Below are 120,349 nucleotides of genomic sequence, written 5' to 3' on the forward strand. Positions count from 1 at the left end.
AATATTTTAGGCTGTGCTTACAACTCTACCACTTGTTCAACATATGGCCTTGGCAGTATAGAAAAAGTGGAGATTTGGTGCTAGTCTCTAAGTCAAAATGTGGCTCTGTCATGGACTTGCTATATGAAATAATAAATAATATGCTTCTTCACCTTCATGAGCCTATTTGTCATCAGTAAAATGGAGCTTGTGCCTACTTAATATGCTTTAAGCTTTACTGAAATTATTAAAACCTGTGGCAAATGCTTTGGCATTTCTCAATATGGTAAGTATTGAGGGTGTCTCTTTTTTTTTTTTTAATTTCTTTTTAGTTGTTGATGGACCTTTATTTTATTCACTTATTTATATACGTTGCTGAGATTCAAACCTACTGCCTCACACATGCAAGGCAAGTGCTCTACCACTGAGCCCCAGCCCCAGCCCTGAAGGTGTCTCTTACACAGCCTAGTTTGCTTATAGGTGAAATTAGAACAAGAGCCTAAAGTGTTTTGGGCCCAATAATGCACAACACTGATCAGGAAGGCGTCATAACTAAAATAAATACAGTTTGTGAGAGAATGCACTGGACCTGGCATTCTATAGAAGACTGGGCGCTAGGCTTGGCTCTTCTTAGGATTTGGTTAAAAGCATAGTCTTTGCTTTTCTGAGCCTGCCCAGCAGAGGGAAAAAACACCCACAGATCTGGGTACTGTATCCACCTCCCTTGGTTGTGATCTCCAACAAGCCTCTTCAACTTTCTCAGGGAATTATTATGGTTCTTTCCCGTTGGAAAGTTCTATGGTTCTAGAACTACATTAGAGGATGAGGAGGAAAATAAAAGGTATATGAAGTGACCCTTTGGGTGGATATGGAGCAGGAGGACGCAGTAGGCATAAAGGGAGCAGAAGAGACCATGGAGCTCTGAAAACCAGAGTTTTTTATTTTTTATTTTTTAATCTGTCCTAATTAGTTATACATGACAGCAGAATGCATTTCGATTCATTGTACACACATGGAGCCCAATTTTTAATTTCTCTGGTTGTACACGATGTAGCGTTGCATCATATGTGCAGTCATACATGTACCTAGGGTAATGATATTTATCTCATTCCACCATCTTTCCTGCCCCCCTCCCCCCACCCCCTCCCTAGCTCCCCTTTGCCCAATCAAATTTCCTCCATTCTCCCCATGCTCCCACCCCCCATTATGGGTCAGCATCCACTTATCTGAGAGAACATTTGGCTTTTGTTTTTTGGGGGGATTTTCTTACTTCACTTAGCATGATATTCTCCAACTCCATCCATTTACCTGCAAATGCCATAAATTTATTATATTTTAATGCTGAGTAATAAATAGTCCCTTGTGTACATGTACCACAGTTTCTTTATTCATTCATCTGTTGAAGGGCATCTAGGTTGAAAACCAGAGTTTTTAAAACACCAAGGTGGGTATGAAAGGAGAAAATTCTGATGCTAATAATCAGCTAAATCTATGTAGAAAAAGTCATGCAGATGTGTAGGTTGAATATGACTCCTGCCTCTAATGAACAGTTTTGAGACCTTGGGAAGGTTATAATTTGACTGTTGGATGAATTGAGATTACATACATGGAAAACCCTAGTGTATCTGGCATATAGTAGGTGCTAAGTGAAGTTTCTTTTATCCTCCATTATATTACTTCCTTCTACAGTGATGGTCTCTAAGCTTGAAGAATATGAGTTAAATGGTCAGATTTTAAAAAAATCCTTTCTTTCTCAATTTGGAACCATGAATGAGGTCCATAATGTGCTTTGTTCTGCCTTGCTATCACAAGCAAATTTTCCTTAGGCCTCTTAATGTGAACTGAATCAAGTTTTCTTCACTTGGCTACTTTTTTAGGTTCTCCCTTTTTTGCAGAGCAACTGCCTGAGCAAGGGTCAATTTAATATGAAAAGATTAGCTTGATTGACTTGTAAAAGTGACTGGTTACTGCTCTTTTCCCCCCTTCAAGGGATATGAGCACTTTATGCATTATAATAGGCCTAACAAGGCAAGGATGGAAGACACCCCTTTTTTCCCTTTGGGGAAAAGCAACCAGGAGATGCCCTTCACTCAGGTGGCACTTGGTCCCCCCTAGTGGTGCAATTCAGAAACTCCAGGAGAGAAACCTTTCTACCTCCTTTTCTCTCCCCACTCCTCTCTCTCTTGAACTTGTTCCTGCTCTATCTCTTTTAATTAGAGCTTAATAGTTAAACATTGTAGTTGGGTTCATCGGAGCAAACTCATTACATGCATGGAAATTGATTTCAGTTCATGATCCCCCGTTTTCCCTCTGCTTTTTCTTTCCCTCTTTTCCTTCCAATCTTCCATTCCCTCTCCCATTCTCCTTCCTTTACAACTGATAGAAGAAAATTAGGCTCAACACTCCATCATGCAGGTGGTGCCTCCAACTTCCTTAAAAAGACCCCCAAAGCACAAGAAATAAAACCAAGAATCAATTAATGGGATGTCATCAAACTACAAAGCTTCTGCACAGCAAAGGAACCTGAAGAGAGAGCCTACAGAATGGGAGAACACCTTGGCCAGCTATTCGTCCAAGGAGGGATTAATATCCAAAATAAACAAAGAACCCCCAAACCTTAACATCAAACAATCCCCCCAAAACAAATAACAATCCAAAAGTGGGCAAAAGAACTAAGCGGAAACTTCTCAAAAGAAGAAACACAATGGCCAACAAATATGTGAAAAATATTCAGCAATTCTAGCAAATCAAAACCACATTAAGGTTTTGTCTCACTTCAGTCAGAATAGCAATGATCAAGAATGTGAACAATAATGCATGCTGGTAAGGTTGTGGAGAAAAAGGTACACTCTTACATTGTTGGTGGAACTGCAGACTAGTACAATCAAGAGTGGAAATTCATTAAAAACAACCAACCACCACCACCAACAATCTAGGAATGGAACCATTGTATGACCCACTATCCTACTCCTTGGCCTTTCCCCAAAGATCTAAAATCAGCATACTACAGTGACACAGCCACATCAATGTTTATAGCAGCACAATTCACAATAGCTAAACCATGGAGTCAACACAGATGCCCATCAATAGATGAATGGATTAAGAAATACACACACACACACACACACACACACACACACACACTCACACTGGGATGGGGATTGGAGGGAGTGAATCTGGAAAGGGAGAGCATAGGGCCAGGAAAGAAAGGTGCTGGGAGGGAAGAGGGGAGCCCAACAGTTGTCAGACCTGCTCATGAGGACTGGGAGAAGAGATTGTCAGTTGAGGATATTTGACAGAAATGCTGTGAGATGTGAGAACCCCCCCATACCCTGATCCCACCTGTCCTTCTGATGAATCACATTTAAACTCTACTATTGCTAGAATTTTGTTTCTGAAGAAGGGAATAAGAAAATAGTTCATATAAAGGTCCATGATTTTTACTAATAGAAGTCCTGTTTTCTCTTTACCAAATATTGAATATTCATGTTTTTAAATGCAGTGTCATATTCTTAACCACTCAGGGAACTCACACCTGGGCTGACCCTACTGCTTGGGGCTTTGTGTTTCCAACACTTAATTTTAAGTGCTGGGAATTGAATCCAGGACCCCATGTGTGCCAGGCAAACGCTCTATCACTGAACCACATCCCCAGCCCTATATGCATCTGAGATGTCCTCCCTGAGATTGAGAGATAACAAATTCTCAAAATCTTATAGGGTAAAGGGGTTGTATTATTTTGTATGACAAAACTAAATGTAAGAGCAAGAGATTGGGATATTGTGGTTTAGCACCATATCAGGAAAGCCAGGTAGGGCTTCAAAACAACTATTCTAGAGTCAGATTTGCTTCATAATTCCACAGGTATTTTACCTATAGAGTTGAGGTCCTTATTCCAGAGGTAAGAAGGTTGGCTAAGATAATTGTACACATTGATAAAAAGCCCTTCCCCTCTGCCTGTGAGGGTTGTGGGGAAATGTCACTGTACTTGCCAAATAAGTAATGGGGGATAGTCTGTGTAAGAGAGATTACCAGGAGGAACACAATGTGGGACCTGCAGAGAGCTGGATAGAATGGGTTAAGAAGTGAACAGTGAGGAAATGGGGCTAGGCAGGTCCTTTGGTGTTAAAAAAAAAAAAAAAAAAAAGCAGGAAAGTAGGAAGACTCTGTTGCTCTGTTGGGTAAAGCAAGCATGAATGTTATTTTCCCAAAAGAAGGAACCTGGAGCTGTATTTACTTCCTAGTGGATGCTGCAGGATATGCTTCTGATTGATTTATACTCCTTTCAGCAGCAGAGGGAAGTAGAGAGTAAAAAATGATATGGGCCGAGAACAATAGGCAAGTGTTTAAAAAAAAAAAAAGCATAAAAAATTCAAGGTATTCATGGAAATACTTTGGGAAATCTCTGTAGCAGGCAGGCCACACTATAAAATCATTGGTGATTAAGGGGAAGACAGACTTCAAACTCGAAAGGAGAGAAAGATGAGAAAACATTGGATGAAGAGAGATTTGTATTTTCCATGAAAAAAATGGCTTTTTTTCTGGATCCATCTTTGGCATGTGGCCTCTTACGTAAATGTGAAGCTCAAGTTCAAGGGCTGACTTTGTACCTTTTCAATAAGATGCTTTTCTCTAGCCCTCGGAGATGAGGGGGACTGAGAATACCAGGCTGGAACAGAAGAGAACGGAAGCAGAAATCAGAACAAAATCTGCAGCTCCAGAGGAAACCCTGCCTTCCATGGTGCCCACGCAGCCTCTCTTCCTTAGTCAAGCCCTTTGTCACATTTCTGAGGATCCATTTTGAAAGAAGAACCTGAAGGCTGAGGTGCACAAAGTCACGATGATTGCTGTCTGTGGGGGACATTGTGCATCCTCAGGCTGTTGGTCCAGCTCTCAAAACACCTACTATTCCCAGGAAGCCTGCTGATGCCTTAAGACAGGTATCTGCATTTCCTCCCTGTGCTTCCATTCCCATGGCATTAGAGGTGGGGGAACACCTTGCTTTAACTATTGCACTTTCAGGGAAAAATTAGAGTAAGTTCCCTTATAATCTGGTTTGGTATATATGTTTTTCAGCAGATAAAAATTCTGGGTATCAGCTTCCTAATGTGGACCTGAATCTGTGTGTGCTCAAGTGAGATTGTTTGATCTCAAACATCAAACCATTATGTGCATATTTTATTCAATAATTCCATTGTCTGAGTTTTACTCAATCTTCTCAGAATTGCTTCTCTTGCAGTTATTTTATTTTTTCTTTATCTGGTTCATTATTCAGTGTTGAACTAACACTAATGAAGGAACAAACACCAATAAGGGAGGGAGAGGTAAGTTGACTTCCGAGTATTTGTCCCTGAAAAATTCCACAGAAGAGCACTCGGAAACATGGAACCTGCATGAAGGAGGCAGAGCCCCAATCCTCTCCAGACCCCCAGTGCATCCTCGGGTTAATTCACCCCCTTTTCAGGTGCTTGCTATTTTGTTGAATATTTTGAAAACTCACAAGTAAATCCAAAAATCTATCTTTCTGTAAATAGTAGCAGTACTGTGCAGGGTAGCCTTGGATGAGTTAGGGAATTCCTTTTTGAACCTAGGCACTGACAAGTGAATGCAGGTAAAAATGAGTACAGTCAGCTTCTTCCAGCATTTATTTTTATTTACTATAAAAATTGAATATTTATTACACAAAAAGTACTTTAGAAACAGTAAAATTTACCAAAACCTACTGAATCAAGGGATTCAGTAGGAATTTAAACCTGAGGGCCAAAAAAGTTGAACAGAATCTTATATTTTCTAATAACTCATTACCAGAAGCAAAAACCAATTATATACACATTCAAATATGTGACAAAGATAAAATAACAAATGCTAGATTTTACTGTGAGCTAACAAAAGAAAATGTCTCTACTCAAGGTTGGCCCATTATTTCACTAAGAACAAATCATTTGAGGAATTTAAAAAAACTGTCTTGAACAACGTTAACATTTAGGCTGATACACAACGTATGTGCACAAATACATCCATTCTAATTCTATAACCCTTTGTATTTTTAAAATTGCACCATCTCTTTTAGAGATAATGTATACCATGCAAAAAGCATTCATACTTGTTTTTCTCAGCAATAGAAATAATTGTTAAATGCAAATTTTAAATATGAAGTTTAATTGTAAGCCATCTCAACTCAGAACTTTGGCTTATGTAGTCTGTGTTAATGTCTTAGTGTTGATGAAACTGTTTATGTAAAAAAATGTTAAAGTAACTGTAGTCCATTACCAACGGTACTTAGTAAGATAGCTCCTGCTATTACAGAAGTGATGGACAAGAGACAGGAAGAGACCAATTAAATAGGATTGCAGGGTTTTTTTCATTGCTTCAGCACTTCATATCCAGCTAAAGATAAGAAATAATTACATTGAGGGCATTTTGTAACCATTATTTCATATATATGTCTTCAGAATACAAATCAGGATACAAAACACCTTGTCCTCTCTTTCACTAGTCTTTCTCTTGTTTCCAGAAAGAAATAAACACAGATACTGAAACAATGAACAGTAAATGAAAACAAAGTGGACCTACAGTTTTATTTTCATGCTTTGGCAGGGCTGAAGGATTACGAGATTAGCTCTAAATACTGAAGGGAAGCAAAAAGAACTATCCAGGTATTATTATAGGCATGGGCTTTGCCCCCTTCCAATAAATACATGTTCAGGTGCCACTGAAAATCCTTTAGAACTAATATATTCTGTTACTATACAAGTACTGATCGAATTTAACAAGGTGGGTGAGTGGAGAAGAAAAATAAAATACCTTTTATGAACAGGGTGTTGCTAAGAGAATATAAAGATGAACAGATAATTTTATTGAAATAATGTCAAATCCACAGAATTGTTTGATCATTTTAATGAACCCATCAATATTATGCAGTATTTTAATTAAACGTAGTATTTGAATCATGAAACACTTAAAGAACAGAAACAAAAATTTCTCCATCAAACAACGTTATGCAAATAAACCAATGCAGCACACCTATTGGGACTCTTTCACAGTACTGAGATCCTGAGGATCTCATTTACCCTGTTTTAACATAAATATTAAGTGACAGTAAAATATGATGACACTCAAGGGGAAAATGTTAAGACTGAGAGTAAAAAACGAAAATATAGTACCTATGTGACACACAGATATACCCTGATGTAGGTTAGGGGAAAGAACACTAAATCTTTGCAGGAATGATCAAAAAACACTTAACGATTTTCTTTTAAATGTCATAACTAGTAGAACACTTTAAGTTATGAATTTAAAAAAAATTGCTATCCTTGCATTAACCTACAACCTCTTGCAATTTTGGAAAAAATATTAAATATATCCAAAACCAATAAATTACAATTTGCACTCATGGAATATGTGTGTCTCTGTGTCTGTGTGTGCATGCAAATAAAATGAACCAATGGTATTTTTAGTACAAGTCATAAACGTTTTAAACTTAATTCTCTATACTTAGATTTTGGAAAATACACTCTTGGAAATCAAACGCCAACTAAAGTCTTGTAATTATAATCTAGCAAACTTCATTTAAAAATTCTCTTAAGTGAATATCTACACTTGCTAAATAAAGATCTGCTCCAACAATGTAGTAAAGGTGGTATCAACACCGTATTATTTCATAGGTCAAGCAGTGGTGTCATTGTTTACTGTGTCAGTGCTGTGTTGTTTCAAAAAGCTACTTAAACATTGATGTATAAGATTTAAATAAAAAGACATTTGAAAATTATGGCATCAAGAGCAACAGTTTGCACCAGTAACTATACCCTAGTATGTGGAAAGTAGCTTACATATTCATTATTGGTCGTGGGAGCAATTTGCTTGAATTTATGTAAATGAGGAGGAAGATTTAACCAGTGGCTTTCGCACTTGAACGGAATCAATGACTAACCATGCAGGAGTTCTAGCTTGTCAAGTGAATGGTAGCAAATCTGAATTTTGTTTTGAAAATACTTCTTGTAAAAGAGGATAAGATTTTTTTTAAATACAAATTATGGCTAATTGTGTGGCCCAAATCAGTACATATGACAATTCTACTGGTAAGCACTAAAATAACCATCAACTCACATTTTAAGAAATAAAAATAACAAAACCTTGCATATAGTCAGAATCTGTGAAGTCCTAGAAGAAAGTCTGATCATTATGCCTGGTTCCCTGAGAACTTCAGTGTTCTGGTTAAAGGCAAGTTTTGGTAGGAAGTATATTTTTACACTGTTCCTTCCCATTCAGAATAAGCAATAATGTATGAGGCAGCTTTTGGTGCTCAGTATTTTTTACAGCTAAAATTTCATTTAATGTGAATAATTCTTTTCTCTGAACTTCATTCAGTTCAGGCATGTGCGGCAGATGAGAGAAACTGTATTTACTGTACTTTAATATTTTAAAGACTCACTTTCATCTTTCTGGAACAATGCAAGGAAAACATATACTGCACACAATTTCATGTTTACAGTACCCTTTACCCATCATGTCTTCCAGTTTTTTTTCTAGATGCAGTTAACAGATTACTTCAGAGTTGTATCCAAAATGAGGTGGCATCATAATGCTTAGACCCATTGGAGAAAAACATATTAAAAATGTACATTTCCCAAAAGTGAGTCAGTTGATTTTATTCATTTAACAAGATGCACAATAATAAAAGGCCAAACACAAAGCTCTTTATAAAAAGGAGCAAAATGTATTCCAGAAGAGTTAAAGACATGAGATGAATTTCAGTTAAATGGATCTTTGTGAGCTCGGAGAGCTCATCTTAGACACTGAATTTTTTATAATCATATCTAGAGATCGTGCAGATGGAGGGAAAAAAAACATTTTGCTTTAACATTTACTAAATCCCTAACAAAGTATTTTGAAATCAATTTTAAAATCCAAATCTGTCCCTCTCCCCTCTATCACAGTTTTTGTAAATAACTAAGAATTGTACCCGTACAATTGCACAGAGACTAGGGAAGAGAGAGGTAGTTGATGTGGCCATCCTCTCACAAGGAAACCCCCCAAATATTTTAGGGCACAAAACACAAGGCTTTTGTTATCCAAGAGTAATTAGTTGCAGAGTACAAAAACATTTTGGAGCAGAGTGCACAAAAACTTGAGAATCATAAACAGCCCAAACCAAGTATCATTAGTTCTTAAAGAAATGCTATGTTCTCTGTACCTTACAAAAATTATTCTCACAGATATGGAACCCGAGACCATACAATAGAAAATATTTATATATTTTATATAAAAATTTTTAACAAATAAAAAAAGGCTTTGATGATAAGAAGAAATTTTCAAGAATTCATTAATTTTCAGGATGCCCTGAGGGTAACATGTCCTATGTACCCTGGCTCCTGTTCTAGGCAAAGGCCAAAGGTGGGTATTTTCTCAGGGATCCTCATGGTTGATGAAAGAAACCAGATTAAGGAAGACTTAAGCAAGCTGGGAAAGGAAGTAACAATTAAGCCAAAAAGGAATTCTGCCAAGCATAATATACCCTGCCTAAAAAAAAAAAAAAAAAAAAAAAAAAAAAAAAAAAGTAGGAACACAAATCAAAGACAGTGGTGCCTTTACATCAGGGAAATTTATATTGATGAGTTTTTATAGTTGTGGTGATAAATATCAAAACAGGAAGTCAGTTAAAACAGGTGCACAAATAAAGAAATGGAGATGGGGAGGAGGAGGAGGAAAGAAACCTATACTATCCTAAAGGGAAAAATTGCAAAGTAAAGATTCAGTAATTTCACACTCCTCAACCCATCCTCAATGGGTACTTCTTACATCTTAATAAGTTAAAGATCAATTATTCACAAAGTTCCAGTTCAGTGTTTATACTTTTAACCTGTTTAACTTAGGGCGAGATATTGAGTGGCTTTAATATTTGGTTATGAGGCATCACAATTATCACCCATGTTTCATCTTTATAACTTAGGAAAGTTTATTTCTCTTTTAAAGCCCTGGGGCATACGTTTAAAAATGCCTTTGCAACACAGGTCTCTGATCAACATTTATCTAAGCAAGTCTGCAAACGTTCTGTCACAGGGAGAGGAAGAGTATTGAGCAAACTATCCTCGACAATCAGACAGCTCCGTTTCAGGGACTGACACCCTTCCAGCTCTGGAGGCAGCGTTTCCAGGTAATTACCAATGAGCTCCAGATGAGTGAGGTTCGACAGCTCACCCACATGAGGGGACAAATCCGTCAGGCTATTTCTCCCCAAGAATAAACACTGTAGCTTCTTACACTGAAACAGTCCATCTGGCAGTGTCTCAATCTACAAGGAAACAAAAGCAGCTGGTGAGATTGGGTTGGATGGTGTAGGATAGTACATTCACTTGCTAATGCCCTAGCTACCTTTCCTGGAAACATGTCTGCAGGCTGCTAAGACACACATATTAATGGCAATAAATATGAGGTAGTTGAAGGAGAGAAAGGAAAATTAGGATAGGGGTATCCCATGGAGCCAGGACCCAAATATGTAAGCCCTGCTATGCATGGGTGGGCAACTCATTGGCCTCTGACCCTCCTCAAAGAGTCTTAAAGAAAACATACTTACATCCTCACTGTGCCCAGGATTAAAAAAAAAAAAAGCCGGTAACTCAGGAGAATCATAATTATTCTTGAGTTCCAAATCAGAAATAAATTATTCTCAAGAGTACTTGTAAAGATGAGCAACATCCTTGAAAACATCCTAAGGGCAGACACAAGGCTATTTCTCATACTTTTCTTTTTTCCTATTCACAACCCTTTTTGAGATAGGGTCTTGCTAAATTGCCGAGGCTGGCCTCAAATTTGTGATTCTTCTGCCTCAGCCTCTTGAGTTGCTGGGATTACAAGTGTGTGCCACCACACCCAGTTCTCTTATTCTACTTTTCTCAGTATAGATTGCAACTTGATTCTGTTTTTAAAAGAAGTCTATAGAAGTAGAGACAAAAACATATAAGATAGACATGTACACTTCAGTTCCTTCTACATATATACACCTCTGAATGTTTATCTTTCTTCCTGTTCTCTGGCATGGTTTCAGTTGAATAATTCATGTAACAGACAGGCAATTTTAAATATGAAAAATAACCTGTAAACTAGGTCAACTCCTAGAGCTGCTCCACTTGACTGCTCCCCACTATGGTGCATGGGTTGTGTGTGAGTTTCTAAGGGCACCACAGTGCATATATGAAGTAGGGTTCATTTTGGAGAGACCTCCAAATGAAGTTGAGCTCACACAGTCCTTTCAGCTCATCACTCCATTGAGGGTGGGTTTGGGTCAAACACTACTAGACTATATACGTCCCTATAATACTCCACATATTAGCTGGAGACGAGCGGCATCTACGACACTATAAAACAGGGTAGGTTCCTGGGTACAGGAAGTGACTTTGCTAGATTCAGGGGCTGCCTGCATCCTCTGAAGGGCTAATGCATACTGACTGGGCTAGTTCTGTTGGCAGACAAGCTTTTGGAGCCATCTTCTTTACAGGATAAATACTTTTCAAATGAACTTAAAAATTAGTTACAGCACACTAAAAAAGTGTTCATTATATTATATAATAAGCTCCCTTCTCCTATATCACTAACACATATTCAGTGATGAATATCCTTGAAAGTAAATCACCATGGTAAGACCAACATTCAACACAGATCATCACTATACACACCAAATAGAGGAGAGATATCTATACATTTATTCATTTCTGCTCAAGAGCAGATGCATACACACACACACACACACACACACACACTACACATGGAGAGAGGGGAACAGAAATGACAGAGACAGAAGAAATGCAGTTCTTTTTTAAAGCAACCCCTTCTCTCAGGGACATTTGCAGCTCAGAAGCAGGGTCAGGAATGCACATGTGGAGGAAGATATTCAGGTCTGTGCAGTGTGCTCAGGGGTGAGGGTGCCTATTGGTGCTGAAGTGAAAATAGGGAAGTCTTGGCTCATTTGTATTCAGTAAATATGTGCTGAGTATCTCATATAAGTAAGTGCTAGACTCCTGGCAAGGTGCAGGGGATGAACTGCTGAGCAAGACTGATGGTCTTCCAGAATGTTCATCTAAGGCAGGCTGCCATGAACATCTCAATCTTGGCTCTACTGACATTTTGGGTAGGATGATTCTTGATGTGGGGCTGTCCTGTGCATTGTTAGGTGTTTAGCAGCATTCCTACTCCCTACTCCCCAGTTCCAAGAACCAATAATGTCTCCAGAAAATGTCCCCTGAGGGGGCATGAGTACCCCCCAATTGAGAAGCACTGGTTTAATGGGAAAGAGAAACATTAAATGATTGCACAATTAGTCTGCAATGGGTGGGATAAAAAAAGAGTACCCTGACCTGAGTTGTATCTGGGGAATCCCAGGCCTTCCATTAACTTCAGATTGCCAGCAGTTGCTTAATGGGACTGATTTCCTACTGGGTGATTACCCTGAAGCCATGCCCTCACTCTCCCTGTCTGCCTACCTGCTCTAACACATTCCCACCTAACTTCTTTCAAATCGCCGAATCTGTGATTTTAGTGGTCTTTTCATTGCTCACTAAAGGAGAAGGGCTTCACAAGGCAGGGGAGTGAACCTTTGGGGCTAGAGGCTAGAAGGCCCCTCGACAGTGCTACTGTAAATGAGTTGGGGGCTGTGGCTGGGGCACCCCTCCTCCCTCCATGCCAGTGTCCAACTGAGGAGAAGAGCCTTAACTCACCAACTTGAATTCAACTTTCCTCAAGGAAGCTGGGGAGCTTCTTAAGAAACTCTCCTTCAACTTAGGAATTTTATACTGAAAAAAACCTGCTTACAAATTTTAAAAAAGAGTCTGCCTTGAAGGTTATCTATTTTTGCCTACATCAATAAATTTTATAAATGTTTCATATCATTAATTTATACCTAGGTTCATTTAGTATGTTCCTTTCCTAGACTTTGACACATGAGCCAGAGAGGAGGAAGTAAGTATCCCACTGGTTTCCTCTCCAAAAAATGAGAAAAATTTATAGACCTTTAGGGTGATGATAAACTTTATAAACAAAATGGTGTTTGAAAGTAAACTATAATATATAATATAAACATATATAAAATAAACTAAAAAAAAACTAGAAAAACTAATGGCTACATTAGCACTCAACAGCTCTGGCAACCAAATGTCTTCAGCAAAATGGACTGGGGACTCTAGTACAGATTATTCTCTTTCTCTATCTCCATTTGCCATTGATTATTAAATATTCCACTGTGTCCCAAAGACTGAGTGAGTCTTTCCTTCAGAATCCTTCTCAAGGTCAGATTTTCTTTCTTCCTTTTTTTGGAGGGGAAGGAGGTCAATGCCATATACTACCTCAGGACATGTTCTTGTTTTCTTCTATTCTTCTGTGGTGCTGGGAATTAAACCCAGGGCCTTGCACATGCTAGGCAGGTGCTCTACCACTGAGACTCACCTCCCAGCCCAGCACATAGTAACAAAACCGATAAACTCAATCATTTCAAGAAACAAGGCTCAACATTTCCAGTTTTAAGTAGTGATGTCAAAACAACAAGAAGCACTGTGACACTGTACTATAGAGAATTTCTATGTGATTTGCTTTCTGGTTAGAGTTTTGAGTTCATAAAAGGTGCATAAATGTGGAAGTTGAAAGACCTGGGTGTAAACTGCAGTGGTTTCTAAGATTGAGCACATCTAGTTAAATCCCTCTCCCCATCTTGTGTTTCTCCATCATTATTGATGCCACAATAACCTGGTACCTCTGTCACTGGGAGAGGGATGGCATCCTGCCTCTTCCTCTCTCACCTCACACTACCACACACACACTGCTGTTGCCCATAAGGCATCTTTGAGGTAGATATACTTGAGACATAAGCTCAGGGAAACAAGAACTGGAACACCTGGGCTCAACACCAGCTCCATCCTGGAAGCTTCAGGCCTCATGTCAATCAGTCTGAGCCTGTTTCCGTGTTGGCGAAATAAGGGCAGTGGCCTAGAGTAGGGGTTGGCAAAGGTTTTCTTTAAAGGACCAGAAGAATAAATATCCTAGGCTTTGTGGACCAAGAGGAAAACCTAAAGACATTATGTAGGTACTTATGTAACAAGAGAGAAGAAAAAATTATATGCATTTTTAAGTAATAAAATTCAAAATATAACAATTATGCATATATTTTTTTGTAATATAGGCCCAATAATGAAAAGAACTGGATTTATTTCTGGGCACTAAAATTTGAATTTCACATAATTTTCATGTGTCATGAAACATTATTCTTTTTAGACAATGTAAAAACAGGCTATGTGCAGATTTGACACTCAGGCCATAGGCTGCCAATCTCTAGACTAGATCAACAGTGTTCCTTTTAATATATGAATCTTTGTCTCTTGTTTTAAAATCTACATTCCTACTTCTAAATCATAACTGGTTAAGCCTTTCCATGGGGTTTTGCTTCTTGGTTGCCCTCTCCCAGCCTTTTCAAGTACATAATCAAAGCCTCCTTTGAAGGAACCAGTTCAGACTAACTAGCACTTTCAAGTGTCACCCTAGTGACTGTCAGATGAATCAAACATGAACTAGGCGGGCAGACTCCCAGGTACTCCCCATTCTGACCCACTCCGCTATATGCTCTTATCTCTTATTACGTCTGGGCATCCTATTGCAATCCCCTGTGCATGACCTTTATCTTTGTACATAGCCCCCATCCAGCTTTTCAGGGTGTGTTTCATAGAACACTCCTCCCACAAGTTACTAGGAGAAAGGTGTCTTGCTCAAACACATTTGGCAGATGTTACACACCATCTCTCCCTCTTGGAGAAGCATAATGCATTTCACATGTTAAAGGTACTGAGAAACACTGCAGCAAAAATATGATTAAGGAAGGAAACATTTAATGTTTTTTTGTAATTTTGTTTTGTTGTTGTTTGTGGTAACAACTATTACATCCTGTAACCCTGGCTTGCCCTGTCAATGAATACCTATCACCAGGGCCACCTGGGGGACTGCCCAACACTGTTCTGTGTCTAAAGAACTTCCTGAGACTTGGCAGAAATCAGAGCTTACTTCCCACTGGAGAAACCAACACCACCGGATTCTCGTGTCCCCAGCTCTCTTATAGCTAGTATGGGTGTTCAGAAACTGTGCCAATCAGGTGTTCAGACTTGAATCCTGAATTAGCTTCAAAGCCTTGTAATCTAAAGATCTCTCCTTTATCTTAATGGACTCTCCCCTTTTACTTATAAGTAAAGTCTCTGAGTTCTAAAAAATCAGCATGAATTTTCTTCTCATCTCCCCATTTTGCTAACAACTACAGTTTTCAAAACCAATGTCTGATGATTATGATGTTCACTAGCCAACTCCATGCTCATAGCTATGTTTAGCAAAAAGAAAATGTGAATTACAAAAAGACTAGAAGATAATACATTTTGGGGTGGGTTAGAAGAAAATAGCAGTGCCCATTTTTCAAGCAGAGGAAGATCGGTTTCATCTCTTGGCAGGCCTGATTTATGTTCCCCTTCTCCCCATATGGACATTACCCTCACTCCCTTGCCCTTTAGAGTAGCAGGGATTTTTTCCTTTTTTTTTTTTTTCCTTCCTCCTTCACATTTTAACCTAGGAAACTACTCATTTATTTTGTTTTTTCTTGTTTCAGTGAAGTTACATTTTCCTTAACTTGGCTGTACTCTTGCAAATTATGGTTCATTTTTATACATGGATGCTGGAAAAAGCTTCCAAGAAGCCCCAGTATTGCATTATAGAGCCAGGCCTTTCATTTTGAATTGTCTTTCTAGATATTCATACAGATCTTGAGTCTTTTTTAACTGCCTCTCCAGAAGGATTTATGAATAATTCATAATCTTAGCATTTTTAAACAAAAAGTTACTTGGATGGCAGATTTGGAAGGCTGAAAATTAAACTTTTCTGTGTGCTCAAGACAAAAAGTAAGCTCTACCACAATTAGTAAGTTTAAAACACTGTAACTATGATGTTTCTATAGAAAATGGAGAAAGAGAATAAAGAGAATTAACATTTGTTGAGCAACTATCATGTGCTAGAAACTGGGCCAATGTGTTTATGTTATCATATAATCTGCATGACAAATCAAAACTTAATATAAGAAATTGAAGTTCAGTGTTTTTGTAAATTGTCTAAGATCACATGGGCTGGGGCTCAAGCTCACAGAATGTTTAATATGTCATAAAGTCTACTTTCTTTTTCTATGTTACAAATTGCAAGCACAGCAGAGAGCCTCAAAAGACTGGCTGAATAAAGGATAGATTTACTTACATTGTTGTTGGTCACAGCAAAGTACTGCAAATTACTCAGATACTGGATTTCTTCTGGAATGAAGGTCAGGTGGTTATAGCTTAGATCCAAATAATATAGTTTGGTGCATAGAAAAAGCTGCAAGGGCAGATTCTCAATATTATTATGATCCAAAGAGAGCTGCTCTAGGTTAGATAATGCTCCGATCTGGGCAGGAATATAAGCAATGTTATTGTGCCACAGTTTTAAGCAGGAAAGATTCTGAAGATGCTGAAAGCTAATGATCTCTTCCACAGTTTTAAGGTTATTTTCCTTTAGGTCCAACTCATGCAAATTGTTCAGGCTAAAAATGGAGTGTGGAATGCGTTCCAGGTCACAGCTGATCAGTTCTAGGCTTTTCAAATTGACCATCTTTTTCAAGTTGTTCAGCACAACCAGTTTGCTTCCTTCATTGTCAAGGGACAGCTTCTGCAGCGAAGGCAGGAGGTCTGTGACCACCTGGGGGATCCGAGACAGGCTACTCTTCAAGTAGAGGGTCCTCAGGTTTTTTAGGTCCTGAAAGCCCTCCAGCTGCATGGTACTCAACTGCTCTGGGAGAACACAGCCTGACAGGTAAAGTTCCTTGAGATTCTTCAGGTGAAATACCCAGCGTGGGATTTTTCCCATTTCAGTAAATTTCAGGCGGAGGATTTTTAAATTCTCCTCTAAAAAGGCCAGGGCAGGATGGTCTACCACCAGAGATGAATGGTACACATGAAGCTCCTTGAGGTTGACCAACTGCGAGACTGCAGAGGGCAGTTTGACCTCAGGGATAAGCTCTAGGCTGAGCACTTCCATTTCTGTTAATTCAAACACATTATCAGGAAGACCACTGAGCATGAAGAGATGCAGCTCTATCTTGTCCTGGGAGTTTTTCACAAGTTTACTTTTCAGTTTCTCAACCGTCCATTCGTTGTTAAGGTTGATCTGCTTCAGTTTGTTCTCACTGACCTCTGACAGGAATATGGAGAAGCGTTTGGAATAAAGAGGATCATACTGGTCAGCCAGATGGAGGATGAAGGCAAAGTCATTCTTGACGTCCGGGATATCGCTGTAGTTGCTTTTTTCTCTTAACGCCTCAAAGGAATATTGCTTCAGGGAACTCCTCAGCATCCACCATAAGCTATAGGAGGAGGTGAGACCATATAGTATTACCAAAATAACATAAAATGAAGCCAGGACTTTAAATATTTCTGCCAAGGAGTAGACACACTGGTAGCGCTTATATCCTGTAAAAGCCTGCACGTCGATTGAACAGTCAATTTCAAGAGTAATGTAGGTTAAAAAATATGGAACATAAGTTATGATGAGGACAAACAAAATGACTTTGACTATTATCTGCTTCAGATACACCCGGTAAATGATGTCCTTCTGCTCCACGTGCAGACGGAACCTTTTCACTTTCTCAAAGATGGCTTTTGCCTGTTCCCCTTCCTTCTTGTCCAGGACACTGGAAGTTGGGCTTTCTATGCTGGCTGACTCCAACCCTGACTGTGGGTAAGGCAGGGACTGCTTGCTGGAGTCTACCTCAGCTGAACACCCTGAGGACGAAAGCAAAGTCTTGGACTTGGAGACCTTCAGGGGCCTCACTGACTGTTCAGCCACTGTTTCTGACAGGGCGCGGGTGGTCCATGGAGAATCGAAGCACTTGTGAAGGATGGCCACAAAATGCTCCAGCCTGGAACTGGTGCTGGGGTAGTGAAGCCAAAAGTTGCTGCAGGCTGCAAAGATAAGTGTGTGCAAGAGCACCAGGTAGGGGAAAAACTTCGCAAACCAATGGAGCTGTTTCTCGTAACAGACTGCGTCGATGTAGGAGTACTGCTGTCGATGGAGATCATTCTGGATTCGGAGGGGGAGCGGAAGCGGTGTCCCAGAATTATAGGATGTGTTCACGCTGGCTTTCAGGAGGTCCCAAGGCACAGCGCAGTGATTGTCAAATTCCACTTTGCATGGAAGACAGCACAAGACCCTGCTCTGAGTGAGCTGGAGAGCTCCGGCCAGCACAGCCACCAACAGCATGATAAGGGTGATGTAATACCAGAAGACGTCCCACCATGGCTTTAAGATGTGATAAGATGACTGGGCGTCTGCCAAGCATTTTAGCTCTGTTAGTGTAATCATGACTCTCCTTTGCACGAGTACAGAAACTGGTGAGGAAAAGAAAAGAAACACTACTGAAACAAGTACTCACATGTACATTTCATTCTAATGCCTGTATGTACATTCCTTACCCAAGTAGATTTTTAGCTCAGGGCTAATCATGGGGCACATGAACCTTCTGGTTTCATTTGAAAACACGGCCATACCAACCCTGCACTGTAAAGTCCCTGACATGGGGGCTCATTTGGTGATAGGTAGAGTGGATCTGTAAAGAAATTTGGGGGTAGTTCTTGAGGCAATTATTTAATTACCTCCCTGGTTTAAACTCCAGGTTGGGTTACTAAAAACCAGGAGCCATTTTTTTTCTTGTTTTCTTTTTTTTTAAGTGATATGGAACAAATTTTCTTGTGCTACCACTTTCTAATGGTAACATTCCATGTTCTCTAAAAGGTCTAAGTAAGCTCCTCTCTGCATGGCACCTCATGTCTGGAACATCATTTATAACCTAAGTGTTGTTCGAAACACAAAAAGGAACCTTTTTTTGTGCAAGGTTGGCTTTATAAGGGTTTCCCCCTTTGGCTTACAGGAATCTACCCATTTCTTCCCAAACTGTCACCGAATGTATCATCTCCTTTCCTCGGCTCTTGCTTTACAATTTAAGTATATGAGTATTTAAAAACAGCATATTTGGGCTGGTGATTTGGCTAGTGGTAGTGCACTTGACCAGCATGTGTGAAGCCCTGGGTTTGATACTCAGCACTGCCCCCACCCCACCCCGTCTCCCTAAAAGAAAGAAAGGAAAACTGAGTATTTAAAGTTGGGAAATAAGAATAATGATTGAAAAAGGAACAGGGAAGAAAAACCCTGTTAGAATACTCAATCCTTGGGATTCAATACATTTTCTACTTTATAGTCAGAACAGATTCAACTTCCTCGGCTTGATAATGTGGCATGTTTAATGTCATAATGGCACAGTGCTAACAGATAAGTGATTAAGGCACACTCTATTATTATTTTTGCCTTTAGAAAAACAAGACACATTTTATATCTGTACCTTGGAAAGGATTCAGACAGTTCTCCTGAGAATTTCTGTTTAGCCACATTTGTATAAATTGTTTAAACAATTACTAATTAGTGAAATCCAGACCACCTATAAGTTGGTGCAGAATAAGATAAAAGGAAACATATGGAGCTTACGAAGTGTCTGATAAGAAAAAGAAAAAAAGAGACCATGGTAGCACTGTTGCTGTTTGCTGGAGAGTCCAGCTCTAATTGTGCTCAGGGGCTGCTCTTGGCTTTCTTTTTTTTTTTAATATTTATTTTTCAATTTTTGGTGGACACAACATCTTTATTTATTTTTATGTGGTGCTGAGGATCGAACCCAGCTCCCCGTGCATGCCAGGTGAGCACGCTACCGCTTGAGCCACATCCCCAGCCCTGCTCTTGGCTTTCCTGAGTCTGATGTTTCTTTCCGGGGCCTGAGTTTCTTGTTAGATAACCTTTTACCTGTAGCACCCTCAAAAGAAACCTTTCTTGCTCTCATGGGAGACCAGTTCCTGCCTTGAACCTTAGAATCCCATCACAAAGGCATGCTGTTAATAAGCATCTTCTCTTTTGCAGGTCTGAACATATTCCTGACCATCTGACTCTGAGCCCTATTCCTTCATGCTCTCTACCTTTTGCTAGAAATCCCATGATCCCTGATTTTAATTTCTGAACTGCAGTGTCACTTTCTGCCTATATTCTCTCTGGGCATTGATCGAATATATGTATACCACTTCCTCCTAAGCCCTGTGGCTTGATTATATAACTTCTCCAGAGCTTCCCTCCCTTACTCTAGGTTAGTGGGTCTGACTCTCAATTTCTCCCATTCTGCATTGCCCCCACTGTGGTTAACCATAATTGCATGTCAAGACAAGACAAAAACCAAAAACAAGAGGATTACATGAGATAAATATGTAGTTGTGGACTTAGACCCCAAAATACCATAAGCATGATGGGTGGGTAGAATAGTAGAAATATTGCTGGATGAAAGAACATGTTAAGAGTATCTATGAATTTTAACTGTCTTGTGTGCATAATTTCAGCTAATTGTATAATAGCTATTATGCTAAAACAATGATTTATAGCCTTTGGCCACATTAATTTGTGAACCCAGATAAAAGGGTGACAGGTCTTTTGTGCCTGTCTGGTGAAATCACACCTGGAACTTAATGCTCAGTTACGGGCTGAAGACAGAAAGGGCAACAAAATCATCAGGAGCTGCCATCTAAAACCATTCTCGGCAGAGGGATACAGGGAATCAGTGACATTCAGCAGAGATAAAGGATGACTAGGGAAAGATGAGAACTTATCTTTACATTTTTGTGCAATTACCTCATGAGTAAAAGAATTAATGGATTTGTTTCAGATGCAAACTGGGTGGGTAGAAGATTTAGAGAGTTGTTTCAATTTGTTGGTGGAAACAGTTTAGCTCCCTGTCACTAGCTGGGGCTAGATGAATAAAATGACCATCCCTCAGGGATGTTGTAAAGGAATTTCTTGTAATATATAAAGAGAGCGAACCAGATAATCTCTAAGGGCTTTTCCAGCTCTGAGTTTATGGTGACATATTTGTCCTCCAAGGACCCTGAGAATTAAATTCTTTTATGCAACTGAAACTGTGGAAGAATGAAACAAATAGTTCAAACAATGATAAAGGTATTTGGCAGACAACAGAGATTTACTCAACAAGGAATACTAGCCAACACTGACCAAAATAATTAAGTATTTATACTTACTAAAATGGAAAAAATGAATCAAATAAATCAGCTATGCTTCAATCAGGGGGTCTACACCTTTTGAAGTTTCTTAGACACACCATCTCTGAGTTTGTCTTCATTCTATGAGAAAGCATAAGTATCTTGAAAGACATATATTCATTCAAATGAACAAAAACATTGCAGAAACTGTCTTTCCAGACCCTCTCCATCAGGAGACATGATATGGCCAATAGATTATCATAGGTTAGTTTACTTTCAACTCAGAGGCACAACCTGGCAAAGCTGTATATACCACCAGTCCCCACCCATACCCATCAGACCATGTTCATACCCTGAACTCCCTTTTCAATTACAGAGTAGTTTCTACAGAAATTTAGGTCCAACATGTTTTAAAATTCTGTATCTATAACACTTAGCTATTCCCAAATAGTTTGCGTATGTTAATTTCTCTCACTAAGCCTCATACACAGTTGGTCTTATTTGCATTTCTCAGATGGCTTGTCAAACCATGTTAATTTCTGCACTCTAATTTAAAACCACACTTCTATCCAAATATATATGCTCCAAAAATTTAGTCTACCAGTTTCATTAGAAAAAGTCACAAAGCAAGAAGACTTTCTCATACACAACTCAGAAATATGGCTGAAATTCCCTGAATTTGTCATTACATATATTAGTATGTACATAGTTTTTTTTTTTTAATTTGATAGATTAACAAAAACCATTCTCTGCATATACTACAATCACTTGTGACAGTTGAACTGCAGGAAAACTCTGAAATGCTATATTAAAAAAAATTGAGTCTGAAAAAATATATTTTTAGTGTCCATGGAAACTCAAAAAAGTTGCTGGGAAGGGTTTTATTTTCCCTTAAGATACTATATAGATATTTAAAAATAAAATATTATGTATTTGAATTCTAGCAAAGAGTATTTGCCCCAAATTGTATTGGGTTAGAAAGCTCTATTAGAATATCAGACAACCTATCTGTTCACTAACTCAGCACTACTGGAGAATAAATATACAACATAACAGCATTTAGAAGCAGAGAGCAGGATAAAGACCTATGGAGCTCATGCTCAGTATGCATGAGCTTTAGGGCTCAATAGCCAGCACACACATATGCACACTCTGATTGTGACACACTTTACATTTTCTTCCACAGCACTACATCTATAATTTCCAGAATGCTACTCCCTCATCATGATGCTCCTTACACAAGTTTTCCTTTAATAGTACAAATACATTTCCTACTTTATAGGCAGTATGTTTATGAAAGAGAGAGATCAACCTCCAACTAAGAGTAACAATTTTAAATTATCATAATAAGAAACTACTATCAATCTACCATTGAACCACTCATGAACATGTTTGCTATATTCATTCCATCTGAAAATGATTTGGAAAGGACTTTCCTGTTTGCCTTTTTAAAAATTATGAACTTTTCCTGTAATCACCTAATTCAGATTTCCTTTGATGAGTTCCTTGTCAATAAGAGCAAATAAGAATTTATTGTTAGTGGAAAATACCTTGCTCAAAGCAACAAAACCATCAAGAAACAACTTCAATTGGAACTTAGGAACTCCAACCCTGAGCCTTGTCAATGCCATATCACAAGGTAATATCTCAGTAAATCCAATGAGCTGTGCTGAGGTCTGTTTCTCAAAAGCTGGAGAAAAAGTTATAGAGCTCTTTCCCCCAACATTCACATTGTAACTGAGTTCTATAATAATCTTGAAAAACAAGGATGCAAATGTAGTTTACTGCAAGGTCTCAGTTTTATGGATACATACCATGTAACCTATTCTCTTAGCATAAATATTTTTCTACTAAGTATTTTTACTGAATTATCTAAGACCTAATATTTAAATACATAGCAACTTGATTAAAGGTTACATGAAAACTTTCAAGCATTCTTACCTATCAAATGCTGCTAATTTTTCTAACTGAAGTACTTAATTGGAATTAGAGCCATTATACCTTTTAATACAGTTTGCATGTGCCCTAAACATTTTCCAAACCATATTTTGGCAAAGAATGAGAATTCAATCCAAATGAAATCCCTATATCTAATACACAAATGCACTAAATTAGTTCAAAGAAATTATATTAAGAGTACCAGATTTTATGGTCTTAATCTCATTCCTTTAGCTTTTAAATCTCATTAAAAAATCATAAAAGCTTTTCAAAACACATGAATTCATCTGACAATCTCATCCCAAAGTCTCTAAGACTGGAACAACACCACTCAACTTAGGCATCTTTATTTCCCAGTAGACCTTATTTTACTTTGAAAGCATTTCCAAAATAACCAGTGAAAAAATAAACAAATGAGGATCAGATGGTATTTAGAGTCATTGTATGCTGAGAACGACATGCTTTTTCAAAGATATGTCCTTTGATCCCAGAAAGCCGGGGTTCTCTACACTACTCTCACTGAAACTTGATTTAAAAAATACCTTACATTCTGTCAAAATGTTTTATCAGTACTAACCTATATTTAACTATAATTTAAATTTGCCTCTATTTATTTATCTCCTTAGAAAATAATGTATCTGAACCTCTGAATTATTTGCCCCTCTTTTTTATACTAAAATAACCCATTTAACCACACTTCAGAAATCTGAAGCCCAGCATTTAGCATTTTGCCTGTATTTATGTGATCACTAGTAGCAAGGATACTTGATATATCTGTTCCCTTATGTCCCTTACCAGTTCCTTCAGATCTTGTCAGTACATAGACTTTCAGATAACAAACATTCTTTCCAAACTTGGTCATAGTTTAGAGACCTAGAAAGAAACTAAGAGAGAGATTTATCTGGTAGAATGGTTCTTTAATATTAATGTCCATAAAAATTGCCGAGAGCTTATTAAAACAAAAAGTGAGCTTGCCATGGTGCCAATGATCTCAGCTACTCAGGAGGCTGAGGCAGGAGGATAGCAAGTCCAAGGCCAGCCTTGACAACTTAGCAAGACCCTGTCTGGCAAACAAAACACATAAAGTGATAATAGGATCCTACCTTCAGAGTTTCTGGTTCATAAGGTAGTTCTAACAAATTCTAAATTGGATGCTACTGGTCCAGGGATCACCTTTTGAGAATCACAGTTTTCAGACAGCAGTTTTCAAAACTTTGGCTTCACATTGGAACTGTCTGGGGGCACTTTTAAAAGAAACCTAATCACAAGTCCTATCCCCACAGAACAATCCAAGTGGTCTAGTTGAGGCAAAAATTTTCCTCAGGAGGAGAAAACTTGTAAAATAGATTGGCAATAAATTATCTGGGGAAAAAATTCATATCTTTTAAATCTTCTTGGCAATTACACTAGATGTCTACAATGCTCCATTCTCTCCACGCTATAGTTAGAGCTACACGAGACTCGGGTATGTGAGGAGTAGAACAATGGGTCACTGGCAGGACAGACTGAAGGAGGAGGGACTAAAATGTCTGAAAATCTGTTTCAATATGGGGTAAAGAAATAATATGTGTAAATTTTATAATGTGCTTGAAAAGAAAGCAAAGAATGAAATAGTCACTGCTATATTTTGGATCTTAAAAATCTTCCAAAGGCCCTGTGTCAGAAGTTAGATCCCCCACCTTGGGAGGTGGTAGAACCTTTAAAAAGTGGCTCCTAGGGCTCAATGGTAGAGTGATTGCTGAGCATGTGTGAGGTACTGGGTTTGATCCTCAGCACCATATTAAAAAAATAAACAAGTCTCCATCTATAACTATGGGAAAAAAAAAGCACACCTAGAGAAAGTCAGTCAGGTGAGTGGGTGGGGGGAATGAGCTTCAAGGGATAATGGGATCCTGGACCCTTTGCTCTTTCTTGTGGAGAGCCATCCATGGGCTGTGCATGAACTACATCAGTATCATAGCCTAGTGAATAGGAGAATCTGGTGTCTGGGAACTTCCAGTGGAAATTTCCTTTGGCCAGGACCACCCAAACACATGTGACCCTATTCAAGCTCTGCCCCAGGTCCCACACAGCACAGAACATGGGGTGTCCTGCTGCAGCCACACAGCCTCTCAGAGATGGGTGTAACCTGCCAAGATGCCAATCAACCTGTTGCTGGAAGACATCAAGAAGCAAGACTCCACCCATGAAGCCTTATCCCTGCCTTTGTTGTACCCTCTTTAAATAAATGAAGGGGCCATTTTCTAATTGTCCAGCTTCAGCTCCTGTGTGGGCTGGGCCTATCAGATGCTCTCCTTTAAAACTATTTTTCTGACTCTGTCTTTTGTTCTCCACTAATTATTTGTGACTTATTTTCTCCCATGGTCCTTTTTCCCTCCTACACAGGAAAAAAGACACCCTGGTGAGGCGCTGGCAGCTTCCCCATAGTTTCTCTCTTTCACTTCCTGGCCATGATACCATGAGCAGTTTCCTCCGCCACATGCTCTAGCCATGATGTACTTCCTTGCAATAAGGCCAACTGATCAAGGACTGAAACCTCCAAAACTGCAAACCAAAATACTCTTTTCTTCTTTTTTAATTGATTATCTCAGATGCTCTGTCACAGTAACAGGAAGCTCACTAAAATACTTACTATAAATTAAAATTCAACACCATGTAACAACACTGGACATCTGATGGAGGTCCAGAGTGGGAGTCAAATGAATTCCAATTTTGTTCCTCTGCTAATATAATACCTTACAGTTTGTAGCATGTGGTGCATAGTAAATACTTATACAATAAATATAATGTACAAAAATGCAAATTATGTGAAAAATTTCAGATATTTATACATAATGTATTCTAAGATGATAAAAACTTTGAGCTGGCCCAAGTGGAGAAGGAGTGGCTAGAACTCAGTAGTATATAGATGGAAGGACTTTTGATGAACTGTTCAGCATATTCTGCAATTTAATGATTTTAAAAAACATTAAGGTTTTATTTCTTGAGATTTTGTTGGGGATTCTTGTATTTCATGGTGTTGGCCAGCACAAAGATGGCTGGAAGGTCCAAAATGACCTCATTTGTTCATTATACTGCTGGCTCATAACTTCTTCATATGAGAGTCAGTGTGGTGCTTTGAGTGTCCTCAATGAACATGGTGGCTGGGTTCTAAGACAGAGTGTTATAAGCACAAAAATTAAAGCTGTGGACCTTTTAGGGCATAGCATTTGAAGTTACACAGTGCTGTGTCCATGAAAATCTATTAGTCAAGGGAGATACAAGGCCAGCTCAGATTCAAGGGGATGGGATGCAGAGAACACCTCTCAGTAGTGAGATGACGAAGAATTTGCAGCTATGTTTAATATACTACTGTCCGTAAATAATTCCATAAATCTTCCATAAATAACTTACATCTCTTCTCCACAGAAAGCACAGTAGCTCTCTCCCCAAACATTCACACACCATCGCATCAAATTCAGGCTTAAAGGCAGGCTTGTGTCTTATAAATCAGGGCAGCATCCTTAAGATTTTCAGAAGCTACTCCATGCAGCAGAGATATCTAGGAGGTTATCATATAGGGTTTTATAGCTGTGTCCTTGCTTTTATTTTCACCTTGAGACCAAGTTTTGCTGGTAATAGTGCTCTGGATCTGATCTTTGGACCTGAGACCATTTTCCTTCTTTGAGTATCTTTTGTTGAGTAGAGAAGGTTGCTAGGAATAAGAAACAGTTTTATTTCCATACCTAGACAATTCTGGATTGGAAATATTTCCTCTAAAGTCTGCTTACAATCTGGACAGTTTGTTCTTTAATGCATCTCTTTCTTGCAAAACTTTGATCATAGGTGGTTAAAAAATGAAGTTATTAGTTGGTGCTTTCAATATTCTGCTGAAAAATCTCCTACCCTAGATCCACAAGGTTGTTAGGTTCATTTTCTGTATTCTGTGTGATTTGTAGGTGATGGTTTAGCCTATTTTTCTGCCAATAAAACATAAGAGTGCTATTTTATATCCTCCAATAGCAATTTCCTCACTGACCTTTATACACCATTAATACTAGTTTTACTACCCTTCAGACCTTCACCGCTTCCTTTTCCCAAAACCAATGGCCAGATGTTTTGTTATGGTAGTACCTCACACTTCTAGGTACCAATTTTTGGTTTTGCTTATTTATTTTGTGTAACAAGCCATACCAAAACTTAGTGATTAAAATAATGATTCGCTGTATCTGATAATTCTGTAGGATGATGAGGCAGTCTCATTTCGCTTGGTATTCATTGGGATGCTGGGGTGCCTAGAAGGTCCAATATGCCTCTATGCTACACTGGTACCTGGGCTGCCTGCTTGTTGCGGGGCTCAACTTGTGCTATTGACTGGGCCCTTGGCAGTCTCCACATTGATTCTTTAGGCTTCCTCACAGCAAAGGGGATGTTTTGAGAGGGAATGTTCTATGCATACAAATTCAGAATTTGCAAGTCTCTTAAGGCCCAGTCTTAGAAATTACTACACCCCCACTTCTGCCACATCCTGTTGATCCAAAAATATAACAGAGACAGTAGAGAGTCAAAGGCAGGGAAACAGATGGGAGGAGTTGCAAGTATTTGCTGTCACTTTTAATTCATCATAGGATGCCATAAACATTTAAGTAGCCAATGGTTCCTCAGTAAAGGAGTCTTTGAGGAAAATAATTTAATGAGTGAAAACCAAATCCCTGTCCATATGAGGAAGGATCATCAGATGAAGAAGAGTAAAAAAGGATAGAGAAGCAGGATTAATGAGGTAAAGGAAAAGCAAATATTTCTGGGGCACATAAATCTGAGTTTCATGGAAAGAAACTGACATTATAGTCAAATTATAGAGGGAAGGCAAAAAATAGAAATGTGTCACTACTATTTAGCAATTTACTACCCAAACTGTAAAGTAGTAATGGGTCTATGAAATAATCATACACGATATTCTAAAGAGTATGAAACTCTCTGAAGCCCCAGGAGAAAGTTATTGAACAAACGATAATAAACTGCAGAAAAAATAAATAAATAAAATAAATAAATAAGTTACAGAATGAATTAAGACCATCGGAACAACTCTAGAAATCCTAGTGGAATCTGAGTTCTTCTGAACTTTAAGGAACGCCATTTCACTTTTCTTGGTTTCTGGTGATAATAGAATACATCATATATCTAATTTAGGTGATAATTTTCTTTTTAGGAAAAGACCTGAATTCTTTGATGCTTTTAGTGGCCTACATTATTATCTAAGTTACATTTAAGATGAAAAAAGTAACAGTTACAAATTGAAATATTTATACCAGAACATAGCTTCCAGTAGCTGGATAATTCTTAGAAGGTATTGAGGCTGGGGTTGTGGCTCAGTGGTAGAGTGCTTGCCTAGCATGTGTGAGGCACAGGGTTAGAGATTCTCAGCACCACACATAAGTAAGTAAAATAAAGGTCCATTGACAACAAAAATAAATAAATAAATATTCTTAGAATGTATAAACAGAAGCCAACATCAAATCCTCCAATTTTCATGGTTTTTAAAAATAGTTTCCGACACCCCACTCAAGTAAGCAGGCCATAAAAAAGTAGGGCCAAACCTAGATACTCTGCAGTCTCTGATAAACCACACCATAGCATTCCATTTCTTCTCTTCAGACTTCCACAGGTGACCTACCCGTCCCAAGAGCAGAATTATATGTCCTATTTAATCCAGGAAGACCCCATTGAAAACAGGGTTCATTTTCTATAAATAAAGAAACAATTTCAGATGCATTTTAGTGGCTTCACTATGATCATGGGCTTAGAACTAAGGGTCCTAATTTTAAAAGATCTGGGAGCTTAGTGGCACACATTCTGGATACCTAGCCTAATTAGTAACAGGTCTTCCCATAAAACAAATGTGAAGTTGTAAATAGTTGGAGAAATTTTCATTAAACTATAAATTTAAATGAAAGACATATTTTAGCTTTTGTCAGATCTAATAATACTTAAAACATAATATTTATTAATTGCAGAGGCTAGATACCACGAAGGCATACGAAAAGAATATTGTCTCGAGTCATCTGTGGGCTGTGTGTGGACTGTGCTGCACATTGTAGCCTATCGGATAGGATAATCTGGTGTCTAGGAACTTCCAGTGGGTATTTCCTCTGGTGGACTGCCCAGAGATATTGTGAATTTCTATTCCATTCTGCCATGTCCCACACAGCCTCTCTGAGATGGGTGTGACATGCCAAGATGTCAACCTGCTGACTGCAAGACATCAGGAAGCAAGACTCCACCCTTGAAACCTTACCCCGTCTTTGATGTACTCCCTTAAATGAACTACAGGAGCCATTTTCTAGTTGTCTAGCTCCTGTTCCTGTGCGGATTGGACCTATCAGGGAAGTCTTTAAAACTATCCTTTCTGACTTTGTCTTTTGTTCTTTACTAATTATTCTAGACTTTAATTTCTTAGGAGGCTTATCCCTCTGAGCAGTCAAGAATTCCCTGGTGAGGTGCTGGACACCCTGCGACAGAATATGAGGGCTTCTCTCTCCTTTCCCAGGATCATGATCCCACTGTAGAGAAGAAATGCAGAGTTGAATGTGGCATACCACCTAATACTGTCATTTCAGTGCCCAAATGAGTGGGATGATGGGGTAAATCTAATATATATTACATTTGGTTCTACTCAAATGCCCAGAGAATAGCTGGAACATCACTGAACGGCATCATCAACCAAAAACAGAGGGAGATTTTAGTCTGTTCATGCAATAAATATTTAGAAAGCCTGTTATGTATCAGGAGTTCTAAGAGTTAGAAAAATAAAGCTGTGCAAGACAGACCAACTCTCTGCTCTTTTGGATTTCACTATTGTGAGGGAAGAGACAATAACTAGTGTACCGCACAATACAGATCAGAAATGCTATAATGACTAGAAAGCTGCTGTAGACAGAGGTCTAGAAAGCCTCTTTAGAGGAATTACTGTAGATGGAGAATGAAACAAAGCCAATCACAGGACAAGTAGAAGAGGCTCATAGATGAGTAAGAATTAGAACTGAAGCTACTCTGGCTGGGATGTCAGGAGCCTGGGGAAAGGAGGAGAGTGATAGGCTTCAGCCTAGGGAAAGAGTCTGTATAACAAATCCAGGAGTGATGGAAGAGCCACAGAGGGTCCGTCAAGTAGAGGGTCAAGTAGAGGGATGGCAAGAGATGTTATCAGCTTTAAAAATTTTACAGTCAATTTGAAGAATCAGCATGGAAATATGGACATACCCCAAAATTCAAAGGATTTTTACCTGCATCTATAAAAAGAAGAGTGTTCAAAATGTAGTAGGTAACAGACCCACTATCCTCACCGCTGTTCACCTGGGCTATATGTCCACAACTGGGGGGTGCTTTAAGACACATGCTGTAATCACAACACTGGGAAGCTGTGCTATTTAACACCATGCACACTCATCATTCATCCTGTCAAGGTCAAGAGCCCTGCCACAGAGCTAACTTAAGGTTAATCTTGCACAATTAGAAGAACAGTGTCTGCAGGAAGCACAGAAGATAGGGCTTGTTTATTTCTGATTTTGCCTACCCAAGGAAAGCACGGCCACTCTTTATTCACAGAAAAATGATGTGTTGATTCTATGCATTAAAAATGCCACCTCAGACAAAACTCAGAAGACAGGGACTTAATTCCTCAGACCTTTAATGTCAAGAGAGTGACAAATACACCCTCCCCCCCCCACACACACACGTATACTTTCCTGCTTGCAAAACCCACAAAAGGACAGGAAAATGACATTTTTATTAAAATACATTCTGATTTCAATTTTAGCTTCACTGGTTTAAAAACACTAAAATGATTTTACTCAAAACATCTGTAAGAATATCAATCTCTTTCTGTACTTACTTGCCCCAAGCTACCAACCTAATTGTAATTATTTTTATCATGTGTTCACAATTCAGGATGTTAATCTTACCCTATGAATGCTGGTCAACCAGAAACTCTGCAATTAGTTTCAATTTGAGGAATTCCTAAAGAGAAATCATAAACATATTGTCATATTTTATGTATCAGAGGACTACAAGATAATTTATCCACTTATATGTTTCTAAATTTTCTAACATGTATTATAATTTTATGAAACAAAGATGAAAAAGACAACTTCTTTAAAAAGTGTGGGGTGTTAAAGACATCACCTTCGGGTCCTCTCACAAAAGTTGTCAACTGATACCCAGGGAGAGAAATCACATCCCAAGTTACACATTTAATCTCAGCACAACAGTAATTCACAAAGCATCCAGTTTTTAGTGGAGAATGAAATGGGTATTATTGCTGAAGCACCAGTCACTTTACTACAGAAAACTTTACTGAAAACATGTGTACTTCTTAGGATACACAGAGGACATGGCAGAAAAAGACTGGGTGTCTAGGACAGTTTTCTCCATCCAGCTTTGACGTTGATTTTGTTGTTTGCTTACCCACTATTTTTTTTGCAGTTACACCATTGTTCAATCCAGTGGCACAACACTTAGGTCTGTGTTTGTCTCCTATTATATATTATGGGCTTTCCTGTTGTTTAAGTTTCTCTTAAACATCATTTTTGATAGAAGCGTGATAGTTTGTACATGGATATGACATAGTTTACAAACTCTCTTCCCTACTGATCATAGATTCTCTTTCTAAAATTACTAACAAAGCTGTCAATATCTCCATACTCTGTTCATGTGATTTCTTTTACACAGAATTCCAAAACAAGAGCACTGAGTCAAAGAACATGAACCTTTTAAGCCTCAAATTACAACAACTTGTTTTCCCAAGTTATACTGATTATCTTTCTTGCAAACAATATATCACAGCATTCTTAATAGATTTGAGTTATCACTTAATACTCCTCACCAAAACACACACACACACACACACACACACACACACACACACACTCAAAAGAAAACAAACAAACAAACAAACAAAAAACCTTTGCCAATTCCACACATGAAAAAAACGACCTTACTGTTGTTTTATTTTGCATTTCTTTGAGTTAGGCTGATCATTTTCCATCATGTTACTAAATGAGTGTCAGTCCTCTTTTCTGTTTAGATTTAAGCCCGAGGAATATTTTGCTGAGAAGATATAAATGTAGAACTTAAAGAAAGTGCTCATAATGACTACTTGTCATCTCAGGGGGAAGCCATGGCTGTCAAGCAAGAGGAACAACACAATGTGGCTCTGTTTCTTTATACAGGCAAAAAATGAAATCATTCAAACTAATTTTAGAAACTGTAGCAAAAGTTATCCTCTTTCTTCCTCCTCAGAAGAACACAAAAGTACCAAGCTGGAAGAATGAAATGTAAAAATACTAAATGGCAAGGCTTCTCAGAATAGAATAAATCACCCATATTAGGCAGGATAAAAGAGGACAAAGACTGTCTCAGCAATTCTGACAGACCCAGCTGCTGAGACAGGCGGCTGCTTCAGTGGCTCTCCAACATGCTATGCTAATGAGTGTTACCAAACTAGCTTCCTCTACCCCCTCACAGAGGCATTTTCTCCCCAGGGGCATGACACATGACATGTGCATTTTAACTTAAAAAGTCAATTCTAAGGTAACCTAAAAATGGGTTCTGGAAGGTTTGCACATAAGAAGCATAACACTGAAAATTTCCTTCTTTTTTTAAAGAGCTCCTTTCCTGAATTCCCAATAAGGACATCTCCTAAGTGACTGAAGATTAAGGATAGCAGGTGACAATCTGCTTTCTGATAGAAAAACAAAAGGACCCAAGGTTTTCACTGTGAAAGCAAATGAGTTTAGATGGTCGTACTTCCTTCTGGTAAATAGAGATAGAGGAGGTGGACCAAACTTAGGCTGAGATAGAGCAAACAACTACTGGAATCTGAGACGGGGTTTCCATTTGTGTGTTTGTCTTACTGTGAGGTTACATAAAATCTTAGGAAAGATTTAGCAAGATGTCAAGAATTTTTTTTGTTGTTGTTGTTCATTTTGAGGTGCTGGGGATGGAAACCCAGGGCCTCCCACATGCTAGATAAGGACTCTACCACTGAGCTACCACCAGGCTGAAGTCAAATGACCAGTAATGAGTAAATGTGAGGTCCTACAATGTCATTTTGCAAGTCTGTTCTGCCAGGAGTCATAGCAATATCACACTCATTCACTCTGCCTTGTGCTATCTATGTTTTTTTAGGCTTTAAGTTACATAAAATTAAAGTCTCCCCTATCATCAATTTGAAAAATTTAAAACCAAGAATTTAAAAGAGGGACTTTCCACTTCATCATCTGTTCTATTATGGAATTGCCTCCACAAGCCACTCTGACCATCACAGACTGAATTCATGGCTCCCCTTTCTCTGTTCCAGGGACACATTTACAAATATTTCTCCCACACTACTTTATGGTGTTTGTTAAGCTATTGCCTCAAATCCTTGAGAGCTGGGGCAGTGTCTTTCTTATCTATATTCCAGGGATCTATCCCAGTGTCTTTCCAGGGCTGGATTAAAGAGAATATTGAAAGTGACTGGTGGGCAAGATAAGGAATCTGACTATTTTCTTAGGGTCAGTTGAGATCCTGGGAACTGGTGAAAGGGGGAACTAGAGGGGCTCTTTTTCTAGCTTCTTTCCATACAATTTGTGTTTTTTTCTCTTTAAAAAAAATATTGTGAATAGCTGGGCGTAGTGGTGCACACCAGTAATCCGAGCGGCTTGGGAAGGTGAGGCAGGAGGACGATACATTCAAGGTCAGTCTCAACAAATTAGTGAAGCCCTATCACAAAATAAAAATTTAAAAAGGGCTGGAGATGTAGCTCAGTGTTTAAGCACCCCTGGTTTTCATCTCTAGTAATAAATAAATAAATAAATGTTGTGAACAAATATTTAAAGTATAATGGTCTAAAGTGACATTGAATCTTTAGCCAGCCCAGAGTAACAAAAGATTAGCTTACCTAGGGAGCTCCCATATCTGATTTTGCTCATGTCAGCACCATGTATATTCAGTAAGTCGTGTTGAGTGAATACATAACCCAGACCAGGTTTCATTACCCAGTTAGAAACCAGGAGTATGGAAGAGGACTAGCTTTCAGATCTGTGAACAGAATTGGTGCCTACAGACTGTGGGACTGGAAGGGTGACAAAAAAAAAGTGGTAGGGACAGAGCCTCAGGTGTTTTCATGACCCATGGCAGGTGCAGAGATCAGCAGCAGAGGTTAAGCCTTCATACTTTAGGAAGAAGAAAAATTCATACTTGCCAATTTATACACCAAACATGACATCTCACATATCTGAATGTAGGACTGCTGTCAAATTCAGCATGACTGGCTGCTTTATAATGACTGCCAGTCATTTTGAATTAGTAATGGACCACTGGATAAATGCCACAGCATTTCTAAGTGACCTTAATATCTTAGTAATTTATGATTTCAAAACTACTTTTTGCAACAGCTAGTCTTATAATGCAACAGTTATAAGGCTAAGATAGAATTAGCAAGTTATCACCCAAATGAGGATGTTATACATTCTACTGTTCTACGCTTGATTTTTGTCCTGTTTGCTCCTCCTGAGATCATAAGTTCTGGGAGGGCAAGGATATTTCTTATCTTCTAAGGCCTGCCACATATTAGATGCCCCATAAATATTATAATTCCACCATGCCATGAGCTATGACCAAGCTGACAATACTGCAACATATTCTCAATAATTACCTGTGCATGACAAGGGGTGGTGGGAAACAGAGAGGGGAAGGCTAATATTTACTGTGTACTAGGTAGGTGAGGTCGGTGTTATGATCCCAGCTATGAAGGAGAGAAAGCTGATGAGGATCAGAGGAACTAAGAAACTTGCTCAAGCTCATAAGCAAACTCAGAATTCACACCAGTTCTGACTAAGAGCCATCTGCTACATGGCCTCTCCAAAAGCTATATAAAACTGAGTTTTTATATAGATTGTGACATCTCTCTTCTTTCAAATCTACAATCCATCTTTTAGAGAAAAACAGGAGACAATTTAAAAATGAGATTTACGCTGTTTTCCTAGTCATTGCTCAGTATAGTGAAACAGAATGAACAAGAGCTTCCTCACCCTGCCTGCCTATTAAATAATTAAGATTGATGTGATATTTAACGGGGGCAAGGATGCATCCTGCTACACAATCTCAGAGAAACATTTACCTACCAATTTAATAACAAGATGAATAACTTGAATTTAATCTGTATTTAAATGATAATGTTTTACATGGCTTTTCTTTCTGGTTTCCACCAGGAAGTTAAAATAAATTAACACAATATCACCAAAACATGACTGTATTTTTGAATAGCTTAATGAAGGAGCATACCTTCAGTATGTTAGTTACTTTGTTAGGATTAGATTTTATTCTGAATAGCATTTGAGAGACCTGGAAGAGAGGTCAGTTGAATCGATAAAGGCAGAATTCTGTTTCTGTCATTTACCACCTGTGTTTGATTCTAGCTATGATAAGTATCAACTTCCTCATCTGTAAAATAGTAATAATGATGGCTTTTACCAAGTGGAACTGCTTTAAGAATAAGGGAATTATAAATCAAATGATTAGCACAGGAGCAGTTTCCAAATAAGCACTTGAAAACAGTAACTTATTAACAGAATTGTGTCATTATCTAAAGTTGTTCCTTTAAAGGTTAGCTTTCAAGTGTTATCATGTGAACAGAAATCAGACTTGATATTAAGGAGTTTGGTTGTCCACGTAACTTAGTGATTTCCAACCTTGGTTTGCAATATATTTGAGTTCAGTTACGAGAAAGTGCTGTGAAATATGTCAGTTTTCTCAATTGTTTACTCTATGGACCATAGGGAAGATAAAGTGTTGTGAAACTAAAACAATACACCAATCCAACATTTAAAGAGAGCTAACCTGTACAACGCATCACTTTTGGATACAATATCTGCCAGCCCAGTCAAGACTTCTATCACAGACAAGTCAGACTTGACTAGTACCAACCCAAAACAGGGCTATTTCAAAAATTTATAATCTCAGTTGCATAACAATATGAATGTGCTTAATGCCACTAAATTGTACACTTACGAATGGTTAAAACAGTAAAACTTGTGTTATATCTATTTTATCACAAAAATCTATAATCACAGAAAATTAGGAAAATTTTATCGCTTTTAAATAAACAAACTGAATTATACAAATCAAATAGTCAGTGGGTCTCAGTGTCCTAGAAGAGAGGCTAACACATTAAAGACTATTTTAGTGTGTCAAACTTGCTGTGTGCATGAATCATAGGTTACTAAATAATAAATATTTAATTATCAATTTTATTTGCAACCTTCATTTAGAAGGATTTGATTAGAAGAGATTAGATGATTCTCCAAATTTGTGCAGAAAAGGTTTAGATCTTATTGGATAAATAGATATATATGAAGCTAAGACATTGAGAAATCTTCTAATGATTATTCAAATCAGCACACATGCAAGGTATTTTTTTCCTTCACCACTGAAGGACCCATGTTTACCAAATTTAATAACTTTAGAGGGATTTGAAAAGTAGATGATGCTCTGGTTTAATCTTTTTCTTCTTAAGAGGTCAATCTTCTGGAAGGCATCATGGACAGTGTGTGAAGGGTAGAGGAGCAGCAGCTGGTGATGATGCAGACTGTGTGTGTGTGTGTGTGTGTGTGTGTGTGTGTGTGTTAGGAAATGGTAAAGAGAGCAACCATACTCCTTGGCTTTGGCCTTAGTCACAGCACTACTTATCGGGTGCTTACATGAAATGAAAAGATCAGGCAGTCATTTCCTGAGACTTTCATAATAGAACACTAATTTTTGTAGGATTGCCTGGTTATTTCCTTGCTCTGGATACGTGGGGTAAAAACACCCACCCAACACAGGAGTAGATAAAGGTAGTGAGAAATATCAGATGAAATGGCTGCTTCACCTCCCTGTAGAACTGTTGGAGAGTTATGGGGATGTAGCAATGTGGTTAGAAGTTCACATGAAGTAACTATTCCTGAGGCACAAGACCATGCCTCTTTAAGACCTCGCCTCCAGATGTGTTGTTAGGAGACACGACAACATCAAGTGATGGGCAAGGTGCTCCTAGCCTCTCCTGCTCTCTGCTTCATTGGGTTTTGGCACCTCTTTCCCAGAAATGCTAGCATCTGACACTGGAAGGCCAGACAGGGTAGTTATGTATTTTGTGACCACAGTGATCACTGAATAGGAAAACAGGATGCTTCACCTGGTGGCCTGCTGTGGGCTCTCACTCAACCTCACAAGTTAGGCTGTGGTCACCTCCCGCCTCATCATGCTACCTGAGCCACAGATTTTGATACAGTTTGAACTACTGCTGCAAGGGGAAGAATCCAGGTGTTTAAAGCTTCTGGTTCTCTTTCCATTTCATGTCACTGGAGTCTGTGCTTGGGGCATCTTTACAGAAGTTTTCTTTACTTCTTGGTCTAAAGCAGTCATTGCTATGACAAGTTATTTCTGGGTATATGTAGAGATTGCTCTACTTACTGATCTGTTGCTCTATAAATGTTTTGGAGCTGTTTTAGGTAAATGCAAACTGCTCAATTTTTATTTACTTATTTTCATATATTTTGTTCCTAAGCCTCAGAGGCAAAGTGCTGACTGGATTCAGTCTTTGCTTCTCCAGGTCTCCCCCACACCCCCCTACTAGTGACTGGCTTTCTATGGTAGCAGTAAAAATGTACACTGGAGTGAATCCCAGGTCTGCCCCCCCCACCATCTGCATGGGCTTAAGTCCAGGATTCTAAATTCTCAGAAGCACAATCATATTGGCCTACCAGTTGATATTAATGGTAGAACAAATATTGTGGAAACACTTTGAAATCATTAGAGTAGCAAAAGTAAAGGGGAGCTTTTGTAAAGAAAGCTAATTCTTTTGCTGGTAAAGTGATTTTATTGGACATTGTTTAGAATGAAGCAAAGTAACCCAGGAAATGAGCTTTATTTATATCACTTTGGTTCCAAGGAAACAAAACAGTGTTACAAGGTCACTGACATTCATAGTATTTAAGACCTCAAAGAAGTCAAAAGGAACTCCACCCCACCCTCCAGGCCTTCCTTATGTTACACGTAGTGCTCTATCACTGAGCTACCCCCCCCCCCAGCCCTTTTTATTATTTTGAGACAGGGTCTCACTGAGCTGCCCAGGCTGGCTTGAACTTGTGGTCACCTTACCTCACCTCCCTCCTTACTGGAATTACAGGTGTGCCCCACCATGCCCTGCCTAAAGGAACTTTTTAAAAAGGCTCAGGGGTCCAGGTAGAAGAAATACATGGCCCCAAACCAGAGAATGAGTCATCTCTTTCACTGTGATAAAACACCATGAGAACATTCTTCTCTGGAACTGTCTACCTTTCAGTAATGGACTACTTACAATCCTACAAATAGGGCCTGAAAAAGAAAAGGTCAACACCCACAATCTCTGGCTCAAAGGGCCAGTGACGTGGCCTTGCCTACCTACCCAACCCAGAGAAGGCCTTTTAAAACATTCCAGTGAGCCAATACTGCTTATCTCTTCCAGCTCCTATTTTCCTTAGAAGCAAGTGTGGGAAGTGAAACATTAGGTAAGAGCATTAAGAGAGAAACAGGTCAGTTTTGAAAGAGTAAGGAATTATGCCACTTGTGTTTCTGGTAAAATGTCCACTTTCATGTTGGTGTTATACCATTGCCTCATATTTTCAACTTGATTAAAAGCTGCAGGTGATCAAAATCTTGGGCTGCCATTTGCTCCTTAGCTGGAATGGAAAAAACGTTGGCTTTTATTTTAGGGTAAACAGCACGCAATCTTTTCTTTCTTTCTTTCTTTCTGATACCATTCTCTTTGATGACGACTAGGTTTCTTACAATTCAATCATATTCTATACTAACTACTCAGAGTAAGCACCAGACTCCACAAGTTTAAGGGCTCAGTTCCACAAGGCTGTTCATGCTTCTGGTGCCAGTCACAAGTCTTGGGTGTCCAAGCTATCTGCAATTCTGTCTGACTGCTCTACAAATATGGAATTGCCATAATCCTCTCTTCAAGTCTGATAATTCACTAGAATAACACAAAATTCAGGAAAACACTTTTGTTACCATCACCAGTTTGTTATAAAGGATGTAACTCAGGAAGAGCCCAATGGAAGAAATGCAAAGGCAAGATGCAGGTGCTGGGAGTAGTAGTTTTTCTACCAGCTCCAAGTGTGCTAACCTCTGGGCACTTTCATGTGGACCCAAACCTGGAAGCTACTTGAATCCTGTTGGTTAGGGATTTTTATGGAGATTCCATTACACACAGGCATCACTAATTAAGTCAGTGGCCACTGGTGATTGGAACTCTCCAGTTCCTCTCTTTTTCCCAGAGATCAGGATGAGACTGAAAAGTTCCAATCTTGGAATCTCATAGTCAACTCTGTCTAGGGGTCCAGCACAAACTCAGGTATGGTTGAAAGGGACTCACTATGAATAAGGAAAAAAGCTCCTACCAGGAAATTCCAAGGATTTTAGGAGCTCTGTGCAATGGAACTGGGAATAAAAACCAGAAGTATATTTCTGGTTTCACTACATCACAGCAGGATCTGCATAAGAAGAGTCCACAGGAGGGCTTACAATTCAAAATGGTGAAAGAGGTTCCAGGAGGTTCACTTTGAAGGTCAAACTCACACTCAAGGTCATTGATGCCGGAGTCAATGACTTACAAAGTACTTCTTATGGGATGCTTCCTTGATCTCTGTCCAAGGCCCTTCACAATATACCTTTGAAGCTTCCTCTCCTTCCTTCTGTGGCACTTATCAACCACATATAAGCAATTGCTCAATTAGAAGTTTCTTTTTCTCCCATTGAGCAATAAACTGTCAAAGGACTGGTTTGTGTGTATTATACTCATCATTGTATCCCAGGGCTTATTATGCAAAAGCTGCTATTGCACAATAAATGAACATACAAGGGTTAAAATTAAATCCCCCTTTCTTGGAGCAAAACACAGTAACTTCTTATGATCTTTACATCATCTTGCAAGGCCCATCTACCAAATAAGGCGACAGGTTGGCTTTCTGTTGCTTCAGAGATCAACAGGACTCTGTAGCTTCACTTGGTGCTAGTGAGAAAAGAACCTATGTCCTCTCTGGGAATTTAAAGAGTTTTGATGGCTTTCCAAAAGGCAGAAGCCACAGTCTCCATCTGATAGTTTTAACACATGACTTCTAAATCAGGGTGGGGCTTTGTCATGGCTCAGTGACAAATTCAGCTACACAACATGCATCGTCTCCTGTGAGTGACCTAAGTTTCTTCTTTGTGTGCAGCAGTTGAATTTAAGACTATCTCTTAGCAACCAAATCCGAAAGGCAGAAAGACTGTGCCAAGAAAACTAATGGTATGTTTTTTCCTGTCTTCCTTTTCCCCACCCCTCACCAACACACAAGAAATATTTTCCTATTTATATTTGACAACACCATTTGTTTTTATTGTGGAGAGTTGTATCCACTCAGGAATGGCAACAACTCAGCCCCCTTTAGTTGAAAGGAGGTAGAAATGAAGAGGGCCCCAGGTATCACCAAGGTGAGGCAGAGATGCTGCATGTTGCATCTGTTGTGACATTGGCTGTACTCAAGAGCCATGGTCAGGATTCTTCTGGGAGCAAGGCAAAATTCCAGGTGATGAAGGGAATGGCAAAATGTTAGAGTGAGCCTGAGCCCCCAAAGTAACCTATCCTTTGGGGAAAACAATTATAGATAATATCATCATATCTTAAGGAAAGGAATGACAATCCCTGTATAGGAGTCATGAATTGAACCAAGAGAGGTATATAGGATTTGTAAAGGTGGTGGTGGTGCTGGTGGTGGTGTGTATGCATGTATAAAGAGATAAAGAATAGATCACTTGGTTAATAACGCAGCATACAATATTTTATGTGAAAGAATGAAACAACTAATACAGTAGGAGAAACCAAGGCAAATTGAAAGGAGTTAATATACATACATATGGGGAAGTAGAATTTTTGAGACAGAAATGACGAAGATAAGAATGTAAAGTAGATTAGGGTAGAATACTAAAGTCTCAAATGTCAATTTAAGAATTTTTCAGGATATAATCCAGGCCTGGAACATAATAGGCACCTGAAAAAATTATTGTGTGGGGGGTAAAAATGTCACTTTTAGTACTAACCAAGTTTTTTATGAGCATAAAAGAATTCAGACTTGATCATATATAAAGTAAAAAATTACTGAAGGTATCTGAACAAGGGAATAATGGAAAAATACATTTAGGGACATATTATTACATCAAGAATAATTTATTGGAAGTAGTTTTAAGATTGAAAGCAGTAAGCCTAGTATATCTGAATATCTTGAGAAATAAAAAATAAAAGAACTTCAAAATAAAAATCTCAAGTAGAAATACAGTCATACTATGACAACAACAAGAACAAAATAAAAATAAAAACTCCAGATTGGTCACTAAAAATGCAACTGGACAAAGCAATTAGATTTTGAGGAAGCAGGCTTTTCCTGAGTCTGAACCAACTTTTTCAAAAGAGAAATGGATTTGATTTGTGCTTTCGAGACTAGAATATAACTGAGCACTTGGGTGGAATTAAATGTTTTTATGGTAAAAATATCCACTTTAGGGTCAATAGCCATATGTTTCGTGCAGTGTTATAACAAACAAGAATAGTCATGAAAAAATATGCACAAAATGGCACCAGAGTTATTACTGACCATGTTAAACACACTGTAACCAAACCATCAACTTAAGAGTACACTGGGCCCTTAATCATTGGAAAAATAATTAGGCATTATGTCACTCACCATGCAATCAAGCCTCTGTTTAAAATCAAATTACAATTCTTCTAATTATGGACCAACATTTCATTTTATTTCACAACTGCTGCCTAATCAAACAGTTCTGTAGAAGAGATGATTGCACCACAAGGTAACTTAATTAATTTCAGTGCCAAAGAAATCTTTATTTTTCTAAGAGTGCAAGCACTAGTTTAGATGTTAGAAGTTTTGTTTCTATAAAAGTTACTACATGAACTAAATCTAAATCAAACCAAAATGCTCTCATCCATTATGAAACAATCTTTTTCTCTCATAAACATGTTATTTAAATATTTCCCAGCAACAGGCTTGTGTGGACAAACCAGGAAGTGAAACCAAATATGATCACATTGTGAAAACCAAGTGAAATGAAAGAATACATTTGGAATTGGCTAGGGCACTATTAAAATTTCATTTAAAAGTCCATTCCCTTGGAAACATCAATTTAATCAAAGCAGTAATAAGAGGAATTTCAAAAGCATAAATCTTCATTTTGTTGCTTGGCAATTTCCCCCATCTTTTATGCAAATATCCTTTCCTGTAGCCTGGCTGGCTCATCTGAAATATGAGCACTCACCCAATGCATCTGGCAACTAGAGAGCAGGGTGAAGCTATCACATGCATGCTAGTAAGTCTGCTTTGATACAAAAACAATCGTAATCTTTAATGGCTTGGTTTGGAGGAAATGAATCTTTTGCTTCTCAGGTAATAGGCCAATACCATTCCTCCTGAATGTTTTGCTGGAGTAAGTGCCATATCCTTTATTTTACTGTAAAGTATAAACTCCTTAAAAACAGCTCCAATATTTTACTGTTGGGTTACTTTTTAAATTAAGACCCTATGAACCAGACACAGTAAGTTAAAATAAATACCTATGATTTTAAGTGTCTAGGAATATGTTAAACAGGAGTTGGGGTTGTGGCTCAGCAGTAGAGCACTCACCTAGCACATGCAAGGCACTGGGATCAATCCTCCGCACCACATAAAAATAAATAAACATAAATAAAGGTATTGTGTCCAACTATAATTTTAAAAATTATATATATATATATATATATATATATATAAAATATATAGTTAAACATAACTGGCTATTGTTTAATTTTCCTTCTAAGATGAATACTAAACAGAATCATCAATTCCTGGGCTCCACTACCATACCACTTGTCCCTAGGAAGTTAGGTGCAATATACTCATGTAAATATAAAATGAATTCTATTACTGTTTAATATTATTCTTAGTTTTAAGATTAAGTGGAATTTGAGAAAATTTAATATTACATACAGTGCAATATCTATATATACATTTCTTAATCTTAAAGACGGTAGTTCCTGAACTATTCGTGACTTCAGCAGGTGATCAGTAGCCCGTATCAGAGACTGCACAAACACCACGCAAATGTGAGCACCACTCTGCAGACTAAGGACACACCCTGTTGCTACATATCAAAATGAAGTTTAGGAGAACAAAATGCTGGATAAATATAAGCAGTGACTTCTACTGGTCTGTGTATGTATGTGTATAGACGTACCCATAAAATATGCAAATCATGTGCCTAGTAAATTCAATAAATATTTAAGAACTTAGTCTCTGCCAAGGACAGTGCCATTGCTAACAAAGTGAGCCAATTCTATTGCTTGTGCTGAGGTAGAATAGCCCATAAAAGGAGTCTGTACTGACACAGGCTAGCACCTTTTCTCTGGGTACCTTCTTTTCTTCCTGTCACTCTCTGGCTTTCTTTATCAAATACTATACAGAGTAAAAAACATGTATTTATTCAATTCTTTTAACGGGGAGAATTTATTGAGCATTTGCTAGGGTATGGGCTAACTATGACAAGAAGTTATATTTCATCTTATATCTACCCTTAAGCTAGGAAGAGGGGGTCTTATGTGCCAAATGAACAGGGAACAGGAGGATAGATACCTGAGGAGTAAATGATACAGTTGAGTAATTCTGAACACTGGTGTGATGTTTGAAGTACATGAGGTATCTTTCCAAAAATAGTTACTTAAATTATGCCATTGACTTTAAGATAAGGATACCAGGTCAGAGAGAAGACATAAAGTTGCCAAAGACACATGGCTAGTGAGCAAGAGCTCCAGCCCAGAACTCTGACACCAGGCAGTTTCCCAACCATTCAAAGCTACTGACCCCAAGGCTAACAGTTACAGGTCAGGAGTGGAAAAGCAGCAGAGATGACGTGCCTCTGAGTCTTTAGGGATATACAGGAGCTGGAGTGCAGAGAGCTCTAGACGAGGAAGGGCAAGAGCAGAGTTTCTGAGACGGGAAGAGCAATCAGGCAGCAGGCCCCACTGAAAATCTTCAGGCTGGCAGATGACTTCAAATAATTGATGTCTTGAGTACATTCAGAGCTTGTGACTCCAGAATGAAGGGTATGCTTGACTTGACTCACAAAAGAGAACATTGTAGGAGGATCAGCCTGGCAGGGCATGGGAGATACACCAGGCAGAGGCAGAGACAATGGAAGCAAGGAAGCCCAGAAGAACCTTGCTGCAGTAATTCAATCATGAAGTCTTGAGGAGTGGAACAGGGGAGTGTCCATGAGAATAACCAGAAATGACAGAATTTAGGAGGAGCTATGGAAAGTCAGTATTGGTTATTGGGAGAGATGAGAAAAGGAAAGAGGACTGAGGTGGGTTGGTGTAAGGCTCCATCTTAAAGTGGTAGTTACTACTCCAATGTTCAGTGGGAGACCCACGAGCAGGTTGGTGAATTTCTTCTTTCACTTTGAATCAAGGCTAATTATTAACATGATTTTATACCTTTATTAGGGGCTTGGCATAGTTAAGTTTTGACTGAGTATTGCTCTAGAGAGTGAACCTAGTAGGAAAACTGAAGAAGATGAAATGAAAAGGTGCAGTGGTGCATGCTTGTAATCAAAGCAGCTCGGGAGGATGAGGCAGTAGGGTAGCAAGTTCGAAGCCAGCCTTAGCAAGTCAGTGAGGCCCTAAGCAATTTAGCAAAACCCTGCCTCAAAAAAATAAAAACAAACAAACAAATAAATAGGGGTGGGATATGGCTTAGTGATTAAGTGCCCCTTTGTTCAATCCCTGGTACAAACAAACAAACAAAAAAAAGACTTGGAGTTGGCAATCTGGAAAAAAAACTATATTATTTAAAATGAAAAATTGCTCAGCTTTAAAGAAGAGTAAAATTAGGGCATTTTTCAGTAAATGGAGTTGGAGAATATCATGCTAAGTGAAATAAGCCAATTTCACAAAACCAAAGGCCGAATGTTTTCTCTAATATGCGGATACTAATTCACAATAAGGTGGGGGGCACTAGGGAAGTGTAGTGTTACCTTAGATTAGGTAGAGAGAAGTGATGGGAGGGAAGGGGAGGGGATGTGGGGATAGGAAAGATAGTAGAATGAAACAGACATTATTACTATAGGTATATATGTGACTGCGTAACCAATATGATTCTACAACATGTACACTCATATCCCATCTATGATTTATCAATATATCAATATATCAATGCTATACATGACAGCATTCTACTGTCATGTATAACTAATTAAAACCAAAAAAATTTAAAAAATGAAATACAGCCTTAGTCCATCTCTTACATAAAGGAATTCATTTAATAATTTCCATTCTAAATATTTCCATTTAAAGATAGATAATTCAACTTTTTTTAACGAAGAAATCTGAGTATACTAAAATATAAAGTCTGTATGTTATAAACCATACATGTATATGTACACATATATGTACACAAGTGTAAACACTTCTTGGAATAGCTTCTGCTTGGCTGCCCAACTGGAAGTGAACATTACTGGAAGTACTGTTTTTTAAATAACTTCCAATTTCCCAATTGCAGGTGCTCATTGCCTTTTTGATCATGAACTGCCCATGTCTTTACAAAACCTATAAGAGCATATTTTTCATTTTACTTCAGTATTAAAAAACTACTCTCTCTACCCAAGCTACTTTGACTTTAATTTGTGCACTAAACTACTGGTTGTAGAAATTGTGAACATATTTACTGTATTGACGGGGTTAATAGAAACATAAAGAAATTTCAGAAGTGGTATGTTTTATATTTTTTTAAAAATACCAATGTCTTTTCTTTGCTAGTTTTAATAGAGTTGGAAAATGTATCTTTGGGGAATGTAATTCTGAAGACTTGTTCCTGTTTTGTTTTTCTCCACAGAATTTATCTGTTTAATGTACTTTAGTTATTTATTCTGTCTATTGTCTGTCTTACCTGCAAGGCTGTAAACTCCAAGAGAACAAATCTCTCTCATCTGCAGGGTTCACTAAGGTCTCCCTACACCAAGGTCAGATAGCAGGGGCCTGGTAAATATTTGAGTCAATTACAATTCTGTGATCATTCTAATTTGAGAGCTTAACATGTGCATTTCCTTAGTAATTATGTTTCAATCTTCATAGTTCAATTTAATTTTGAACCATAATTTCTATTTGTATTACCCAAAAAAACTCTTTTAGGACCCATAATATAGTGCATGCTACAGGGCACTTAAGGTGGTTGGTTAACAAGGAATTAAATGGGGGAGAAACTGCAGCCAGGTGTGATTCAAGAGTTCAGGTTCTCTGGTGATTTCTCTAAGTATCTTAGGAGGAGTTGTAATGGTTCCTCCCACCCTATGCTAATCTCTGGTTTCTCTGATCTCAATTTCTGTTTGCTGCATCTGTTTCAGTCCAGGTTTCCTTTTAATATTTTGATCCCAGGTGGTGACCTGAGTTTGACATCTGTTGTTTTCATTGCTTAAATTTTTGACTTTTTTTTTCAGTGTGGTTAGAGAATGTATTCTAAGCCTGTATTTCTACACAAACCTGAGACTCACATAATTAAATCATAAGGTAGATATTCTAGATTACTTTCCCTTCAAGGTTCTTGATGTCCTTCTCTGTCCCCATTATGACCTAATCATTTCCTTATCGCACAATTCCATGGGATAATCGCAGTGACCACTGTTGCATTCATTACTGAGTACAGTTTTTTTCTTGTCAACTGGGTTTAGTTTGTATGAATTATTATGTAGTCAAATAAGAGATGGTACTACTATCATATTCCAAATGCATATTAAGGATGAAACTAAAATGTCAAATTTAGGAAAAAAGGGATACAGATTAAGTAATTTATGCTGCAACTTTTCCATTTGATGTCTAAATATATGTTAGAAAAAGTTGTGCTTTTGCTGTTTGTGAAATGAACTTGATATATAATGCAGGCTATAATTTTTTAAGTCATTAAATTGTGACTAACTTAATTCACGGGTCAGTAGTTCCAAATATGCCAACTGTAACAGCAAGGTAATATTCAGAAAGGTTCTTGCCATTTGTACAAAAGACAATTCACTTGACAGCACTCGTTTCTTGGGCTATGACTCAAATCAGCTAGACTGGAAATAAATCTAAAGGGTACACAGCTGTCATGTAGCCATGAGTAGCCTACTGAGCAATAACTTGATTCAATTTTCCCTATTTGTATGACTGCCTTTGCAAAGAGGATTGCAATCCAACAAATGCATTTTCTCTCCTCTGTAAAGAGAGAGCTTTTTAATGTCCCAGGGAGGGCTCTATCAGGTACCATTGACCTTATAGGTTTTATAAACTGCACATAGTGATTTATGAATTATACAAAACGAGAAACTGATCTTTAAACTCAATGATCTGTGTGAACCAGTTAAAAAATAAGGGTTTCAAATTTTGAGAATAAGATTTTATCAAAGGAGAACTGGCATCAAAATCTGAGGAACAGACAAACACCAGATGGAAGTCTACCCATGTCTACTAGGTGTAGGCAACTTATTTCTTTTCACTGTAATTTGTCTTAATTACTATTTAAAATTTTTTTTTCTTTAAGAAAACCTCCAACATGCAAGAGTAAGCCAGGAATGGTGACATGGGCCTGTAACAGCAAACTACTTGGGAGGTTGAGGCAGGAACATCCCAAGTTTTGAGGTCAGCCTGGGTAACTCAGTGAAACCTTGTTTCAAAATGAGATAAAAGAAACTCCCTGGCAGAGTGAAGGAGTCAGAGTCTGATATCCACGGGCAATTGCAGCAGTAATCAAGAACCCATTTAAGAAGAAAGGAGCTTGCATCTGCTGCAGCTTCCTTGTTCCTCCAATTTATCCATCCAAGTCACCACCCTATTGGATGGTGCTCAGGGAGAGTCTCCACTCCAGTTTGCTATCCCACATGCCAATCATTCTAGACACACCCTCATTGACACACCCAGAAGCCTCTTAATCTTCCGCTTCTTAATCCAATCAAGTTTTCAATTCAAATTAGCCATTACAAGTTCACCCCTGGTCAAGTTGATATTCAAATATGACTCTTTACATCATACTTAGTATCCAAATAAACACAGTAGCAAAGTCTTAATTCTGCCTAACATATAACAATCCTCTGTAAAACTGAAAATGTACTAGTTCTTTTCACAGAATAGAAGGAAAAACAAAAACATTAAGTACTGCTGTTAAGTCAATCCATATTACAGGATGAACAACAGGACAGTAACAAACATGTCCTCTTAGTGCATGTGTAAATGTGCACAAACATATTCTTAATGGAATCTGGAAGAAATATCAATGGCAATTACATTTCTGTAATTGGTCACTGTGGTCACAGTTGGTATTTATGACTACCTTCTTCTACTATCCATTCTGTATTCCCTCTACTTTCAGCAAGCACCTCAGCAGGTCTTGGCTCTTTACCTAGAGGTGTGACCCACACCTTTATTCCTGGAGGGTCTGAAATGCCTGGATTGGGTTGTTATAGTTTCTCAATGACCTTAATAAAAGGACAGGGTAATATAAGAGAATTTAGGAGGAGCTATGAAAAGTCAGTATTGGTTGTTGGAAGAGATGAGAAAAGGAGTATGCTTCCTTACCTCCATTGTGGAGTAACAGTCCAATGTCCCCTTGGTAATCTGGATCAATCACCCCTACCAGGACCGTAACTCCTTTCTTAGCCTGTTGACTCAGAGCATGAGGAGACCAAAGTGGCCAGAGGGAAGTTTTAACTTCTAGTTTAATGAAATCATTGTTGTATCTCTCAGCAGAAGCATTCCTCCTTCTGGAAGTAAGACTTATAGGCCAGAAGAACATAAGGTTTCAGGGACAAGCAGCAAAAACTTGGCTAGTGAGTTACTCGGAGTAGAAACCGAGGGCATTTGGGCCAGTTCTTCATGCAATCTCCTTGTTCCTTTGGATCCTGCCTGTGCCTGACTAAGTAGGTACCACTTTCACTTGATGATAGAGTGCTGCTATGCACATCCAACTTTATGGCTTGGTGGGTCAGATAACACCCAGTTCATGATAGGCAGTTCAGGTCACATAGTAACCTGGTAGCCAATGGTCAAGTGTTCAGTTTCCACTAAGGCCCAATTGCAGGCCAATAAATGTTTCTCAGAGGGAGAGTAGTTGTTTGAAGCTGATGGCAGGGCCTAGCTCCAAAATTCCAATGGCTTCCTCTGTGATTACCCATGGGGGCCTGCCTAAGGCTCCAGACAGCGTCCCTATCTGCCTCTGACACTTCAAGTACTATTGGGTCTGCCAGGTCATATGGCCCAAGTGGCAGAGCAGCCTGCACAGCAGCCTGGACCTGTTGCAGAGCTTTCTCCTGTTCTGGACCCCACTCAGATCAAGCTTTTCTAGTCACTTGGTAGATGGGCTGAAGTAACACACCCAGGTGAAGAATGTGCTGCTTCCAAAATCCAAATAGGCCCACCAGGTGTTGAGCTTCTCTCTTACTTGAAGGAGGGGCCAGATGCAACAACTTAGCTTTTACTTTGGAAGTGATATCTCAGCAGGCCCCATACCACTGAACTTCTAGAAACTTTACTGAAGTTGAAGTTCCTTGAATTTTAGTGAGATTTATTTCCCATCCTCTGATACACAAATGCTCCACACCCAGCAAGTTGAGAGTGGTAGCTGCCTCTTTCTCAGATGGTCCAATCAACATAATGCCATCAATATAGTGGACCGGTGTAATACCTTGTGGAGGAAGAAAGTGATCAGATCTCTGTGAACTAAGCCATCATGCAGTGCTGGAGAGCTGACATACCCCTGAGGAAGGACAGTGAAGGTATACTGCTGGCCTTGACAGCTGAAAGCAAAGTGCTTATGATGGTCCTTTTGCACAGGGATAAAGGAAAAAAAAAAAAAAAGCATTTGCCAAATCAATAGCTGCATACCAGGCACCAGGAGATGTATTAATCCACCCAAGCAAAGAAACCACATCTGGTACAGCAGCTTCAATTGGAATCACCACCTGATTTAGCTTATGATAATCAACCCTCATTCTCCAAGACTCGCTTCTGCACAGGCCAAATAGGAGAGTTAAATTGGGATGTTGTGGGAATCACCACCCCTGTATCCTTCAAGTCCTTGATGGCACACTAATCTCTAATCCTTTCAGGGATGCGGTATTGCTTTTGATTCACTATTTTCCCAGGTATAGGCAACTCCAGAGGCTTCTATTTAGCCTTTCCTCACTCCACAGGTTAGAAAGCCATTGTGGGAGTTTTGCCAAGTGTTAAATATTTCTATACTGATTATACATTCTAGGACTAGAGAAATAACCACAGGGATGAGTTTGAGGGCCCACTGAACCCACTGTTAGTTGGATCTTGACCAAAACCCCATTGATCGCCTGATCTCCACAAGCCCCTTTTTAAAGAGAGCCACAATGACATTTTAGGTCTCTCAGAATCGATGTGAATTCAGAGCCTATGTCTAGTATTCCCTGAAAGTTCTGATCATTGCCTTTTCCCCAATGCACAGTTACCCTGGTAAGACATTTTAGGTCCCTTTGGGGAAGGATGGGAGAAAGATTAACAGTAAAGATTTTGAATATTGTACCAAGGTCCTTCCTCAAGGGGGCCTGGCCTCCCCTTCATTCAAAGGGTTCCAGATCTGTAAACTGACTCAAATCTGGGACGTAGTTGAGGGCCCATGATTCTCTGCTGTTATGATCTAGCGCAGACTTTTGTACATTTGCCCTGGAATTTTTCTGCTTATATAAATAAGAGTTTGGGGGTTTCCCACCTATGTGGCTTCTGGAAACACTAAGATTAATTAGCCAACACCACAGATCTACATGAGTCGGGACATTTTGTCCATTTCTTTCCGTTTGCTGTCCATTATGATAACTATGACCACCCTGTCTTTGGCAACTGAGGGTTGCCATTTGGCTCCTTCTTTCCCAAGGTCAAATTACTCCCATCATAGTTAAATCTCCCAACTGATTGACCATAGTTCCCACAGTAAGGTCTTGCATATAAAGAAGAGCAATGACAGAGCTCTTCTAAGATGCTGGTGCTCCCCTTGCAAATTTGTTTCTTATAGTTTTGGTGAAGAGCACATCTCTGGACCTTCCCAATATGGAGGAGAAGACTGTACATGACGGATCCACTCTACCATTCCAATCTCTCTGAGCTTCTGAATTCCTTCATCAACAGTAAAACAAGGGATTGTCTGGCATTTCCAGCTTGTCACCGTGGGCCATCCTTGGATTCGTACTTCAGCCAACCATCCAAACTATTAATACCTTTTTTTTTTTTTTTTTTTAATACAGTGAGCTATTACATTAAATCTAGAATCTATGCTTAATAGGGCAACATTAATAAATTCATCCTGATCTAATTTTATGTTTCTTCAACCATTCTCCCACACCCTTTAAATCCATTCTCACACATGTTCCCCAGACCTCTGCGTGCATGAATTAGAAAACTCAAGAAGTTCCTTCAGAGTGTAGCTTAAAACCTCATGCGTCACACTCTGTTCCTCACCTTTAGGGTTCTGCTTAGATGTGGATTCAGTTATAGGCCTGGAGGCAAAAGTGGGTAGTGAGGGTGGGTCCCAAGGACAATCAACATTTTCATCCTGAGCAAATGAATCAGGCACAAAGCAGGATTAGTTCCCTCCAGAGAGGATAGAAAAGCCAATTCCACAGAGGGTGGGGTAGGGATGCCTCAGTCAAGACTAAGGGTGGGGACTCAACAACTTTTGGCAAAATAAACTCATCAGAGAATGGGAGTTCAATGATCCCAGCCCCTTCAGGCTCCTCCCAGACTTCATTATCCCATTTGCAGGATTTCATTCTTTTTTTAATATTATTTTAGTTGTAGATGGATAATCTCTTTATTTATTTAAAATAAAGATATCTATTTATCTTTATTTTAAATAAATAAAGGTAAATAAAGATATTTATTTATTTATTACGTGGTGCAGCAGATCAAACCCAGTGCCTCACACATGAGAGGGAAGTGTTCAACCACTGAGCTACAACCCCAGCCCGGGATCCCATTGTTTTCCAAGTAGCACCTCAGTTTAATGGCAGACACCTTTTGAGGCTGAGAGTTAAACTTGCATCTTAACTCAGGCAATTGCAGGATAAGGGTTTGTGTTTGGTTTTCAACAATCTCAGCCCTATGACTATGAGAGAGAGGTTTCTCCTTCAGAACACACTAAGCAGCTTTCAGATCAGTTATGCGCATCTGCAGCTGAAACTAAATTTCTGAGCTCATCAATCTTCTTTGTTACTTAGTCCAGTGAAGCCAGAATCAATCAACATCCATCATATTTCTTAGTTTTCCAGAAATGTTCAAAGATATCACATATAGTCACTAAACTCCTTGCTTTTTACAAGTGGCAAACTACGAGTATCAAATGCATTTTCTTTACATATTTCTTTAAACAGTTCACACAATGGATTATCATTGCTCTCCATAGTACCAGTAGGAGAGACTCTGGCAACCTGAGGTCTAACCAATTCAGATAGTCAAGTCCAGAAACCACAAAACCAACTAAGGAAACTCATCCTTACAATTCTATTTCTCTACAACCACCCTGGTTATCAATTTCTGTATTAGTCAGGGTTTTCTAGAAGAACAGAATCAACAGGAAGTATGATTATAAAAAGGGGATTTCTTAGATTGGCTTGCATGACCTGAAGTTGGATAGTTCACCTGGATGTTTGCAAGCTAGAGAACTGGAGGAACCTGTAGCTGTGCAGTCCAAGAGGCAAAAGCCTCAGAACAAGAGGGATCAGTGGTACTTACCCCAGTCCAAGACTGAATGCTTCTGGAAACTCCCTGGAGAATCACTGGCAGAGTCCCCTTCGGAAGAGTGAAGGAGGAAGAGTCGGATATCACCAGGCAATCACGGCAGCAACCAAGAACCCATTTGTATTACTTCCTAATTATTTTACTATAATTTTCTTGCATCTATAATTTTGGTGTTAATTGTATCTAATGCATCTGTGGAATGGAGGAGCTTGCATTTGCTGCAGCTTCCTTATTCCTCCAACTTTTATTCCATCCAAACCACCATCCTATTGGATGGTGCTGCCCATGCTTAGGGAGGGTCTCCACTTCAGTTTGCTCTCCCACATGCCAATCATTCTAGACACACCCTCACTGACACACCCAGAAGCCACTTAATCTTTGGCATCTCTTAATCCAATAATTCAAATTGACCATTACCTCTACCAAGGCCAATTTCAAACTACTAAGCTGATATCACTGAACATGGTGTTTAAAAGAGATGCACAACAACCATTATATAATAGTGCTTTCATTCCACAGATGCATTAGACACAATTAACACCAAAAGTTTAGATGCAAGCAAATTATAGTAAAATAATTAGGAAGTAACACATTTGAGTATTTTAATACTGTAATTTTAAGTTTTTATAATGTATTAATGATTGTGTTTAACACCTGGCTTGCAAATTTTCTAAAAATATAGCCGTTTTCATAAGTCTATGTGTATTAGCTTTAGCATATTAATGATTAATTAACAGTTTCTTACTGTCATTAACTATCCAAATTTCTTTGGCATGTCTCTCCCTCTCCTTTTTTTTTTTTTTTTCCTGCTAAGCAGGAGAGAAACATTTAAGCAGTAAGGGAGAGGGAACTTCACGACAGAAAGCTGCACCAAAATGTTAGGATTTCCAAATGGTTCAGTGCTGTTTTCTGTGTATAACTCAGTCTGCCGTGAAGGTCTGTTTCCAGGTTAACTTAGACGCCCTCGTACATATGTACCTTCATGGCATCAGGGAATCATAGTAATGCTTTTATTGCCCATTATGAGGCTCCCAAGAGGAAAAGTTTAGAAAAAATAAAAACCAGGAGAGGGATGTGGAAGAAGGAAAAATCATGCCTGTTCTAGGTGGAAAACCATAAGCTGATGGAGTCTAAGGGAAAGAAGATGGCCAAGATGTAAGATGATCCTCTGTACCTGATATACTGGTGGTACCCACCAATGAAGCACAGTTTGCAAAATGCCCTCTTTAAATGTGCTTCCAGAACTGAACACAGTACACCAGATGTGGGAGGGCCTGAGTAGATAGATGGTACAATGGGTGTGGCCATCTTTGATGAGGCCATGCTGGACTGCAGCTCCACCTTGAGCTCAAGGTCAAGCAAAACTCTCAGGTTGGACCAATACATTTGTGAACTGCCTCCTGTCAAATCTGGTTCTGGACTCTTTACAACATCATTTCCCACCTATGCCTTTGAGCACCATCTACCCACTATCCACAAAATATACAATATGCCGTTTTTATTTTTAAAAATTGTATTGGGAAAAATTCCTAACACATAAATAACAGCATGAGAATCCCCCACTTGCCCTTCATCCAGCTCCAACAATAATCAACTCATGCCACACCTGTACTCCATTTATTTTGAAGTGAATCTTGAATGGATCATTTCATCCACGATTATTTCAGTACTGCATACATCCTTTCCTGCTCTAAATATTTCCTCTGCTCTAAATACTTCCCTTTGACTACTTTCTTTACCTTTCAAATCCTATCTCATCCTGCAAGGGCCAGCTCTTTCATTTTCTACTTCATTGCTATTCTTGTGTTCTTAAGACACTCACAATGTGATTGGCCTGGAAAGCAGGGACCTCTCTGCTCACTCACTGTACATACAGTGCAATAATTCATGCTTAGCAAGAAAGGAAACTAATGGATGACAACTTGATTTTATAAAGTTTGTTAAAATGTGGCACAAAATTTTAAGTATAATGATCAAATTCCTTATGTGGAAATGTTTTAGGAAATGACACAAGACAGGGTATGCAACAGTGTGATGGGGTAGAAAGAACACTGAACAAAGAGCTCAAAGGCCTGGGCTCTTGTCCTGCCCTTCTCTTTACATGCTATTTGGGGTATATCACGTGGCTTCTCTGGGCCTACTTGTAAAATAGTAATGAACTGCAACCATGCTCTCTCAGTAAATTATCAGAATCAAATGTGATTATTTATGTAAAGATGGTGTTGTAATTGATGTACCCCATTACTTGAAGAAATAATTGGCTGTATCACTAGACAACAAGGAATCCCATGGCTCTGGATGCTAAATGTATGAAGAAAATAAATTAAACTTCACAAATGAAAAAAGGGACTGTGACAGATAATACAGAGATCACATGGGATTCATGACAAAGTAAATCCACAGGAGTATATAAAAGCATACCCAGTGTCTTTCTCAGACTCAAAACAACTAAGTTATAATAACAGACAACTGAGGGATCCTTAACAAGAGAATACAAAGGAAGTGATGCATATTTTTCAACTATATAAGACAAAATCTTGTTATGTTAAATTAATAAATTGAAAGGCAAGGCAAAATTCAACTTGTGATTTCTTCCCCAAGTAAAATGGCAGAATCATCCAATAAAATGGTTAGAATTCTGAGTTTATGCTCTCCCAGGACATTCTCAAAGACTTTCATTTCTCAACTTTGCATTCTGCTGTGCTACACACAATCATTAACATTAAACTGCAAATGCCTAGTGCAATACACCAACACCACTTAAATTACAAAGGAATTGAGGTCTCTTCTTCCTCCAGCAGAAAAGAGAATGGATGAATTTACAGAGTGTCTATTTGCAAACAGCACTGCTGGCTTCAGAACCACCCTGTGAGAGATCTGCACAGGCTTAGCCTATCTAAAACACCTTCCTGGGATTTTATCAACATTATTCTAGGTTTTCTTATAAGTAAATTAAAAACTACAAACATTGGAGAAAGGCTTAAATTTTATAAAACTCTGAATAATCTAGGCCAACATAGGAAAAAGGGTTTTTCAATTTTGGACCTTAATACGACTTAGCAATAGTCGATAAAAAAAACAACAACAGCTGCTGAGCCTGGTAAATTCAAATGAGATTATTAGGTCAGAATCAGAAATACACAGAGAACATTTCAAAATTCCCAGCACACTGACAATAAAATACCAAAACAAAATCTCATTAGGGAAGGAAACATTTTGTTTAGAATTTTTTTTTTTTTCTTTTCAAATAAGGCTTCATCGTGGGTAACATTGCTGAGAAGTTTCTGGAAAGGAGAAACACAAAAGAATCAAACACACTATGTAACAGTTTTCTTTCTCTGATCTCCTTCATACAAGGTAACTGTGTATCCTTATAAATTTAGACATTTAAAACACGTGGCTTGTTTTTCAAAAACTAGATCATATTGGCATCATCTGCAGGGATGTGGACGCGTCACTCGCGTCACTCAGGCCCTTTGATCTCAGAGCCTTCATCTGTGAATGGCAGAGAAATGTTCATATTTACTTTCCTCTGCTCAGGACCTAAAAATTACCCTCTGCACACTCATAAAATCATTGACTCTGATAGCTTGCTGACGATCAAACACTCTCAGGGTATTTTAAAATACAAAGGTAACACAAATGACAATGTCACATTATCCTTCTCAGGGGCTACCTAATGCTGCCCTAGAGGTCTGTGATGAGAATTATTAGTGGAAGATTTCTGATTAAAGTGGCACAAGGGGCAGCTGAAATCGGCAACAGTCGACTGGGCTAGTCAGCTTCTCTGGTAGGGATCATAGTATCCTAAAGGTAGAGAAAAGAATGGCTGTACCAGAGGCTGGGAGGGTGGAGGACTTGGGGAGATGCAGGTTTGGGATACAAAGTATAGACAGATAGGAGGAAGTCAAGGGGTCTATTGTTCAGCATGCTGACTCTAGTTAATGTTGATACATTGTATTCTGGGGGAAAAAGAAAGAAAGAAAAGAAAAACCTGACAGAGTGGATGCTAAAAGTTCTCACCACAAAAGTGGCAACTATGTGAGATGCTGCATATTTGAATTAGCTACTTTCTCCCATTCCACAGTCTATATAAGTGGGACAACTCTAATGTAAACTGTGCAGATGCACAGTGACATGTCTGTCATCCAAATGTCCTACAAGAGGAGTTTACTACATGAAAATTCTTGTGCACTCTATCTGTTCTTTCCTTGCTTCGCTCCAGCCCCTGGAGACCTCTGATCTGACTGTCCCTATGCCTTCTTTCTACAGTCATGTGTCAGTGTCATTCATTACGTAGATACTCCAGGATGGGATTCTTTCACTGAGTAAATGTGCAGTTGCAATTCCACCATGTCTTTTTGCAGCTTCATAGCTGATTTCTTTTTGGTGCTATATAATACTCCATGTGTGGATGTACCACAGTTGTTTACCAGTTTTAATGTTTAAAATTCTTTTCCTTCTCTTTCAATGTCAGGTTTTCTCAATATTGCTTTCTTTTTTCTGATAGCAAGAGAATGTCATTCAGATCTCCTGTGACAGAGAGGTTTTAAAAAATATAGTTAAAATGTGCAATTTTACAAAAAAAAAAAAAAAAAAATCTGTATTTTCCTAGTAGCAATGAGTGTTGTATTTTTAATTGGTTTGGTTAAATTATTGGCACTCATAAAGAAATCCAAGAAGAAAAAAATTAGATCATATTATTACAATAAACTTTCTCTTCTATAGATTGCTTTAAGGAAATTGCCAGTGTTTTTGATTTTGTTACCATCATGTATAAGTTTTAAAACCTCTAACAAATAAAAGAGTTGTACCTTCTTTGAGAACTTTGAGTACTATTATCCCATGGGTAATCAATTAGAATAAAAGACTTCCAGGTTATTGTCTACATATCTCAAAGCATGCAGGGAAATTATAAAGGACCGTAAGGGTTTTTCCCCTACTCCTTATCTCATTGCTGAACAAGGTTAAATTTCAGAAACTTTACTGCTCTAGTCTTGGGATAGCTACATTTCTTCCAATTTGCCTGCAGTGTTCCTATTTGATCAACAACTATACAAATCTATTTTTTATATTAAATAATTTCATTCTACTTTAACAAAGAAAAGGTTAATTTAAGCATAGTTAGCTGAACTGGGAAATTATAAAATGTCAAAAGATAAAATAGGTAGAAATTTTCCTACTATTTCCTTTCCCTAATAGTTCTCTAGCTTCCTAGAAGATAATGAGCTGTCCTACTCAGAGGGATTCCCAGGTTTTATCACTTTACCTGTGCAAAACCTAATTTGATTTTTCCATAGAGCAAGCACAATTTCTCCCAAATCTCTTTTTTCATTTTCAGCTAAAAATATTTACAAGTCCAGAGTAAGGATCCAAAAGAAGTTCTCCATTTTACTGATAAAGCAAATGAGACTGAATTATATGACTTACACTTATCAGAGTTTACACAACTAGTAAACTTGAAATAATAAAACCAGCATCAATGTGAATAATCCTCAGATAAAACTGAGGGGGTAAAAAAAAAAGGCAGCCTGGCTGGATGGAATGAACAACAAACTAAACATGCATGCATTTATTCAATGATTCACTCTGTCATTAATTAGTGGCCATTACAGGGTGAATGGCTCTGGAGAATCAACAGTGGCAAACAAAACGAATAACTTCACCACAGAGCTGCTACCCCTTCTCCTCACAGAATTTACAGACTGGTGATAGAAACAAAGATTAATCAAATAGCTAGTCAATCATTTTATTGCAATCATATATGTTACAGATGAAGGAGGGCAGGTAGAGGGACCATCTTGCAACCCTGAAGTTCAGAGAAGCTACAAAAGAAGGCAGAGGCTGGGCCACTGTGAAAGCCACACCAGAGAATTCAAAACCTTAGTCCTAACAGATCAAACTCCTTCACTAGGTCCTCATCTAAAGGTGGGTGAAAGTTCAGCAAATAAAACATAAATAGAAAGTCATGAAAGCAAGATACATTTAGGGCCAGCAGGTCTCTGTCTCAGTCCTTCTTCCTGGTACATGAGAATGGCCTTGGGTTAAGTTCAAGTTCAAATGTAACCAGAATTTTAATCCCTTTAAAAGTAAAATCCAAGGGCTGGGGTTGTGGCTCAGAGGTAGAGCGCTAGTCTAGCACGCACGAGGCATTGGGTTTGATCCTCAGCACCACATAAAATAAAATAAAGATATTGTGTCCACTTATAACTAAAAAATAAATATTAAAAAAAGTAAAATTCATGTATCACATTAAAAAAAAACTAAACCACAAACAAATTATGTGATGGTCAGTATCAAGAGAGCAGCTGTTAAAATGGTCAGTAAAAGCTTATTCTTGGTATTGTCAGTCCTTTCTACTCTCATGAGTGTCCAAAGTTGGCTACTTCAGTCACATGATGTAGTAGATACCTACACAAAGAGACTGAGTCTGCTGAGTCTGCTGGCCATCCTTTGCCTCCACTTCAGTCAAGTTACACAATCTCCCAAAATGCTAACTTCTGAATTGGTAAAAAGCTCAATCTACCTGGCCTATTTTCTACCTTCACATTGATGATAACATCAAAAGCAATGGAAACTACCTCCGCCCAGGAGGTGTTCAGAGAATAGTAGTCCACAGAAGAGGAAACTCCTCACAAACACAACCTCTGTTCTCCCAGCCTGAAACCTATCCAGCACATCCACAGTTTTCTAGCCTCCTGGAAGATAATGAGCTGGTTTCAGTACACCTTGCCTGTGCAAAAGGAGCCTTCACTCTTCTCAAAGATCAACCACTATTTCTCCAAATCCTGTTTCATTTCCTGTCAGAAAACATTCACATTTAGGAGTGATGGTATTTAAGGTTGTGGTTAATGCCATCTATTCTCACTCTGGTAAACTGATACACAAGTGAGGATTTCGTGGAGAACAAAATCCATTCCTTCCCTGAAAAAGGATTTGAAGATCAGAAGTTATAATAAAATTAGTAAAATCTCAGTAAACACAGTTGACTTAATTATCATAGGATAAAAGGAAATATTTAATCCTATGACATTTTCCCCCTCAAATTTCTTTTATATTACTCTCCTCTATTCCATCTCATGGCCCCCAACATGATCTCTCTCACCTCCATCATATCCTTCATACAGCTGCCGTTTTTATTGTCCCTAAACAAATGTGTCACCACCCTCTACTTCAAAAACTTCCTGGACCATTCCCAGTCAAGCCCTATGCTGTTTACTGGTCTAAAACTGCACCTCCAAGTCCACCCCAGGCAGAGGCTGAGCCAAAGTCAATACGTGTATCCCAAATCCCACTCCTGTGCTCTCCTTCATTCATGCCACCAAGAGGAAAAACTGACCTGGGCAGGGAGAAGTACTCCATGTGGGTATTTTTTAAAAAAAATTCTAAGCATGGCATTCATTCCAAGTATAATTCAAATCAGTGATAGAGCCACCACGGCAAATAACAAAGTTGACAAATATGGGTTCATCAGTAAAAAGAAGCCAAATGGGTAAAGACAGAAGAATTTAGACCTGGAAGGAAATTTAGGACCTCATAACATAATACAGTAGGCCAATGAATCAATCAGCCTGTTTAGGTCTAAAAATTTGATTTGTGGACAATGACTTTATATTCTAAAATATACTTGTTATTTTAGATTGTATATTCAATCTACACAGAAAAATATAAGCAATACAAAACTTAAAAATAAAGATAAGTTTCAAAATAATTATACAGAAAGTAGAACTGAGTAACTGAGATGTTTTGGGAAGTTCACTAGGGATATCTAGGAATATGATAAAGAGGTAATATATGAAAGAATAAATATACATGTAGAAGGTTAAACACTAGGCAATTCCTGTATCTTATGGATGTTATTAATTTCACAATATTTAATGTAATTCTAAAGCAAATACAAAATAAGCATGCATTAATTGACTACTTATTTTTTAAAATTAAAAGAAAATCTACCATAAGTTAAATGCCTTGAAAAGGGGGAACTTCTAAAGTGGCAAATCTTCTCTTGTGAAAGATTAAGTTGAATGGTGCAAGCTCAAGCAATAGAATTAATGATTGGTAGCCAGGCAAGATGGCACATGCATGTAATCCCAGTGAATTATGAGGCTGAGGCAGTGGATCATAAGTTCAAAGCTAACCTCAGCACTTAGGTGAGACCAAGTTTCAAAAGAAAAAGAACTGGAGATCAATCCCCAGTACCAAAAATAAATTAGGAGAGGGGAGGGAAGGAGGGAAAGAGGGGGGAAGGGGGAGGGAGGGAGGGGGAGAGAGAGAGAGAGAGAGAGGGGATTGATAAGCTTTAAAAATGTCCAATATACCCTTTTATGTAATATGCTTCAGCAGAAGCATTGGTTCTTTGCAGTGTGTTGACTATTATTATGGTGCTAATTTTTCTACCACATCCTCTTTATATGCTCCTATTGATCTTTCTTCACCTTCATGATTCCTGGGTCTCAGAGAAAGGAGTGGTGAAGTGTAGGAAAATGGGAATAGCAGGATCCAAATCAGCCCATAGTTCCAGTGCCCCTCCCAGTTGGGCTGGTCTGGTTCTGCCACCAATAAAGAATGCCTGAAAGAGCTAGATCCCTTTTCAGCATTATAAACCATGCAGGAGATGCTTACTACATCTGCTTTGTTCTCTATTTCTGTGCTGCCTATTACCATAGTAACGAGGCACACAGATGAAAAAGTAGGCTAGAAATTCCAAAAAAATGGGGGTGGGGAGAGAAATATAGGGGAAAGGGCCTTTCACTGATTAAGAGAAAATGTAAGAATTTCTTCGATTAGAGTCATCAGTGAATTAAGGGGGAAAAAAAAAGAAGAAAAAAAGAAAAAAATATGAGGTTTTCTTTGCATTTATAAGAATAACAACAAAAAAATCAGTCTAAAAGCTCAATAAATATCAATGTTTAGAGGAAGTAGACTTGCTAGAATTCTGAGATTTTAAAATTAGAAGTATTTTACTAGAAAATCTTGAAGATGCAAATTAAAATCTTTGAATAGCAGCTACTTTGGGAAATCATGTTCTAATTCCACAGTGTGGAAGATTACTACTCAACAATTTGAGTTATTTTGTAATAGGAAGAGTTGAGACATCTTTAGGAAGTCTGGTTGGAAAGATAAGTTGCTATGATGAATATTTTCCTGACAGTGACTAAGTTTATCTCCAAGTTGTATCAAATGTCTCCAGAGGAAACTGCTGGGTAGGGAGGATTTTTTGATTCACTCTAATACAATCACTGCCTCTGTTGAAAGAGGGACAACACTTTTCCCATCTCTTGTCATTCTGCTATCTGTACAAAGACCTTGAAAGTCATAGCATTTGTTATCCATTCCTTAAAACCATGGAGTGCCAAGTTTCAGCCATGAGGAAAGAGAAGTATCCCCACTTCCAGTTCTCCATTTCTTGGCATTTCTCTTTCTTGCCATTAGCCTGATATTTTGTTTATATTTTAGTAAATGGGAAAAGAGCCACCCAAACCATCCCCCACTTGGGGGAGTTTTACTCTACATAAAATGATGCACATCCCAGGCCATTCAGGCTGCTACAGCAAAATGTCATAAATGGGGTAGTCTGTAAACAACAAATGTTCATTTCTCACAGTCCTAGGACCTGGGAAGTCCATGTCAAAGCCCTGGCAGATTTGGTGTCTGGTGAGGGCTCACTCCTTACAGTGATTCCTCACTGTTTCTTCACATGGAGGAAGGGGCAAACAAGCTCCTTTGGATCTTGCTATGATTTGGAAATGATCTGGGTGCTCCCCTAAGGCCCCCATGGTAAAGGCTTGGTCCACAGGGTGGCAGTATTGGGAAGTGGTGGAACCTTGAAGAGGTATGGCCTGGTGGAGACCATTAGGTCACTGGGGGTGTGAAGTAGATCTTATGCCACCCTTTGGTAGTTCAGTAGAAAGTCTGGCTCCTTCTGCTCCTTCTGTCTCCAGGCTGGAGTTGTGATCCTTTCTTTGTACATGTTCCACCATCCAAAATGGAGCCAAAGCCTGGGCTATGTTGTGTGAAGAGCCAATCAAGAGCCAATCACTTCCCAAGGCCTCACCTCTCAACATTTTTTTTTTTTTTTTAGGAAAATACCTGCTTCAGGTATTTTGTTGTAGTGATGGAAAACTGGCTAATGCAAGCCTTTGTTTTATATGGCACCAGTATCATTCATGAGGACTCCACCCTCAAGAGCCAGTCACTTCCCAAGGCCTCACCTCTCAACATTATCACTTCAGGGGTTAGGTTCCCACACATAAATCTTGAGAAGGACACAGACATTCAGACTATAACAGAACATAAGAAATAGGAGCTGCTTTAGAGACTATAATTGTTTTAATTTCTGTCAACAAAGGTCAAATTCGCTGACCCCCAATCTTTACAGAATGTAATGCTTTAGCTACTTACACATTTTAATGAACAAAGCAGTGGAAAACTCTCTGGAAATCTTAGGTCCTTGATTTAACCAGTAAATAGTCATGACATTGTAGACAATTTTTACTTTGCCTTTCTCAACCTTAATGTCTTATCAGTAAAAAGAAATGACAGAACTAGAACAGAGGCATGAATGTGGAGAGGGTTTCTAAGGATGATTTCAAGGCATGTTAAAACTGTATGCACGTGATTACATGTACATTCTGGAAAAGATCCTCAAGGATACCTAATAGAAATACTACTTAAAAATCCATCTACTCTGTTGGATCTCTTCCACATAACTCCAGCATACCATGACTTGAATCAACTTACCCGACCCAAAGTCTTAGAGTCAGAATCAGGTGAGCATCACATGAAGGACTTCTCACAAATGTCCCCCAGGAATGCTGTCCCTGGCCACCCAGCTAATTCTTACCACTAACCACTCTCCAGTCCTTCACGCTGCTTTATTTTTCTTCATACCATCTATTATATGACATTATCCCTTGCATTTGCTTATTGTCTAGCTTCCCTCCTCTAGGATGTTCAGTGCATGAACAAAGGATTTTTTCTCTTCTTGATCATTGGATTTAGTCCCAGTACCTGACGATGCCTGGCACATATTAAGTGTTCAAAAACAAAAACTATTGAATAATTTTAAAAAATTATATATATATATATATATATATATAATTTTAAATATATATATATATATATAAACACATCAGAACACAGACTCAAATATGATTATTTTTCTTTTTAAAAAATCTAGGGTCTGCTATGAGCCATGCTTCCTACTAGGCATTTTACAAGTATATCTGTTTCACTTCATTTTCATATTATTTTTCAGTCAAGTTTCCCAATTGTGAGAGCCTTTTATAAAATAATACATCTGTGAAAAGGAGTCAAGCACTGGATTATAGAAAAAGCTGCTTTATCTAGATTTGAATACCAGATCTGCCACTAAGTGTGAGGTTTGCTAAGCAAAGCTACATGTCCCCTACAGAACGTGATTTCCACATTTGTATCATAGGGTATAATATTTGTTCCATGTACTACAAGTTACCATGAGCATAAATGTGAGAAACAAAAAACAAAAAACTTGAGTGTGTTAGAAGTGACACGATGTAATAGAGGATGTCGTGTAGGTTCCTATTAAGTGTTTCAGGAAAGACTTGCTGTAAGCTGTTGAGAGAAAGCAAGAGCAGGGACAGTTGCACCATGTCCTCTCATGGAGGGCCAGAGCCTCCAGAAACCTTTGGAGTAACTGGGAGGTTTCCAAAGAAAGGCTTTCCACTCAACAGGACAACAATCAGGTCAACTGCAAACTATGCTCAACTCCTCTCAGACTGCATTTTTCCACCAAGAAAAAGAAATGTCTCGCCTAACCTGGAGCCAAATATTTTTACATGTTACAATTTATAGACTCCTTTTGGGAAGAAATTAGCTTTCTTAATAAAATCTTAAGCATTTTTTTCCAATAGGATTAATAATTGTTCTTAAAAAAAAAAAAAAAAAACCCCAGTTATCTGTTAACTCAGCTATCAGTTAAGAGTTTGGTGATTTTTTTTTGGGGGGGGGAGGGTACCGGGGATTGAAACTCAGGGTACTCAACCTCTAAGCCATATCCCCATCCCTATTTTATATTTTATTTAGAGACAGAGTCTCACTGAGTTGCTTAGTGCCTCAAAGTTGCTGAGGCTGGCTTTGAACTTGTGACTCTCCTGTCTCAGCCTCCCAAGCCGCTGGGATTACAGGTGTGCACCACCACACCTGGCATGTTTGATGATCTTTAACTGAAGTTCTTTTTCTCTAACAGTAAGTATCAAAAATATGTACAGAATAATTTCTGACTGTTCTAGGAGAGTTTGTACATGTGTTCTTAAAATGGATGATGGTGATAAATCACTTTGTTATCCATTGGGTATATTGAAAAGAGTTACGTAATCTAACCATGCTTTTTCCCTACTGAATGTCCCTGCCTACCAAAAGGAAATACTTAAATTGACATATATTGGGGGGGGGGGGCATTTTACCTTTTAGAGTTGATAGCTAGGTTGAGAAGTGTAATTTTTTTTTTGTTTTAGCATTCAAATGAGCAATCTTTAAATGAGAGTAAGAGATTTGGAGGTATATTGTAGTAGGAAAATGTACTACAATGGAACATGCTTTCAAATCATCAACACTTGTCTAACAGCATCTCCTTCAAAATACCTGATGCATGGTCTTCCTTTTTCCCCTTTCAAATTCATTCTTTTCCCACATTACAAAAGGGCAAACCCTCACTTCTCAGTAGTTGGTTTATAGTGTACTGTCTTGTGGGGATTACAAATTTCAAGCCACCAAGCAAAGGATCATTTTGAAAGACCCATAGGGTTATAGATGTTGAGAAAGTGAAAGACTTCCATGACAGAGAAGCAAATTCTTTCGGGAGTGAGAAGAAAAGTTTCCATTTCTTTCCTTAGAGCAACAATGAAGGAGGACCTAATCAAGTCATCAGTCAGTAGAACACTGAAAACCATTTTTCTGATCAGTTACTAGATTGATTTCATTGTGGTGTAAATGTGAAGTGTCCCCCAAAAGCTCATGTGCTGAAGTCTTAGTTCTCAATGCAGCAATGTTCGGAGGTGGAGATTTGGGGAAGTGATCATGAGAGCTCTCACCTCATGGATGGATTCATCCATTGAGGGATTCATGGCTGAATGGACTATTGGAGGATGGTGGAAGTTGCAGAGGTGGGGTCTAGTTGGAAGGAGTCAGGTTCTTGGGGGTGTGCCGTTAGGAATTATATCTTGTCCCTGGCACCATTCTCTTTGCTTCTCAGCTGCCTTGACGTAAGCAGCTTTCCCCCACCATGCCCTTCTGCAGTGATGTTCTGCCGTACCTCATGCTCAAATCTCCCTTAAGTTGTTTTTCTCAGGTATTTTGAAATAGCAATAAAGCTGACTAATAACATATGATTAGGAGTTGAATTTCACTGTTTTCATTCCCAAAACTTATTGATGAGGCAAGATTTCTTAAGCACTCCAGTTTTTTTTTTCTTACAAAAGCATTTGTTTAGGAAGTCTATCTTATTCTCACAACCAATATTTACTTATGCATAAATAAACTGTTTAACTCCTTAATAACTCATTAAATAATGAGACATTTTTGCAGTAAAATTTCACCTATGAGTAATAAGCATAAACATTTTAAAATACTTGTCATGGTCAGCTGTATACTAGTAAAAATCATAATGTAATCCAAAAGAAATTTTATTTACTATTTAGGGCTTTATTGTCACAAGCACTTAAAAAAATAAACTCTGTGGATATGTGTATGTGTGTGACAAGAGTATAAAAAGATAATCAAGAGAAAACTTTCAAACAAAAGAATCATATATTGGATTAAGTTTTGAAGATGATGAGGAATAAATTAGTTCTATGAACAAAAAGAACTATATAAAGCTGCTGAGTTTTGTAGAAAAGCTTGTTGTTGTTTTTTACATAGATGATGTAAGTAGCAAATCATTTTGACATTTAATTTAGTTTCCACTGGGTTCATTTAAGAGTTTTTTTTTTAAATCAATATTTACATTATCAGAAATGTCACCATTTACAAATATTTAAACTAATGATGAAAAACTTTAGCTATTAACTTAGAAAATTAGTATAGCACACAGCTTTTCACAATTCTCTAAAGGGTTCTCAAAGGAAAATGGAGGTACTGTTGTAAACTCCCTGTAAGCCAAGAAATAACCATCTAAAATTCTGACTTCTAATGGAAAGACAAAGACACAAATTATTTCAGAAAAGTGCAAAAGTTGCCCCAAGCATCCCTTCCAAGTTGCTAAATCTGGAACTCTGAGCCCAGTAAATGTTCAAGAAACACTATCTCACTGATGAAGTATTTTGGCCATTCATCTGATACCTATTAACAGCAGGTATAATATATCTTATTAATTCTAACCTTCCAGGGGATATTCTTTCAAGTCTTGGTCAAATAGGAGTCAAAAGTATGTTATTGAAATAAAGCCCTGGAGTGGGTAATATATATGCTGAATTTCATTCCTAATTCTCTCTAGATATCCACTTATTGCATATGTCCACAGTACATTAGGTCTGAAGCCCAGTCCAGGAAGCCCAGCAGATGAACAAAATATATTCTTTACCTTGAAGGAACACTCAGGAGGAAATGGAGGTGTTCTCTGGCATAGGCTCAAGGATTGGGAAACATGGCTCAAGGCAGCACAGAGGCAAGAGTGAGGGGCTCTCGGGAAGAACAGGCAGAAGGCAGAGTCAGAAATGGACTTTCAGAAGAAGGATGTTTGAACTCAGTCTTGTAAGATGGGCACAGGTTTGTCAAGAGGATCCCTGATAAAGGAAGGAATACAACAACCAGGGAGTGAAGCCATTTGGCTACCTAGCACCTTTTCCCTTGTACTGCAAATAGCTCAGGATGGCTCAGTATGGGGCTATAACTGTATCCATGGTATATGCACTGGGGATGAAGAAATGACAGAGTAGCAAAAGGTGAAAGCGAGGAGTTACTGAAGCCATATGGAGAGACTTCATTAAATGATATACTGCTGCACTTGGGCTTGCTCCTTGTAGCAAAGGGCACCATCCCAAAGCATGATTTTAGGATGAGATTTGCCTTTTAGAGATTACTGCAGTGTGGACAACAATTTTATGGTTGGAGGAAGGAAGATAGGCAAGACTACAAACTACACTATCAGCTAAAAGACAATTATTCATGCTCCTAGAAAAGCCTCAGGCAGCAAAAAAGAGATTGGGTGGTGAAGGGAGGACCTGAGGGATGTGTCTCTAGACTCATTAGTTACCAATAATATAAAGCAGGGGTATAGAAGAGAAGAGGCGAGGAGAAGCCCAGGGTGAGCTAGTTCTGGGTTAGATAATTGAGTAAATAGAATTGCTATTTGCAAAAATACAGCACCTCCAGGAGAACAGCCAATTACCAGCAAAGAATGATACAGCTCTCTTTCTCAGATGTTTCTACTTGGTGTATCAAAAAAGTATCTGTATTTAAAGTTTGCCAGTATAGCACAAATACATTGTAAGAGAATTCAATTATTCCTGAATTATGTAGCTCTTTCCACAGTAGGATACTGCAAAGTTATATATTAGATACACTCATTTTAAAGTGGCTCCAAACATTATGAAATGCTTCCTTTGGAACAGTGGGTCCCCTGCCTGGGGGCAGGCTCATCTCATGTCTTAGTTCATTTTAAACCACATTCCTCATTTATTCGGTGAAGTAGATGGCACAGGTATTAATATCCTCATTTTATGCCCTGTGAGGTAAAATTACTTGCACCCTATTACATGTAGTAGTTTGTAAGCCCCACTGCAGAGCAGGTCAACAAAAGGGACCAAGTCTTTGTTTTCTTGGAACTTATATGCTGATGGAGGTGAGAGGAAATGAACATTGAAAACAAAAAAACCAACCAACCTTACACCCAGGTGTGAGAGATTGATGAAGACAGGGGAAGGTGTGGTTATATTACCTAAGGTAGCCAGGAAAGGGACAGCTGAGATCACATTTGAGTAGGCACTTCATCAAGGAGAAGGAAGTAGTAGGCACATACATAAGAGAAGAGCTTTCCAGGCAAAGGGAACTGCATCTGAGAAGTTCCCAGGTAGGAGCAAGCTTGATGTACCATTGGGGAGGAATTCCAAATGCTGGGACAAATGCAGAACAAGAAGTCCAAGGTACAAGGGCATTCCTGGGAGGGTGAAGGTGAGAGACTTCTGGCATCTTAGAGCTGCACTGGCACAGCCTGAGTTCCCTTGGGGTAACCTGCAAAACCGACCACTGTGCACAACATGGTGCCTTTGAGAAACTGCATGATGACTCACATTTGGAAGACAAGTCACAGCTCAGTTGAGGACTGCCTATTTCGGTATTGAAATGGGGCCAGGAACAAACTCATTTAGTTTTGCCTAGAGAGATAAACTTTAAAAATCTTTAGATGAACAGAATTCATCTTAAATGCATCCACTCTGATCAAGAACTAACCTGCAGTCTGAGGGCTGATGGCTCTGTCCCAAAGGTTCAGTCACACCATACCACCATTGGTGGGAGACATGGAAGAAGAGCTTCCTCCAAGGCTGTTATAGGGATTTAGAGATGCCACATTTCCCCACAGCCCCCCACCCCATTAGCTCAGCTGGACAGGGCAAGGGGAAATGACACCCCCCCCTCCCCGCCAATGGTACTCCCCTGCCAAGCTGAGTTCCTATTTACACAAACCTGAAAATTATAGAGGGATGGGGTGTTAGGGCTCCTCATTGGCTTTGAGAAAGGCCATCCTAGGCATAGTAGTCCAGCTGACCCTCTGAAAACATTGCCCATACCTCCCACCCTGGGGTCATTTTCCATTGCTGCTTTATGGGCTACCTATTCTTCTGCAAACTGTCTCTTAACAGTTTTTCCCCATTTGGCTACATGGCTTCAAAATAAATTTGTGAACGGTGATGCAGATCAACTACTTGATTCTCTCAGTGTGGCACAAACAACACTATAACAGAACTAAATCATTCCTGAGTTACATAGCCCTTTTCACAGTATCACATTGCAAAATTATATATTATATATACTTATTTTAAAGGTGACTCCAAACATTATGATTGCCTCCTTTGGGATAGTGCTATAAACCTGCAGGCCCCTGCCTGGGGGCAGCTCGTCTCATGTCTAAGTTCCTTTTAAACCACAAAACTCTTCATTTAGTCATTGCAGTCACTGGCCAATATTTTGTTCCTTAACTCACCATTTCCATATGCTTTAACAGCACTTGTATGTCTCCTTCCTAACAACTTTCACAGTGGCAACTTTCATGTGTATGCAGTGATAAATTCTCCTGTCTCTCTCAATATCTTGCAGCCTCCATAAGGGTAGTGATCACATATTCTTGCCTACTGTTGCATCTCTAGAATTTAGCATAATGTCTGACACATAGTCAGTGCTTAATAAATAACTGCTAAAAATACTATGAAACATACTCAATAGTGGTAATGGTTAGTGTCTGGATATATTAGCCAAAAATCACTCAAATCAAAGATGAGGAAGGTGAAAGCTTGGCTATTCTTGTTTTTATCAAAGGTATAGAACACTTTTGCTACTATTGGGGTCATAAACTGATTTTGGAGACAATTCTAAAAAGTTTGACTAGAAAGTCAAATACATTCATTTGACTACGCACAAAAATGACCAATTTTAAAATGTAATAAAAAATAGAGTAAGAGTTGATTTTTTAAAAGTTTCACACAGGTTAGGCCAAATTAAAAAGGAAAAGCAACCATTTCTTTTATCAGGCGTGATATTAAGTACTCCATTTCCCCCCCACTTAATCCCATCCCAGTTCACAGATAAGGAGATTGTGAATGCACAATGAGTAAGTGACAGAGCCAGGATTTGCATCTAGGTCTGTTTTATTTCACAAGACATGCTTTTAATCTGAGCCATATTTTACAAGGATTTGAATGTCAATGATGTTTCAGCAGGAAAACAAGATAATTTATGAAAAATCGATGGGAGAAATATGAACTAGTATTTTGTGTTTGTTAGTTTTTTGTTGCTGAGACCAAAATACCTGACATGAACAACTCAAAGAAGGAAACATTTATTTGGGGCTCACAGTTTCAGTGGTTCAGTCAATGGTTAGCAGATTCCTTGCTCTGGGCCTGAGGTGGAGCAGAACATCATGGCAGAAGTGTATGGTGGAGGAAAGCTGCTTACCTCACAGTAGCTAGGAAGCAGATAGAGCAAGAAAGGAGCCAGGGACAAGATATAGTGCAAGGGCATCCACCACCCACATGACCCACTTCCTCCAGCTATGCTCCATCTGCATACAGTTGCCTCCCAGCAGTTCATTCAAACTACTTATCTATCAAATGGAATAATCCAGTGATGAGGCTATAGCTCCCATAACCTAAATCAATCCACTCAGAACATTATTGTATTGTCTAACTCATGAATCTTTTGGGTACCTCAGGTCAAGAAAAGAGAGATTTAGAATAACTGTGGTGTTTGAATACCCCCAAATTCATTTTATCCTAAGCTTGTGACCTCCACACCATGTTTTTAGTTAGGAATAAGACTGTATGAGTAAAGGACAACATTTCCCAGACTCTGATTCAGGAAGTGAGAAGAGGCACTAGGCACTACATAATGAGATATAACAAGAATATGATGGTTTCTAGGAAATTTCCTTAAGAGACCATAGGTTCTTGCCTTTCCCCTCTTCTCCACTTTCTTATTTCCTTCTTCCACTATTGAGAACTTGGATGTGAGGCTGAAACTTCACCTTGGATCATGAGGTGGGGGCTCATCTTATGAATGAAAGATCCAATAAAAGAGAATACAGAACTAGGACCCATCTCTAGATCATCTGTTTATAACTTTTACTTTTAATGTGAAAGAGAAACACACATCACTTGAATTAAACCATTGTTCTTTGAGGTCTTGGTAACTGGTAGTTAAAGCTAACTAATCCAGCAACTAACCCAAAGTGAGGACAGTTCTAGTGCAAACCCATCAGTTTGCAAAGTTCAAGCCCTTAGGTAAAAGCCTGAAGAATTCCTGGTCCTAAATTAGAATAGTTTTATTTATTTATTTTTTAAAGTATTTTGAAATGCTGAAAATAATTTGACAGAAGAAAATAAAGAAAGTTTGAATATGCTCTCAATTTTGCATATGTGAGAAAGAATCCAAAGGAACATGCTACTTGGCCTTAAAGAATTTGGTCTCCATCAGAGATGCTTAGAGGAAACTCTCAGTCCTCTGCATGGAGCTGGAAACAGAAGAAAAAGAGAAGCTGTGCACTGGCAGTTTCCATTAAAGTCCTACTGCAGAAGAGTGGGCATTGCAGAAGGAAGCTGTGCAAACAACACAAGATGAGACAGAGAAGAAGAATTACAAAGGACTCTGAAATTGAAGCAGGAGATGAAGTTCAAATATACACAGCCTGGAAAGGGACAAGCAGAATCATGTGACCCATATCAAAGACAGCATAAAGGCCAAAAAGGCAAAAAGGAAAGGTCAAGGTTGAAGCCCTGACAACTCATTTTTTATTCATTTCCTTTACTCTGTTCACAATAGCATTGAAGGAGTAAATTTAAATTGTGTTGCAATTGAGTAGAATCCTAAATGAAAGGAAGTCATAGAACAGGGAGTTTATTATTACCCTTTCTTTGATTGTTCTCAGTGATCGGCAGTGATAAGAATTTAGGAGAAAGATTCAGTGATTGGAGTTAGGCCTAATTTTATTAAAGCTCAATCTTAATGATCCAAAAAAGAAGAATAGCCTATCATGTCTACCAAAGGCATTATTTTACACCCCAGCTAAAACTAAGTCACAATAAAGCCATGTAGGAAGTTTAGAGAATAGAGATGAGAAATAAAAATGAAAGAAGGCTATAGCAATAAAGGAAGTCAGCAACATGAAAACAGACATGACACAAATTAGAAGGCATTTTATAAGTGGCTAAATTAATTCTCTACTGTGCTTTGGTTTCCAAAAATTCCTTTTGGGTAGGCACAAGTCGAAGTTGTTTGCTGGTACCTACAGTGCTCTGGAAGTGGATACATCAGTGAGGGACGTTATACTGAAGGCAATGCAAACCATTCCACCAACTGGGGAATAACATGATATAATCGGAATGTATTAATTTCTAATAACATCACTGGATACTAGAAAGAAGCTGGGGTGGAGAAATAACAATAAAATTTGAAAATTCAACTTGAAAGAGACTAAATGAAAATCAGGCACTGGATTAAATAGGCTATTTTTTTGGTATGGATTGTAGAGAAAAGAGGAACATACATATTTGAAAATTTTAAAAACTTGCTTATATATAAAACTGGTTAAAGTCAGCATCTTCTAAATTTTAAAATATTTCCCCCTTCAACTTCAGAAAGCAAAACACAAAATGACAAATCTCAGGCTCCTACCAGAAAATACCAAAATAGATCAGTCTAAAAAACTCTGGACAAACTAGTATTCTTTTAAAGTTGTATTCATCAGGGCCTTTTATTTTAATTGATGTTGCTGTTTTCATTCTATAGATTACAGTAAACTTAATTCTAATACACACTTTTTTTTAAAAGTGGATATTAAGAAAAGTGCTACAACTCAACTGTGCACTCAATGACAAATTTATCCACTTCACTCCCTGAACCAAGGGCCCTCTTTTAAGCTTAGAACAGTATCAGACATGTTAGGGCTTATAATCTTAAATCATACAGGCCTAATTACCTGGGGGATTAACTGTCATTTACATTCTCTTCAATAGTGGAGCTGCTGACTAGGAAAGCCAGGGGCCAAGGAAAGTCACCTTGACATCCACAATTCAGACCATTTTGGGTTCTCAGGAGGAGTAACCTGTGCACAGATGGGTACTAGACTTGTTAATTAATTATACTGTTCTTTTCTGTATTTTAGCTGTACACCTAGACTTAGGAGTCAGCAGTCTGGTAAAGGCAGATGCCACTTAATTATTAGTAGTAGAAGCCATAGACAGTTGAAGCACTGGGACTGGACCCAGGGCCTTGCCAACGCTAAGCGTGGTGCTCTACCACTGAGCTACACTCTCAGCTTCTAATTCTTTTCAATACACGCTGAACAAATAACCTATTTTAAATTGATTACATGTTTACAATTTAAAATTTTTTATGCAAATATATTTACAGTAGAGGTTTTATGTGTGTGTGTGTGCACGCACACTGTTTTAGGCAGGGTGGATTATTCAAGAAAAAACAAAAACACAATGGTTTTTGTTTTTAAATTTAGGTTTGTCCTTTTGGGGGTGTGGGGGACAGGCGGTGGAGTATTGAGAGAGAGCCTTTCTGACACAGAGAAAAGTCTTTCACAAATGACATCTGATTAAGGGCAACCTATGGACTTTGGGAAGTCAGTTGAGGACGCAGATTAATGAGCCAACTCTCAGCCTCCTCCCTTCTGCCCTCTCAGCACCTGTTCCAACTACAGCTCAGGAGAAAGAAACTCTGAACCTCTCTCTAAATGGGCATCAGTTGCCCCCTACTCCTTCAAACGGAAGAATCACGAATATCACCAAATTACAGAGGAATACCAAGTATCCAAGAGCATAAAATGTTTGCCAACAAGCAGCGCCAAGACAGGGGCAAGTGAAAACAACCAAATGTAGACCCCTTGAGGGAGTTTCACTCATGTGGGGAGAGACCCCTGCCTAAGAAAGCAGAACCTTTTCCCCGGGCGCCCCGACGACTCACACACAGGTGCAGAGCCCAAGTGCTGGGGCAGAGAGGGGATCGCCTTGGGCGGCTGCCCACTCCTCTTGCCCCAAGAGACCCCAGCATCCAGGAGAGGTCCTTTCAGGGGTAACGCTCCCCTCTCTCTCAAAGGCAAGGGAGCAGTGAAGCCCCCACTCATCTCTCCGGCCGCGCCACCTGCCCATAGCCTCACTTGCAGGTGAGGCTTGGACAGGTAACCGCACCTGCTCAGCCAACCCCACCTGCTGCGTCCCCTTACCCTGTCCTCCTCCGCCTTCACCACCTGGGTCGACTCGGCTCCTCCTTAGCCAGCCCGGGTGTCACGCTCCGACCTACCTGCGCGACTCCAGCCCCGGGCGCCGGCGCTCTCCGCAGCGTGCGCCCCGCGCCTCTCCGGGCGCGCCGGCGGCGGCCCAGCGCCCGCACTTTCCCGGCTGCCCGGGGCTGCGGACTCAGCGGGAAGCCCCGGCGCTGCCCGGCTCGCCGCCTCCGACCGGCTCCATTGTGACGCGTCGCGTTCCGCCGGCCAATAGGCGCGCGGAGGCGCGAACCGCTGACTAAGTTCGCGGGCGGAGGAGGAGGGGACGGGGCGGAGGCTGGGAGGAGGCAGGGTGGAGGCGGCGGCCGCGGTGGTGGCAGTGGCAGCGGCAGCGGAGGAGAAGAAGGAGGAGGAAGAGACTGCGGCCGCTTGGGTAGCCGCTCCTGCTGCAAATTTTTCAGCTGCCTGAACCTGAGTGTTCGCCCGGCTTTGGGACTGCGGGGGCCGGTGACTCACCCTAGCTGCTGGAAACAAAGCGCAGCTGCCATCTCCTCAAGCGCGCCATGTGGCGGCCCCGGCCCCCTCACCCAGCCTCGGGTCCGCAGGCAGCTGGGAACAGCCATACGTTTGGCTGCAGAGCTGGAAAGATCGGGGGTGTAGAGGCTGGAGGGAGAGGGGCTTAGGGCTGTCCCCTAGGCGCGCCTAGCAACTCTGGTAGTACACCTTGTGTCGGGCCCCGCCTTCTCACGTGTACCTCTCGGAGTAACTTGTTATTTACATAACGCTTGTTGGGCCCTGGGGGAAAGGTTGGGTGCAGCTAGTTGCAAGCCTTGGTCTTAACTCACAGAAGTCCCTTGATGGTTCTGGGTTCCCTGCGGGCTTGGAAAGGTTGCAGGGCAGAGCGCTTGGTAGAGAAGGTTTCCACTTGGACCAAACTAAGAGGCTAAATTAAGTTAAATTCTGGGCCTCAGGTATCAGTTACCTCTTTCCAATGTCCTTTTCTCAGGATGAGGAGGGGACAACATGGTAGAGGGACCATCCCTATGCTCATAACCAGTATTTTACTGCTTATCAACTGCAGGTCCACCCTATCTACCGCCCTACCTGCTTCCTTTACAGTTTGATGGCCTTCAATTTGAAGAATAACCATGTACCTTTAAAATTTTGGGTTTAATATTTTTATCTCAACCACTCCTTACTCTATTCTCCTTCTACTCCTTTTAACCCAGACTCTGCCCAGACTGACTTCCAGTATAATGATTCAATAAGACAAGTTTTATATCTGTTAGTTGGTATGGTGATCACATTACTATTTTAAAAAGAAAATGTACAAGGATCTCCCAAAGAAAAAAATTGAAAAAAAAAAAAAATACAGCATTGGGACCATCTGATCAGTTTGTCTAAATGGGGATAAGAAGATACTCTACTGAGTTATCTGAGACTGAATTGCGTCCCATAGAGATGAACTACAATTTGAAAGGTAATAAGAAAGCTGTCTTTGTATTGCTTCTCTGTTCTTTCCTTGTCCACCCTATTCTAGGTTAGCAGCTGTCTTTTTCCTGAATCCTGGAGGAAACCCTGAAAGAACAAGTTTTTATGGAGTTGTGTGTATGAGAGACTGTATACCCAGATTTTTCAGTCTAATTTAGATTTGGGTGTGATCCTCAAACTGTTTGCCACCTGGAAAAAGAAAAAAAAATACGTACTTATAGTTATTAAACCAGGGAAAAATTGCCATAAGAGATGCAGATTGTAAAACCATATCATTAAAACTTGAAAACATCAAATTCTGCATCTGTATCTTTGAATGGAAAGGTACCAAACATAAATGGATAATCCCCTTACAGATCCATAAACAGATAATCCATCCTTCTATCACAGCAATATAATTACTTATGTGAGTTAAATAGTTACTTAGCTTATTTGGAGTCAGTCCCCTCATCTATACAATAAGAGATTATAAACTACATGATCTGTTCTAATGATGATATGAATAAAAAGTGACTACTAAGCTTGCTAATCCAAGTTATTATTAGCTGGAAGTTAAAGTGGCAGAGTTCATTCAAATTGTATTAGCTCTGGGTAAACCTCAGATATGTAGCTTTTTTTTATTTTTTAAAATATTTTTTAGTTGTAGATGAACACAATATCTTTATTTTTATGTGGTGCTGAGGATCAAACCCAGTGTGCTAGGCAAGTGCTCTACCACTGAGCCACAACACCAACCCCAGAAATGTAGCTTTTAAATGTGATTTCTTTATTTTATTCTAGTTTTCATTAAAAAAATTACTTTCCATAATGACACCATTTATTACTGACACTGCAGATAGGATTTATGAATTTGTGATGTTGCATTCAGGCATACTCTTCTGAAATTTGAGCATCAAATTGATGTTTTTCTTTTTTTTTTTTTCATTGTATGATATGTTTATAAGCTTCTGCTTGTAGTACAGTGAAAAGAATAACCTCAAACTTTAAAAAATACAATGCGTATAATATGAGCCCATAAAGAAAGCATATTTGGCAACCCAGGGTAGATTTTGTAATGAGAATGTAATTGTTTGACTGTTTGACTTCTTATGCCTGTGCCCAAGTTTCCCATTACATTGTAATCTCTTTGAAAGCAGAATTTGTGGAACCTTGGAATATGTTCAGTCCTTACAAGAGTATCTGAAATTCTCTGAGGGACTATGATCAATTTATTTTGGTAAACAAAAATCCCCAAAGACTCAGATGCTATTTCCACAGCCAAGTTTGTCCAAGTCTAAAATAGTGATTTAAATTAGTGATTAAAAATTGCACCATGGATAGGAAGCCCTTATTATGTGCCTAGTGGGTGTTAGACAGCATGGGCAGTACCCAGGGAGCTAAAACTTGGTCCCTGACCTTGATATCCTACAACCTAGATGAGCACAGAAAACAAATGCTTCTTGTGGTCAATGAGACAGAGCAGGGAGAAAGGGAGTAGCAAGAGAGAACCTCCTGAAGGAAGGGAAACTAAGTTTTGGAGGAAGAGAAGGTTTGAGAAGTAACTCATCCTGTACTTTTGACTTATCTGCAATGGATCTGGATCTTTAGGGCTTTTTTTTTTTTTTTTTTTTTTTTTTTGGCATGCTGAGAATCTGAAGAAGAAACCTAAATAAAATTACTCTTCTTTCTTCAGTATCTCAAGAATAGTTGGTAGGGTTTTTACTTTCACTTGATAAATGAGAGGAGTAGAAACAACTAATGCCCTCAGTTCTCCTGTACAATGACACCAGCAAAGTCACCAGTGATAGAAATGTAATGATTACTGCATTTGTAATTTTGTAGCTGAATTCTATGACCCACAAGAAGTGATCACATAACTTCTGGGATTGGCAAGTCTCTCCTGGGTGGATTCCCTAGAAAAAAAGAAAAAGTCTTCGAGTGATATCAGTATTAAGCTATGCTGCATGTGGCTGCCCTGATAAGAGTTTAGTTTTCTCTTAATCTTGAGAAATTTTTATAATTAGTAGGAGATAGAATATTAAGAGTTCTTATCCATTTCACTATTCTACAAATTTTTTATAATGAAAACTCCCATTTTTTTTAACATTAAACATTGAATGTCCACAAAGTATATAAAAAATCTGGGGATCTGAGAGATGTGAGGGAGAATACCAAGATAAAGAGAATAATTTATTTAAAAAAAAAAGCTATAATACTCTGGTAGTGAAAGTATATCCAGTGTGCATATAGCATCCTAAAGTGAAGGTGAGGTTGGGTGGGACCCTAGGGTTAAGGAAGGATTGTACTAATAATTGTACATATTACTTTTAAATCTTGTTTCAGCCTCAAGGTTCTTATTTCTACTGTGTCAGGTCAGAAAAAGCAAAATTTAGACTACTTTTGCATTCTCAGCAACTTTCACAGATTCCCCAGGTTCAGTTGTATATGACTGAGCACATTGTCATTGATGAAGCATTATTTATTTATTTATTTTTGATGAAAGAGTTCACCATATTTTTTCTGACTTTTTCCATCTCTTGGTTACAGTGGTTTAAAATGAGTTTTCCTTGGGCCTGAGGTGAATTCTGAGAATAATCCCTGGGAATGAGCTCAATGATGAGAATTTTGCAATAGGCAGGACAAACTGAATATTGCACATATGTTTGGAGTAAGGTAGCTAGACCTAGAAGTCCAGACTGCAATTGTGCAAGGCAGGCTGTACACTTCTGAGCTGGTCCCCTATCATGGTCCTAGCCTGAAACAGTCACAGCTACTCTGTTCTCACTACCCACTGTGATGAGTTACCCCATCTGCCCCTTCCTTATCAGATCAGTGCGTGAAAGTGACCCTCCTTTGAATCCTTTTCCTTAAAAGAAAACATCAGACCAACCTAGATGTCCTTCAGTAGATGAATGGATAGGAAAACTTTGGTATGTACACACACACAGACACACACACACACACACACACACACACAATGGAACATTACTCAGCATTAAAAGAAAAAAATCATGGCATTTGCAGGTAAATGGATGAAGTTGGAGAATATAATGCTAAGGGAAGCAAGCCGAATGTTTTCTTTGATATGAGGAAGCTTACTTATAATGGTGGTGGTGGGGAGCCGAATGGAGGAACTTTAGGTAGGGCAAAGGGGAAGGAGAGGAAAAGAAGGGTCAAGAGAGTAGGAAAGATGGTACAATGAGTTAGACATCATTACTCCTAAGTACATGTATGAAGACACGAATGGTGTGAAAATACTCTGTGTACAATCAATGACTTGAACAATTGTGCTCTATATGTGTAATATGAAATGAATTGCATTTTGCCATCATGTATAACAAATTAGAATAAATAAATTAATTTAAAAAAGAAAACATCAGTTCCTGCAGTATGATGCCTGACATCCTCAGTTGATCTGTCTTCTGGGAATTTGTCCAAATATTTCTTTGAAAGTTTCCCATGCATCCCATTTAAAGAAAACCGACTATCATCTGGGTCACATATTGGAATCCACCACAGAGCAGCCAGGCAGTGGTTGATTCTGTCCTTTTCTAATCCATAAAAAGGAGGTGACTTCTAAGAAAATATGTGCAAATGAAGCCAGGCAGAAAGCCCAGAATTAAAGAAGCACTGGTGGTCCTGTGCTCTGTGGCTGCAAATAGCCCCAAGGAGTCCTGCAAGTGACTGCAACAGGACTTGCTGGCATCCCTGCAAGGCATCACTGTGTTCCCCAGATCTTGAAATCTGTGCAAGAGGTTTCTTGGTGCCATGAAACTGACTGTCCCTTGAAGTTCCTAATAGTGAACCTTTCTGTGTCTCAGATTTTAAGTAGCCCCATTTTTATTTCCCCTTTTTTCTCCTCAGCAGCTGTGCTTTGTTTTTTGTGGCCTAATATAAGAACATCTGTCAACTAGAAACCACATTAAATACCAGGCTTCATGCTCAACTAAGTTGATTCCCAAAGAATAGGAACTGGTACATCTCTGGTAATTTATTAAGGATTTAAAAAATAGCTGGGAAAATAACAAGTTCCAGAATATTTCTAAAGATGGAGAAGAAAAAGATGTGTGCTAGAAAGAAAATTGGACTTGGGGTTTCCTGGTGGCTCTTCTGGTCATGTGATTTAGGGTAGGTCACTAGCAGTCTAAGTAGAACTTTCTGTTTTCCAGAGTGATTTTGTACACCCATACTGGGCTATGTAAGGAGACGCTTGACTGTGGCTTGCTCATGTCCTCTGGAGAATGCTGTGAAACTGTGTTTCAGGAGGGTGAAGCCACATCTATCACAGGGATAAGTGGGTCTTCAGAAACTGGTCTGGTGTTTTATACCTAGTAGATATTTGTTCCATACTGAATGAATGAAATTAAATGAGGTCTGGGACTTCTGGAGCACATCTTTCCCATCATGTGTATTCTGAAGTCATCTCAGGATTTAACTCCCAGCTCTGCCCCCATTAATTATCATGGATGTAGACTTGTTCTTACTAAATTGAAGTAAAAGACCAAGGCTTTGGAGTTGGGAGGGAGGACAGGACACAATGAGAGATGACAAGAGAGTGATATATAAGTACCAAATTTGCAAAAGTAATGTTTAAAATGTACTTGTTAAAAAATTACAATGTTTGTCATGACTTTGGATGTATTCATCTTTTTCTAGTAATATCCATAACCACATTGGCATTGGACTGTCCTTTTCATCTTGGATGTCTTGTGACTTTGAAGCACTGCAATATTTTAATATCTCATTGTATTTTGCTTTCAGGGTATTATTTTCAGGTATTATTGACTAGTGGATTGGGTTTGGAATCCCAATCTGGAAACTAAGATGACTGGTTTAGATAATTTAGATTAGTTTAGCTAATCTAAGATAATAAGCAAGTCTAAGGAAGTGTCTAAAAATCACAACTACCTTTGGCAATAGCGCCTATATTTGGCATGGATTCTAAAGTGAGATTATCTGATTTTAAACCTTGGTATTCCCTTAGTGAGTTGTTTGGTATTTGTCAAATTACTTAATTCCTCTGTGCCTTAGTTTCTTCTTGAAGAATCTAGGTAGGGTGTTCCCAGGCACTCAATAAGTCAGTTATGTGTAATATCAACTGTGAATACCATCTTGGGTAAATCACTCCTCCTGGGTTTACAATTTCCATCTATAAAATGAAAGTCTTTCACTAGATTATCTCTAAGGCCCTTCTGAGCCACAGTTTTCAAACAAGACAGCCATGTATTTTTCTAAATGTATGCCTGTGGTTAGAGATAAAGAAGTGGACAATTAGTTAATAAAATCCTTCTTTGATTGATGGCAGAAGGGGCCAATTGGTAAATTGAGGCAAGCTCCTTCACCAGATTCTAAATTCTTTAAGAAAGTCTTTTCCCTATGTATCCTAAGGTCTGACATGGTGTGTGGGGACTGTGGGTGGTCAATAAATGGTTAGTTAAAGAGGAACAATGTTCCAAGATATGTGGGGACGTGAAGGGTGGTAATTGCTTTCTAGGTCTTTTGTAGCTTCAAAGTAACTAACAAAATATTTAAAAAACATTAGTGCTCCCTGCTGGAGATCTTGATACTGCAGAAATTCTTAATTCCTTCCTTCCTTCCTTCCTTCCTTCCTTCCTTCCTTCCTTCCTTCCTTCCTTCCTTCCTTCCTTCCTTCCTTTCCCTCTTTCTTTTTGGTACTGGGGCTTGAACCCAGAGGAATTTTACTACTGAGCCACATCCCCAGCCTTTTTTTTAAAATTTTGAGACAGGGTCTCATTAAGTGGCTTAGGGCTTTGCTAAGTTGTTGAAGCTGGCTTCACACCTGCAATTCTCCTGCCTCAGCCTAAGTTGCTAGGATTACAGTTGTGCGCCACCATGCCCAGCTAGTTGATTAATTTCTTTATGGAAGATTCTGATTTGTGTTTAGAATTTCTGAATTTTAGAAATAACTTATGGCAGATAGATTTATCATGCTGTGTTGCAGGTACAAAGTTGGTGTTTTATCATTAAGAATAACATGATTTACATGCCCAGTCTCATTTCTTTATCTCATATTTCTGTCCTTCCTTCAGAACTAGTGTTTGTCCGTTTCTGCAAGTGTGGTATTCTTTCTTCTCATGTAAACAAATTGAGAGAGACAATATTATAATAAAACATCAATGTTAAGAAAAGGAAAGGACATGCCTCAGAATGGTAGAAAACATTTTCAGATCATGTATCTGATGATGTAATTGTACCCAGAATGTATAACAACAATAAAAGGATGAATATGGCAATTAAAAATGGGAAAGGGAGAGGATTCTTGGAAGACAGTGAAATGGGAAGCATCAGGTATCCTTTTTCCCTCTGTCTCCAATTGCATGGAATTCTGGAATCGTCTGAAGGTTTTCAGCTGCCTTGAATAAAAATTTGGGGTCATTTCTACTCTTAGTACAGTGTCAGCTACACCATTCCCATTGCCACCCCTCCTCCCTCATGGCAGGCAGCTGTGCCTGTGTTCCTAGAAAGCTTACCCACAGCCTGTGGGTGCACTGTTCTCTAATTACTAGGGATTTGTGCTGTGGTTCCTGATTGATGCTTCTGATGACAGAAGTACAAAGAGTTGGGTGGCCAGTGCCCCTTCATTTTTTTTTTTTTTTTTTTGCTTTGCCTCTTTTGTGAAATAATCACTAAAGGACAGTGCTGCAACCTGCATGGTTGAATCCTAGAAACTAGTGAGGGGCAGTGGGGGATTAAGAAAGACAAACAAAAACGGTTAGAGAAAGCTGGGACCAAGTGGGATACTGATCTCTGATGGAGGAACAGTGACCCAGAGCTAGCTCAGAACATTCATTACATAAGGCCTCACAATCCAAAATTAAAACTATAAGGATATTGTTCTTTGTGTACTAAAAAAGTTACAGAACTACACACATATTTGTACCTAGTCTTCTGTTGCAGTGTTAGGAACATCCTGGTATTATCCTGTTGCACCCAGGAAGCCCATAGTCCAGAGTTTGCAAAGCAGGCAGGCTTGAAGATTTCAGCACTTGCAAGATATTGTAGTTATCTTGTTATGCTCAGAATTATCTATCGCCAATACCTGATGTCTGAACTCAAGGTCAAGATTGTTATTGTTCCATACCTTTGCAAAGAACTTGCTAAGGCAAGGCTTGACCATAGCTCCTGAGCAATCTTGTCCTGCATCTTTGCATACAAAGTTCCCACAGCAAAATGCAGCCACAGCTCTGAGGCAAAGACCATGATTCAAGTTACCACTCTTCACAGAACAGGTCATTCAAAAGCAACTTCATTTATAGAGAAAATTAGAAAGCGATCACATATAATTGGGGGAAGTCACAGGCTCAGAAAAGACCTGAGAAGACATTGAGGGTGATTCTATACAGTCCACAATGACAACAACCAAAAGGTTGAACAAAAACAAAACTAGCGAAGCCTGAGGAAGGGTGAAAATCTGATTTACAGAGTGTTCACATTGTTAGAATCAAATGCCTAGTTTTAATAATAACAAAAAATTCACATGATACAAAGAAATATGGCCCATTCAAGGGAAAAAATACACCAACAAAAATTGTTCCTGAAAAAGTCCTGATGGCAGATCTACTAAACAAATTCTTCAAAAAACTATAGGAAGATGTGGAAGAAGAAAAAAATGTACAAACAAAATGGAAATATTAATAATGAGATAGAAAATCTAAAACAACAACAACAACAAAAAAAAGGGGGGGGGGCTGGGGTTGTGGCCCAAGTGGTAGAGCTCTTGCCTAGCACATGTGAAGCACTGAGTTTGATCCTCAGCACCACATAAAAATAAAATAAAGATATTGTGTCCACCTAAAACTAAAAAATAAAAAATCAAGAAATCTTAGACCTGAAAATATAATAACTGAAATGAAAAATTCACTAGAGGGATTTAAAAACGTATTTGAGCAGGCAAAAGTAATCTTGAAGTCATAACAATGGGAATAACTAAGCCTGTAGAACAGAAAGATTGAAGAAGTGAACAAAGCCTCAGAGATCTGTGAGACAGCATTACATGGAGTGATTTTATGGATGTAACACCAATGACACTGGCAACAAAAGAAAAAATAGACAAGTGGGACTTTATGAAAATTAAATAATTTTGTGCATTAAAAAGATACTATCAATAGAGTAAAAGCATAACTCACAGAAAGGGAGAAAAATGTTTGTAAAGCATGTATCTGATAAGAGATTAACATTCAGAATAGGGAAGATTTCTAAATTTCAAAAATAAAAGTTAACCCAATTCAAAAATTGGCAATGGAATCGAAAGAAGATCTATAAGTAGCCAAAAAGTACCTGAAAAGATGCTCAAAATCACTAATCATTGGGAAAATCAAATCAAAACTACAATGAGATACTACCTCACAAGTCTTGAAATGTCTACTATCAAAAAACAATAATAAATGTTAAAGTAAGAAATTGGAACCCATGTGCACTCTTGGTGGGAATGTAAAATGGTAGGGCCACAGAAGAAAACAGTATGACACTTCCTTAAAATATTAAAAATGGCATTACCTTAAGATCCAGCTCTTCTACATCTGAGGATATAACCGAAAGAATTGAAAGCAGGGTCTCAAAAATGATATTTGCATACCCATGTTTCTAGTAGTATGATTCACAATAACTAAAATGTGGGAGCAACCCAAGTATCCATTGATGGGTGAATGGATAAGCAACAATGTAATACATGCCAAGAGTGGAGTATTATTCAGCCTAAAGAGAAAGGAAATTCTGAGGAATGTTATGACGTGCAGGTATCTTGAGCACATTACACTATGTGGAATAAGCTAGTCACACAAAGACCAACAACGTAGGACTCCTCTTATAGGAGGTACTTAGCACAGTGAAAATGATGGGGACACAAAGCAGCATTCAGGATGCTACTGCAGAGATAGGGGGGTGGGGCATATTGTTCAATGAATACAGCTTTCAGTTTCACTTGATTAGAATCTTAGAATTGTGGAGACGGAAGGTAGTGATGGCTGCAAAACATTGTGAGTATATTTAATACTACTGAAGAACACCACAAAGTGATTAAGATGGTAAATTTTATGTCATATGTAGTTTAGCACAATAAAATATTGGGGAAGGATAGGGAACATATTTGAATATTCCCCTATAAAGATCTGCAAAAGGACAATAAACACATGAAAACCCTAACAAGATACTACTTCAAACTCACGAGGATGGTTAAAATAAAAAGATAATGATAAGTCTCAATGAGGATGTGGAGAAATCAAAACCCTTGTCCATTGTGGGAGGGATTGTAAATGATGCATACACTTTGGAAAACAGGTTAGCAGCTTCACAACATATTGAATATAGAGTTTCCATATGACCCAGAAATTCTAATCCTAAGTATGTTAGCCAGTATGTTACATTGACTACATATGGCCTCACAAAAACCTGCGCATGAATGCTCATAGCAGAGTGGAAAAAGCCCAAATGTCTATTAACTGATGAACAAATGACAAATTTGACTCATTCATATAATGGAGTATTGCTTAGTCCTAAAAAACAACTAAATATTGTTACGTGCCACAATATACACAAACTTTGAAAATATTATGCTAAATGAAATAAATTGGTCACAAAAGGCCACATAATACATAGTTCAGTTTGTAAGAAATGTCCAAAGCTGAGCATGGTTGTGTGTTCCTATAATTCCAGCTATTTGGGAGTTTGAGTGTAGGAATTGGTAGATTAGCTGGGCAACACAGAAGGACTCTATCTTAAAAACAAAAACAGAAAATCAAAAAAATGAAATGTTCAAAATAGGCCAATCCACAAGAGAAATAAAATAGACTTGTGGTTACAAAGGATTGTGGGTAGAGGGATAGAAAGGAACTTCTAGTGGGTAAAAGGTTTCTTTTGGGGGTGTTAAAATGTTCTCATACTGGATAGTGATTGCATAACTCTTGAATATGCTAAAATAAAAACACAAAACACTGAAATGTACTCTTTTTTTAAAAAAGTTGAACTTGAGATAAAACAAGTGCTTAGTATTTTGAGGTCCTGGGGGTCCAATACCTGACACACACACACACACACACACACACACACACAAATAAAAAGCAAGAGCTTAATTTGAGGTATGTGAATTAAATCGCACTATTATCTAAAAAAAATTTCAACAACCCTAAGAATCAGGTTTCAGGCCTTAATGGATATTGTAAACCTGAAATTTCACAAATAAAAAGAGCCCTTAGAGAGTTAAAGATTTTTTTTCCACTTAAGTAACAGTCTGAGCTATATTTGTATAATGCCATAATAACTGACAAAGAAGTAAAATAAAAAAAATCAATCTAACTTTATTTATTTATTTTTTATTTATTTCCATTGTGTGAATTGAACCCAGGGTCACTCTACCACTGGGCTATATCCTCAGCCTTTTTTTGTTGTGTTTTAATTTTTATATTTTGAGGCAGGATCTTGCTAAGTTACTAAGGCAGGTCTAGAACTAGTGATTCTCCTGCCTCAGCCTTTAGGATTAGAGGTGTGCACCATAGAACCTGGCTTATTTGATTTTATTAAATTTTAAAATTTTGCCTTTTACTCAAGGTAAACCATTGGGTATATTAATTTTTTTCAATTAATAGTATAAAAGAATGAATTCTATTTCAAATATCCTCCATTTGTATACTTAAAATAGGCATTGGCCAGAGTTTAATGATGATAAGGAGTAAGGCCTTTAAACCCAGAATTCTGTAGGTACCACCCCTCTGATCGTCATCAGCTCCAGCCCTAAACAACACTAATCTACTTTTTGTGTCTAAAGGTTTGCATTTTCTGTATATTTCACATAAATGGAATTATATAGCTTATTTTGTGTCTGGCTTCTTTTATTTTTAGCCCAATTTTTCTAAGATTCATTCCTATTGTTGCATATATCAGTACTTAATTCCTACTTTAAATTGAATAATATTCCATTATACCAATATACCACCTTTGTTGATCCATTCACCAGCTGATGAACATTGGGTTGTTTCTACCTCTTAGTTATTATAAAAAAAATGCTGCTATAAACATTCATGTATTGGGCTGGGTTTGTGGCTCAGTGGTAGAGCGCTTGCTTAGCATGCATGAGGCACTGGGTTTGATCCTCAGTACCACATAAATATAAAATAAAGGTATTGTGTCCACTTAAAAACTAAAAAATAAATATTAAAAAAATTCATGTATAACTTTTGTGTTGATATCTATTTTCCTTTCTGTGGGGTGTATAACTGTGAGTGAAATTGCTGGTCAAATGGTAATACTCTTTTTAACCATTTGAGAAACTGCCCAAGTATTTTCCAAAACAGTTGCAACATTTTACATTCCTTTATAAGAGTATGAGTATTCCAATTTCTCAACATTTCTGCTAACACTTGTTAATTCTTCCCTCTACTGTACCTGATCTTTTTTTTTTATTTTAGCAGTCCTGGTGGGTGTGAGGTGGTTTCTTGTTGTGGTTTTGATTTGCATTCCCTGAAGACTAATAATGTTGAGCAGCTTTTGATGTGCTTATTGTTAATTTCTGTGTTTTCTTTGGAGAAATATGTGAATCTTCTGTCATAATTATTTGCCTTTTAATAATGGAGTTGTGATCCTTATATATCTAGATACAAGTCCCTTATAGATATTTTCTTCTATTTTGAGGTTGTCTTTTCACAGACTTATAGTATCCTTTGAAATATAGAATTGCTAAATTTTGATGAAGTTGAATTTATCTATTTCTTCCTTTGCTCATGCTTTGGCATCCTCTAAGACTTCATTGCCAAAATATAAAGTCACATACATAAACACTTAAGTTTTTTAAAAAAGATTTTAATAGTTTTAGGCCTCAAAAGTAGGTTGTACATTATGTTTGAGTTAATTTTTGTATATGGTGTGAGATACAGTCCAGCTTCATTTTTTTTTTCTGGCATGTGGCTACCCATTTGTTCCAGCATCATGTATTGAAAACACTGTTTTCCCTCATCAGAAGATTTGACATTCTTTTAGAATATCAGTTGACCAGAGACAATATGGATTTAATTTTTACTCTCAATTCTATTTCGTTGATCCATATGTCTATACATATGCTAGTGACTTCATTACTGTTGCTTTATAGTAAGTCTTGTAATTGGAAAATGTGAGCCTTCCCACTTTGTTCTTTTTCAAGATTCTATTCTGGGTCCCTTAGAATTCCATATAAATGATAGAATTATCTTGCCAATTTCTAAGAAGAAACAAGATGGGATTCTGATAAGGAATGTGTAGAATATGTAGTTCACTTTAGGAAGCATTACCTCCTGAACAGTTTTATGATCTATAAATATACAATGTTTTCATTTTCACTTGATCCTCTTTAATTTCATTAAGTAATTTTATAGTTTTCAGAGAATAACTTTTGAACTTCTCTTGTTAAATGTATTCCTAAATATTATATTCTTTTTGATTAGATTGTGGGATTGCCTTCTTAATTTCCTTTAAGATTGCTCACCACAGTTGGGTGGAAATACATTCACTCTTTCTTGATCTGGTGTAGTGACTGGTCGGATTATTTTTGTGATGTCTATCTACATCCCCTCCCCATTATACACACAGCTCCCTGAACTCTAGGGTACGCTGCGTGGAGCCTCTTAGATTGTTTCTCAGGGTCAAGTTGGGTATGTCTGTAGGCATGCTGGGAGAACATTGGTTTTATCAGGCCTCTTTGTGTCTGGTTACCTAATCGTATCCATTTGTGAAGCTCTACCAATTGCTGACTGGTTGCTTTTAATACTAAGGGGCTTATATTGCTACACAAGAATTCAATTAAATTCAGGATCTTTTGAAGGGATATTTCCTGTGACCAGTGTTTGAGGTGCAATTAGTCTAGAAGGGCTCTTCCAGCTGTTTCTTTCCTCACATTTCTCTAATAATTAGTGGGCTTAGAGTTAAGCGAATACCTTCAACAATTTTCAATAGTCTTTCATCAAAATGTCTACTATTTTTGAGAACACCCTAGTCTGAACTTTATATACACTTGCCAAGCCAATTTTTCTAGGGAGGGATTTTGAGCTCTCTATTTTATGACTGCTTTTCCTCACTGGCCAAATATTGACCCACAACTCTGGCTGTTGGTGAGAAAATCATGGACTTCTCTCTGAAGGAAAATCAGTTTTAGGAACCGAGTACTCTGTGGAGGTGAGTATCCTTGGCTTTTCTCTTCAGAAGAGAACCACTACCTCATTAGTTGGATCAAGGGCAGTTGGGAACCTACTGATTTAAGTAGCACTACCTGGTACTCCAGGTATAGCCTTCATCACATGAGCAGGAGTTGGGGAGGGATGAAGGGGGCAGAACCTTGTGTATTGGCTCTACCTGTTTGAGGTGGGGTTTCCATCATGAGGAGCCAGAGTTTGGAGGGTGGGTTTAAATAACACAGACTCTGATTTATAGAGTTTTAGCAGATATATGGAGTTTAGCAGATATTTCCTTATTTGTTGCATAGAGCTATTTCTAGAGACTTTAAATGGTAGTTTAAAAATTAATTTTCATCTGCTTTCCTGAGGAATAAGTCCAGCATGCCAGAAATGGAAATGGAAGAGGAAGTTTTGACCAGTTGTATATTGGCACTGTCTTCAGCTGAGTGCTTGAAGTATCTTTGGTTGCTAGTGGAAGGCTAAGGTGTATTTGTAATGATAATAATAATAGCATTAGAGGATTGGTGACATTGGGGACATGAGTTGCCAAACATCTCTTGAGGGAGGTAGCACACGTCTATAGGATACAACATCTGTGGCAGTTAACGATGGACACTCTAGCCTGGTAATAGACTCAGAGTGAATTGCAATAGCAGTTGCTATGAAAATCAAAATTTACCTCACAATAAAAATCAAACTAACGATAACCAAAATAATGAGTTACTTTTGTTAGCCAATTTGTAGAAATTGCTTAAGAACTTTTTACACTTATTGTGTCTAATGCTTATGGCCATATTGTATATTATAAGTCAGATATTATCCCTTTGATTGTGTAATGAGATGAAGATGTTACCTTACTTGGTCCAGGTCACCCAGTTTGGTCCTAAAGTTTAGTCTCTGATGCATCCTGTCTGACTCTAAGGCCTTCTCCTACAGAATGTACATCTATGCAAAACATTTCAGGAAAAAGTAAAAGAGAGAAAAATGAAGAGAGAATCAAGGAAAGGAAACAGAAAAGAGAAGTGGTGGGCAACAAGCAGGGGCAGCATGTGAATGCCAGGGCAGAACCAACAACTGTCCTTGGGCCATTAAGTTGCATAAATGCCCTTGGCCTGGACTTTCTGAGGTCAGCCTTGTCCTGACATCTCTTGTGGAACATCATCCAAAGAGTGGGAATTTGGGGAGCAATGTAGATGATTCAATTGCCGACTGTATATGCTTAAATTACTTGATATAGAAAGGAGTAGGGGCTGTTTTCTCAAAGCAGGAACCCTGCCCAATAAATATTCCCTTTCAAGTCAAGTGGCAGTGGAGAGACTTCAAGTGGTGCTCCATACCCTTGGGCCCCACTGTGGTTCAATAGCTAAACATTTAGGTGTTATACAAACATCCATTCAAACTGAAGGCTGCAGTGATTCCTTCAGAAGAAGCTGTATTTTGTGAGTAAAGCATGAAGCTCCTCTCTCTTTAATAAGTGACACTGTGATATAATAATTATCAGGAAGAGAGTGGAGGAGAACTTACAGACCCGGCTAGACTGGTTGTAAAGTGTGATAAGCATTAACTTCTGTCACTGAAAATATTTGGTGAGGTAGATGGAGCCTAAAGACCATTTCAAAATCTTTGCTTGTTTGGATTAGGTTAAAGGGAAATTGCTATCCAGTAAAACACAAGGCTCCACTCAGATGAGAAGTTAGGCGCCAAGCTGAGTTGGTAATTTGTAAGTGAGCATGCAGTTTGAGTTAGAAATCACTTTCTCACTTTATCTTGTGTATTCAAAATACATTACCAAATAAGTAACTCTCAAAATAACCTTCAAGAAAGAGTACTGCAACTCCAAATGGTGTACCATTTGAACATCAGAAACATTTCAAAGTGTTGATTTTCACCGTGAAACAGTAACTCATCTCTTCTAAAGCAGAAGCTATGATATCAGACCCAGAAAAACCACTGCAATCTGTCAAGTTAATAACTCCACCACAAAAATCACAAAGACCCCCTTGGCATATGAATATTGTGGAAGCTACAACAAAGCATTTGGAGAAAATTAAGCTCTATCGTATTCAAAAGGAATGCTTTCTAAACTTTCCTCTAACATCTGCTTTCTCAATGCCAGCCAAAGAGTGTAATAGGATTAAACCACATTTTTAATCTCTTGGGTTTCACATTGTTTAAATATGTTATGCCAGAATATTTTTTTTAGCAGATGGTATTTCGATCTTTGTTTAATATTTCTTAGAACAGTTTCTAGGAGATCTTAGAACTAAATTTTCCCTAGGAAGTAATTCTGTATGTGTATCAGTGGAAAAAGATTCCGAAATGATAGCTGGCTTCACTACACTTGGGAAGCACTGGTGCTAATGATTGCTATGTGCTGCTTGATGATTGCTTATTTCATTTAATTTCTTATGAAACCACATTAGTATGTAGTTTACTGTTATTATTTTGATTTTGTACTATAACTAGAACAATCTAACCTCTACTTTGCATATAATTTTAATATTGAAGTATTAAACATTTAAAGTATTATGATATATTTTTGCAATTTTTCTAATAGTTCTATGTATTTGCTTTCTGGTGTATTATATTTGCAGTGAACTTTCTTGTCAGTGACTCTCCTCCTTCCTCCCTCTCAATCTCCTTCTTCTACTCTACTAGCCTTCCTTTACTGTCCCAACCACTTGACACAAAGTCAACTCTCAGTGAAAGGTATTTGCTCTCTCCATGCTTTCAACCTTATTTTTCCTCTTACTGACACTTAGTTAATTCAAGAAGTGTCAGTGACTGGTGATAGTTTGATATTTTCTACAATCAACAAACAGCCATAAAAAGTCATTAAACAACTACTATGTGCTAGATAGAATATGTGCTTGTATCCTATATTATAGCACATATGTATGCATGTATGCAAACATATACATATGTATACTCTCACACCCCTAAATGCTTAGGCCTGTCCTTGGAAGATTGAAATCTAATAATGGTCTTATAATTCTGAATAAGTCAAGTTGTATTTTCTTCCTGACAGTAGTTTGTTTTTTGATATTAAATATAATAAACATTAAAGAATACTTCCTTCTAAAGTCTACTGGCATGAATAGATAAATATATAATTATTAACTTGCAAAGAAATAAGTGGGGATATATTCTACTTTAGGGAAATTATTCATATAGAAGAGAGAAACCTACAGTTATAAAACAGACTATTAGTGGTTATTTAATCCATGCAAGGATAAGTCATAGGAGTCAGTTAGATTGTGTAATTATTAACAATTAGATTTTTAAATTTTAATTTGTGTTAGCTTTAAGTGTATACCTGTGATCATTACAACTGTATGCATTTGGCTCAGATCTATCTGAGCTACTTTGTGGAAAATACATCCATTTTGATAGACTGCTAAATTTAGGTCAAAATCTTTTTTAAAAATTTTTATTTTACTTATTTATTTTTGCTTTTATTAATACATTATAGTTGTATATAATAGTTGTGCTCACTTTGACATAATCGTACATGTGTGGAATTTAATTTACTCCATTTTACCTCCAGGTTCCCCCACTTTCCCTCTCTTATTCCTTCCCTCTGTTCCCCTCCCTCTATTCCACTGTTCTACCTTCCACTAATTTATTTATTTATTTTTAATTTGTGCTTTATAGATACACAAGGCGAAATTCACTGTGGCATATACATATGTGTGTGAGAGTGTGCATACATATATATATATATACATATATATCTAGAAAATTATGCATGTAACATAATTTTGTCAAATTTATTCCCCATTTCCTCCCCTCCTGACCCTCCTTCCTCCCTCTCAATCTCCTTCTTCTACTCTTCCAGTTAGTCTTCTTTCTCTCCTTGTTAGATCTGATCCTACCCTCTTTCCCCCACTTATTTTGCTCTAGCTTCTTCGTATGAGAGGAAACATTTTAATCTTGATTTTCTGAGTCTGGCTTATTTCACTTTGCATGATGTTCTGCAGTTCTGTTCATTTACTGGCAAATACCATAATCTCATTTTTCTTTGTTGCTCGGTAAAATTCCATTGTGTTCACATACCATGTTTTCTTGATCCATTCCTTTATTGACATGCACCTGGACTGGTTCCATATCTTAGCTATTGTGAATTGTGCTGCTATGTGAACATTGATGTGGCTATATCACTACAGTATGATGATTTTAGTTCTTTTGGATAAATACCAAGAAATGGGATAGCTGGGTCATATGATGGTTTCATTCCTTGTTTTTTGAGAAATCTTTATATTGCTTTCTAGAGTCATTGTACTAATCTTCAGCCCCACCAAAAATGTGATGTGTACCTTATCCTCCACATCTTTGCCTATTTTTTTTTTGTGGGGGTGGGGTGCTAGGAATTGAATCCAGGACCTTGCCAATGTTAAAGATGCCCTCTACCACTGAGCTACATTCTCAGCCTGTCAAATTCATTTTTTAAAATTTAAAAACATTGCATTTTATTCACTTGGGACAGTGAGGGCAGAAAAAAAACAAGTACAGGTAACTAATATTTATTTAATATTCATTTTTCCAAATTTTTTGTCAAGTGCTTTTTTTAGCATCCTGTTTGCCTCAGAACAATTTTTTATGTGGTTAGTGTTCCTGCCCTTACTTTGTAGATCAGAAAGAGTGGTTCATGGAAACTCATAGTTATTAAGTACTAAAAACAAGTATAGAATCAGCATCCATATGACTTCCAAAGTTTATTTTTTAAAAAAATATAGTCATTTATCAACCATAAAATGCAAATCAAAAAAACTGATTTTGCAAGTAAATATGAGCTAAATATTTTTGAAGTCCAAAGGGCCAGAACATTATACTCCTGCTGCATGTGAAGTAATTTTTTTGGTTAGCTAGCTTTAATGGTAAATAATTTAGATTTTTCTAAATTGTGGATTTACTCTTTTGATTCAGCACTGAAAATTTACCATGCATGAAGAAAATGATTCATTGTATCAATTATAGCCTTCTTGCATATTAAATGCTCAGTTTTTATGAGTAAAGCAGGCCCAATATAGGGTTATTATAGCTATTGAAGTCTGTCTTTACACTGCTCTCATCGGTGCTATTCCCAACAATACAGATGGGCTATTTGTTGCCTGGTGCCAGTCTGCAGAAAGATCTGGGAGTGCCACAGATTTGTTTGATGTTTGATCTGGATCTGTACCAACTACCATATGATGGATACAGTCATGCACTTTATCATCAGTTGTCTTCATTAGCACTCATTTCCTCTCTGAGGATTCAGTCCCCACACAGTAGCCCCTGAAAGCATTGATTTCCTATCTCCGGATGTGGATCTTTTATTAATTGTAGTGTAAGTCAGTATCATTCACTGGTTCCAAATACCATCAATATAAATATCTCTTTGTCCCTTATTTATGAAAGGCTCGCAGGGTTTAAAATCATAGGTGCATTATGCTGCTGTATTTTATTTAATTTTTGATATGGAATGAGTGAAGCCACTCTCTCAGAGTGTGGTGAAAAAATTTTGCCAGATTTTTTCTTGTATGATTTCATTCTATACTAAATTTTCCCTAACCCATCCTGCCTATTCCTGAACTTCTTTTTCTTTTCTACATCTTTTTCAAGACAACCACCTTAGTGTCTAGCACTGCAAAGTAATAGATGTCACATTGTGCCACTTCAGAACACAGGTGTTCTGTATTCCTGTCATACTCTATACCACTCTTACCACTGCTGAATACAGACCAAAGATTAGTCAAGCAAAGGGCTCTAGACCTTGGAATGACCTGTTTATTGTTTTCTTGGCCCACTCCACCTCCACTTTCCCAGTAAAAAACTCATCAGACACATAAAAGTTCTAAGTAGCATACGGTGACACTGGTACTTTGAAATAGTCCTGTATGCTGAAGGCAAACATAAGAGCATCTTATAGCATTCCAGTGTGGCAATAGCCCTGGATTCTGCCTTATAACCTTCAAACCTTTAGAAGGCCTGTGAAACACAGAAAATGAACTTCGTTGAACTTAACTGTAACCCCCAGATAAACTGCTGCCCTCTCTTGTACAAGCAACTCTATAATGGACCTTGAAAAAGAGTCACTAAGATTCCTTCCTTCCTTGCTTCCTTCACACAACTAATATTTGTTGACTACCTGCTATATGCCAGGATCTGCTAGGAGCTGGAAAAGTTTTAAACATTTGGACTGGGATGTAGCTCAGTTGTTGAGCACTTGCCTAGCATATGTGAGATCCTGTGTTTGATTCCCAACACTGAAAAAAATAAGTAAATGAATGAATAAATAAAATTAGACTACCAGCTGGACATGGTGGTACATGATTATAATCCCAGCTATTCTGGAGACTAAGGCAGGGGGTTTGCAAGTTCCAGGCCAGCTAGGGCAACTTAGTGAGACCCTACTCAAAAATTTTAAAAATATTAATAAAAATAAAAGGCTAGGGATGTAGCTCACTGGTAGATGCTTGCTTAGCATGTGTGAGGCCTTGGGTTCAATCTCCAGCACTGGGGAGGGGGTAGATAAAAATATAAACAACCTATGAAGGGCTTTTCTAGGCAATGCAATGGTGTTTTCTTCTTCTTCCTCTTACCACTGAATTATATTACCAGTATGTGCTTTAATTTCCTCATTTTAAAAGGCAATAATGCCTACCTCTTAGGGTTGTTGTAGGAAACCCCTGCCCCAAACTATAATACTTCACACAGTAACTGGAACGTAATAAAATATTAATAAGTGTTAACTCATTATTGCTGGGATTTGGTAGAATGCCTTTGCTACTTCCCTCAGGACAGGCTTCTAGGAGGGACAATGAGCTTGCCAACAAACTTGCACGGGGCAGCTGGAGCTGGAGATATGTGTTGGGTAGAGGATCTGGCTGGCAGGGAAGCAGAATATCCAAGGGTTACAGTCAAGTTCAACCAGGGAAAGAATTGTTACAGAATTGTGAATGAAGTAGCAGGAGTTGTGGCAAAATACAACAACAAAGACTTGAGCGAGATTTGTGGAAGAATCTAAAGGCTTAGTTTCATGGGTTAATACACAGGTTAGGACTCCATCTCTTCAGAGGTGACCTATATAGTGTCCTGGGAAGAAAGTGGAATATAGGTAGAGATCAAGATTTTAGTGATGGGCAGAAGCCATCTGTGAGTCACAGAGGCAGATGCCACCATTTGGTAATACAGTGAACGCTCAGATAGCAGAAGGGAGGCCTCGAGGCAGAGTTTGATGGAGAACAAAGGGAACATAGTGGAATCCTGGGATATGTCCCGGTCCAGGCCTAGGAACCAAGCCAGCTGATGAGCATCTGGCTCTGTACCCAACATTGTAGATGGGGAATAATATGGAAATCAGGAATCGGGCTAAGCTGGACCCAAGGCAAAGCCCTTTATAAATTTAATATTTTATTAGTCTATATTAGATTTATAAATGATGAGATTTTAGCTAGCAATGTGTATTGCAGGTTTATCAATATGTGCTTAATTGAATATTGTATTCTGTTAATACTGTGAAGTGTACAGGTAACAAAAAACAGATGTGGAGGTGATTTTCCAGTTTTAAAAAGGGACTTTTAAAAAGTAAGGCATTGTGGCTGTTATGTATAGTCATTTTTTCTCATGATAGCAATGAAATGTTCCATTTAGCTTCTTGTTTTTATTCACATGCTAACCTGAATAATATTTCCATTAATGTAAATATGACTGGTATATTGAATAAGCATGGTTTGAGAAATGTAATAAGAAAAAAGCAATTTTATTCTTGCCTCTCGCTGTCAACTTAAAGTATATTCAGTAGGATAAATGTTTTCACTGCTGCTGGATAAAACCTCAAGGGAACCAACCTCATGACAGGAAGTCCCATGGTTGCTGTAAGTTGCAAAACAGATCTTGATTCGGAAATTAGAACGTCTTGTCTAAATTTGAAAACCTCATTTAAAGGTAAAATTCCTTCCCCTTCCCTGCCCGCTCCTATCCTTCCCTGCTCTTAGCCTGCCTGGGCAGAGGGCCTGTGGCTCCCTTCTCCTATCTAAGCAGCCTCATGTCTTCTGCTAGTACAGAGCTCAGGCAGGAACATGGGAAGAAGAACCTGAAAGTTTTTATTCGACTGGCATTTTTGGATCTGTGTTTTTGTGCTCTGTGCCTCGTTTTCCTCTTTGGAGCCATCCTGGGTCTGGGACAGCTCACCTGCTGGGCCCCTCTGACCACTCCTCCTGCAGTGTGAGCCCAGGCTCCACTCTGCTGACAGCTGCCACTGCCCCTTAGTGTCTGGATTTCCAGCCTCTGTTGGGATCCTTTTGCCATCTCGCCAAAGCCCTGGGTGGGAAGGCAGGATCACTCTCAAAATCATTCCAGGTAGAGATTCTCCCAGCTCTCATTCCCTGTGAAGGATCAGTAGCAGTCACTTTTTGATGGTTCTGGCCTGATCCCTTAGCCCAACAGCCACCATCTTCCATGCGATTCTCAGACATGTCCCACATAAGCCCACAGAACTAAGTGCAGGGAGCACCTATCCAGGCCTCCAAGGTTCTCCTAAGAGACTTTGTCACTCAATTGAAGGACAAAGCTCTCTTCAGTAGGAAAAAAATTGTTATAATGCCACCCTCTAATTTCACTCAACCTTTTAGTTCATCAAAGTGGGTGAGAGGTTTTAAAGTTACCAAAACTTGTTCTTATAATACTATTTGAAAATTTACATATGGTCTGATATTTCACTTTGAGATTAGGTATGATTATATCTTGATGCCTGAGACAAAAATCCTACTTGATATCCTATCCTATAGCAAAATGCATCAATGAAACAGGTTCTCATAAATATGTGATGATTAGGGTACAGGTGGAGTTTGCTATATACAAAATCAATAGGAAAAAATATAGATGCTTATCATTAGAAATTCAAGTTTGGGTATCATCATCTGGTGATAAGAGAATAATAAAACTATATTTTCTCTTTGCTTTTAGTATATTTGCTATATTGCTATCATCGTACCTCTTATTTATTTATTTCTATTCTTTGGTGTTGAACTCAGGGGTACTGTACCACTGAATTACATTCCCAGGCCTTTCTATTTTCTATTTTGAGACAGGGTCTTGCTAAGTTCCCGAGGTTGTTCTCATACATGCTATCCTCCAACCTTAGCCTACTGAGTAACTGGGATCACAGCATGTGCCACTATGCCTGACTTGCCACTTCCCTTTTAATTGTACTAGATTTTAAGGTGCTGGAGAATAAGAATATTTTTCTTTTTATTCATATGTGTCTATCATAGTTTCTGCAATACTATAAAGCTCAATACATGTTTATTAAACTAAATTAAAGAGATATGGGGTTCTACTTGGAGTAGCTTAAGAATATAGTATTCTTCTGAGGCATGCTATCAGTGAAATAGAAAAACATCATTGTACTAGTTAATAAAGACAAAAAAAACTAGTAAAAATGATTTAAAATCCACCCTTAAAATACAGTGTCTTATAAATGCTAATCATTAATTCTATTATGCCTTGTGTCTGGCAGTACCATCTCCCCAGATGTGCCATCAAAATGACCTAGAATCATACATTTGCCCATCCTATTGCTCAGGGAAGTGAAATCTATGCTCCTTTGTCAGATTTATTGGTCTCATAGTCCTCAACAAGTCTTAATTTGTCATACATATAAAAGGTAACATATTGAGCTAAGGGAGTATTTGAATCGAATTATACTTTTTGTTTCATTAGCCATGAAAGATCATAAAGTAACAGTAGCCACGGTAGGAAAAGCGTGGAGTCTGTTTTTGTAACATCCTTTTCCTAAGCATCTAAAAAATGAAGAGGGGCCCATTGTTCATTCATGTGTCTATGAATTCCCTCTGTCCCATTCCGCCTATGTTGACGAATTCCTCCTCTATTGCTTTGTGAACAATTACCTCAAAAACTTATCAGCGAAAACAGTGAACATTTATGGTCTTGCAGTTTCCGTGGGCCCAGAATCTGGGAGAGGATGGGGCGGGGGGGGGGGGTGGGTGGTGCTGTGGTTTAAGGTTTCTCATGTGTCTTCAGTAAAGGTATCTGTCAGGCATGGTGTCACCTGAGCCTTGCCTGACCTGGAGAACCTGTCAGCTGACAGCTGTGGCTGCTGGCAGGAGACCCAACTTACTCCTCACAAGGTCCCTCCACAAGGCTGCTCCTGATATGGCTTTCCCCAGATAAAGGGACTGACCACACAGAAAGCACTTACCCAAAAGCTGCAGGCGAAAGCTGCGGGTTTCTACTACCCTAATCTCAGAATCGAATTCTGCTGTTTCTAGTATATTCATATCACCATTGATTAGTTATCAAAACCAACCCACACTCACTGGGAGGAAATCCTGCTTTTCCTCCTGAAGGGAGCAGAGTCAAAGAATTCTAGGACATTCTTTCAAAACTGCCAGAGGCAACATGCTGACCAAATAAGATGGTTTGCTTTTCAGTTGTCTGACTTCAAGATATTTAAGAATTATTACAGACAAGGTATAGACATGACATCTTAAAGAAATTTCAACCCCCCCCCCCCCAAATGTAAAGACTTAAGTGATCTCAACCACATGAAAGTAGTAAGGAAGTGGTCATTAAGTTTCACAAAATGACTCAGGAAAATAGAAAAAGAAAAAGATCTTGCATCAGTGGCTATGTTAGAAAGCTTCGACAGCAATGAGCATGTTTCTGCACAGGTGGTGAAAATAGACAAGTCCTTCTGATGGCTTTCTCTGATACTTCTTTGGATTTGCAGTTGAATGGTCAAAAAATTCTTACCACCTACCTCGTCATTATAAATACTTCTGCTCTGTTGACTTCTAGCTGACTTTGAATAGTTAACACATTTCAAGCTAAATGACTCTTTTATAGATAAAATTTATGAATTTTTTAAAAAGGAAATGTCTAATGACATAACCCCACAATTGAATACGAACAACATGGAATAAACACATACAGTGATGACTTTTTGAATAGAATATGATTGTTACAAACTTTTGACAACCATATGTTTCACTTAAATTTTATTTTTTTCTACACAGATGTCTGGCAAGGTGGTGTTGGTTCAATAAGTGTATAGGTAACACTAAGGATTGTAAAAGGTCAGAGTGGTTCCAGAATAGTTCTGTTGTTATATTTCATTCTGGTAGGAACTGGAGTTCACAGAAGAATTGAGAATAGGAGAAAAGATCTTTTTTCAGTTTTCCCTACTATATCCAGATGGACTGTTTGAATTGAATTGAGTATTCAACATTAAGGAATTCTTTAACAGTTTTTCTAGTACACAATACTAAATAGAATCAATAAATAAGATAAGTACTGTCACTGGTTATTGTTTAGTCCTAACTTACCCTCCTTTGTGCCAGGTAGAAAATAATACAGGATTTGGAATAGATGCATTCTAGTGGTGATGCTGATGTTAGCAATTTCCTTGTGGTCTTAGGCAGCCACAGATCCTAAAGCCTTGAAATAAGCCTGCTCTTAACCTTCTATCGCCTTCTTGTGGCCAGAGTGCAATCTTACAGAATTTCGTTCTGTAAAGGATTATTTCTCATTGCTTACTTGTTTTTACAACCAATTCATTGGAAATGGAAGTTTAATATTATGAATTCATATACTTTATGTGTTCAACAATAGTAGAAGTCAAGACATGCTTGTAAACACTAACAGGTTGATGGATGTTACTGTTGTTCCCCTGTATCTGAGTCCTTGAAAGAATTCAAAGCATGTTCTCTTTCCTTTATTCTCCAATGCATGAAAATTACAAGCAGAAATTTAAGAAATTCCTATGTATGTATTATATGTATCAACATAACCTTGAGTCAGAAAAGGTGGCACATGCCTGTAATCCCAGCAACTTGGGAGGTTGAGACAGAAGGATTGCAAGTTTGAGGCTAGTCTCAGCAATTTAGCAAGGCCCTAAGCAATTTAGTGAGACCCTATTTAAAAAAAAAGACTGGAGATGTAACTCAGTGACAAAGCACCCCTGAGTTCAATCCTTAGTACAACAAAAAATTGTATGTGTATAAAATCTCAATGATTTCCATGAGCTGTACAATTATCAGGATATTGTGTTCTAACAACTTACAGATGTCAGAAGTTGGTAATGTCCCTAGATAAGTAAAGATGTCTGATGGTGATATGCAATGATAGGGAAAGAGGGACTTACTTGGCATCAAACTTAAAAGTCTGTGACTTGCTCATTTGCTAAGAGGTTTCTAAAATTATCACAGCAGATGCAACAAACCATCATAAAATTTTTGTGACTAAAAATAATTTGTACAACTCAGAGTTCCTTAGAACTCTAACAAACAAAAGGGAAGGAATGATTTTTCTATATTTCTATGTTTAATTAAAAGTTAGGGTTAAGCACAGTTCAGAATAATGAACAAATTATATAAATGCTCACTTCAATCCACTCTTACCTGTGTAGTCACTGTGCAGAATATCACCCCCATTCCCACCTCAGTCAGTGCCTCCTTTCTTTTTTCTTCAAAAGTGTACATTATACTACTCCTTAGCTCATTTTGGCTAGTTTAAATTTTTGTATGAAAGGAACCACACAGTTTGTTTTCTTTAGTATTTGGCTTCTTTTTTTCAACATTATGTTTAAGAGATTTATCTGTCAGTGGTAAGCAACAGTTCTTTAATTTTCTTTTGCTACATGATCTTCTATTTTATGAATATAAATTATGCATTTAATGTTTGTGACATTTTAATTGTTTCCAGCTTAGGGCTATTAGACATAGTGATGTTATGAAGAAATTTGAATATGTGTTCAGTTGCCCATATGCATAGATTGCTGATAGCTATACTTTTAGACATGAGTCTGCTGGACAAGACTGGCTTCACTGATAGGCAACCAGAGCAGGTACCCAGAGCTTTATGCTCAGAAGTGCCCTGCACTAGGGTTCATGCTCTGCTATTGCAATCTTAAAATTCTTTATCGTGAAGCCTGCATTTTGTAGCTGGAGTCTGGTAGAATTACGAGCATATGTATAAGCGTAGGAGCAACCACAAGATGCCTGTTCACAGCTCCTGGTGGCTTTGTTTGCATATAAAAATACCCCACTAGCACAGAATTCCAATGGATCCACCCTTCGTGGGAGTTCAGTAAGACTCTAAGCCAGTTGAAGAGAAATGTTACATTTACAGACTGAGAAAGCAGGGTGCTGACAGCCTTGAGAGGCCACAATTTCCTGAGAATCAGAGCCTTCACCACATGCAGAGCACAGTCAATGCCTTCTAAGAAGTACAAATTCCTTTCCTGGCCTATCAATTAACACAAAATGATGACACAGAAGAAAGGGAAGATGAGGCAAACCTTTCTTCTAGTCCTCTTTAGTGACCAGTAAGTGAAAGGTAGAGAATATGGCTGCATTGTGAGCCATGAAACAACAATAGGAAAGCTTGTTTCGTGCAGTGTTTCCACTCTTGGTAAAATATGTGCACAAACATGTGATTTAAAATCCAACCTGTGCAATTTAGGTCATTCTGCAAATGCTTATACTAATAACTGGCATTTCACGATTCAGGGATCAATGGTTAAAATTCATGCTAATAATTAAAAATATTTTTTACTCAGTATGGCATTAAATAGCAAATTAGTAGCACCATGACAGGTTGCCAAAGAGAGTGGAAGAAAGGAAAAATCTTTATTTTTAGTGCCTTAAGCAGCGCTATTTTCTTGCTTGCTTTTTGAACAGGCTCTGTATTTTTATATTGTATTAGACTTGCAAATTATGTAGCCAGCTCTGCTGCATAGGTCACTGGTAGGCATGACTATTTTAGTCAGTAGTCTTTTAAAGTGGATGCTCTGATCGCTCTCCTCCACAGGGCATGGACGTTCCTGGTGTGTCATATCCTTGTGGACACACTTGCTGCTGTTGTCAATCTTTTCAGTCTTATGCATTCTGGTGAGTCCTTATGTTTTCCTGATGACCAGGGAGATTCAGAGCCTTTTTCTATGTTTATTGGCCATTTTATTATTTTCTTTTGAATTATTTGTCTTTTTTGGCATCCATTTGCAGGGTTCTTCACATATTTGGGGTTTGTACTCTTTGTGGTTTTCTGGATTGAAAATATCTTCTCCCACTTTTTATTACCTTAAACTTTTAATTCCAATCTCGTCAATATAGTAATCTTGTCCCTTATAGTTTTGCTTTTTTTTGTTCCTGTTTGCTTTTTCTTTCTTTACTCTGAAACTCTTGATTATTTTTGCATGATACCTCTGGAAGCTTTGTTTAACTTTTCAAAATATATCTACAATTCTCCTGGAATCAATATTTGTTTACAGAGTAAGGCAGAGGTGAATGATAATAGGTATAGTAAATTTCAATTTTGCTTTCTAGAGGAATATATTGGTTTCATCTAATACATTTTATATCTTTCCACATCTACATTGAATTAATCTAGCACCAGCTTTTTCCAGGTGCTCACAGTGATGCCTTTTAGAACAGATGTCCATGTGCACCTGGGTCTGTTTTGTGTGCCCTTAGACTTGGTCCACTGATAGACTGGTTTATCCTGATTCCAGTATCACCTTACCACTGTACCTTTAGCTTCATAATGAAAAATTTTGTAGATTTATAATCTTCCCAAGTGTCCTGTTTGTTCTTGGCCCTTTCTAGTCTCATTGAACTTTTAGCATCCACTTGAAAATTAACACATATACACAAATCCACCATGATTTTTACTGGGATCACAATAACTTTATAGGTCACCCTGAAGTTTCTGTCTTTGTAGTTTGGAAGATTTCAGTCCCTCAATATAGTAAGTATGGTTTTCTTAAATATATCTACGTACAGTTTTATAGTTTTCCATCTAGATATCTTGTACATCTTTAAAATTTCTAATTAATTTAAACTAAATTTAGTCTTAGGCATTTGATGTTTATAAATTTATTTTTTTCTGTGTCTTCTTGGATGTATTCACAAATAACATATTGTAAATAGAAATAAATTGTGTTTTATGGTATTGAGCTTAAGTATGTTGCTTAGCTACAAAATCACTTTATATATCTATCTATCTATATATATATATATATAATATACCATATAGTTTTTGTTTTATGTTTTGAGTATTTTTACATTATTTACAAATAATGATGCTTCTGTTTATCAATTTTTTTCCCTTTTTCCTTGTTTTATTTTGCTGGCTAGGATCTCTAAATATGTAGATTAGGTATGCTTATCACATTTCTATTCTTGGATCCACTATTGGCATTTAATCATTAGGTAAATGATTAAGTGATTTCTGTAGTGATTTTATAGGTACCCTTTGAAATTATGGAAGATACTCTGTCCTTATAGTTTGCTGTATTAAAAATTATAATTATAAATAACCATTGAAATTTCTGCATTTATTGAGATGATAGCTTTCTTTTATTTTGTCAATGTAAAACTTTATGAGTTGACTTTAAAATCTTAATCAAGCTTCATTCTTTTTTTTTTTTTTTTGAGAGAGAGAGAGAGAGAGAGAGAGAGAGACAGAGATAGATAGATAGATAGAGAGAGAGAGAGAGAGAGAAATGCCTTTATTTATTTTTATGTGGTGTTGAGATTCGAACCTGGGTCCCGCCCGTGCTGAGGGAGCGCTCTACCGCTGAGCCACAATCCCAGCCCAAGCTTCATTCTTAATTAAACTTCATTCTTAATCTCAACTTGGCTCTGATATATTATCTTTTATAGTTTATCTGATTTTTAATTCTTATTTTGTTTGGGATATTTGCTTTAAAGGTCATTGATAAAAATGATCTGCATTTTTCCTTTTCTATAACATATTGAGTAGAATTTGCTTTCTATAACTTTTGGGCCTGCAGGTCTCTTTGCAGAAAGTATTTAAGTTATAGACAAAATTTCCTTAATTATTATGGGACTATTGAGGTTTTTTTATTTGCTCTTATATTGGTTTGAGAAAATTTTGCTTTCTAGAGGAATATATTGATTTCATCTAAAGTTTCAAATTTATTTGAATAATATTTACCATAATATTCCCTTATATTTGAAAGTCTTTATGATCCATAATGATGTCACCTCTTAAATTTACAACATAAATTTTTAGACTTTTTGCCCTTCCTTACTGTATGTATATTTCTCATTTTGTTTTTTCCTCTTCCTTTTTTGAAAAAAAATTCTTTGGGTTTAATTTGCTCTTCTTTTTCTAACTTTTTAAATTAAGCATAATTCATAGTTTGATTTTTAGTTTTCCTAATGTGCATCTTAACTTTACAAGAGCTTGATTTGTATATTCTGAAAGTTTTGAAATTTACTATGCCTCTTATTATTCACATTAAAACATTTTATAATTGCAATGTCCTTCTTGGTTCATGAGATATTTATTTTAATTTTAATTTATTTATGTATTCTAATCAGTTACACTTGACAGCAGAATACTCTTTGAATCATTATACCCAAATGGAGCACAATATTTTATTTCTGTGGTTGTACCCAAATTAGGGTCACACCATTTGTGCAATCATACATGTACCTAGGGTAGTGATGCTTGTCTCATTTCACCATCTTTCCTACCCCATGTTCCCTCTCCCTCTCCCCTTTACCCCATCCAAAGTTACTCCCCTCATCTCATGCCCCCCACCCCCATTATGGATTAGCACCACTTCTCAGAGAAAACATTCAGCCCCTGTTTTGGTTTAGGGGGATTATTTTGCTTAGCATGATGTTCTCCAACTCCATCCATTTACCTGCAAGTGCCATATTATTCTCTTTTATTGCTGAGTAATACTCCATTGTGTATATATACCACAGTTTATTTATCCATTCATCTATTGAAGAGCATCTAGGTTGGTTCCACAGTTTGGCTATGAATTGGGCTGCTATGAACATTGATGTGGCTGTGTCCCTGTAGTATGCTGTTTTTAAGTCTTTGGGGTATAGACCAAGGAGTGAGATAGCTGGGTCAAATGGTGGTTCCATTCCAAATTTTCTAAGGAAACTCCATACTGCTTTCCAGATTGGACTGTACCAATTTGTAGTCCCACCAGCAATATTTGAGTGTACCTTTTCCCCCACATCCTTGTCAACACTTATTGTTGTTTGTATTCTTAATAACTGCCATTCTGACTGAAATGAGATGAAATCTTATGAGTAGTTTGAATTTGCATTTCTATAATTACTGGATATGTTGAACACTTTTTCATATATTTGTTGATTGATTGTATATCTTCTTTTGGGAAGTGTCTATTCAGCTCCTTAGCCCATTTATTAATTTTTTTCAGGTGTTAAGGTTTTTGAGTTCTTTATATATCCTGAAGATTAGTTCTCTATCTGACGTGTGTGTGGCAAACATTTACTCCAAAATTCTTCTCTCAGAATTAAGCCACCTGACTTTTCTCTATCTTTTTGTGCTCTGAGTCCTTGAGACATATGTTTACATTCCTCCCACCCACCACAACCTCTTTTAGTTCTCAGTGGGAAGATTGGCTTGATTACTTTGTCACTGATAGAAGTGGATGACTGGTTAGCATGACTTACTCTTTTATTGAATGTTCAAAATAGGATATGCTCTGTATAAAGTAATCCATTTTTATAACTAAATGTGATTCTCATTTTGAGTAAGAAAAGACTCTTGAATAAATTAATGAATTTTGGAGACTTCAAATTTTATTCTTATGGAAAATTCTCTATTTACTTATATGAAGTCCTTTTCCATTGCTATAGTTTGGATCTTAAACTTTCCTGTGTTGGAAGGCTTGGTTGCCAGTCCTTGGCACTATCAGAAGGTAGTGGAATCTTCAAAATGTGAGGCCTAGTGGAAAGAAATAGATCACAGTGGGTGTGCCCTTGAAGGGGGTGTTGGGACTCCAAGTCCTTCTTTTACTCTCTCTGCTTTCTGGCTGCCATAAAGTGAGTAGTTTCTTACACCACAACATACTGTGCATTATAGGCCCAAAGTAACAGGGCCAAGCTACCATGGACTGAAAGCTCTGAAATCAGGAACCAAAATAAACCTTTCTTCCTTATAACTTATTGTTTCAGATATTTGTGACAGTCACAGAAATCTAACACAACTATGCTTATAACCTGCTGTATGTAAAAGTATTTTAATTGCACAGTTGTATTATTTCTATTCTATTTGTAATTTATTTATTTATTTATTTGAGAGAGAGAGAGAGAGAGAGAGAGAGAGAGAGAATTTTTTTTTAATATTTATTTTTTAGTTATCGGCGGACACAACATCTTTGTTTGTATGTGGTGCTGAGGATCGAACCCGGGCCGCACGCATGACAGGTGAGCGCGCTACCGCTTGAGCCACATCCCCAGCCCTCTATTTGTAATTTAAAGCTTGATTTAAGTGTTACTTTTATCAAGATACCTTTTCTGATACCTCTAGGCAAAAAGGTTGTTTCTTCTTTAGGACCCATTTAATTTTAATTATAAAATCTTTGTAACCATCTATTTTATATCTCTAGGTATTTTATTTCCACTAACTATATGATTTAAACTTTTTAGAAAAAAAGATTGTGCTTTGTCAAAATGTGTACATTTCAGAACATTTAACTTATTTTGTATATAATGAGAATTTAATATGTATGTGGAAAAAAATAAATGAATAGATGAATGAATAACAAACAAGGATGCTGGATGTAAAGAATGTTAATTGGAATAAGAAGATGTAGGTCTATGTTTCAACACTGCATTTGGACAAGCGTTCCAAAGATTTTCTTGGTGTCTTCACTGGTAAAATTGAAATAAATTTCTACCTTAAGTTTTGAGGCTTAAAACTAGAGTGTATCTTAACATGCACTGTAGAACTGCTACAGTTTGGATCTGGAATATTTTCCAAAGGCCACCCTGGTGCTGTTGGGAGATGGTGGAAACTAGTGGGAGGCCTGCTGGTCATTGGTGGAGGGTTCTTAAAGAGGATAGTAGGACCCTGCCCCTTGCTCTTTTTCACTTTCCCACCGTGTAGTGAATGGGTTTCCTCTGCTACACCCTGACACCATCATGTGGTCCCCTGCCACAGGCCCGAAAGCAATGGAGCCAACTGAACATGGACTAACACCTCAAAAATCATGAGACAAAATAAACCTTATCTCTTTTTAAAATTGATTATTATTGTTATTGTTATAGTTAAAGCTTCATCCCTGGGTTTCATAAACTGACTTCCAGACCACTCACGTATAATTGAATCAAGCCTTTATTGAAGCACACCGGTGGCGACTGACCAGAACATAAAGCTGTTCCTCTGATCAGCCCTGAACAATTGCAAGAGTGCTCCTTATAAGCCTGAAAGCTGCAAGAGGGACGTTTGGGGGTCCAGCCAAAGCAAGCAAGCCAAGTTACAGAAGCGGGAGAGTGTAGTCAGGAGGCAGGATGCTTTGCCAATCACAATTAGCCCAGTCACCCCAGTTACAGAAACAGAGCCCTGTTACCCTAGTTACAGAAACAATGCCCCATTAGGTAGTTCCATGTTCTTAAAAGTTTCTATAGCAAAAGGAAAAGAACATTTTGCCCTGGACATGACCCTTCTACTTGGTTGTTTTACAAAATGGAGGTATCAAACAAAATGGAGTCACATTTTGCTTGACTATCACAGTGTAATTATTATTAGGTATCATTTTATAATATTGGAGATCTGACTAGTACTAGAAAAATACATAAATATAAGATAGTCATTTCTATTTGAGAAACCTGTGGGAAAGGGAAAATAAAAAAAATAGCTAGGAAGGCATAAATATCATGCAACAAATACAGAAAAATCTTTTGGTGGGGAAGTAGGGTAGTGAGGACAGAAAATTGACTTTGTGTATTATGCACATTTAAATTTTGAACCATACACACATATAAGTTATTAAAAATAAAACAAATTATAATCTAAGAAATCATAGTGTATTGTTAATATTTCTTCTTGTTATCAAAGAACTAGGCTCAGCTAAATATTTAAAATAGATTGAGATTCAGAACGTGACTGAAACGATTAACTTTATAAAGCCCTAGTTTGTGAATTTTTTGCTTTGCTCTTTATGTTTTAGAAATTTCTTTCATTTTTAACATTTGTTCTTTAACTCAAAGCCTAGAGAATATATTGGTTATTTCTAACGTTAATTGTATGGTTTAGGTTTGTTAGATTATTATCTAACTAGATTTGGATTGGTCAAAATGCTAGAGGTTTAAGGAATATGAGCTTCCATGTCATTTAGTAGAATTTGAAAATGTTTCCTGATTACTCTGTTTCAGATAGATTGATCTTTCTTAGAGCATCAAGCAGGGATGTGCAGCCACTCCTGCATCCTTGGTGAGGACTCTCTCCTCCTGGGCTCATCCTGCAGCACTGTAGTGATGTAGTGGGTGTGGATGGGACCTTATTCCCCCTTAATCAACCAGCCACCCTATGACAAGTGGAGCAACACATGAGGCAGACAGATGGCTCTTTCCAGGTTTTTCTCATAGGTGTTCTCAGTCAATGGTTTGGGTATTTGCAATATTTCTTAATAATCAGGCACCTTTCCTAGCCTTCAGTTTCATATGTATTCTGCCCATTTTTACTTCCATAAGGTGTCCATGAGAAGAAAGTTGGGCTATGAAATCCAACACTGGGGAACACTGTTCTCTTCACCATTTCTTCTAACTTTAGTGGAGGAGGGATGGAATCTAAAGCCTCCACTAAGGATGGAGCTCATCTCTGGAGCTCATTTATCTATCTCTTTCCCAGGTTGATAGGAGTAAAAAATAATATTAATCCAACCTCACTTTGTCTCCAACTATTATGATTTCTGAGTTTTGTTTGGTTTTTAAAATTCTCATTTCTAAGTTCTCCAGCAGTGAATTCAGTTTATAATGTTTTAAACAAAATAAGCTGAAAATGCGTTGAGAGGAATAACTTTCTCTTCATAATTTGCTTAAGTATCCTTGCTTTTTAATCACATCTTTCAAAGATTCAGTTATTTTATCATAGTCTTTTAAAATTTAGTATAAACAATTGGGGATAAATGGAAAGTTTGTCCAGAATTTTGCAATTTTCAAATATGAACAGCATAAATAAATCACATGGCATTATAGCAAAAGATTTAGAGTTATCACTAAGTTGCATTTTAGCTTCATTTTGACTGAACAAATGAGAGAGGTTATAATTTCATGAATTTTGATTCTGTCGCTCAGTGTAAAATACATTAAGAACTATTTTCTTTTAGGTGTTTCAATTACCTATGGTTTATGGTCTGAGGTGGTTTATTATACAGCAATAAGCAACTGAAACAAGTGGCAACAATAACTATATGACTACTCACTTGATCATGATTCTGCAGTCTGGGTAGAGCTCTGCAGGGATAGCGTCTTTGCTGATACGGTGTTGGACTCTTGCTGGAAGGTCCATGAACTTCAATTACATGTCTGATGCTTCACCTGGGGTGGCTGCTTTAGTGGTGGATTGGCTGAGCTTCCCTCTTTTTCTTCCAAGTCTCTTATGTCAAGAGCTTCTCCCTTCATTCTTGGTATCTGTCTGTTAGTCAAGCCCATCATCTTTCCACTTGTGCTATTTGCATATTCTTAAACGCTTACAAAACATTAAGACTTATACTTGATTCGAGTTCCCTAAAAGTTCCTGTGTTGGGAACATACCTCAAACTTAAATGATAATGGTATTTGGAGACGAGGCATTTGGGAAGTAATCAGGATTAGATGAGGTCATGAAGGTGGCCTACATGGTGGCATTAGTGGCTTTATGAGAAGAGGGAGAAAGACCTGAGCTAGCATACATGCTCTGTCTTGCTCTGTTGTGGTGACAGATGCCTAGCAGATGCTTATGTGGGTTCTTGGACTTTCAAACAAACTTTAATTCTTTATAAATTACCTAGTCTCAGATATATTCTTATAGCACCAGAAAACGACTAAGAACATAGTTATCACTGAATTGGATAAAAATAAACCTTTGTAGTATCATCATTATGCCCATATGACAGAGAGTTTAAGTGTGTAGATGGCCCATGACAGAGCTAGGATTCTAATACATATCTTCCAACTCTATTTGAAATGATTCTACATATTTAAAAAATTCTAATAAAATATTTTGGTAACATTCTTTCAAAATGTGACATCTAAGATTCTTTAGCAGCTTTTCATGGTTGATTTATGGTTTATTTTAAATAAATGAGTCATTAATTCATAATCAAAGTTAGCTATAAAGTTGATCAAAGAAATTCATCAACAAATACATATATCATTAAAGAAAATATTTTAAAAAATCTTTCCTTTGGCTAGTAATAGTAAGATTTTGAAACTAAGATTATTCCAGTTATAGCAAGCTGACAATTAATATATCATGTTGAGAAACTATTTTGACTACAATGTTGTTTTTATCTATGAACTCTTGCAATAAATAACATGCAAAAGAAAATCACATTACAAAAATCCTCTTTCCTTTCTCAATTGATAACCATGATACAAACTTGGGATAAAGTGATTTATTTTTTCCCTATTTGTTATTTAAAAATATAAATCTATTTTTATTCAAGTATTTTGATACCAGTATAAAAATAAATTCTGTAGCTGGTCACTGTGGCGCACGCCTGTAATCCCAGAGGCTTTGGAGGTTGAGGCAGGAGGATCATGAGTTCAAAGCCAGTCTCAGCAAAATAGAGGCTCTAAGCAGCTCAGTGAGATCCTGTCTCTAAATAAAATACAGTAAGGATGGGGATGTGGCTGAGTGGTTGAGTGCCCCCGAGTGCGATCCTTGGTACCAAAAAAAAAAAAAAAAAAAAAAAGTGAATTCTGTAAATAATGATATGGGTATGCTTTAGGGAAGAAAGCTTAAAATTTTCGGGTTCTGGTTTGTTTTTAGAACCCTGCATGGGGTCCACAAGGAGCTTGGGTTGCCATTTCCTGAGTTGTAAAATTTATATCTGAAGCAGATGGGCAAAGTGTGTTTCCTGCATATTACAGAATAAATCCCTGCTTCCCAATGTTAAAAAAAAAGAATTAACTTGAGAGCAAATGGGGAAGTTATTAATATTAAGCAGTGGAGATTCAATTCTGATTCTCAGAATGTGCTTCAACTCAGCAGTCACATCTGCTATGAAGTGACCATTCTGGTTTTTTTCAAGTGTGTGAAAAATATGCCCTGCATTTTAAAGAGCAAACAATGAACCCAGAGACTGCCACTCAAATTAAAGAAGCATATACTCATTTATTATCACAGAGAAGACTTCAAAATATTTCTGATTCTTATTCTGACTTCTTTTTGATCCATGAGTTATTTAAAATATTTGGACATTTTTTTTCTGGTTACTTTCCATTTTTCATTTTAATGTATTGTGGCCAAAGATAGACTGTTTATGAATTAACTGTATGGAATGTATTGAGAATTGATTTTGAGGCTGTTGTTATAGGTATTTCTAAAGCTTGAGAAATACTTTTCTTTTTCTCAAATTAAAACATCTGTCATTGTGAAACGAATGATCCTCTTTATTCCCCTCCTCTGGCTATGTCTTTTCCCCACTTCCCTTTTCTTTCTCTTTCCTCCTTCTCTCTTTTGCTTTCATACACTCCACATAATACTCTAAACAAAGTAAAAGAAGTTGCCCTTTCACTTATGTAGAAAAATTAATTCAACCATCCTGAATTAAAATGTAATGATTTACAAAAACTAGGTCAATCTTCTAGGGAAAAAAAAAAGGGCCAGCTTATCTTTCCTGTAACTCCATCTAATGGCCTCACTCAATTTGAAGAACTTGCTTTTAGAGCTGGCTTCTCCTGACACAGCCCTTCATGGGTGGTTGATGATAGGGCTGCCAACCACATCATATCTTTACTAGCCCATATGGCATGAGAAACAACTTGTGTGACTTGTCTTGATACAACACTTTTTCAGAAAAATTGGTTTGATTTTTTTCTTCTTGAAGCAGGTTTAATATCATATTGAGTTTATTTTTAGTAAATTGATTCTTCCCTAGCACTGGGATGCAGTGACGTGATCTATGGTTTCAACGCTAGCTGATGGATCGGTTTCTGCCCTAGATACTGTTATTGATGACCTGAACATCTGCTGAATTGTCTTTCAGAAGAACTACTGATTAACAGCTCCTCTCTAACTGACAATATAAAACATATGTTTATTGAGCCCTAAGCCTGTGCTGGGCTTTATAGAAGTATATTTATTTCATGGAGGTATTTAGTCTCTGATTTGTTATGGGAGTTCTAGCCAAACCTTTAGGGAAGTAGTTAAATTGGATGACACAAATGGTGGGTGCTCAAGCAAAGCTGAAATACTTCTGCTATTTGTATATTCTGAAACACTTACAAAGCACTGAGACTTGCCAAATCTTCAGGAAGACAGGTGGCAGGTTTTACAGTTGAGGTCTTTCAGTGGAGGGAATTGAAGTTTAGCAATGTTAAATGACTTGTTCGTGGTTCTTTAGAGGTAGCAGAGTACTGGGGGTTAGTGGAAAAGAATAGTGCCAGAGAGACCTGAATTCAACTTTCACCATCTCTGCCATTCGTAATTCTGTGATGTTAGGTTCTTTAAGTGTATCTGAGCCTGTTTCCTCTTCTGCTTTGGTTTGTTGTAGTGTTACTGATAGGACTGAGTGAATTAGTATGTGTGGAAGAGTCTGTAACCTAAAAAGGGTGTATGAGTGCTAGGTGCTATTATTTAAAATTTGGGGATGAGAAAGCTCACTGTCATAGACTACAAGGTTTTGAACCAGACGTGGCTGGTTTAACTAGCATGTGCTATGTACTTTGAGTATGCCACTTGACCTATCTGAATTTCTGTCTTTTTGATAGTAAAACATGCATCATAATATGACTTTCCATGAATATTGACCAACATGACAGAAGTGATGTTGCAAGAGTCACTCTGTGAAAATGGAGGCTGTCTGGCCTCCCTCTGAGTGTCTGTGTTAGATAGCACTGTCTTGTTTAGAGAACACTGAGCTTTTAGTCTAGTGTGTGGGAGCTGAAATGGATTGTGCAGTCCATTCCATGGACGAGGAATCTGAGAACCAGAGAGGAGAACCAACTTACCCAGGTCAAAAAGTTAAGGGCAGAGTTGGAAATTTATCCCAATTCTGATTTCAACCTCAATGCTCTTCTCCATAACATTATATGTATCTGTTCTCACCTTGTGAAAATCTTTGTTATGCACTTATTAGCATATGTAGATAGCATTGCTAAAGCAATTGAATCACAGTGGAATTGTTCTATATCACAAATTTCCATGTATAAGACTTTAAGCATAGAAAGGTTCACTTGTGTATCTTGCGCTATTCTCAGTGAGAAAGCCAGCAGGGCTCTCTGCCTGATGTTTACACCTGCTCTCCCTTGGAAGCAAGTTACCCACTTTTAATATCTACATTATATTTGACATCCATCTCCCTGCTGCGACAACTCCAGGGGCTTACCTGTGCTGACTGTAAGATGTAGTGTGAAGAGCTAGTACTGAGACATCAAGAGAATGATCCCAGTGGGATATTGAGCTTTTGTCCAATTTGAAGGGGTTAAGTGTCTAACCTAAAACTGTTTCAAGAGTAACCTATCTTCTTCACATGTTTTGTCCTAGGACCGATTAGTTATAACATCTATGAGGCATAGTTTACCAGCAGTAGAGAACTGAAATATAACTAGAGATGGAACAGCTCAGCTCTAGATGCTCTGGTTTCATTATTCTCTGTTTCCAAGTCCCACTTTGCTATTCTTTTCAAAGTCTCTTCCAGAGCTCTCAGGGTGGGGATGATGGTCCTTGTTATTGTTTTTCTTTATTCTTTTTCTTTTTGTTTTTTGAAGTGCTGGGACTGAAACCAGAACTTTGCACATGCTATAAGCAGGTGCTCCACCATTGAGCTAAACTCCTAGCCTGAAGGTCTTGTAGTCCATTTTGTTCCATTGTCCCAGAGGTAGAATTTGTGTGAAATGTGTATGATACAATTTGTATAATATTAAAAAAAGATTCTAATTCCAAATGGCATTAACTAGTTGTTGGGCCTATTGGAAGCATACTGACCACCTCCATGATGACTTTAAAGATCTTGAAGTGAGTTTAAAATACTTCTAACTGAATTAGATTCCTGTTGCTGCTGCAGTAAATGATCACTTATCTACCAGCTTAAGACATCACGAATATATTCTCTTACAATTCCAGAGGTTAAAAACTCTGAAAGGGATCTTATGAGACTGACATCCAGGTGCTAGTTTTTTCTGGAGGCTTCATAGGAGAATCTGTTTCCTTGCCATTTTCATGTCTAGAAGATCCTGCAGCTCTTGGCTTGTGCCCCTTTCCTGACTTTGCTCTCACCTCCTGCTTCCTCCCATCATCCTCTCTCCTTTTCCTCTCCCTGACATTTCCTACGTGGTTCTTGTCAGGACCCCTTTGATTGCTCTGGGCACATCTGGATTATCCAGGAGAATCTCCACCTCAAAATCCTCTACTAGGTCACACCTGTAAAGTTCCTTTCTCTATGCAAGGAAACACTCAGAGGTTTTGGAGATGAGGGCATTGTCGTATGTGGGGGACCATTAACCAGCCTACTGTAGTAACCACAGAGGTCAGCAGAGGATGATCAGGGAGGCGGGTGGGACAGAATGAACTTGTTTTGTTAGCTTTACTTATTTCTTCAATCCCCCTACCTTTTTTTTTTCTTAAAAAAAAATAAAAAAAACCAACTGAACCTTGAATACAGAGGGTTGTTTTTTGTATTCTTCAGTATTAGTATACGAATTTCCTGACTCTCTGATCTAGGCTTGATCATCAGTTTTGTTGGATTTTAATTAGTAAGATTAGTAATTCTCATCTCGTTTCCATCAAATTCTCATCATCTCATTCTTCTACTGACTTCTCAATAAATTCCCTCCAATATACTTGCTATGTGTCTTTAGCTATAGAAATATTACTTTAAAAAGTACTCATTAGTGTGTACATGTGTGTATTTTTAATTAAATAGGATGTGTTGTACTATAAAGAATGTCTTTTTTCTTACACTCCTGTTGTTTTCAAGATTGCTCCATTCCAGCACATTAGCTATCCCCTCTCTAGTGATGACATCTAGGTTGCTCAATGACCCCTGCCACAAATGCACACCCTCTAACATATTCCCAGACATAGATCTCATGGCAATTATAGATGCCATAACTATCTCTGCCTGATCATCTATATTTTAAGGGTTGAGGGATTCCACTGATTAAATGAAATTCAACCATATGCCCTGTGGTGTGTGATTTTGAGTTTCTTTAGAAAATCGTTCCCATCCCAAGATAACAAAGATGTAGTCTATATATTTTTCTATTAGCTTTATATTTATCCTTATGCCTTTAGTTCTTGAATCCTTCTAAGCTCACCTTTATGTTTGATGTGAGGTAAAGATCCAACTCAATTAGTTCCCATGTAATAATCAAATTTCTTAATATCATTTCACAAACAATATATCCTTTCTTCAATTATTTGTGGTATCATCCATGATATGGTGTTTTAGTCAGCTTTTTATTTTTTTGCTGTTGTGACTAAAAGATCTGTCCAGAACAATCATTGAGGAGGAAACGTTTATTGGAGGGCTCACAGTTTTGGAAGTCTTAGTCCATTAAAGGCCAGCTCCATTCCTTGGGGCTCAAGGTGAGGCAGAACATCATGCCAGAGTATGGGGCAAAGGGAAGCAGCTCACATGATCAGAAAGCAGAGGAAGAGATCTTCAGTCACCAAATAAAAAATATATAACCCAAAGCTAAGCCCCTAATGCCCTACCTCATCCTGCCATACCCCATCTGACTTCAGTTACCATTCAGTTAATTTCACCAGGTGATTAATACATTGATTGGGTTAAGGCTCTGGTAACCCAATCACTTCTCCTCTGAACCTTCTTGATTCGTCTCACATGTGAGGTTTTGGAGGACATCTCACATCCAAACCATAATACATGGCGAATTGCCATGTGACAGAGAGCTAGTACTTATGAATTCTATATTTATGGCCTGTCTGTTCCTATGTCAGCACTATGTGTTTTTTGAAAATATGATGGACATGTGATATGTCTTAATTTCTCAATTTCTAAATTTAAAAATTATTTTTAAGCTGGGTGTGATGGCACACACTATAATTCCAATGGCTCTGAACACTGAGGCAGAAAGATTGCAGGTTTGATGTATGGAGATTCCTTAGAAAACTTGGAATGGAACCACCATTTGACCCAGCTATCCCACTCCTTGGTCTATACCCAAAGGACTTAAAATCAGCATACTATAGTAATGCAGCCACATCAATGTTTATAGCAGCTCAATTCACAATAGCTAAACTGTGGAACCAACTTAGATGCCCTTCAATAGATAAATGGATAAAGAAACTGTGGTATATATATGCACAATGGAATATTATTCAGTATTAAAAGAGAATAAAATTATGGCATTTGCAGGTAAATGGATGAAGTTGGAGAATATCATACTAAGCGAAGTAAGCCAATTCCCCCAAAAACAAAGGCCACATATTCTCTCTGATAAATGGAAGCTGATCCATAATGGGGGAGGGCATGGGAAAAATGAAGAAACTTTGGGCAAAGGGGAGGGAGAGGAGGGAGGGAGCATGGGGGCAGGAAAGATGGTGGAATGAGACGGACATCATTACCCTAGGTACTAGAGAAATGAAAAAGTTGTGCTGCAATCGTGTACAATGAATCAAAATGCATTCTGCTGTCATATATACCTAATTAAAACAAATAAATTAATTTAAAAATAGATTGCAGCTTTGAAATCAGCCTCAGCAATTTAGTGAGGCTATCAGCAACTTAGCAAAGACCTCGGCAACTTAGAGAGACCCTGTCTCAAAATAAAAAGTGAGAAAAGGGCTGGAGATGTGGCTAAGTGTTTAAGCACCCTTGGCTTCAATCCATGGTACCAAAAAAATTTTTTTTTAGGTATTCATGAGCTTTTATTTTCTTCATATCCAAAATTTTCTGAGGTCCTCTAAAAGTCCTATTGTAATTTTGATTGGAATTCAATGAAAATGACATATGTAATCTTTGATTCTTGTCATTGTATGAGATATGGAAAGTATTATGTATAAATATTAGCCATTTCCAACATTTACTATACATAATGTAGGGATAAATATTATGTATATGTATAGGGACTGGGCAATATATGAAATAAACACTGAGGTTTTTTTTTGGGGGGGGGGAGAAAAATTTTATTTTTTAATTTCATGTTTCAAATTCGTATCATGTACATAAATTTTGCCTTTAGTATATTCAATATTTGACTTGGGCAATAGTTCACATCTAAATTCTTTTAGTGAAATATAACAGCCTGTTATATTTAAAACATCAAAGATGCAAAATTAGAAAGTAGGGCATTATCAGGACTTTAACTGGCGCATGTACTTTTCTAACTTGGTATTAGGCTGTCATATTTAGCATTTTCCCTTAAGATTGGTAAAAACATGCCTAAAGGGGTGTTGTGCAAGAGATTACATCTTTTGCATTAAGTGGTCCCCTGGGTTGTACTTACTATGACAAAAAATAAATAAAAATAAAAACTTACTGGCACCAAATACAATTTAGATTTGTAACACTGGTTACAAGAACTGGTGAAAGCCAAAATGAATCTTTGGGTTTATAGACTGCAGGGTAGAGGAATCCTGTACTGCATTTTACATCTCCTAAAAGTAGGAAATCTTTTAGCAGCTTAGACTTTTTTTAGTTATATTACAAAACTTAATTACATTAGGATTTACTTTGTAATATAGTTTACAACCAAATCATGACACATACACTGGCACTTTAGCATGAGGGCAAACTTTAAAAACAATTCTGGACCTTTAAAATTAGGCCATAGTATAAAAAAACAGTCCATGGTCTTACATTCAGCAAATTCATACTAAAATATTCTATTTTTGTAGGCCAAGAAGACTTTACATATGCTACAAGTTTATTACATGTATTTACATGGCTCTTCTCCCCTAGGTACTTTGAAATTTCACATTATACAACTCCCACTTTAAGCTTTGCAGGCATATGAGGCCAGATCACTGTCAGAATAGCTTTGCAGTTCTGTAATACAAAAAAAAAAGTATTTTTTGAAAGCTATCAAGTGCTCAATACTTTTTCTATAAAAAATGGTTGCATCTATTGGCAGACACCTATCCATTGCGATTTAAGAAACAGGGCACCTTATACTGTGCTTCTTTCTAATAAACCCCAAGTGCCCTTTACACATTCATCACTGTGCAATTTAGTAAAATACAACTATTAAAAATTCACATCCTCTCTTGGCAGTGCATTATGTTGTTGGCGTGTTACTAGTTTGGCTTTTTGGGACATTAAACTTTCAAATGTCCACCTAGTTTTCAATCCTTGTCTCAGCTAGATGCTTAATCTGATTCACTACAAGTAAATTACTTATCCATGAATCTTTTACAATATTCCCCCAATAAAAATATAAAAAGTTGATTCCTTTACCATTATAAACTTGATTGAATAGTTTTTATCAAGTTCAATTATTTTAAGTTGCACTGATAACCACCATTATATTACAGTGCACACAATATGTAAAACAAATGAGATGAAATTTGATTAATATTCATACATTAATAAGCAGTTTTACACAAATTGGTTAACTCCCTAGTGAATCTGTAATTTGTTTCAGACCAACTGACAACTTTTTATAAACTAAATTTAAACATTAGTACTTTATATCTTATTTTATACTTGGACTTTAAGGTTTTAAGTTGAAATGTCATTATTTCCTTGTCTGAAGGATTAAAGTTCACAGGAACCCAGTGGCTTGGTGGTTTAGGAAGAACACTTGGTGATGGTGGCTCGCTAAATTTGGCTCCAGCATAGTTCTGATTAACTTGAGACTTAAAAAGTAGGGTGGGACTTGATAAGCTAGCATTCCAATTTGGATTACTTGGAAAATTTTTGTTCTTCCCCCCATTTTGCATGGCCTGCCATGCAGCTGCTGATGAGTTATAACCATGTCCTCTTTCTTTTTTCTTATGAACAGTTTTCATCTGGGAA

At 38.0% G+C, this 120,349-nt stretch overlaps 1 protein-coding gene across 7 annotated transcripts; it reads right to left on the reverse strand.

Annotated features, from left to right (window-relative positions):
• Positions 1 to 5,667: 5,667 nt before the first annotated feature.
• On the reverse strand, positions 5,668 to 75,051 carry Lrrc8b (leucine rich repeat containing 8 VRAC subunit B). 7 transcript variants are annotated; one of them, XM_076863546.1, is made up of 6 exons: positions 74,872 to 75,051; positions 52,873 to 52,929; positions 30,974 to 31,028; positions 21,138 to 21,239; positions 16,240 to 18,404; positions 5,668 to 10,270 (listed from the first exon to the last, which is right to left on the reverse strand). In XM_076863546.1, exons 5-6 carry the CDS (start codon positions 18,376 to 18,378, stop codon positions 9,998 to 10,000), a joined length of 2,412 nt encoding a protein of 803 aa, XP_076719661.1. In that variant the 5' UTR covers positions 18,379 to 18,404; positions 21,138 to 21,239; positions 30,974 to 31,028; positions 52,873 to 52,929; positions 74,872 to 75,051; the 3' UTR covers positions 5,668 to 9,997. The 7 variants fall into 7 exon arrangements, with proteins under 7 accessions (XP_076719661.1, XP_076719663.1, XP_076719660.1 ...); XM_076863548.1 differs by lacking the exon at positions 52,873 to 52,929; XM_076863545.1 differs by lacking the exon at positions 52,873 to 52,929 and having other exon boundaries at positions 74,795 to 75,051.
• Positions 75,052 to 120,349: the final 45,298 nt, after the last annotated feature.

Source organism: Callospermophilus lateralis, chromosome 7 (genome assembly GCF_048772815.1).
Source record: "Callospermophilus lateralis isolate mCalLat2 chromosome 7, mCalLat2.hap1, whole genome shotgun sequence".
NCBI lineage: Eukaryota > Metazoa > Chordata > Mammalia > Rodentia > Sciuridae > Callospermophilus > Callospermophilus lateralis.

Bases quoted from the DNA above. Each gene is read 5' to 3' on its own strand.
- Lrrc8b (XM_076863552.1), bottom strand. From the start codon at position 18,378: ATGATTACACTAACAGAGCTAAAATGCTTGGCAGACGCCCAGTCATCT. The intron at 10,271-16,239 runs GTAAGTAAATCT...GTTTCCTTGTAG, and splicing joins TTGCTGTGACCAACAACAAT to ATTGAGACACTGCCAGATGG.